Source organism: Acinonyx jubatus, chromosome C2 (assembly GCF_027475565.1).
Source record: "Acinonyx jubatus isolate Ajub_Pintada_27869175 chromosome C2, VMU_Ajub_asm_v1.0, whole genome shotgun sequence".
Taxonomy (NCBI): Eukaryota; Metazoa; Chordata; class Mammalia; order Carnivora; family Felidae; genus Acinonyx; species Acinonyx jubatus.
In genome coordinates, this window is record NC_069384.1 from 15,578,368 (window position 1) to 15,706,265 (window position 127,898).

Genomic DNA, 127,898 nt, shown 5'->3' on the forward strand with positions numbered 1-127,898 from the left:
TCCACCATTATAGCGACAGAATGACACGTGTTGCTTCTGCAAAGTGACATCTTCCAGATACTTAATGGTTTTTCCGATACGCATACCCCTGATGGCCTGAGCAGTTTAATACGTGTTCTTAAAGTGAACACGAAGATTTGAACCTCTTGATATGCATGATTTTGTCGAGTTTCTAGGTCAAATGAATAGTGAACAATTTTCAGAGATCATCTCAGGCCGTTTATGAGAAGCACTAGAGAAAGACTTTTAGTAAAGTTTCCTTTCTGTCACCAAGACCATTGCTGAAAATTCAGCCTACAATAGATTCTAATTCCTTAAAACCTATTTGCCCAGTACATAGTAAATCTTAAGCAAAGATATGGGACATATACTCCACAATGAAATTATAATATTAAATTATAATATAGAATACCCACATCATACGTTACAGCTAAAAATCATTTACAGCATTATTGTCGAAATCCAGCATTTTATAAATCAATTCTTGAGAATATTTTTAAGGAGCTGATTAGGCAACTAATAGACCACACCAAATGCTATGCCTTCTGCTTTGGCTACCAAGGAACCAGATGAAAGTTCAGGCAATAATAATTATAAAAGCTAACATGAAATTAAACAATATCATGTGCAGTCACCATTCAAACTGTTCATGTCGATTAATATTTAATCGTTATAATAATGTAAGTAGATGTTTGCCATTATTATCTCCACTTCCCCAATTTAGAAACTGAGGGGCAGTAATTCGCCAGCGGTTACTCACCTAGTTAAGGGTGGGGGCAGGAACCAGGCCCAGGCCAATGGTTCCTTACTCACTGGGCCACACTGCCTCTGGGCACTGTCTTCTTTCGCTCACTCATTAAACAAATACTTATCTAGCGCCATCTCTTAAGTCAGCTTCCCTGCTCTGATGAACAGCCATCTAATTGGCAAGAGTATGGTAACATGACAAACACAACATACAGGAGTGATAGAGGAGGAGACAGCCCAGTCTTGAGGACGTTGAAGAAGCCCCCCACTGCCACTCCCACCACGAGAAGGGATGTCTAAATGGGTCCTCAATCACTAGTGGGAGTAAGCAGGCAAAAAGAAGTTGTGGGGAGGAGCTTCCCAAGGCAGGGAGAGTAACAGGCAGAGGGCAGAAGAAGCTGGAGAGAGAAAGATTTTTAGATAACTCTTGACTCAGTAGTGAGACCAGGACATTGGTGTTGGGGGGAAAGAGCAGATGAGAGGGGCTGGAGGGACAGGCAGGGGCCAGACGTGCTACCCAGATCTGACAGTGCCCTTGAAAGATACTAAGCAGATATGACCAGATTTTCTCTTCAGAAAAAGATTGCTCTGGCTTCAGCGTCTTAGAAGACTAGAAATTGAGGGCCCCAGACACTAGACAGGAGGCCGATCTGGTTGCTGGGGCAAGAGATTTTAATTGTCTGAACCAGGCTCACAGTGACTGAAGTAGCCAAAAGTTGCAGATTATTATTTTATAATATGAAGCAACATTTCACAAAAAGTGAAGCACAAATACTACATATATGATGAGAAATGCATCACACACACACACACACACACACACACACTGCAGATATTTTTAAAAATAATTATTCAAAAGCACCCAAGAGAAAAAAAGCCACAAACAAAGGAACTATATTTAAGAATGAACAAAAAAGAGGATAAATCAGGAAGAAATCCTCGAGATTTCATTAAATTGTAGTTACTGTAAATAATCATGTCCCAGAGGAAATCTCAAGGGATATGCTTTTCCTGCCAGCGATAAAGCAAAGGAAATCCTAACCAAAACAAACAAGAAACGATTGCACAATTTGCTGTAATTAAAAAAAGGGGGATGATTGATTTGAGGTATGCAACAGGCAAAATCACGTAGGCATAGCCTCCAGAAATTGGAAATACTGGATAAACACGTGCCAGGAGGCTGCACCCAAATCCCAACTCCTCCTTTTACACAAATTTTCTTCCACTTTCCCTTGGCTCATTCCAACAGAAAGCAGGGTTCCTGCGATCAGTCATGAGTTCTAGGTTCATCCCACCCTCTACCACCCATGTCTCTTCATGCCCCTTTTCCCTTAAACTTTGGAATTGTTATTTTAAGTACCAACTAAATCAGGGGCGCCTGGATGGCTCAGGTAGTTAAGCCTCTGACTCTTGATTTTGGCTCAGGTCATGATCTCACGGGTCGTGGGTTCAAGACAGCATTGGGTTCTGTGCTGACAGCTCAGAGCCTGGAGCCTGCTTCAGATTTTGTGTCTCCCTCTCTCTCTCTGCCCCTCCCCTGCTAGTGCTCTCTCTCTCTATCTGTCAAAAATAAATAAACATTAAAAGAATAAGAAATAAATAAATACCAACTAAATCATGTTGATGGGCAGGGTGTCCCATGTTTCTGAATACCTCTGAACAACATCACTTTATGTATGAATAGTCAAGTCCCTGCAAAGAGGATTAGCTCTTAACACTTTACCTATGGTCCATGCTCAGCCTTGTTTGAATGTCTCAGTGTTGATGTGCAAAAAGAAATGGAAGCACCAACATTTACTGAACATCTCCAACTCACGAGGATCTAAGACAGCTGGTCTTCATACATCATCTTATTGTTTCTATCATCAAATCTCACAAAAGAGGTGATATTACTTCCATTTTACAGCTAAGGCCCTATTCCCAAAACTCAGATCTTTAGGTGCAAAGTCGGGTTTAGAACCTTGGTCTGAGTCCAAAGTCTCCACACTTCCTACTACATCATGTTCTAAAGTCCTGTGGTCTAAAGTCCTTGGGGAAAAGAATGATATTTTCTTCTTTCATCCATTATAAGGACATCGTGAGGATTAAAGAGAAATTTAGAAGAAATTGACCTCACAAAAATGCAAGATAGAAACTATTTTATGAAGGTCAGTTCCTTTGGAAAATCCCGAGACCTCTGCTTTTTGTCCATATTGCAATTTAAGTAAAAAGGAGTTTTTAAAACTTTCATTATGAATTTATTAAGGCATTTAAAAAACAATAACTCCTATGCAAGAGTGTTGCTATTCTTGAACAGAGGCAGTGGTGGGGAGAAATGGCAATCGATTCCATAGCCAGACACAAAGCCCACAGTCCTGACTTTGTAACTTATGAACTACATAGTATTGGGCAACTTATTCAACCTCCCAGACCATCAGTATCACCTGCTATCTTATGACCTCACCTCGGAAATCATATATGGCATTACTTCTGTGGGTTGCTTTTTTTTGTTGTTTTTGGGTTTTTGTTTTTGTATTTTTTTTTTGATGATTCAAGCAGTCCCAAGTTCACCCAGATTGAAGGAGAGTGAACAAAAAGCGCAAGTCTCAATGGTAAAAGAGTCTCAGGGAATTTTCAAATACCTACCTGGGTCTGACCTAATACCTAGCATGATAGGAAGTCAGAGACTGGCCAAAATGTCGGTAAGAGACAAGATACCCAACTTGTTTACCCTAGGATTACCCAGGAGATGGTTAATATAGTGCAGCTGGGGAAGAAGAGGTTATCGACACAAAAGTTCTCTATTCATGCCATATCACACTGAGAATCCCCAAGAAGACATTTACAACAATTTTCCATATGCAAGAAGAAACCAAAGTCTGAGCACTTAAGTGAAGACCAAGGCAAAGAAATCTATCACTTAAAGATGACCCATCGTCACATGCTTGCCCTCCTGCTTAAGACTCAGTCTCTTTTGAAACATGTAGTAAGTAATAATATTTTGAACGGAGTAAGTAAGAATATTTGAACTTTCCAAAGTTAAAATAGAAGGAATATATATCTAGTGGGAATTTTAGATTCATAAGTATCTTTATAAATCTTTTTAGTACATAATTCTGCCAAATATACTGTAATGCACTAGGATAATTTACTCCTTCTCAAAAAATTTTTAAATATGAGCTTTAGGAAAACAAATGTCTCACTCAAGATCACAAAATGAACTTACGCAAGCCTCATATTTTAGCATATGGCCCAGGGTTCCTAAGGCAGATGCTACCTAGAGAGCAGTGGAAACTTCCTGAAATAATACATCTTGCTAAAATACACTTGGAACAGTCCTTTACACCTAGAATAGATGGGGAAAGTAAGTGCGTGCCCTCCCCTACAGCTGGTAGCTCCAATCTGCTACCCTCTTTTTCCTAGAGAGATAATGACTGTGAATCATACCAGCTCCTGCTTTGAAAACAGTCCACAGACACTAGGAGCAGATGGACTTTCTGGCAGCAGAACACCTCTTCCCTGTCAACCACAGGTGAGTAGTAGACACATCCTTAAATAAACCACAACTGCTAATTCAAGGACTAGCAGGTTACAAAAGTGATAGGCAACTCATGACAGCACACTATATACATATAAAGAAAGTCTTTGGACTTTGTTTACAGGAGTTCACACATACTTAAAAATAGTAGCTAATCCGTCTGTTAAAGACCATGCCAGTTTTTGTAACTGTATATTATCTAGAAAGCAAACCAGGAACCTTTCTTTCAAGTAGGCAAACATTGCAAATGAGATTATGAGATGTTCAGGTATGGCTAAGGGAAAACAGTGTGCCATAGGGCAACAAAGGGGGGCACTTGGGAACATGAGAAAACACAGATTCAGAGAGACAACAGGCCATCAACTTTGGCCAAGTGTATGGGCAGAACTCCAATCCACATACAAGATTCCTCTTCAACATCAAGATCCCAGTCAGGGATCAAGTAGACAGTTCAAACTATACCCATGGGGTGTGTGCACATAGTGGGTTGGAGTCAACGATGGGAGAGAAGAGAAGGAAATGGAATCATTGCTTATAGAACCCACCACCCCTAGCTTTAAAGACTTCTGGAGGATGTGGGGAAAATGGCCTTCCACAAGCTGCTGGGACTAGAACATGGTTTGGCCACTTTGGAAAAACAGTCTTGCAGTTTCTTAAAAAGTCAAACATACACTTAACATATGCTTACCACATCCACTCTGAGTATTTACCCAAGAGAAATTAATACTTCTATGTGAATGTTCATAGCAGAATTACTCTTAATAACCCTAAACTGGAAATAACCTAAATGCTCTTCAAGTAGCAAATGGATAAACAAAATTTGGTATATTATTATGATGGAATACTACTCAGCAACAAAAGGAATGAACTACTGATATGTTGGAAACACTTGAAGAAAACTCAAAAATGTTATATTAATCTTTTTAATGTTTATTCATTTTTGGAAGCAAGAGAAAGAGACACAGTGTGAGCGGGGGAGGGGCAGAGAGAGAGGGAGACGCAGAATCTGAAGCAGGCTCCAGACTCTGAACTGTCAGCACACAACCCAATGCGGGGTTCGAACTCGATAACTGTGAGATCATGACCTGAGCCCAGGTCGGACGCTTAACTGCCTGAGCTACTCAGGCACCCCTCAAAAATATTATATTAAGTAAAAGAAGTTAGACACAAATAGTTACATATTGTATGATTCAATTTGTATGAAATTTCTAAGGAAGACAATAGAGACAGAAAACGGGCCAGTGATTACCTGAAGCTAGTAGACAGGAAATTACTGTAAATATGCAACCGTGAAGTTTTTGTTAAGATTTTACATATCCAGGTTTTAATCAAAAATTGCTACTCATACCAAGAACCAAAAAGACCTCAAACTAAATTTGAAAGGCCATCAATAAATGAAAACACTAATGCAGAGTCTGAAGGCATCACTTAAAAATTTCAGGAATAACATACATTCTTATAGGTGAATTTTGAAATTAATAAATCACTTTGGATATATACCTCATTAACACCAAGCTTCTACTGTAATTTAGTCAAGGCGGTGTGGTATCCATGGGAGGAAAGACATATTTTATGCTTCCTCATTTACGCAAGAGAAATGAATACATGTGTCCACAAAAATACATACATTCAAATGCTCACAGCAGCTTTATTTGTAACAGCCAAATGCTAGAAACCCCCTAAATGTCCACAAGGAGGTGAATGGATACACAAATTATGGTGAATCCATACAATAGGACGCTATTTATAATCAAAAAGAACAAACTAATATATGCAACAATGTGAGTGACTCTGAAAAACATTATGCTGAGCAAAAGAAGCTGGACCTTAAAAAAATGCATACAGGGCGCCTGGGTGGCTCAGTCGGTTAAGCATCTGACTTCGGCTCAGGTCATGATCTCGCGGTTTGTGAGTTTCAGCCCCGCGTTGGGCTCTGTGCTGATGGCTCAGAGCCTGGAGCCTGCTTCAGATTCTGTGTCTCCCTCTCTCTCAGCCCCTCCCCTGCTCATGCTCTGTCTCTCTCTGTCTTTCAATAATAAATAAATGTTTTTAAAAAAAATTTTTTTAAATGCATACGATGTGGATTAAATAAAGTAGCTAGTTAAAAAAAGTCATTTATAAAAATGAATAATTTTCCTACATACAGATCATAACAAAAGAGAAAATAAAATCTTACAATAGCAGAACAACAACAACAAAAAAGAATTAGGAATCATCTTAATAGTGAATACGTAGAACAAATATGAATAAAATATTCCAGCTCTACTAAGGACACATAAAAGGCAAATTGACTAAATGTTCCTATATAGATCAACTTAAAACTATAAATGTTAATTAAAAAGTTAATTAAAAATGGAACAAGACTTTGTGAGGTATTTAACAAAGCTATATTAAGCTCATCTGAAAGATCAAATATACCAGAATAGCCAGGGAGGATAAAATCCAGAGAAAATAAAATGAGAAAGGACTTTTTTAAATCAAATATTAAAACATAAAACTACAGGAACTTTTTTTTTTGCAGGACTGGTATATTAGCTGTCTATTGTGGTATAACTAATTTTCCTAAAACACTGGCTTAAACAACAGAGGAAGGTCATCTCACAGCTTTTTGGGGTGATGAATCTAGGTTTGGTTTAGCTGGGTTTTCTGACTCCGGCTACAAAGTACCAGCTAGGGTTCCAGTTTTCTCAAGTCTCAACCAGGTAGGACCTGCTTCCAAGGTCAAGCATTTGCTTGTTGGAAGGATTAAACTCCTCACAGACTGTAACCTAGTGATCTCCCTCATTTCCTTGCCACATCCCCTCTACAGAAGGCAGTTCACAACATGGCAGCCCATCAAAGCAAACAACTGAGAGTGAGAAAAAGAGAAAGAGAGGTAGGGAGAGGGAGAGAGAGAGGAAGAATGGGTCCCAGTAAGATGGAAGTCATAGGTTTTGTAATCTAATTGCTGACGTGACATCCCATCACTTTTGCAGCAAATGACTAGGTCTGGCCCACACTCAAGAGGAGGGCATCACACAAAGGCATGAATACCAGGATCAAGGGGGGCCTTGATATAGGATATTAACATATAATACAGATGGCATTCCATATTAATGGTAAATGGTAAAGAGCTCTATTGATTACAATGTCTTTGCCAAATCAAATCATTTCCAAATCATATTTTCAAATAACTAGCCAGCCATCTGGGGAAAACATCTGGGCCACACACCTACTTCTTCCATACAAAAATTAATTCCTGATGGGTTGAAATTGTACATGTAAAAAGAATAATAAATGCTAGAAGTAGACATCAGATTTTTTAACAATTAATATGTTAGAGTAAGAAAAGCATTTTTTGACCTAACACAAAATGCAGAAGATATGAAAAAAAAAATCTGGTATCATTTGCCTATATAAAAACTTTTAAACATCCATATGAAATGAAAAAAAATTTAAAAATAAATATTTGCTACACATGTGACAAGAAGCTATTTCCTTAATATGAAAAATAGTGCTTTTAAATAAGGAAGGAAAATATTAACCCAATAGAAAAGATACCTACCTGAACGTAATTTAAGAAACGTGATGTCAGAGAGAAAATGAGATACCATTTTACCAAAAAGAAAATGGTAAAAATTGTAAAGTGTTACAACCTACAGTTGGCAAAAGTACAGACAGGATGTAAATCCAGGCTATCTTTGGGATAACCTTTTGACAAATTCTTTCAAAGTTAAAAAGTGTGTGTATAACCTTTGACCCAATTCTACTGTTCCTAATCTATCCTGTGGATTTCATGAAAGTACACAAAGTACACACACACACACACACACACACACACACAAAACCATCATTTGGATTGCAATCTAGGCTACCACGTATTGTCTACATTGTGCCTGCACTGGGCACCCTGACAAAATAGCAGGGAGTAGAGGGTGGGGGTGGTAATCACCTGCTCTAATAAACAAACATCCCGGTTTGGGGCTCAATCTGTTGAGAAAAGTGAATCGGTTAGGGTCCTAGTAGGAATGGATGGCACATTCACTTTGGGCAATGTGAGCTCTGCCTACTTACAAAGGTAGAGCACAGAGTAGAGAAGCCAGAGAGGATAGTGCAGTGTCCTAGGACTAGAAAGACAAAAAAAAGAGAGCAGCTCTCAGAAAAGTGAGGTAGGACCTCAAGAGAGAAAGTTTAAGACAGGAAACCAGCCCCCGGGAAGCAGGCAGGAAGAGCCTAGGGAGTAAATACCCCAACCTCTCCTTACTTCCTCCTTCCAATCTCCTGCAGCTGCTCCCATTGACCAAACCCCACAAAAGGAAAAGAGCATATTGATATGATCTGTATGCAGATCAGCCTCCCAGGGAACAGAGCAAGGTGGGGAATGATGGAGGGTGACACTGGAGGGACTCATAGAAGACATCCTTCATAGAAGAGTGTCATTTTCTAACCCATACAAAGGCATCATGGAGTAGGCAGCTGCCTTAGTGCCCATATTTTATAATTACACACCAAAAAGAAAGAATTTAGGAGTAGCTGGGTGGCTCAGCCAGTTAAGCATCCAGCTCTTGGTTTCAGCTCAGGTCATGATTTCCCAGTTTGTGAGTTCGAGCCCCTCATCAGGCTCTGCACTGACAGTGTGGAGCCTGCTTGGGATTCTCTCCCCCTCTCTCTGTTCCTCTCCTGATTTCTCTCCTCTCTATCTAAAATAAATAAATAGGCTTTTAAAAAAAAAGAAAATTTAAATGTTCATCACTAGAGGACCATGGACCAAATTACTGTACATTATACAATAGAATGTTATCGAGCTTTAAAAAAAAAAAAAAATGAGAAAACTGTATAGGGACTGGTCTGCAAAAGAAACCACTGAGACATTTTATTAAGTTAAATAAAGTAGGAATAATTTTCTAGTGAACACATACTTAGATAACATGTAATATAGAAAATGTTACATTATGTAAGAATACACTTTTATATGCCTGAAAATTTCTGGAAGGATACCTGAGACTCTTAAAAGTGGTTATCTCTAAAGGGGAGGGGAGGCCGTGGGAAGATCAGTTAAGAAACTTTAGGAACAGTTAGGAGACTTTATATTTTCATTTTATATTACTCTTATAATAAAATAAAAATAATTTAAAAGGTTACTTTGACAAAAACTATTTTTAATATTCTCTACCAGAGATACAATAATACTATGGAAAATACACATGATGTAGTATTTAGACATGGAAAAACTAATATACAATATGATTATAAAAACATAATACAGGCAGCCAGGTGGCTCAGTTGGTTACATGTCTGGCTTTGGCTCAGGTCATGATCTCACAGTTCATGAGCTCAAGCCCTGCATTGGGCTCTGTGTTGACAGCTCAGAGCCTGGAGCCTGCTTCAAGTTCTATGTCTCCCTCTTTCTCTGCCCCTCCCCCCTCTACTTGCGCGCTCTCTCTCTCTCTCTGTGTGGCTCTCTTTCTAAAATAAACTTTAAAAATATTTTAGAAAGCGTATATTGGGGATAAAGCTGAAAAAAAAAGGAAGCACCAGATGTTATCAGTGGTTGCATATAGGTGGAATTATTGGCATATTTTAACTGTTTCATATTTCTTAAATGTTTTCAAAGAAAATATGGTATTTTTTAAGTTTTATGTTTATTTATTTTTGAGAGAGAGAGAGAGAGAGAGAGAGAGAGTGTGTGTGAGTGGGGGAGGGGCAGAGAGAGAGACACACACACAGAATCCGAGCAGGCTCCAGGCTCTGAGCTGTCATCACAGTCTGATGTGGGGCTTGAACTCACAGACTGCAAGATCATGACCTGAGCTGAAGTCGGACACTCAACCAACTGAGCCACCCAGGTGCCCTGGTATTTTTTTAAATGTTTATTTATTTATTTTGAGAGAAAGGGAGCATGAGCAAGGAAGGGAAAGAGAGAGAGGGAGAGACAGAATCCCAAGCAGGCTCTGCTCTGTCAGCATGGAGCCCAGTATGGGGCTTAATCCCATGAACCCTGACATCATGACCTGAGCCTAAATCAGGAGTCAGACGCTTAACCGACAGAGTCATCCAAGCGTCCCAGAATATGGTACTTTTTTTAATGGAAAAAGGAAATATTCTCAAGTGATGGCTCCAAACTTTTAAAAGAAGTAGAAATCATTTTCAGATGAATTTTTCCAATGATAAAGAAGACATTTAAATATTTTCTGGATGAATTTTGAATGTTTAAAGTTGAAAATAGGGGCGCCTGGGTGGCGCAGTCGGTTAAGCGTCCGACTTCAGCCAGGTCACGATCTCGCGGTCCGTGAGTTCGAGCCCCGCGTCAGGCTCTGGGCTGATGGCTCGGAGCCTGGAGCCTGTTTCCGATTCTGTGTCTCCCTTTCTCTCTGCCCCTCCCCCGTTCATGCTGTCTCTCTCTGTCCCAAAAATAAAATAAAAAAATAAAGTTGAAAATAGTTTATTTGGGAACCCCAAATATAATAAGATATTAAAACATCTTCATTCCCATTACATAAAAACTACAGAAAAGTGGATATTGTTCAGTCATCACTGAATTTTTTTTAATGTACATATACATTATTAGCACTTTACTAAACCAAGTTCTGGTTTCTTAGTTTTGTTCTTCATTGGACAAAGAACCAGGAAAAATTTGAAAGCTGGAAATGTTGACTTTAAACATAAAAATTGTAGTCCTAGCTCAAACAGAAGAGGGAATTCTATTCTAAAAATCTCTCCACATAGCCTTCTTATCAAAAGAGGAGAAACGGGTTTAAATTTTATGATTTCAAGAACTTGGATGGAACCCTAGATTTCCAGAATCTGTAACAGGAGAAAGACAAAGGAGCATTTGTCATTTTTGTTAGTGATGCTGACTCCCACCCACCGTGCTCACCACACAGAAGGAAAGTCATGTTGTAAAAATTCTGTTTCTCATTTGTAACTAAATGAAATATTGGAACATTGCTGTACAATATAACTTTTAAGGGAAGGTTAGCCAATTTTCTTCTTGGAAGAAGAAATGAAATCATCCAAAAAAAGCACTTTGGGAAGTAGGAAGAAAATGGGGAAATAAACCCTTCCCCTTGTGAATAAAGACTCAGTGTTACCGTATCCAATAGTGAATAGAATGAAAATAGAAAATGTTTAATAGGGATCTTAATGTCTGTTAAAAGAAGCAAGAGAAGTCAAACAAAATTTGCTGACTACTCAGATTAGAAGTTCATGTGACTAAAAGACAAAAATTCTACTGGACAAAAAGCAACCATTCAATAATATGCATTATGCTTTCTGCTGAGTATTTACTCTCTGTAAACAAGAATCATTATATAGCAAAGAGGAAATGGCTGCATGAAATATCATTGAATAATTTTTATTTCTAATTAACTCAAGAAATGTGCAGTTAAAAGGAATTGAGATTGGGCATAAACCAAAGTTTTTCCATTTTGAAATGGTAAAACCACATTCCTACCAGGGGCTAAATCAAAATTCATTGCCTACATATCCTCACTTTCTTTACGGTATGGATTTTAAAATATAAGAAATCTTCATGTGGACATTCTTTTTAAAAAAATTTTAATGTTTATGTATTCTGAGAGAGAGAGAGAGAAAGAGAGAGAGAGAGAGAGAGAGAGAGAGAGAGAGAGAGAATGAGTGGGGGAGGGGCAGAGAGCAAAAGAGAGAGAATTCCAAGCAGGCATTCTCTTGGAAAACTCTTTCCCATTTTTCATCTTATACATCCAATTTAAAAGGTAACTTTTAAATGTAAAATATGAATTTGACTATGATTTTCAGTGTTATTGCTTTTTTTAAATTATTTTTAATAGACTTTTTTTTAGAACAGTTTTAAGGCTCATTGCAAAATTGAAAGGAAGGTGCAGAGATTTCCATATAGCCCCTGTCCCAATTCATGCATAACCTCCCCCATTATCAACATCCCCCATCAGAGGGCTACATATGTTATAACCAATGAACGATACTGATACATCATCACTCAAAGTCCATCTTTCACATTAGGGTTCACTCTTGGTGTTGTATATATTATGGGGTTGGACAAATATATAATGACATGTATTCACCATCAGAGCATCATACAGAATAGTTTCACTGTCCTCAAAATCCTCTGTGCTCCATTTTTTGTCTTCCCCAATCCCTGGAATCTGCTGATTCTTTTATTGTCTCCATAGTTTTGGGTTTTCCAGAATGTCATACAGCTGGAATCATATAGTACAGAGCTTTTCAGGTTATCTTCTTTCATTTAGTAATAGGCATTTAAGTTTCTTCCGTATGTTTTCATGGCTTCATAACTTTTTTAAAATGTTGAATAGTGGGAATGCATGCTGGTGCAGCCACTCTGGAAAAGAGTAAGGAGGTTCCTCAAAAAACTAAAAATAGAACTACCCTACGAACCAGAAATTGCACTACTAGGCATTTATCCACGGGATACAGGTGTGCTGTTTCGAAGGGACACATGCACCCCCATGTTTATAACAGCACTATCAACAATAGCCAAAGTCTGGAAAGAGCTCAAAGGTCCATCGATGGATGAATGGATAAAGAAAATGTGGTATATATACAATGGAGTATTACTTGGCAATCAAAAAGAATGAAATCTTGCCATTTGCAACTATGTGGATGGAACTGGAGGGTATTATCCTAAGTGAAATTAGTCAGAGAATGACAAAAGTCATATGACTTCACTCATATGAGGACTTTAAGAGACAAAACAGATGAACATAAAAACAGGGAGGGGGACAAAACAGAAGAGACTCATAAATATGGAGAACAAATTGGGGGTTACCAGAGGGGTTGTGGGAAGGGGGGATGGGCTAAATCGGTAAGGGGCATTAAGGAATCTACTCCTGAAATCATTGTTTCACTATATGCTAACTAATTTGGATGTAAATTTTAAAAAATAAAAAATAAAATTTAAATAAATAAATAAACAAACAACATTTAAAAAAATGTTGAATAGTATTCCATTGTCTGGATAGGCCACAGTTTACTTATCCATTCACTTCCTAAGGGATATCTTTGTTGCTTCCAGATTTTGGCAATTATGAATAAAGCTGCTATAAACATTTTTGCGAAGGTTTTTGTATGGACAATTTTTTTATTCCTTTGGGTAAATACCAAGGAACACAACTGCTGGATTGTATGGTAAGAGTATGTTTACTTTTGTAAGAAGTCACCAAACTGCCTTCCAAGTGACTACACCATTTTGCATTACCACCAGCCAAGAACAAGAGTTCCTCTTCTTCCACAACCTCACCAGCATCTGGTGTTTTCAGTGTTCCAGATTTTGGCCATTCTGATAAGCGTGTAGTAGTATTTGTGGTAGTAATTCACTGTTGTTTGGGACGCTTGTGGCACGCAGACTCCTGGAGCTTTGGGTGGCCAACTATTAGGGATCTGGTGTGCCAGTCAACCTCTAAACCTGAAGACTTGTTGTGGCCATGCGTGCCGAAGTTCGGCCTGCTGGTCGACCTCGAACCTGAAGCATCTTTTCATGTGCCTACTTGCCATCTATATGTCTTCTTTGGTGAGGTGTTCAGTGTTATTTCTTGATGGGAAAAAGTATTTCTCAGAAGCCCATTCTGCAGAATATTTCTGCAGAAGCATAACCTTGAGAGTGGCCAACCTCAAATTACTATCTTTGCATAAATTTTGCAAAGCTGCCATGTGGAAGAACTTGTTTTCTTTTGGAAGAGAACCAGGGATTTGCTGCAGCCAGCAAATGGCTAGAAACAAGAAAACCCGAGTTTCAGACTCTGTTCACTCTTAGAAGTTCAGGGCGATTGCTTCATCTGTAAAGCATCAACAGGTCCCAGATGGTGATAACACCCTGTCGTTCTCATTGGGCAGCATTGTGTACTTATTCTTACAAGTCCAAGCTCAAGTGAAGATTGCTTTACAGCCTGGCTGTATGTTTCCTTTCAAGATCTCTCCTGTCAAGATCACTTATTTAAACATTTTAGCTCAGTTGAGATAATACCCTTTAATAAACCTGTAAGATAATTACTTCTGTCCTAAGCAAACATTCTAAAGAATGGATACCCTGTAGCCAACAAAGTATCCTGCATACAGTCAGTTCTTATAAATATTTGCTGAAATATATTAAAGAGTATAGTCTACACATTCTTTTCGTCAGTTTTTTCCTTCATAATTATTAAAAGACATCAAATAAAAATGTGTGCTACACTTTCTCTTCCTTAAGCCATTTCTCATGAATAAAAAATGTGAATTAGGTAGAAATAACAAATTTTAGGCATATTCACGGAACACGTCTCTAAATCATCTGCAAGTACCACATTATTAATCTTTGTAACAATTGCTCAGATGTAATAACACAACATAACCATTAGAAGTAATATTCTTATCATAAAACTTAAGTACATTAATACCCACAAAAAAGCTCAAAATCTTAGGTTGAAAATAAAAATTTATAGAAATATATTTTTTGCTCTTGTTTTTACATTTGATTGCCGCTGGAATGGAATGAAATGAGTAATGATGACAAGTAAAAAATGAAATGGAATAAAAGAGTAAAGAATTCAAGGCTCCATCACTAAGCTGTACCTTCGGGCAATTGATTTTTACCCTGGCTTTCTTTCTATAAAATGGCCATCAGGGCACCTGGGTGGTTCAGTCGGTTAAGCGTCCAACATGGGCTCAGGTCGTGATTTCATGGTTCATGAGTTTGAGCCCCCCATTGGGCTCTGTGCTGACAGCTCAGAGCCTGGAGCCTGCTTCGGATTCTGTGTGTCCCTCTCTCTCTGCCCCTCCCCTGCTCATGCTCTGTCTCTCTGTCTCTCAAAAATAAATAAACATCAAAAAAAATTTTTTTTAATAAACTCTGTGCCCTATATAAAAAAATAAAATGGCCATCATTTTATGACGGATCTCAGTTGGTTGTGTATGGAGAGTGGAAAAAACACACACAACTCCTGCTTAACGACTCAACTACTGGTGCTGATGACACAAGAAGCCTGGTTCATCTGTTCCAGTTAGCTCGATGGCTCTGGGAAATAGCTTAGGAATGGCACTCAACCACCCACATTCATTTTGCTGTAATGGTGGTGGAGGTGGTTGTGGTTTTTGCAGTTGAATCTGCAGAGAGTGAGCAGTTCACTGAAATTTATCTGACCAAGATCTGCTATAAGGTGAAAGTATGTAGCTTCTCAAGTTGCAAAAGTGAAACGATTTACAGCCACAACATTGTTGGGTCAGGTCTATGCACAGAACAGTGGATCTTTCTGTTGTTTACAGTCTATGCCCAGATGAGTTCACCTTCTTTGGCTGCCAGGATTAATGCTCCTGCGGAGCAGGTCTGAGCTGTTTTTAGGAGCATGGCTCGGGCAAGCTGTTGAGAAACGTGGCCTAGTGTGCATAGGTTTCCCGACATAGGTAATTAGAGCCGATGGTCCAGTTTCCAGAACTATCCAAAATTACAGAGGAGACTCGTGTGGGGTCTGGGCTTGCCCGGCTCTGTCATCATTGTTTCCTGTCTCTCCAGTAAAGGCCTGAGGAGACATTTGCCAAGATGATCACATGGAGAGACCGACTTACCCTGGTAGTCGGCAGATCAGAAACAGAAACTCAGTTGCCTGACTTTTAATCTGTTGTGTATTTCCCAGCCACAGTAGGGGACAATAAATAAACCATTACTATTTTAACCATTTGACTCTGAAAACAACATTTCAGCCCTCCTCCTGGATAGAGGAATGCATCAGAACAGCACCCTTTGCCATATGTTCTGGTTTGTGTGCAGACTGGCCACGGACTTCTTTGGGGGGCTACGAATTTGTCTTATTTTGATTTACACGAAGGTTCGTGAGGAAAAATGTGTCAAAATATGTGAAGTATCCTAGGCCTCCTCTTCCTAATCTTTAACTCACCGTCTTAAATAAAATTGATTTATATTTTTCAAACATGAAGATATAAGAACTCAATGTATTTGTAGGTTCTGGAAACCACAGTTCCTGAAAATGCTTAGTTTTTTTCCCTCAACTTTTTATTTAAATTAGTTGACATAAAGTGTACTATTAGTTTCAGGTGAAGAATGTAGTGATTCATCACTCACATACAACACCCAGGGCTCATCACAACAACTGCCCTCCTTGATCCCCATCATCCACTTAACCCATCCCCCACCCACCACCCCTCCAACAACCCTTAGTTTGTTCTCTATAGTTAAAAGTCTGTTTTATGGTTTGCCTCTCTCTCTTTTTTGCTCCCATGTTCATCTTTTTTGTTTCTTAAATTCCACATATGAGTGAAATCTTATATTTGTCCTTTCTCTGACTGACTTATTTCACTTGGCATAATACATTCAAGCTCCATCCATGTCATTGCAAATGGCAAGATTTCATTCTTTTGGATGGCTGAATAATATCTCATTGCACACATATACCACATCTGCTTTATCCATTCATCAGTTGTTGGGACATTTGGGCTCTTTCCATAATTTGGTTATTGTTGATAGTGCTGCTATAAACATTGGGGTGCATGTATCCCTTTGAATCAGTATTTTTGGGTAAATACTGAGCTGTACAATTGCTGGACCACTGAGTTGTTCTATTTCTAACTTTTTGAGGAACTTCCATACTGTTTTCCAGAGTGCCTGCACCGGTTTGCATTCCCACCAACAGTGAAAAGCATTCCTCTTTCTCCACATCCTTGACCACTTTCTTACACCATACACAAACATAAATTCAAAATGGATGAAAGACCTACATGTGAGACAGGAAATCATCAAACTCCCAGAGGAGAACACAGACAGAAACCTCTTTGACCTCAGCCATAGCAACTTCTTATGAGACATGTCTCCTGAGGCAAGGGAAACAACAGCAAAAATAAACTATTAGGATTCTTCAAGATAAAAACAAAACAAAACAAAACAAAAACCTTCTAGAAAGTGAAGGAAAATTATCAACAAAACAAAATGTCAACTTTCAGAAGGGGAGACAATATTTTCAAATGGCATCTAATAAAAGGTTAGAATCCAAAATATATAAAGAACTTATAAAACTCAACCCCCCCCAAGATAATCCAGTTAAAAAATGGTCAGAAGACATGAATAGACACTTTTCCAAAGAAGGCATCCAGATGGCCAACAGACACATGAAAAGACACTCAACATCACTCATCATCAGGGAAATACAAATCAAAACTACAATTAGATTTCACCTCACACCTGTTAGAAAGGCTAAAATTACTTTTTACTTAATACTTAAAATATTCAAGAACAATAACAAGTGACAAAATCCAACTGAAAAGTAACAGGATACTGCTCTTGTTCTCCCCACAATGTGTGCATTTCTCACTCTTTCATACAATGTATAATTGACTAAAAGAAGAGTCAATTGACTCTCTAGCTTTTTTTATTAATAAAGCATGAAAGAAGTGTTGCCATTAATGATGAATCCAAACCCTTAAAGAGATGGTAATTATGGGCAGAGACATCATAAAAAATGAGAAGAAATGGTAGTCTTCTACCTTCTCAAGTTCACGACACATATGGAGTGGAACCATCTCATGTTAGAACAAGAAGGGACTTAAAAAATATCTACCTCCCAACTTCTCATTTTATAGAGACATGAAGAGGAGGAGTTTGGCCCATATCAGAAAACCCTTTGAGACTGCTGTAGAACCAGAAGGTAGACTTCCTGTCTCTTTCCATTAAACCAGACCTTCATCGCCTCAGTCAAGTTAAGTTCACAGGGTTCTAGAAGAGAATCTGCATCCATTCAACTTTTTTGCTAATAGCACCCAATCTTTGGCTGTTTCACAATGAAGAAAGAATAAAAGGGAGGTCAAACAAGGGATATGTATGGAGGATCAAGGACTACTTCCTTATTGCTTTGAGTATAAAAGTAAAATTCAAGGTGTCCCACAAAGTCAGGAAACAGGATAAACTCATTTTCATCCATGTATCATATATATGTCAAACATAGTCTGTATTTCTTCAACTTTCAGGCCTTTTAAAAAGTATAATAATTATACTGTTTACTGCACTTCCAGAATTTTTGGACAGTCAGTAGTGTTTTATAAGAGTCTTTCCCCACCCCCCAGCCCTCAGGTTAGCAATTAGGTCCATTGCTTTAAATGGCAAATCCACCTCACGTGAAAGCATTTTGAGCCTATTATTTGAAAATGTAGCTAACACATTGTTTTAATTGAAGTTTATCCTGTGTTTCCTGACTTTGTAAATACATTACAGAATGGAGACTGAAAGACAAAAGCAAGAAGTTATTTGTCAAGAAATGCTGTAAATGAATAATGTAAGCTGGCTTAGACAAGTGCCTAAAATTTATTTTAAAACATGCTTGATATATGAATCTACCGTCAAATACTTTTGAACTATTTAAGCCTTAAAAATTACCAACCACATTTTTCAGAATGTGTCGTTTTAATACCTAATGCTGGAGTGGGAATCTCCCTAAGAGCAGGGGAACACATCAGTTTAATTCCCTGGGAGTCCCCAACACGTGTAAACCTGTCTGGCACATAGAAAGAATTCAATACATATTTTTAAATAAATGATGCCATACATAGATAGAGAATTAACTTGATTTGGCTAGCTAAGCAATCAACTCATCTGAACATTTAGCGGTTGAGCAAAATCCCCAGTGCCTCTTGCTCAAGTATGAGTTGCATAATGAGAATATCTCTGACCATGTAAATTATCTGGGAATTATATCAAACATGTCAGCCTAACAAAGACACCTCAGTGAGTTACCTTGGGAATGCATCGTCTTCTGCACGTCTGAGGAGATACAGCACATTTGACAGAGAGCCACAATTCATGATTTCATGATATAATTGACATAATTACAGCACTTAAAATAAATTGTCCTTTCTTTTCAATAGATCTTGCCAACTTCTAATGCACAGTGTATCTTTTTAAAAAGAGTATATAAACAGCGAAGAACAAATACATCAAAATTATATAAAGTATGTTAGCATAATCTTTCTAGAGAAAAATTTCCACATGGTAAGTGTGTCGTTGTCAATATATTTATTTTGTATAGCTCTAATTCTAAGATACTATCTCTTTGATTGGTAAGGTGGAAGGAAAACTCTAAGGAAAGTGATGATTCATAGAGAAACTGAGAAAATGGAAAATGTTGGCCATCAAGATGAGACAGACCAATCAAGCAGGAGGTTTCAATGCTATCCATGACCACCATTCTGCAGTTAGAGATGGAAACTCCACCTGCCTGCCATACGTTCTGGAAAAGCTTAGGTTGATGAAAGGTGTGAGATATATATGGGCAAGGGCACCAGAAAAAAATTACAAACTAAAAGAGCTGTGTTCATTTTGAAACAAAACACTTTGTAGATGGTGGCAGGGCTACTGGGGAGGCATGGGCACAAACCCCAGGCAACTTGAGTGTAAAAATGCCAACCCAACAAGGGTCTGCAAGGCAACTCACTGATTCTTAAGAAAGGGAATTTTGTGCTAAGTCAATCTCTTTGGTGCATTAAGTAGAACCATTTCACTTAGCAATATCTGCTTTTTCAATCATGAGCTACACAATCAGATTACCACTGTCCTCATATGAGTTTCACCACCACTGGCCAACTGTGGGGCGTTGGGCAAGCAGTAACTTTCTCTGGGCCTCAGCTCCACGTCTCCAGTATGGAGAGCATGGTCCCACTTCTCATGTCTGCAGAGACCTTGGCACAGGGTCTGGTGTGCAGGAAAAGGTCAGTAAGAAGTAGCTATTGTTTTTCAAATTTTGTATGCAGGGATATGAAAATTGTTTTTCATTTTTCTTTATACTTTCCCTTAGTATTTTAATACTTACCCAATCAACCAATCATCAGTTAAAAATAGAGAAACTGATGCATTTGTTTCTATGTCTCACTCTTCTGTCATCTTCTACTTCTTGAACCCGTCTTGGAGTTAAGACACCCTGGTCTCTGCCCATGCTGATTCCCACATCTTCTGGCCTGGCTTCAGATCGCAGTGATGTTATAGCTGCAAAAGCACTGTTTCAGAGTCAGCCAGAAGAAGAGCAAAATGAAATTCTATTAACACCAAAGCCACCAAATGAAATCAAAAGGCGAAGGCCAAAAAGTGGAAGCAACTCACAGGAAGGGAGATACAGTCTAAGGTAGGAATCAGTGAACCTCAAGGGACTTAGATCAAAACCAGACTTCATCTCATAAAAGGAACATTGGTAGAGGGCTTCCCAGGTGTGAAAACCAAAGAGATCTTCCCTGTCTCCTTCACATGTCAGCACTCAGGGATAGGAAAGATGGAATTTATGGGTCTGAGGCTTCTGCCGAGAGCCTTGCCTTTCTCACGAAGTTACATGTCTGGCATGTCAGCCCAGAATGATAGATTATGTTATTGTTCCCAATATTGGCTCTCTTCCCTAAGGTGACTGCACATCCCAGTCCATTTCCAGGTTGCTTGTAGTGCCTTTCTACGGGTGGAGTTTACTGCTCTGCCTCACTTATCAGGTTTGGCCATATGACTTGTCTGAGCAAATGAAATGCAGGCAGAGGTGACAGTGGCGCTGTTCCAAGGAAGCACTTAGACGGATCACATTTTTTAGCCAATTCTCTGTTATCCCTCTGCCGCAAAAAACAACATGTCTCAGCTAAGTGCTGCTCTTTTGCGGACCCCTGAAAAGAGGAGACACTTGGAGTAGAATTGCAGCAACTGATTCACAGTTACCACCATATAATGCAAGTGGGAAGTGAAAACTTGTTGGCATGAGCCCTTGAGATTTGGAGATTGTGTGTTACTGCAGCTAAGCTGACCAATACACCTGATACCACAAAGCAGTAACACAACTGCATTGGGATACGCATTCCGTTTCTAAGGGCATCTCATCGCTTAAGGGGTTTGGATTGTAATCTACACATAAGCCAGAGATTAGCTAGGATTGTTTCAAGGTCTATGTTTTCTGTAATCAGAGGTACCCAGGATAAAAGAACAATCGTTGTACCATCTTAGAAGAGCTGGGTTGCTACAAGGTAAACCGTCATTAACCTAGAGAGTCATAATTAAAAATTCCACAATCCTGGGAGTGCCCATTATATAGATCAGCCTTGAAGCAGTCAGGGAAGCATAGGTTTATATCTGCCCCACTGCAACCCATTTCTTGGAATTCATACCAAGTTAATTTGTTCTCCACTCTTGGAGTCTGTGGAACTGACACACACAGTCAGGGCTAAGAGGGAGAAACTGCTTCTTTAAGCTTCCAGTTCTGCCACTGCCTTCATGGCCCCACCTCTTCCTTTTAAGTTGTTTATTTATGGGCCATTCAACAACTCCACTGCTAAGCCAGTGGCCATGGGGTCCACTTACAAATACTTTAAAACTCAAAGTTAGCATGTTTTTCAAATCAATTAAAAGCATTTAAAAATATCTAGGGAAGAAGTCAAGAGCAACCAAAGTCCTGACCACCTGGACAGGCCCATGGGGACTTGCAAGGCCTGACAAATTCAGTCTTTCCAGCACTGGCAGGGAAGAAAGAACCATGATTCAGAAAATGAGTTGGATAGCAGGAAAGCAGACTGAGCAGAGGGCATTTGTTCCTAGAATACTGCTGCCTAATCCAGGAAAGACAGACAGGGCTGGGAAGCAGACCTCAAGCATAGCTGTGGGAGCTACGCCCCAATCCTTGGCAAGCTTGGCTTGGTGGTGGGGCCCAGGCCTCGTGAAGACAGCCAGCAGCAAGCTGACTGGTGCACTCAGGGATGAGGTCTGTTGTCCCTGGAATGAGTTATTCTTCAGAAGATTAGCAGCAAAGGAGATTCACTCTTTGGCTAGACCAACTTGAGGAGATGAGTCACCCTCTAAGACTTTTGAGTCTGAGAAAAAGAATGAGCAGAAAGAATTCATGAAAGGCAAAGCTCAACGGCACCAAAACAATGATTGTCCAAGGATGTCTTACCACAGAGCAGCCATAGCTGGAAAGGATGTTAGAGCCAGTTTCCCCCATCAGGCCAGGGTCCTTCTTTTATAGATGAGGAAACTAAGTCCAGAGAGGTTAAATGACCCACCTGAGGCCACACAATCAGTGAGAACATGGCAGAGGCAGGGCAGGGCTAGGGACTAAATTTTCCTTCTGGTGGTGAGAGCTCTTCCTTCCACACTGGCCTGTTCCAAAAATTATATAATGGCCTTGCAAGAATTCCCAGTGTCCACCCCAAGTCAACAGACAGAAGGTGTGACTACAACAGCAAGGACTTCTGACTCTTGTTGTAGTTGACAAGTGATCAGCCCAGGGCATTGACCTTTCCACTCAAGGTTTCCATACAGAATAGAGGTATAAGATACTGCTGGGTAGATGATATCTGCATGTGTGCGTTGGGAGGGGGTGGGGAATCAAACCAGGTGATGTCCCCAAACCACTGAAACCATCTTTGAGAATTCCACAAGTCAACCATATTGTCAAAGGTAAGGATCCTCCCTAATGAGAAGTGTGTAAAGCATGAGTAAAATGCATCACTCCCCATTTGAGACTGGGGACAGGAAAGGCAGGTGGGCAGAGTGGAAGGGACCCAGAAGAGGTAGGAAGATGAGGAAATGCTCAACAAAAACACTTACTGACAAATAATGAAAACAAAGAACTTGGCCAGGTGGGTGAAGCTAAATTAGGTCTTCACATGAGAAACAGAGGAAAGAACTCATGTAAATGCTTGTAGGTAGACTGGAAGTTGTTTCAAAACACTAGACTGACATAAAGACTTTAGAAATATACAGAAAAGGCAAATTTCTGTAGATTTCCTTCCCCCTTGCCAGTTGTCATGCTTTCATTTCCTCCCACAGCCAACCCTAAATACCCACTCAGCAAAACAACGCATGGCATCGTCGACAGACATCTTCAACTGTCAGGAGAGCAACCTAACTCCATTCTGTAAATATTGTCAGACTCCAGTGGGAGATGCTCTTTCCTTTATCACTCAGTTGCACTTGGGCTTCACAAAATGATGAACTTCTCAGGAGGAAATGCTTCTCCAGTACTTGGTGGATTTCTGTTCTCATTTCTGACAGTACCCGTTTTTGCTACTTAGAGCAGATGATGGCCAGAGTTCCTCCTTGCATAAACCGTACAGTAACCATGACCTCAGAATAGCTTTCCGGGCTGACTGAGCTGTGACACAATTGAAACAGTGGGGGTTCAAGGTTTCAAAGGATCATGGAGACATCTGAACCCTACTGAAAATGGGTTTTCTATCACCTGGTTATCTAATAGGGATTAACACCTGCTTGAAAATCAAGAGAGAGAGAAATTAGATGGCAATGGGATTCCATGCAACTTGGGCTCTTCCTCTGCAAAGTAAGCCAAAGCAGACACAAGAGGGCACTTGAGCCCATATTCATGTTAGACGCAAACTCCTTGTGACTCCCTCCACCCTCCTACTCCCCCCACCTTGGGTCCCCACTCATGACCATGAACCTGATCCTTAAAGGAACTAAACTCTACCTACAAAAGGGAAAATATTGAGTGGATTGATTTTAAGCTGCACACAATCATGCATTATGCATCAGAGCAATAGTGGTGTTAGGAGTGTTATTAGAATGGAAATTTGGTCTTTGCCCAGAGCAGTAATTTTACAGCCACCTCCTGATCACAAAGCATGGGAGGGATCACAGAGAGAGGATGACTCACACAATCCAAAAGCCTTTCTAGTCTGTAGTTTCAAAATTACCCTCCCCCAAGAAGGGTGAGCAAAGTTGGTGTCAGAGAAACCAAATAGGCCAGCTTGAGTTTCATTTCCCTCCACTTTGAGAGGTAATGATGAAATCTCACAAAAGTAACTGCTTTAAAAACCACCTAGGTTCCCCAGGTTATTTTAGATTACCTCATGGGAAAGAGCAGAGAAGACAAATTTAAAACTCTACTCATCTTTTTTCATCAGCTAAGACCTCAGGTAGGTACACGCTGTGGGCTGAATTGTGACCCTACCCATCCCCAAAATTTATACGTTGAGGCCCTTATCCCCAGTACCTCAGAATGTGACTGGGGAGATAAGGCTTTTAAAGAGGTGATTAAGACAAAATGAGATCTTTACCATAGGTCTTAATCCAGTATGACTGGTGTCCTTATAAGAAGAGGAGATTAAGACACAGATACACTCAGAAGGAAACGACATGAGGACACAGAGAGAAGATGACCATCTACAAGCCAAAGAGAGAGGCCTGAAGAGAAACCAAGCCTGCCGGCACCTTGATCTTGACTTCTGGTCCCCAGGACTGTGAGGACATGAATTTCTGTGGTTTAAACCACACAGTCTTTTGTATTTTTGTTATAGCAACCCTTGCAAACTAATTCAGTATATTAATTTTTCCACAGTTTAAGTACATACTCCAGTGAATAAATTACTATATTAAAATTTTACCGCTAAAAAGTCACTTAAAATATAATCTGCCTCTCGTATCTAATGTTTTGTTGATATCCATGTTTCATCAGAGACATGTCTGAATAACCAAAATAATGGCCTGGTCAGCCTCGAAGTTTGGGCTCTCAAGTCCATAATACTTGTTCCAACTACATGGACATCAACATTCACAGTTTGTTACTACCATTTCCATTTGGCAGATGTGAAAAATGAGGCCTCATCAGGCTGAACAATTAGTTTAAGTTGTGCCACTGGAAGAAGAAAGGGCTTGGGTTTGAACCTAGGTAGCCTGAATCAGAAACTGTGCTCTTCACGATCATGAGACATCACCTCTATAAGCAAGGAGCAGAGGGTGTGAGCTTTCGTGGCTGAAAGATTTGATCACTGGCAGAAACAGAGATGATGCCAAAGTTTCGTTTTGAGGGAAAAACAAACGCTGCTAAAGTTGGATCTCAGATCTGTCACTCCAGTGGAGAGCCCTCACCAGGAGCTGGAGAGCCAGGGCATGGCACGTGGCGAGAATAATGGGGCTTCACCATGGAAGGCATGGAAATAGGTAAGACCCCAAAGCAGAAAATCCTAAACAGACAGGAGAGTGTCAAGGACTTTGTTTGAGTAGAACAACAATTGAGAAGAGAATGAGGGAGACGCAGCTGGGAAGAAGCCAGAGGGCAGAACGAACCAGAAAACACAGTGTTCCAAGGATCCAGGGTAAAATAATGTTAAGAATGTGGTGGTAAATCCACTAAATAGTACACTGCTGACTTGTGTTGTTAGCAAATAGAAAATAGTGTTACATTGAACTGTTTTGAGAGAAGGCAAATAGTTTGGCTCAACTTTTCATTATTGACGTATGTGGGTCACGATAGAATAAAAATCAGTAATTAAAAATTTTTACTGTTCTTCATTTATTTAACTGTGGGGGAAAATGTAAAATGCATGAAACTACAAACATATCACTGGCTTTGAAAATTATTACAATGATCTAACTATGAAAAATGCTATAAAATTAACACTTGAATTCAGAAAAATATGTTAAGGACTTAAAAAACCAACAGAGATAACTACATCTTGAGAAAATAATAGATATTAGTAATTCAAATGTCTAGTGATACCTAACCTGGAACAAATTGAACCAATAAAACTATAGTAAAAAAAGAAGTAGAAACCTTATTTCTCAAAAAAAGTTTGAAAAAGAAACGCTATTTCTTGGCTGAATCATCATAAAGGAAAAGGTCTTTTAATGAAGTATTGTCATTGATGGAAAATAGCATGTCACTCACATTTATTATCATGTTTCAAAAATTAAACTAAACCTTACCACTTACCACCTAAAATCTTTGCATTGGAAAGGCCAAGCCAAATCACCACACCATATTCACAGGCAAGAATTCCCTTTGCAATATTCCTAACCGATGATCATTCAATAGTCCACACCACTCTTTCCATTAATTATGGAAAGTTCTTCTTAATATTGAGTTTATAGCTATCTCCCCTTAGGCTCAAGCAAATTCTTCCCTTGGGACAGGATAAAATGATTCTGGATCAAAATAACTAGCCTGTCTCTCGTTGATCTCTTCTGCACATTCCTAATTTTCCCATTGGATCTCCTAGAATGTAGTTTTCAGACCCTCTCTGTTGAACCATTATTATTTATGTGCATTCCATTTTAGCAACACACCCTTAGAATGTGACAATCAAGTTTCAATACAATACTCCAGCTACAGCTTGACTATGATAGCTGTTACTAAACTAACTGTAACTGAGAATCTACTGAGTGCAAGACACTGGGGATATAAAGAGACATAAAACATGGTGTTTAGAACTTAGATTTCATGGTCAATATCTGCAGCATAAGACTGAGTTAAGCTTTCGGCAGAGCCGTGTAGTGTTTTGGTCCCACTGGAAACTCACAGTTAATGTGTTCACGTTTTATTTTTGTTATCACAAAAAGCTGCCGTCAAAAAGGTTTGTGATGTTAGATCTTATCATTATAAAATTGACCTTTTGAAGTTGACAATAGAAACGAACGCATTTCACACCATTTTGTAGCCAGGTGTCCAGCCTGGTGAGATCTTTTCATCTTTTACCCTCAGCTTTATAAACTGTAAATTCGTGGGGCACCTGGGTGGCCCGGTCGGTTGAGCGTCCGACTCCGGCTCAGGTCATGATCTCACAGCTCGTGGGTTCGAGTCCCGGGTCGGGCTCCACGCTGACGGCTCAGAGCCTGGAGCCTGCTTCGGATTCTGTGTCTCCCTCTCTCTCTGTCCCTCCCTTGCTTGTGCTCTTTCTCTCTCTGTCTCTCAAAAACGAATAAATGTAAAATGTAAAAAATTTAACTGTAAATTTGTAAGTGTGATAAACATGGCTTTTATGTTTATGTCCAAGTCACTGATAAAAATTCGCACAGGAAAAGTCCAAGAATAAAGAACTGTGGTGTACCTGGAGACATTTCCTTCCTGGTTGACCTCCCTCGATTTACATCCTTTCATGTGATTGTCCAACTACCTGAAAAGTCATGTTTGTAGTACCAGCCATACCACACGCCTCTCTCGTGTTCACAAGATCATTTAGATTGGCTTTATCCAAGGGAAGACCAGAATAAAGATTGCTGGGGTGGGGGTGGGTAGTTGTGCACTTTTTAGTCACTTCTGTACACAAAAAGAAAAAAGAAGAACTGAACCAATGGCTAAGTGGTTTTAAAAAAGCCAAAGGAGGAACCAATCGCAAAAACAACAGCAGAAACTGTGAAGAAGCCACACAGCTCAGATGAGGGGGCACAGTATCAAATCATGTGCCAATGGTCATGAAAATGAGGAAATCCTTATCCCCTTAGGAAACCCTAAGGGGATATTTCTAGGAAATACGCCTCTTCACCCACCCCCTAGGAATATTGTGGAATAATTGAAGGTGTGTGAAGACGACATGCTGTACATTATAGGACACAGTAGGCAGCAATGATAACAGACGTGGAGGACACCTACCTGAGTCATGGAAGATGACGTCGTGGACTTTGACTTGAGACTCGGTAAGTCTTCTTCCAGGTAATGTTAAGACTGTCCCTTATTGGTTATAAAAGTTAGTTTTAATTTGAAGTTGTTTCTTACTTTATCTTCTTCCATGTGGACTTTGGTCCGATGATGACAACTGCGGGTCCCAGAACCCATAAGATACGTGCTTTGTCTACTATTCTGTGGTGATCATACAATCTAGGAAGTCTATAACTTAAAAAAATGAGAGTTACTTTTGACCTTTTCTTAGTAAATGTACGTCAGTCAGTTCCTATTGATTATCATCTTCTGTTCCAAGTGTTCCTCAACCATCTATCTAATAAAAGATTCTAGAATTTCTTAAATCCACTTTTAAAACCTTTGCACGTTGTTATGCTTCTTTCACTTCTCCAATTCCCTAATGTCTCAGACAACAAATCCAGAAGACCTTTATACTCTGAGAAGTAATTTATCTAATCCTGAAGGCATGGCAACATTTAAGATCTCTTGAGGCTCTCCTACTCTCTTTTTCCAAACCCCAGGCTTGGTGATAGAGTGGAAAGAATAACTTTGGATTCAGAAATCCATTTATCAAACTCCTGGCTCTACTACTTATTCACTGTGTAACTTTGGGCAAATTGCCAACACTCTCAACCCTCATTATATTTCTCTATAAATTGGGGTACCTCAGGGAGGCTGGATGGCTTAGTCGATTAAGCATCCAATTCTTGATTTCAGCTCAGGTCATGATCTCACTGCCATGAGATCAAACCCAGCATCAAGCTCTGCGCTAGGCCTGGAGCCTGTTTAAGATTCTCTCTCTCTGAGGGTTGCTGGAGGGGTGTTGGGTGGGAGCATGGCCTAAATGGGTGATGGGCATTAAGGAGGGCACTTGTTGGGATAAGCACTGAATGATGTAAGTGATGAATCACTAAATTCTACTTGTGAAAATGTTTTTATATTATATGCTAACTTGGATTTAAATAAAAAATAAATAAAATAAAATAAAATAAAATAAAATAAAATAAAAATATTTTCTCTGTCTCCCCCCTTTTCCTCTGTCCCTCCCCTGCTTGTGTGCACTCTCTCTCAAAAAAAGATGATAACAATAATAAAATAAATTGGGAATACCTCTTAATTCACAGGATTACTATTCGAATTAAATGAAAATATGCAAGTAAACCAAATAGATAACAAAATATTAACAAATAAAATCCAACAATATATAAAATAATTATACAATATGACCAAGTGGGATTTATCCTAGAAATGCAAATCTGGGCCAATCAGTGCAATCCATCATATTGAGTGCCTACGGAAGAAAAACTGTATTGTCATATCAACTAATGCAGAAAGACATTTGACAAAATTCAATATCCATTCTAAATTTAAAGCAAAAACAAAACTCTCTGGAAACCAAGAATAGAAGCAAACTTCCTAAACTTGATAAAGAGAATCAGCAAAAAAAAAAAAAAAAAAAAAAAAAAAAAAACCCTTCTGATAATTTCATACTTAATGGCAAAAGATTGAGTGCTTTCCCCCTAAGATAGGAACAAGCCAAGGATATCCACTCTCACCATTCCTATTCAACATTATACCAGAAGTTTTAGCCAATAAAAGAAGGCAAGAAACAGAAATAAAAGGCATACATATTAGAAACAAGTGAATAAAACTGTCCCTATCTGCAGTATAAATACCTACATAGAAAGTCCCAAGGTTTCTACAAAAAAGAAACAAAAACAAAAACAAAAACAAAAAACAAAAACAAAAACAAAAACAAAAAACCTCCTAGTATCATGTTCACATGAAACAAGGTCACCACACAAAAATTGATTGTGTGTCTACCTGCTGGCAATAAACAATTAAAAACCAAATTTACAATCATACTACTGCTTACAATCACACTAAAAATAGAAAACACTTAGGTATATATCTAACAAAACATGCACAGGTCTGTATGCTGAAAACTACAAAATATTGATGAAAATAATCAAAGGCCTAAATAAATAGAAAGACATACCATGTGTATGGACTGGAAGACTTAACACTGAAGTTGTAAATTCTCTGTAATTGATCAGCAGGTCCAATAACATCTCAAAATCCAGTAACATTTTTGTCAATACACACCAACTTATTTTAAAATTTATGTGAGGGGCGCCTGGGTGGCGCAGTCGGTTAAGCGTCCGACTTCAGCCAGGTCACAATCTCGCGGTCCGTGAGTTCGAGCCCCGCTTCGGGCTCTGGGCTGATGGCTCAGAGCCTGGAGCCTGTTTCCGATTCTGTGTCTCCCTCTCTCTCTGCCCCTCGCCCGTTCATGCTCTGTCTCTCTCTGTCCCAAAAAATAAATAAATGTTGAAAAAAAAATTTTTTTTAAAAATAAAATTTATGTGAAATACCAAAAGAACTGAAATCGCCAAAACAATTTTGAAAAAGAAGAATGAAGTTGGAGGAGTCACACTATCTTTTTCAAGGATTTACTATAAAGTTACAGTAAACATGACAATGTGGTATTAGTGAAAGTTTGGACATGATAATGGGCAGATTTGAAGAGAAGGTCCAAAATTAGACTACACAAATATAGCCAATTAGTTTTGACAAAGTTCCAAAGAAAATTAAATGTAGAGAGGTAATCTTTTCAATAGACGGTATTGGAATAATTGGACATTTATATGCAAAAACATGAACGTCAACCTAAACTTCACACCTTCACAAAAAATAACTCAAAATGGATCATAGATTTAAATGTAAAACATACAGTGATAAAACTTTTGTATGAAAACATAGGAGGAAATCTTCAGTATCAAGAGTAGACAAAGTGTTCTTGGACATGGCAAGAAAAGCACATCCATAAAAGGAAAACAATAATAACTGCACTGCATCAAAATTAAAACCTTCTACTCTCTGGAAGATACCATTAAGATAATGAAAAGATACGCTATTGACTGAGAGAAAATATTTGAAAATCATATATTGGACATAGTACTTGGATCCAGAATGTATAAAAATCTCTCAAAATCTAACAGTAGAAAATCAAATAACCCAATTTAAAAATAGGCAAAAGAGTCTTTTGTGGTTTGTTTCCCTTTTTACTCTTTCCCCCTTCCCACATGTTCATCTGTTTTGTTTCTTGAATTCCACATATGAGTTAAATCATATGACATTTGTCTTTCTCTGATTGACTTATTTTGCTTAGCATAATACATTCTGGCTCCATCCATGTCATTGTAAATGGCAAGATTTCATTCTTTTTGATGGCTGAGTAATATTCCATTATATATATACACCACATCTTCTTTATCCATTCATTAGTCGATGGACATTTGGGTTCTCTCCATAGTTTTGCTATTGCTGATAATGTTGCTATAAACATTGGGGTTCATGTACCCCCTCAAATCTGTATTTTTGTATCCTTTGGGTAAATACCAATAGTGCAATTGCTGGATTGTAGGGTAATTCTATTTTCAGCTTTTCGAAGAACCTCCATACTGTTCTCCAGAGTGGTTGCACCCGTTTTCATTCCCACCAACAGTACAAGAGGGTTCCCCTTTCTCTGCATCCTTGCCAAAACCTGTTGTTTCTTATGTTGTTAATCTTAGCCATTCTGACAGGTTTTGATTTGTATTTCCCTGATGATGAGTGATGTTGAGCATCTTTTCAAGTGTCTGTTAGCCAGATGGTTGTCTTCTTTGGAAAAGTATCTGTTCATGTCTTCTGCCCATTTCTTAACTGGGTTGTTTGGGTTTTTTTGGGTGTTGAGTTTCATAAGTTCTTTACAGATTTTGGATACTAACCCTTTATCAGATATGGCATTTGCAGATATCTTCTCCCATTCCATAGGCTGTCTTTTACTTTTGTTGATTGTTTCCTTCACTGTGCAGAAATGATAGAGAACAAACTGAGGGCTGATGGAGCAAGGTGGGTGGGAAATGGGCTAGATATGTATAAGGAGGGCACTTGTAATGAGCACTGTATGTTGTATGTAAGTGCTGAATCACTGAATTCTACTTGTGAAACCAATATTGCACTGTATATTAACTAATTAAAATTTAAATTAAGAAAAAGACAAGAAATAGCAAGTGCTGGCAAGAATGTGAGGAAAAGGGAACGCTAGTATATTGTGGGAATCTAAGTTGGTGCAGCCACTATGGAAAACAGTATGGAGGTTCCTCAAAAAATAAAATTAGAACCACCATAAGACCCAGCAATCTCACACCTTGGTATGTAACCAAAGGAAACAAAATTGGTGTCTCTAGGAGAAATCTGCACTCCCAAGTTCACTGCAGCATTATTCAAAACAGCCAAGATATGGAAACAATCTAAATGCTTTTCAATGGATGAATGGATAAACAAAATATCAATATATAAACAACACTATATTATTGGGCCACACAAAAGAAGGTAATCCTGCCATTTGTGACAACGGGGATGAGCCTGGAGGGCATTATGCTAAGTGAAATAAGCCAGACAGAGAAAGACAAATACTGTATGATCTCACTTATACATGAAACCTTTAAATAAAAAAAAAAGTCAACTTCATAGAAACAGAGAATTTAGGGGCACCTGGGTGGTTCAGTTGGTCAGCGTCCAACTTCAGCTCATGTCATGATCTCATGGTCCATGGGTTCGAGCCCCACATTGGGCTCTGTGCTGACAGCTCGGAGCCTGGAGCCTGCTTCGGATTCTGTGTCTCCCTCTCTCTCTGCCCCTCCCCTGCTCATGCTGTCTCTGTCTCTCAAAAATAAATAAATGCAAAAAAAAATTTTTTTAAGAAAAAAATAAATAGAGAATTTAATGGAGGTTATATAATGGAGGTTGCCAGAGACTGAGGGGAGGGGGAAAATGTGGGAATATATGTCAAAGGGCACAAACTATCAGAAGATAATTTCTGAGGATTTAATGTACAGCATGGTTACTATGGCTAATAATATGGTTTTGTATACTTGAAATCTGCTAAGGCATGCTCTATTATGGCTCAAGACTCCTATATTTATCACTGTCCTTGGTGCCTCCAATTCCTTTTATCTCTGAGTTTTCCCAGTGTTGTTTTTTTTTTTACCAGATATTAGATTCCATAAAGAATGGTTTTCAACTTGAGTCCATTAAAATTATTCAAAAAAGCAAAAAAAAAGAAGGCAAAAGACTCACACACCTTATCAGAGGATAAGAGGATGTCAAGTAAAGACATGAAAAGATGTTCAAAATTATTTGCCATTAGAGAAATACACACTAACACCAGGATGAGAGAATTCTGCACACCTATTAGAATGGCTAAAATAAAAAATACTGACAATACCAAGTTCTGGCTAGGAGTCAGAGCAACTGAAACATTCACATATTGCTGGCAGAATGAAAAATAGAGATACTCTGGAAAACAGTTGGGCAGTCTCTTCTAAAGTGAAATACAGACTTACCATACAACCCAGTAATCCCACTCCTAGGTATTTGGACACTTTGGTTCAGTCAAAAATCCTTACGTGGATGTTTACAGCTGCTGTATTCATACCTATCCCAAACTGAAAAGAACAACAGGTGTTCTGAACGATGAAACAATCCCTGCAACAACCTGGATGAATGTCAAAGGCAGGTCAAAGAAGCCGGTTCCAAAACCAAGATAGCACTGAGAAATGTCAGTGGGTTAGAGAACTATTCTGTATTTTTACTGTTGTAGTGAAACAGTACCTGTATTTAAATTCATAGAACTGTATACCAAAAGACCGAAGTCAACTTTACCTTATACTAATTTAAAATGTCTCGGTGCTAAAATACAAAGACAATACTCAAAGATGTTTCATTCCTGTTTCCTCATCTATAAAACAGGAGCTTTAAAAGTACTTTATGGGACACAATAAAACAACTGACAGTAATAAGGTTCTGCAAGTAGTCAAGCATCCTCAGGCATTAAGTATAAAACAAAGATAAGTGCATGTATTTAATTTTACAAATTTAATTAAAGATGCAGGCCCCCATGAGAACTGGCTTACAATGAACCTCATTTTGTTTAATGTTCACTTATTTATTTTGAGAGAGAGAGAGAGAGAGAGAGAGGGAGGGAGAAAAAGAATCCCAAGCAGGCTCCATGCCGCCAGCACAGATCCCAATGCAGGGATCGATCCCACGAACCATGAGGTCATGACCTGAGCCAAAACCAAGAGTTGGAGGCTTAAGTAACTGAGCTACTTACTACCTAGGTGCCCCTAAAAAGATTTTTAAAAAGGAGAAGACACATATCACAGAGAAGAATATGGCACCGTTCCTAATTTCACTCCTACCCTCCCCCCGAAGCCACATTGGTCCATAAACAAAATCCCAAGAATTCTCACTAACATACCCTCACACACACATTTGAAAAGAAGGATGGTGTGTTGCTTATCTTCAGATGTATAAACAACACAGCTGATTCTCTGTGAAGAAGATAAAGTGCCTAAGATGTTTGTAAATTGAGAACCAATGTGAATTTAAGGTCTACCCGTGGAATATATCCTGACCAGATAGGGAGAATTCAGGTGCCCAATATTAAAGAGAGCCTCAAAAGTGAAAGCAGAGCCTAACCACACACACACACACACACACACACCATACACTTAGGCTACACTATACTTCTGGCAAGCTAGCTTGTGGTAGTGATGGAGTAACACTAAAGCTAGGCTAGACACAAAGTCTAGTCCAGATCCGAGTACTGGTAAGAATGACTATTCAGACTCTGTGTAAGTCACTTTCACTTGTTTCACTATCAAATCAGCAAAAAGTGCAAAAGGTCAAGGTTTCAAGTGGATGGGAATATATCCTAATGCCTCCCTTTGCTCCTCAGAGTCACCTAATATCCAATGGTAACAGTATCTTAAAGAAAGAAAGGAATCTTCACGCTAGAGGAGGAAAGAATCATGGCCAACAATAAGAGTGAATGAGATTTTTTAAAATAGTAACTGGAATGACAAAAGTGAAAAGAAACTGTGGACAAATAGGAGAAGATCAAAGAAAATACAATGTATAATTAATAAAGAAACTAATGTAGAAGAAAAACAAAGCAAACAAGAAACCAAAGGAAAGTTTTCAGAAGAGCTTTGAATAGTCAACAACAACCACTTGACTTTGACAAAATAAGCGCACAACAATTAGAATATAAAGAACACTATAAGAAAAGGGAAAGTATTTCTCGTAAAATAAAAAGAGAGCAAAACAATGCCACTAAAATTAATCAAGTTAAGAACAGTAAGAAACAAATAAGATTGAAAGAACAAAAAACAAAATCCACTTACTTACATTTAGAAAAAGATTATGAACATCCTAGTAATGTAAATAAACATGGGTACTTAAAGAATCATAAACTATCAAAATAGGCCTCCAACAAATGCATAATTGGTATCTAGAAGAAAAATAACAAATGAAATAAGCAAAGTATTACAAAAATATGTTATAAGAAAAATATACCTGACATTAAAAATTAAATCTGCACAGTGAATAAACATGAAAATTAGGTGTGGAACTCTTTACATTAATATATGTCTGTGTTAAGTTAGTGAATTTCAAGAAATAATGAAGAAATAATTTTTCAGGCATCAGAAAAAGTTAATTACCTCCAAGGAGAAAAAAAATCAGACAGATCTCAGACTTCTGCATAGCAACATTCATGCTCAATTATAAATAAGAATTGTGTGCAGTGTGATGTCCAAATGACAGTCACTAGCAACATAAGGCTGTTTGACACCTAAAATGCAGCTAATTCAAAGTGAGTTGTGTTCTAAGCGTCAAATACATGCTGGGTTTTGACAACTTACTATAAAAAGTTTTTTTTAAATCTCATTAATAAGGTTTTATGTTGACTACATGTTAACATGATATTTTGACACAGTGGGTTAAATAAAATATACTATTGAAATTAGTTTTGTCTATTCTACATGATATTTTTTATTTATTTGTTTGTTTACTTATTTATTTTACAGAGAAAGAGCATGAGCGGGAGAGAGGGGCAGAAGGAGAGAGAGAGAAAGAGAATCTCAAGCAGGCTCCGTGCTCAGTGTGGAGTCCCACATGGGGCTCAATCCATGACCCCTGGGATCATGACCTGAGCTGAAATCAAGAGTTGGATACTCAAATGACTGAGCCACCCAGGTGCCTCTGTTATACACAATATTTTTAATGTGGCTACTAGAATTATAATTCTATCAGATAGCATTGATCTACATAGTATTTTAGGAAAGAATATAATAGCTCCAAAAGAATATAATTCTAATTATAATTATAATTATAATATAATATCATATAATATAACATAACATATATCCAAAAAAATATAATAGCTATTCAAGTTATTTTAAAGTAATTTGTAACAGGTATACATTTTTTTTAACGTTTTTATTTATTTTTGAGACAGAGAGAGACAGAGCATGAACAGGGGAGGGTCGGAGAGAGAGGGAGACACAGAATCTGAAACAGGCTCCGGGCTCTGAGCGGTCAGCACAGAGCCCGACGCGGGGCTCGAACTCACCGACCGCAAGATCATGACCTGAGCCAAAGTTGGCCGCTTAACCAACTGAGCCACCCAGGCGCCCCCAGGTATACATTTTTTAATGTAAAAAAAAAAAAAAAAAAGGAAACTTAGCTCTCATAAACTTTTACTGAAGAAACTGCTTGATGAAATCCAGAAAAGAATCAAAATAAAAAACTCAAAACTGGAGAAGTCATGGTAAAGAGGACTAGTGATGAGCACTGTATCCATTTAAATATGCCAAAAACTGTGGAACTAGGATTGCAAAGGAGATTGTATTACACATCTTGATAATATAAAAGTAACAATATAATAGAGGTTAACAAACCTTTCCTAAAAAGATCAAGATAGTAAATAATTTAGGCTGTGGGCCATATGGTCTCTGTCAAAACTATTTAGTTTTACTGCTACAGTTCAAAAGCAGGAATAGACCATACATAAACAATGTATATGTATAACAATGTGGCTTTGTTAATACTAAGACTTTGTTTACCAAAACAGGACCATATTGTTCCCATCAGGGCTACAACTTACACTGCTGTAACTCAAAAGTTAGAATAGACAATACATAAACAAAGGGGCATGGGCAACTGAGCAAGTTACAATAAAACTTTATTTACAAAAACAGGTAGCAGGCCCTATTTGGTTGTAGTTTCCTAACCCTATAACAGAGAGGAGGGAAAAGAAATGTACGATGATAAAAACCCCCGTCTTCCTAGTGGGTATTTTAAAACTACTATCTAAAATTGAAGTATACAGTTTTTAAAAAAACATAAAATCCCTTTTCAAAATTTGCTTAATGTATTTCCTTTTAAAGAGGAGTTTTTACAGAAAATAATATCTTGGGGGTGCCTGGGTGGCTCAGTCAGTTAAACAACTGACTTCGGCTCAGGTCATGGATCTCACGGTTTGTGGGTTCGAGCCGCACGTCAAGCTCTGTGCTGACCGCTCAGTGCTGGAGCCTGTTTCAGATTCTGTGTCCCTCTCTCTCTGCCCCTCCCCTGCTTGTGCTGTGTCTCTGTCCCCCCCCTCACAAAAATAAACATTAAAATTTTGTTTTAAAAAGATAAGATGAAATAATGAAATGAAATGAAATGAAAAAATGAAATGAAATGAAATGAAATGAAATGAAATGAAATGAATATCTTTGGGGATTAAGAAATCAGTCTAGGAATATTACTCAGTCATCAAAAAGAATTAAATCTTGCCATTTGCAACGATGTTGATGGAGCTAGAGAGTATAATCCTAAGTGAAATAAGTCAAAGAAAAACAGATACCATATGTTTTCACTAATACGTGGAATTTAAGAAACAAAACAAACAGGCAAAAGGAAAAAAAAAAGAGTAGCAAAGAAACAGAACTCCTAACTATAGAGAACAAACTGATGGTTACCAGAGGGAGGGGGTGGGCCGATGGGGGGAATGGGTTTGGGGGATAAAGGAGTACCCTGTTGTGACGGGCACTGGGTGTTGTATGAAAGTGTGGAATCACTAGATGGTACGCCTGAAGCAAATGTTACACTGTATGTTAACTACACGGGAATTAAAATAAAAACTTAATATAAAAAAGAGAAAGAAATGAATCTAAAATTCATTTATTTCTGTTTCACTTGTTTCTCTATCAGTTCAATTCGAATAACATTGAAAAGATACTTTTACTTATAAAACTACTCGTCGATTATTTTCTATGCTGCTGGATCAATATACGCCTTCACCGTCGCTTTTTAACCCTTTTATAACCACAGACCCAAAAAACCGCGTATGATCACATTGCTTTAAAGCGGCCGCTGGAAAATATTCTTACCCATCTTCGTCACTTGGAGCTGAAAAACTTCAGAGTACAAAATAAGCGACTGTGTTACCATCACGATCTGTCACATCAGCTTCCATGTCCTCCAGGTTCGACTCATCAGACCACCCCCCCCCCCGGCTTTTTCCCTGAGTTACCCACTATTTTCCTGTATCGTGTCAGCTACCCTTTAAAATAAGCCGCTGTTTTTGTTTTTTCAGCTTACGCTCTTTGGTCAACTCAGGTCAACTATCCTGATACTGTGCGATCCCCTCTCATATCATATGAGCCTAAAAATACATCCTTGCAAAATTAAAGAATGTGTTTTTCTTTCCGAGTCACCTTGACAGGTATCTAGTTCCCAAACTAAAGAATTGTAACTGATTTCAGGCATGAAGGTCACTGGTGCGAGAAAATCCTTGCATGGAGGCCCCTGTGTCTAATCACCGTGTATGCTTCTGATTGTGTTCTTTAGTGAGAAAAGAGAGATCATCCAGTCTTTAGAGATGGAGTGCCACCCATTGGACAGAACTAAAATCAAAAGGGACTTCCCAGAGGCCCCTGGGTGGCTCAGTCAGTTAAGTGTCTGACTTCGACTCAGGTCATGATCTCGCGGTCCATAGGTTCGAGCCCGGCGTCGGGCTCTGTGCTGACAGCTCAGAGCCTGGAGCCTGTTTCCGATTCTGTGTCTCCCTCTCTCTCTGACCCTCCCCCATTCATGCTCTGTCTCTCTCTGTCTCAAAAATAAATAAACGTTTAAAAAAAAAGGGGGGACTTCCCAGTTCTCGGAGAAAAGCGACAACTGGAGCTTTGTACGAAAGTGCCAGTAACTCATAAACAACTGAGATATCTCTTACAGGGAGATCATTTCTAAAACAATAAATCTTTTGCGGATGCTTGTTCAAACATGAACTCAAACCGTCTGAGTCCTTTATCAGATATTGTCTTTCAGTATGATTTCTCTCTTAATATTTGAAAAATCTTACTCCCGTGCCATGCATGACTAGAACACCTTAAACAAGGTTCCCAGTCATTAATTAAATGGTAGCCATTTAAATTTTAATACTTGTAATAACCTGTGTTTGAACATTAAATCTAAATATAATAGATTAGGCCTAAAAAGAAGGAAAGAAAAGCTTTTCACCTAAATAACCCAAATCATTCTTCATAAGTAATCTCATCTCAATAACCATCCATTTTATGGAAATCACTATCGCTGTAATAGAGCCAGTTTCATGAAGAAAAAGAAAAATGAATTCCTTGTACTGGACTGACTATATCTATTTTCATTGTGGCTCTGAGACTGTGTCATCTTGGTGGCAATGTAAATTGTTGGATAATTTTTATGATAAATATATTTTACTCAAAGGCCATTCAAATATGTAAAAATAAATTTCTCTTGAAGAGAAAAATCTATTCTGGACTTCAGATAGGATAATTCTCCTGAACTCCTTAAATAGTAAGGTGCGTCATCAAAACCGAAGCACCAAACACGCAGGGTCCCTACCGAAATAGTCATTTTGTTTTTTCAGCTGCGCGTAACCTCATATATCTCAGCCCCATGCGTGCTTGGTATATTTAGTAACCGCTCAAGTTGCTTCTCTTTCTTTAGCCTATTCTTTAATAACCCTAAGAAACTTCTGCTGCTCTAAAAATTTATTCCCATTTTGCTTATAGTCAGTGAGGAAGTCATCATTTATCCACACATTTCCATTAAAGGAGTTTAGATGAGAGATGAGATAATATTAGCAATGTAGGAATCACCAGTGTCTGCATCCACAAGGGTAAGCATGGTAGTAACCACAAGAAACAAATGAGAATCAGAATGGCTGGGCCAGTGGATCGCGTTGCTCTCCTACAACATGTCTTGATTCCTACATCTTGCTCGGTGATAAGGAGAAGAGTAAGAGCCATGGTGAATTTGTATCAGTATATCCAAAATGTTTAGGTGCTTTCTGCATCCCAAAAACAAAAGGATGTACTACCACTAAGTAATCTTTAATCAAGCCTCAACTTTCATTCCAGAAACACAAGGAGAAGGTTGCTGTATTTGTTCTTTTTTTTCCTCTCACTCTCTCTTACCTATGAATAAGGAAGCAGGTGTTTAAACAGCAATATCTGAGATCTAAATTCAATGCTGGAAGGATTTTAAGACTGAGAAGTTAAATAGAAAAATAACTTAGTGGGTGAGGTTGTCAACTTCCCACATGCCAGGGTTTTAACATCCTGAGCCATCATTAGAAAACAACTATTTACTTTGGACTTACAAATAATGGCTTTTAAAAAAATCTTGGATCCAGAAATTTCAATATGTCTCCTTCATTGGTATTAACGGTCTTTCTAATATTCTAGTTACAAGCAGGGCCTCTGGAGACAGACTACCTGAGTGCAAATCCTAGATCTGCTACTTATGAGCTTGGTCATATTATTTATGAGCTTGGTCAAGTTAACCTTTTGGTGACTTAGTTTCCTTGTCTGTAAAAGTATCTGCCTCAAAAAAGTTGTTATAAAAATTAAATGCGTTAATTTAATGCACCTGGCACACGGTGAGCAGTACCTATGATTTCTGCCATGATTTTCTTTGCATATCTGATATTTCAATTCTAATCAGGACAAAATACTTTGTTTGAATTTGATTATCTTAACATGGCATGAAAGAGGCAGGTTGAATTTTGTTATTCCTTACCCATTCACTTTATGTGTTCATTCATTTATTCATCCATTCACCTGGCATGTGTTGAACACATAATATGGACTCTGTATAGAGCAAGACCCTGAGGACACAAAGATAAATAAAATATAATCTTCAGGGAAGAAGAGAGAGTCACATATGCTGCTAAGCACATTAATGTCCCAGGTCTACAGTAGGAGAATAAAGTGCACAGTGGAGGTCTGAGTGAGGGAAAGACAAATTTCACCCCAAAGAAGGGTTAGGAAAATCTCCACTGAGAAAGGGGTGCTTGACCTAAGTACTGAGAGATAAGCAAGTTTCTCCTGGGGTCTGAGTTAGTGTGAGGGCAGGACATTATATGTAAAAAAGATGTGAAGACAACCTCAGTGGGTAAATCAGAGGCCCTCCAGCAACCTCGTAGGCAAAACTAACACAGATTCTTCCACATACTGGATAAAATAGCATAAGAAAAAGTAGCCAAGCTTGAAAGAAGGGAAAGGAAAACAACCCATAATTTCAAAAAATGAAGGAGACAATCAAATGCTGAGTAGTAAATCTAACTGATGTAGCAGCCTCCCAGGGGTTGTCAGCCCTCCTTAGAGTGAAGGCTGAGTGTTAATATCCAGGCAGGAAAAAGAAAAGGAAGCAGCCTGTGTGAGGTAGAGAGCTGGAACTGAGACCTCCGCACTTTGCTGGGCCCATCTAGGAAAAAGGAACTAGAAATATTCCCCCTACCAACCTAAAGAGGTAGCAAGGAAACTTGCCATCTGCCTGGAACTCAGAGTGGGGAAAACATTGAAAACCCCACACCTAAGGCACATTTGCATATGAGGGTCCAATTTATATTTTCCCCATCAAAGTCCCAAGCTAAGATGTTAGTATTATACTGGTATGAGAGCCATGAAACTAGAAAGCTAGCAAAGCTGGTATGGCCACTACCCAGGGCACTACTCCCACAGTGGGGAAAACCAACTCCTAATGAAGATGATCTCACAGTGAAAAAAATTAAAAATCACACACACACACACACACACACACACACACACACAGACTCTTAGAAACAATCCATCATCACGAGAGAGATTCTGTTCCATTCCAAATAGAAAATTCACATTAGAAAAACCAGATATAATTGGGGCACCTGGGTGGTCAGGTCATGATCTCACAGTTCATGAGTTTGAGTCCCACATCAGGCTCACTGCTGTCAGCACAGAGCCCATTTCAGATCCTCTGTCCCCCTCTCTCTCTGCCCCTTCCCCCCACTGGCACGCTCTCTCTCAAAAATAAATAAAACATTAGGGGCACCTGGGTGGCTCAGTAGGTTAAGCATCCAACTTCAGCTCAGGTAATGATCTCACAGTTCATGAGTTCAAGCCCCACATTGGGCTCTGTGCTGACAGCTCAGAGCCTGCAGCCTGCTTCAGATTCTGTGTCTCCCTCTCTCTCTGTCCCTCCCCCGCTTGCTCATGTGCTCGTTCTCTCTCTCTCTCTCTCTCTCTCTCTCACACACACACACACACACACACACACATAAATAAACATTAAAAAATCTAATTTAAATAAATGAATAAAACATTTAAAAAACTAGATATAATAGATCTGACTGAATAAGACTATAAAATAAGTGACGTTTAAATAATCAAGGAGACAAAATCAGGAATCAAGATAACAATGAAAGAACAGCATGATGATGAGAAAAGATAAGGGTTAATGCAAAGGTTAATGTAGCATTGCCCACTTAGATAATTATTGGGAGCTCAGCATCTCTACAGTGGCAGGAGGGGCTGGGGGGGGGGGGTGGAAAATGAGGAGAGAATGGAAAAGATGCATGAAGAGATAAGACCTGAGAGGTAGACAGGATCAAGTTATGTAGGGTCTTGTAGCATCTTGAAAAGTTTAAGTCCCTCAGCAAAGGGAAGACTTTAAAGAACTTTAATCAATAAAGTGATGAATAGATTTATTTCAAGATGTTCTCTTTGGCAGTATTTGGAAAATGAGTGAAAGGAGACAAGAATGGAAAATGGAGACCACTAAGAATATTTCACAGTAGACCAGATGTCTTTAGTTCCAAGTTGTGTTTACAGGCTAAGGAATATTCAAATGCTCTTATCAGAGTTCCAAATTATGATCATCCCACAAATATCAGCACAACTCAAGAAGCTGCAGGACTGCATGGAACATTTATGCTGTCAGATGGTGCAAATATTGGGGATACAGAGATGAATAAAACACAGGCTGTTTTTCTCCCTCCAAGTGCTCGTAAACTAGCAGGAGAACCAGACACATAAATAACCAATCATTACACGATCTGATGTATATAAGAGAAGAATGAACAGAACTGGGGAGGCTAGGGCATAAGTGTTGACAAAGGCATGACAGGGAAAGGGACATTTGAGTTGAACCCTGAGGGAAGAGTGAGAACATTCAATGTAGGAGGAATTTTGTAACTGCAATGACTCATGAATGTAGTATCAATATGATAAATATTCAGGAAACACTTTCCATAAACTTCAAATCTTGATGATGTTCTGACATATGAATCATCATGTGGTATAAGTGATGAATAAAGCTTGATCCTCAGTGAGCTTAATATAATAATAATTCTTTGGTATATGAGAATAATTTTACAAGCCTGGAACACATTCTCTTACCCCTAAAGTAACTCTGCAAAGTTGGTCTTATTCTACCCATTTTGGGATGAGGAAATTTGTTAATAGAAAAGTAATTAAACACAAGACTGACTCACAGTCTACATTTGTTCCATCTCACAGGGAAATTTCCAATTGTTCTTATCCATCTAGGCCAGGCCAATGTGTTTTTCTCTCACACTTCCTGCTTTGACAAGGTGAGTGTATGGTGGCAGAATATGCCACCCCTAAATATGTCACTTTGGCATAAGGATTTTGAGTTAAGGTAAATCAGAAGAAGCAGATATAAGAAAAGCTCTCTGCTCTCTCCTATTTGCCTATAAGCAGAACATAAACTTACAAAGATGACCCCCCTCTCCACCAGAAAGAACAAGAGTTAATCACTAGCGACAGCTTTGGACCTTATTAGCCTGGAGATGGCACCAGAGGAAATTATGAAACAAACCTTACTAGAGCTACCCTTTATCGACCCTTAGTTTCTCATATATCTGCATTCCCACAATTTGCTGCCATGAAAACTCAAGGTTCTTTTCCTTTGTCTTGTCACTTTTCTGAAAGTGTATTGTTCCTTTGCTAAGATGGTATATAAGCCCAAGTTCTAACCAACCCTTTGAGTTACTCATCTCTGAGTGCTCCTTTATGTAAACATGTGGCACATGTTAATAAACTTTTGATTGTTTTTCTTTTTTTTTAATGTCAGACGTGCTCTAATCAAACAGGTAAAAGAAAGTCTTCTCATTCAAATTAAACAAACTGTTAAGACACTAAATCATTTTTACTGACTTAAATTTTACATATTTTGATCTTGTTCATTAAAAAAATAAGGGCTTAAAGTTTTTAAATGCACTAGTAATATGAGGCTGTACTACTATATGCAAATATTTTAATATACAACCATAACATTTTCTTGAAATGTTCTATACACATACTTGATAGCAATCCAGCCACCACAACCATTCTTTAAGATGTGCATGGCCACCTTGACCTGCTCTCATGGAGCCTTTCCCGGCAAATTGCAGAAGATCTTTTTTTTTTCCCCAAAATGAAACTCCCTTTAATGAAAATGCTGAAGCTCATAGTCAATCTGAGACCAATGTAAAGATCATATGTTCCATATCCCTGGATCATTTCATTTGTCAGTAAAGAAGTTCTTGTGAATGACGAAACAGAGAAACCACTGGTGTTGGAAACTAGAATATGCAGTCTTCAAATATGTAAGTTGAATATGGTTTCTCTTCTGAAAAAGAAAGGCTGGAACAGGTTAGAAAGACTTATTCACTGTCATTTCCTTGTAAATAATACTCTATATTCTCATTTAAAGTTTTAAACACTGGCAGAGTAGCTCCAGCCCCAGTTGGAGGCCAGCCAAGTGGCTTCCCCTCCACTATCTGACCCTGGTCACCTCCACTCACAAGCCCACACAGGCCACATGGGCTGTCCCCTCTTGAGCTACTGTGACCAGCACCTTCATCATGTGTGGTACGAGGTGAGAGCATTTGGGGCTGCAGCTGTGCACACTGTCTCCTCCATGGGGGAGCACCAGAGGAACCTGCCCCAGATGACCTGTGACACCCCCCGCCCCCCGCCACCACCAGGACCAAGAGCCACCCCATAGCTGTTTTTCTCTTATTCATGTGTCTTTTGTCTATCCAATGTATAGGCTCTCAGCCAGAGAACCTAGGACAGTAGCAGGAAAAATATTTCCTCTTCCTTGCAAGTATTCCACATTTGTCACAAATAAGGGCCCAGTACATTCAGATCGTGGCTTGTCCATGGGCAGTAGGTCCCTGAGAGCAAATGGATCTCTAACACAGTGTGGTATTGACTCACGCCACATCCTGGTCCTTCCTTCCCCTCCCTCACTCCACTCAGTGAGTCTAGCCCTCCACACCTTCCTCTCATAGCCCAGATGTCCTTCCACGGCCCTTGTCACAGTCTCAGCCCTAAACTTATCATGTGTTGACAAGTAAGCATCTCAAAATGCTTGCGTTCGTGTTTGATTAAAGTCTGGGGATTCCCCAGAGTTCATGTGAAGGTAAGACACAGAAGGAAAGGGAAATACACAGAAATCAGATTAATATTCAAGCTAACTCTGCTGTATGAACTGTAGCCTAAAGAGGCAATGGAGTTCAGAGAAGGAACAGCTAATTTAAACAGAAAATGTGCCAAGGCCAGAGCTGAGCTGGGATGGAAAAGAGGCAATTTAGAGAGGACAAAGAAGTTTATAAATTTGAGGACTGAATGGGATCCTAGAGATCTTGGAGTCTGTCGTCTTGTCCCCCACAGCTTAGTCTTGGCAAACATCCATAAAAGTCAAGATCCAGCTTGGACCACGTGGACCCCTGTGAGAGACAGTCCTACCAGAGAACATCATCAATGTCAAGAAACGGTGGGAGAACAGGACACAGAGAAACATAATCTGTGAATAATGAGCTTCCTTTGACAAGTAGAGCCAGTATTACAATTTTATTAAGTACATAATTCCTGCCAGTTAAAGAGTCTATTCTCTTGATCACCTGGGAGACACTAGGGGAACAGATTGTTCTTTTAAAAAATGTACTATTTGCTTGAACAGCCAATATTAATTGTTTCTTCCCACTCACAAGTACATTAGACTTAGTGGGACTTAAATTGCTTTCTCTTAGGAGGAAGCAACGTCTTGGTCGTAAATTATACATCTTTGCTTGGACATTAAATCTTTATGCCACTAGCAAACTATTGAGAAGATTACTATTCCACCATAATATGCTATCATTCAAATATATAAAAATAGTTTGAGTTCTGGGGAAGAACAGCCACATACAAGTAAACTCGTATGTGTTGAATTAAGTCAGGTCAGTAAACCAGTCTTAGTTTAGTGCAGGAGCTGGCAGACTAGATCCCTGAGGCCAAATCTGTGTGCCACCTGTTTTTATAAATAGAGTGGCATTGGAGCACAGCCACATCCAATCATTTATATATTATCTATAACTACTTCCTTGCTACATGGCAGACTTGAGAAATTGTGAAAGAGACCGGATGGCTTGCAAAGCATAAAATATTTACTATCTGGCCTTCTACCAAAAGAGTTTGCCAACTCCTGGTTGGTCTCAATTCTGTTACTTGTAAAATGTGATTAAGAATACACCCCAATCCGGGCCACCTGGGTGGCTTACTTGGTTAAGCACCTGACTCTTGATTTTGGCTCAGGTCATGATCTCACAGTCATGAGATGGTGAGATCGAGCCCCGCATCAGACTCTTCACCGAGCATGGAGCCTGCTTGAGATTCTATCTCTCCTTCCCCCTCTGCCCCTCCCCTGCTTGCATGCTCTCGCTCTCTCTCTCTCTCTCTCTCTTTTTCTCTCTCTCTCATAAAAAAAAAAGAATACATCCCAATCCTACCTAATTTCCTCTAGCTAATAAAAATTTACTGAGCACCTATTATGTGGTAGGCATGAAGTAGACACTAGGAGGGGGTGGGGTCAGGCGAAGTACAAAGATGAGTAAGACAAGGTTCCTGCCAAAAACATTCTAAGGGCTGAGAAAGAGGTAACATAAGTAATTTCAAGGTGTGTTAAATACTGAGATAAAATTGTGCTTGACATTATGAAGCCAAAATAGAACTTACCAGAAACTAGAGAAGGCATTCTGGTAAAGTGACAGAGGCATTCTGCAGCCAAGTCACAAAGAACAAGTAGGAGCCAGCCAATGGAAAGGACTAAAAGGAAACCAGAAAGACTGAAGAGCCTGTGCTGGCAGTCAAAAGTCAGAACGTGGTTTGCTCTCTCTTTGCATTTCTGCAGTAACAATCTTTGGGGCGATAATGCACCCAGCAGGCAGGCGGGGAGACAGGGTTGTTACATACGTTACTAAATTCCCTCAGTTTACTTCACAAGGACTTGCTGCTCAAAGACTAATGAAGGAAACAATGAAAGGCTTTAATATTAAACCTGTGTCAAGTGAAGTTTTTGTCCCCTTGAAATTCTACTCTTATTTTTCAAAGCCGCTTAGAACATACTGATAAATAATTCTACTTGTGGGGTGCCTGGCCGGCTCAGTCGGTACAGCGAGAGACTTTTCGATCTTGGGGTCATGGGCTGGAACCCCCAGATTGGATGCGGCCATTACTTAAAAATAAATTTTAAAAAATAAAATTTAAAAAAATAATAAAAACTAAAATAAAATCTTAAAAAAATAATAATTCTACTTGCAAAAAATATAAGCATCGTATTTTTTCTAACATGCAAAAATCTGGACAATAGCCGCTATTGCAACGGGTGATAAAATAAAATTTTTTCTGTCTCATCTTTGGCTGCGCCTCCAAAACCAATTCAATGAGTGAGAACTCCCTAGAAAAAATTCTCTGTAAATGTATCCAGATGGTGTGAATTGAAGCGAACAAAAAAAGGTCCAAGCTCCAGCGATCTCTCTTCCACCAGCTCCCATAGTGCCTTGCATTGCAGCCATTGAGACACTCTTGTGGGCTGGCACTGTAAACTTGCAAAGGCCACGTAAGGTTCAAACGCGTGCATTTGGTACCTGACAGGTACCACATATTAATGTCTTTCCTTTCACCAAGAACACTAGTGTGAATTATTTTTTCTGACTTATTACTGAAAAGTCAAAAACCTAAGGGTCTAGGGCAAAAGACCACAAATCCTGTCAGGGTTTGGGAGGCAGGAAAGATCTCAAGCATGAGACAGTTCACTGGAAGATTTAAATGGATTATACATTATAGAAAGAGGGCCAGAGAACAAATAGGAAGTGTAAAGATTGAGGGCTTGTTTTTCCACATGCAGGATCTATGAATGTGTGTCTAAGAGTTCGTGCATTTGTGTCTCCGTGTTTGGAAGGGGTGGGGTTTCAGAGGGAAGAAAGGCAAGATAACACCCAAAGGAGGAAAGAACAGGTGGGCAGAGTTTATCAGAGATAATGAACTTTCCACCTTCTAATTTTTGCTTAGCCATTTTTATTTAAATCATCTTAAGTCTATAAAGTGTAAATATAGACTAAGCCTGGTGAAGGCATTATTTCCACATATCAGTATACAATGTGGACTGTTTGAAGGGGATTTGTAGTCAACAAGAGGTGAATATTGGTATTTTTCTACTTTGACCATCATTCCCTGAGGGTGAGAAAAGGTATTTTTTTAATGTATTTATATTCCTTGCTCTTTATAACTCTTGTGCCTCCTAATTTTGAGATTGCTTCCACCAGATGCCAATGAATTCTCTCAGTTCCATGAGGTTATCACAGTACACTTTATCTCAAGTCCTAAAGGGAGGCATTAGAACATCTGTGCATGATTCTCTAAGGGGTGGCTCAAAACTTATCTACACCACCTCCCTGCAGCTCCTATCCAGTTTGAGTAGGAAGATTATCTAGGATGTCTTTGTATGTTAGGCCTGCCTCCCCAAGGGAAAGTGGGAGGGGGGCTTCTCTCCCTTTCTCAAGCTGTCTTAGCTCAGTCTGCTATAATGAAAATCTCGAGTGGTTTAAACAACAGACACTGATTTCTCACAGTTCTGGAGGCTGTGAAGTCCAGGATCAAGTTGCCAGCCAATTCAGTTCCTGATGAGAGCCCTCTTCTTGGATTTGTTATCATGGACAAATTCACTCCTGTCTCTTCTTCTAGAAGGCACTTAATCCCATTCCTGATGGCTCTGTCCTCATGATGTTATCACCTCCCAAAGGCCCTACCTCCTAATACCATCACACTGGGGATTGGGGTTTCAACATATGAATTTGGGGGAAGACACATTTAGTACATAGCACATGCCAAATAGTTCTTCAAGAGAACCACTGTAGGGTCTGGGGTGTCTGGCAGGCAGGAGTATCACATCTCCCTACCTCTGTTCCCTCCCCGCCATCCATCATCCATAGACAGCTGGATGCCGAACTCCTGGGCCCCACAGTGACATGGTCCCTGACTGAAGTTTCTTGGGAAAGTCGGCCTGGGGTTTCCTGGATTTGTCAGGAGTGACATAGGCCAGATGCCTGACCCTAACCCAGTGACGTCTGATGAGAAGCTGGCTAGAATTCCCTCCTAAGCAAAAGGAAGAAAGACCTACATCTTCAGACTGTCTGGAATTAGGTGCTGAATGTTCTTTGGGTTCAATGGGCACTATGGAAGGTAGCTATCTTTAGAAGTCTTGAAAAGACACTGTGGAAGGGGTCTGCTTGACAGGGCAAAGCCACACTTGGAGAAGAATCTGTGGAGATGCCCCATCAGCGGAGGTTGCTAAGCAGGGCTCATAAGCAGTCATCTGGGCACATGTCTTACTTCATAATTAGAAGGGTTTTGATACTCAGAGTCAGAGAATGAGGCCGCGCGAGGACCTTTTGGACATTCTCACAAGCACTCCGTGAAAGAAAGCGTCGAACATTCCTTTGGGCATCTTTCCCCAGAGAGCCCAAAACACCAAATTGCAACAGTGGCAGCCAACTAAGACCCCTCCACTCCTTGGACACTCCCCACCCTCCTGCATCCTGCCCTGGAGGCACAAGAAGCAGCAGGTAGCTGGTGGAAGAGAAAGTGCAGGGAAGAGTAGAGAAGCTGACTGGATAGCCCTTCCCCACTGCAGACTCCCAGACCCACATACCTGAGCTATGGTGGATGGGAGAAGGTTTACATTGGATGCATGATTGGAAGTTTGGTAGTACTCTGGGCTTTCTAGTACCTGCAAAGGAGATCTGTGAGACAGATATTATCCAGAGGCAGGAAAGGTGATCTGACAGAGGGCTGGAAAGAAGACTGTTTCCCACTTTGCTCCCTAAGAAGTCCAGCCCATTCAAAAGCTGATTCTACATCTAAAGCATAATTAGTAAGTAATGAAACTGGTTTTTCCTATGTTGTCTGTAATTCAATTCTGAAGGAAAGAACTAACAAAAAGATGATGTTTTAAGAAACATCATTAACATTACATTTAAAATAAGGAAAGAACGGGGCACCTGGGTGACTCAATCGGTTGAGCCTTAGATTCAGGTCATGATCTCACAGTTCATGGGTTCAAGCTCTGGGTCAGGCTCTGTGCTGACAGCTCAGAGCCTGGAGCCTGTTTCAGACTCTGTGTCTCCCTCTCTCTGCCCCTCCCCCGCTCATGCGGTCTCTCTCTCTCTCTCTCTCTCTCTCTCTCTCTCTCTCTCTCTCCGTCTCTCTCTCTCTCTCTCTTTCTCAAAAATAAATAAACATTAAAAAAATTTAAGGGGCACCTGGGTGGCTCAGCCAGTTAAGCATCCAACTTCAGCTCAGGTCATGATCTCACACTCCGTGCCAACAGCTCAGAGCCTGGAACCTTCTTCAGATTCTGTGTCTCCCTCTCTCTATGCCCCTCCCCCACTTGCACTCTGTCTTTCTCTCACAAAAATAAAATAAAAATGTTTAAAAAGTTTTTTCTTTAATTAAAAAAAGAAAAAGATAAAATAAATCAAATGATTTGGTAAATTCACTCAAAAGTAATATAAATAAAAATAGAAAATGGCAGACCTACAGGACCAGCAGTGACTTGTCATCATCATGCTCAGGTTTTCCTTGGTGCTTTTTCTCTACACCAGTCAAGCCTCCCCATAGACTACAGATGTGAGGAGATCTCAGACTTCAGGTTAAGCATGTCTATCACTTATACAACATTGTCTGGTGGACCACTTCATGTCATTATTTTCAAAAAAAAAAAATATATATCTCTTAGAAAGAGAGAACATGAGTTGGGGAGAAGTAGAGAGAGTGGGGATCCCAAGCAGGCTCTGCACTGCCAGTGCGAGCCCGATGGGGGGCTCGAACCCACAAACTGTGAGATAGTCACCTGAACCGAAGTCAAGAGTCAGATGCTTAACTGACTGAGCCACTCAGGTGCCCCCAAATCATTTTTTTCTAAATCCATAAACTAGAAAACAACATTAAGAAATAAAAATATTGCTGTAAATTTTAAATTCATACTGGAAAGAAAATATTCTTAGTGCTGAATTGTCTAACACAGTAGTCACTGGCCATTGTTGCTATTTAAATTTAAGTTAAAATAAAAATAAAGGGGCACCTGAGTGGCTCAGTCGGTTAAGTGTCTGACTTTGGCTCAGGTTATGATCTCGAGATTCGTGAGTTTGAGCCCCGCATCTGGCTCTGTGCTGATGGCTCAGAGCCTGGAGCCTGCTTCAGATTCTGTGTCTCCCTCTCTCTCTGCACCTCCCCTGCTCATACTCTGTCTCTCTCTTAAAAGTAAATAAATATTAAAAAATGAAATAAAAATAAAAATAAATAAATATTCAGTTTCTCCATCACATTAACCATATTTCCTTTTTTTTTTTTTTCATTTTTGGAGAGAGAGAGAGAGAAAGAGAGGATGCAGGTGAGCGAAAGGCAGAGAGAGAGTGGGTAAGAGAGAGAAAGAGAAAAGTGGGGCTCACCCAAAGCAAGGATCATGTTCACCTGAAGCAGGGCTCACCCAAAGTGGGGATCAGGCTCACAAACCGTGAGATCATGACCTGTGCCGAAGTCAGATGCTTAACCAACTGAGCCACCCAGGCACCCACATTAGCCCCATGTGGCTAATGGCTACCATATTGAACTGTGTAAATATGGAACACTGTCCATATTGTTGTGGACAGTTGATGACAGTGTTGTAATATTGGACAACACTATTCTAAAGTTTCAGGGCCAATCATTTTTGACAAAGAAAACAACTCCTGTTTTCTCTGCATGACTAGATTCTTAATATTTTAATCCTCAGCGAATCTGAGTTTTTGTAAAGTATGAAGGTATATGATATCAGAGGCTTGTAAGGACAGAGTATTATTCCTCATTTTAGAGACAGACCAAGTTCCGTTGATAACTTTATTTTTAAACAGCCTTGTTAGGGTCAAAAAACAGGCAAAAATCCAGAATTGCAACACTTTTTCCTAGAAACTTAATGCCTTTCAGATTGCTTGTAAGCCATAAAAATTCAGCACTGGGGAATTTAAAATGTTGAGTTAGTGACCTCATACATTTAGCTTTTTCTCAGGAGTTTTCATGGTTTCCTTGCTAAATACAGAATGCACTTCTTTGTATCACATTCTTTTCCCATATTTGTAACTTTCACTTCCTTTTTACATGATACATATTTTAATATATTAAGGCTACCTTATTTACTGACATGAATAGATATGAGTGAAAGTGTTGAAGAAGAGAGAACTTTCAGGAATACTCTTGGAATTCTGTGATCTTATAGGCTAATAAACCTAAAGAACTGGTATTTGCTTGGAACAAGAATGATTACAAGTTCTGAATGTTTTAGATACCACTAGACAGTTCTTCTTCCCCACCAAAGAGGAAACTTAATAAATCTTTGTCAGAATTTAAAATTTCCTCTCACTGCTTCTTCTGGAAATACTTGGAGGACTGGGTCACCAAAACCCACATTCATGGTCTATTGAAGACATGGTCAAATCTCAGACATTTTAGTTAATGCCCAGCCTGAACATGTTATTTAATCTGCCTGCAGTGAAAAAAATTTATATGTAACCTATAGATTCTCACTGTGGTTTTGTTTTAACTTTCAGTGGATGACAGGGTGACTGAAAACACATCGTTCCTTTACAAGCAACATGGCCACCAATGCAGGACGACCCCTCAACAGCATCCTGGATCAGCGAAGCCCATAGTGAAGGAATCTTCCTAGAGAATTCTATATATGCGCCTGTATCATGCTTATTGTGGCTTCCACTGCATGGTTCTGACAGTCGGACATCTGAAAATAAATTATCATGATAAGGATTGTTATTTTTAATAGATGCAGAATTTATATTCTTAACTCTTAGGAACTCTTCTAAATGGAAAGAGATAATTAATACACTCCCCACCCTTTCCTACAATTAAAGAAAGAGACACTGACTTTAGAAAACTAATTAATATTGTTCAACAGTTTAGGGAATGCTATTAATTTTCAAAAGTTTACTACAATCCTCACAGAATTTTCCCAGGCCCCGCCACAATACTGGTATAAAACAAACCACATAGGATACTAGAATTCAGAGAAGGGAAAGAGAAATGAAAGTTTGCATTAAAATGATGGCAAAGGAGCACCTGCGTGGCTCAGTCAGCTGAGCATCTGACTCTTGATATTGGCTCAGGTCATGATCTCACTGTGAGTTCAAGCCCCAAATCAGGCTCCGTGCACAGAGCCTGCTTGGGATTCTCTCTCTCTTTCTCTCCCTCCCCCACACACATGCGCTCTCTCTCTCTCTCTCTCTCTCTCTCTCAAAATAAATAAACTTTAAAAAAAATTTAAATGATGGCAAAGATTTTGAATTTCCAGGAAGGGAAGTATCCCAAGGAATTCCAGATAGAGTAGGCAGTAAGAAAAGGAAATAACAGGAAAAATGCTGCCATCAGTGCTTCTGAGACTTTAAAGTGCATGGAAATCACAGCTTACTCAAATGAAGCATTTGATAAATAAATCTAGATTAGGACCTGAGATTCTTTTTTTTTTTTTAACGTTTATTTATTTTTGAGACAGAGAGAGACAGAGCATGGACAGGGGAGGGGCAGAGAGAGAGGGAGACACAGAATCTGAAACAGGCTCCAGGCTCTGAGCGGTCAGCACAGAGCCTGACGTAGGGCTCAAACTCACGGACCGTGAGATCATGACCTGAGCCGAAGTCCGACGCTTAACTGACCGAGCCACCCAGGCGCCCCAGGACCTGAGATTCTAAAAGGCTCCCAGGTTTTGAGTAGCAAAGCTATGGTAGACTCAGTTACCATAATCAGCATATAACTCACATTTGCATTGATGTTTTGTTATCTAAGATTGGTGCTGAAATATCTTACCTCATTTGACTATAAATGAATGAAATCGGATTCTGTGAAGTATCTTGTCTTGTACATCAACTCAAATCTTCTACACCTGCCTTTCCCAAGCTGGATATAATTAGATATGCCTGTTGTACAAATGTTCCATGCTCAAAGAAGTTTGGAAAATATTGCATTAAACACAGATAAGTTTCTTTACGGTAAGACTCTCAGAGCCTTTAGCACGATGTCCATTATGAATCTTCAAGAGAGAGAATTGACCACACACAATGCTTTCTTCCTAGTACACCTGTTTATACCTCCTGGAGAAACTTCTCTACACTGTGAATAGTGACATATTGACAAGTTCTGAAGTCTCAATGGTTAAGTTCATAGATACTACTTTGGTCAGTGTAATTGCTGACCTATACTTAAGGGTAAGTCACTGATTGGGGTGCCTGGGTGGCTCAGTCCATTGAGCATCAAACTCTTGATTTCGACTCAGGTCATGATCTCATGGTTTGTGGGTTTGAGCCCCACAGCAGGCTCCTCGCTGACAGTGCAGAACCTGCTTAGGATCTTCTCTGCCTCTCTCTCTGCCCCTACCCTCACTCACTTTCTCTCTCTCTCTCTCTCTCTCTCTCTCTCTCTCTCTCTTTTTCTCTCTCTCTCCCTCTGTCAAAATAGTAAACTTTAAAAAAGAAAAAAGAAAAAGGCTAAGTCACTAATAAAAGAGTTTTCAAAGATGGTCAAGGCACCAGGTTAGAAATAATGATCACCTTTGTCCCAGTCAATCAGATGGAGCTGAGCAGAGAATGCTAGTATAGAAAACACTGGAAAGCACACAATGCTGAGGATGTGCAGAAGGCATGTTATAGAATTAGGATGTTGAAAACCACCAATTCTTTTTTTTAATGTTTATTTTATTTATTTTATTTTATTGTTTTTTTGAGAGAGAGACAGAGTGTGAGTGAGGGAGGGAAAGAGAGAACGAGACAGAATCAGAAGCAGGGTTCCAGCTCTGAGCTGTCAGCACAGAGCCTGATGCGGGGCTCAAACTCATGAACTGTGAGATCATGACCTGAGCCGAAGTTAAATGCTTAACCAACTGAGCCACCCAGATGCCCCCAAAACCACCATTTCATATGGCACAGGAGAGCTGTAACCTGTAAGGAAATGATAGTGGCAAATAGGACAAACCAGTCCTCTGTGAACCAAACAGAAACAGGATGGCTCATCAGATGTAAGAACGGAAGTGCCCCACCCAGGGAAACGGTTTAAAGAAAGTTTTCCAATTGTGCCACACAGAGCCTTGTGATCATTGCCTCTGCAAGCGAAGAGAAAGAGGAAATGTTTTCCAGAATAAATTTGGGAAGACTGGTCTCATCTCTACCCACCAAGACAACTGGGAGAGAAGCTTCTAACTACAAAATACGTGAAACCCAAAGCTTCAAGAAATACTTCTCTGACTTCTCTTTAAACTGGTTGTGTTGAGGGGCACCTGGGTGGCTCAGTCAGTTGAGCACTGGACTTCAACTCAGGTCATGATCTCACAGTTTATGAGTTCAAGCCCCCCCATTGGGCTCTCTGCTGTTAGCAAAGAGCCTGCTTCAGATCCTCTGTCTCCCTCTCTCTCTGCTCTTCCCCAGCTCACGCTGTCTCTTCCTCTCTCTCAAAAATAAATCAGCATTTAAAAAATAAATAAACTAGTTTTGTTGAAATAAATAGTAGATTGAAGTTTTGCTTAGAGCAAAGAAGCTTCAACCAAACTGACTTTCTCTTTTACACATAGAATTGTATGCTTCCAACTTCAGGAGAAAGTAGAAAATATACTGTTATGATAACTGAGTCCCCTGATAACAAAGACTTATCTCCTAGGAAACTGGGATGTAATGGTTCTCAAAATGTAACTATCAGAATCACCTGGAGACCTTGTAAAAACACAGATTCTTGGAACCCACCCTAGAGCTTCTGATTCAGTTGGCCTGGGATGGAGTCTGAGAATTTGCATTTCTATCAAGTTTTCAGGTGATGCTGTCACTGCTGGTCCAAGACCCACACTTTGAAGAAGACTGCTGAAATGGAAGGAGCCTTAGTGATCGCCTGAAGCACCCCTTTTCCCCACAGATGAAGAGTCTGGGGCATGAAAGAACTTACCCCCTAGGGTGGGGCCATGAACAGCCCCCTTGACCACATTCTGGTGTGGAATCTCTGTGCTCTCCTGTCCACTCCTGTATCAGGAAAAGTTGTGAAACACTTGGATAGGGACCTAAACATGTTACCTTGGGTCTTGCCCATCTACCCTTCTACTGTGTCTTTGCCTTTCACTGTCTTTCAGCTATTTTATAACTCTGAAAGTTGTAGAAAAACGATCAAAATGCAAATGATTATATTCCGAGGAAATGCCAGTGAATTGATATCTGTGAAGTATAATTGTTGGGCTGTCAGTATTAACCAAATATACATCAAGTGTGAAACTATACAGCAGTCTCTTTTTTTTAATATAATTTATTGTCAAATTGGTTTCCATACAACACCCAGTGCTCATCTCAACACGTGCCCTCTTCCATGGCCATCACCCACTTTCCCCTCTCCCCTAGCCCCCATCAACCCTCAGTTTATTCTCAGTATTTCAGAGTCTCAGTCTCAGTATTTATGGTTTGCCTCCCTCCCTCTCTGTAACTTTTTTCCCCCTTCCCCTCCCCCATGGTCTTCTGTTAAGTTTCTCAAGATCCACATATGAGTGAAAACATATGGTATCTGTCTTTCTCTGCCTGACTTATTTCACTTACCATAATACCCTCCAGTTCCATCCACGTTGCTGTAAATGGCCAGATTTCATTCTTTCTTATTGCCAAGTAGTATTCCATTGTATATATAAACCACATCTTCTTTATCCATTCATCAGTTGATGGACATTTAGGCTCTTTCCATAATTTGGCTATTGTTGAAAGTGCTGCTGTAAACATTGGGGTACAAGTGCCCCTATGCATCAGCACTCCTGTATCCCTTGGGTAAATTCCTAGCAGTGCTATTGCTGCGTCATAGGGTAGTTCTATTTTTAATTTTTTGAGGAACCTCCACACTGTTTTCCAGAGCGGCTGCACCAGTTTGCATTCCCACCAGCAGAGCAAGAGGGTTCCCGTTTCTCCACATCCTCTTCAGCATCTATAGTCTCTAGATTTGTTCATTTTAAACACTCTGACCAGTGTGAAGTGGTATCTGAGTGTTTTTTTTTTAATGTTTATTTTTGAGAGAGAGAGACTGGGGGGAGGGGCAGGGAGAGAGAGAGAGACATAGAATCCTAAGCAGGCTCCAGGCTCTGAGCTGTCAGCACAGAGCCCGACACAGGCCTCGAACCCACAAACCGCGAGATCATGACCTGAGCTGAAGTAGACAGCTCAACCGACTGAGCCCCCCAGGCACCCCTGTGTGGTTTTGATTTGTATTTCCCTGATGAGGAGTGATGTTGAACATCTTTTCATGTGCCTGTTGGCCATCTGGATGTCTTCTTTAGAGAAGTGTCTATTCATGTTTTCTGCCCATTTCTTCACTGGAATATTTGTTTCTCGGGTGTGGAGTTTGGTGAGGTCTTTATAGATTTTGGATCCTAGCCTTTTGTCCGATATGTCATTTGCAAATATCTTTTCCCATTCCGTTGGTTGCCTTTTGGTTTTGTTGATTGTTTCCTTCGCAGTGCAGAAGATTTTTATTTTCATGAGGTCCCAATAGTTCATTTTTGCTTTTAATTTCCTTGTAAAGGCACATCTTTTAATCAAAATAACTTCTGATTGCTTTGTTTCCTGTGACACTGTATTTGTCAGCGTTCTCCAGAGAAACAAAACCAGTACAAGGAACTAGCTCATGCAATTATGAAGGCAGGAAAGTTCCCAAATCTTCAGGGTGAGTCAGTAAGCTGGAGACTCAGGAAAGCTGACAGTAGATTTACAGTCCAAGGGTGAAAGCCTGAGAATCAGGAGAGCCAGTGGTGGGTTCCTGTCTGAAGACAGGAGCATTGGGGACCATAGGAGGAACTGATAACCCAACTGAATGGCTCTCAGGCAGGAAGATTTCTCTTTACTTGGTGGAGGGTCAGCCTCTTTGTTCTATTCAGGCCTTCGGTAGAATGTAAGGCCCACCCACACTGGGGAGGGCAGTCTGCTTTATTCAGTCTATCAGCTTCAAAGTTCATTTCATCCCAAAACACCCCTCCAGAAGCGCCCAAGCTGCTTTTTGACAAAATATCTGGGCATCCTGGGCATTCGTAAAGTTAACCAACATGGATACACAAACTCTGTATAAGCCCTTAAAACTTCTGACTTCACACTTAGCACAGAAAGCTAGTTACTGTTCATCATATTTGTTCAGTTCTACCACCTGGCCATAAGTGAAGATTTACTTAGGACAAAAGGTAAATTCCTGGGGTGCTTGGGTGGCTCAGTCGGTTGAGCATCCGACTTTGGCTCAGGTCATGATCCCACAGTTTGTGGGTTTGACCCCTGTGTGGGGCTCTGTGCTGATAGCTCAGATCCTGGAGCCTGTTTTGGATTCTGTGTCTCCCTCTCTCTTTGCCCCTCCTCCACCTGGACTCCCTCTCTCTCTCTCTCTCTCTCTCTCTCTCTCAAAAATAAATAAATGTTAAAAAAAAAAGAACAAAAGGTAAATTCTTCCATCATCAGTTTGCTAGGTGTGAGGCACAAGCCAGGGATGAAAAAAATGACCAAAAATAGCTGACTAATATGAAGAGTATTGGTGAAGAGGCAGCTTGATTTAAATGGGTTTTACCTAAGAACTTCCTTCTTTCCCTTTTTACCCCTCTCACCAGGGATGTGATTTTATTTTCTCTCGTGATTGCCCTTTTAGGACTGGAATCCTGCGAGTGTTCCTAGCGCTACCTTATGGAATAGGTTGGGTTTGGTAGGAGACACAGAATGAGGGTAGAAGGTAGCTGTGGGTACAGGCATCCATCGCCATGGGGCAGCAAGAGCTGGAAGGAGTAAACAGAAGGAAAGATAGGAAAGAACGTTGAATGGAGCAGAGGGGGTGAGACTGGATGGGAGAAAGTGAGGTGAGCGGAGCAGGCCGGTCATGGTCAGCTCTACATCCGTGAAGACGATGTCAGATTACACCAAGAAGAGAGAAACCAACCTGGAGTTCAGAGAAGGCTCAAGTGGTGAGAGAGAAAAAAGAGCTGTTATCACTGAATTCCTTGAGAAAAAACTGTTAAGAAGCCTGACGCCTTAAAGGACAGTGGCATCCACGGGTCAAACAAGCTTGAAATAAAGGGCAGATTTGATTAAATCATTAAGCATGAATGCCAGGTTCTTTCTTACCTTCGGGTTTTATGCATGCTCTTCCCTCTGCCTGGAATGCCTTCTCTCTCTCTGCCATCACCTGTTCACTCTTGTTAATTATTAGGTCTCCACCTACCTGCTCTTTCTCCCAGAAGACTCCTCTAACCCCCGGAGACTGGGTTTGGTGCCCTCCCCCGTGTTCTTGCCTCACCCTATTCTGGAACTTATTGCGCCCATTGAGATTGCTTTCCGCCATGCCTGTTTTCCTGAGTGAGCTGGGAGCTCCTTTACGACAACGGCCGTGGCTTGTTTGAAGTTGTATCTCCAGAACATCCTTCAGTGCCCAGCACTGTACAGGAGTTCAACAGATATTTGCTACTAAACTGGGCTAATGAAAGGATGCCTGAGGACACTACCTCTGCTTTCTCAATGGCATTTAAGGCCCTGTGCTGGGCGTTTGGTGGTGGAGCATCAGGAAGAGTGAGGTAGATAAAGCAAAGTGTCTGGACACTCTGCTGAGCCCCGAAGGAGCCTGGTAACAGCTGTGACTCATGGTGTGGTACAAGACAAGTGAAACAATACACTACAGTAGCCCAGGACAGGAGAGTAGGAGTGCCAGATCTAGTAAAGAAAAATACAGGGCACCCGGGTGGCTCAGTTGGTTAAGTGTCCAACTTTGGCTCACGTCATGATCTCACGGTTTGTGGGTTTGAGCCCCGTGTCGGGCTCTGTGCTGACAGCCCAGAGCCTGGAGCCTGCTTCAGATTCTGTGTCTCCCTCTCTCTGTCCCTCCCCCTTCATGCTCTGTGTGTCTCTCTCTCTGAAGTAAATGAACATTAAAAAAATTTTTTTTAAAAACACAGGGTGCCCAGTTAAATTTGAATTTCAGATAAACAACTAATAATACATATAAATCTCATGGGATATTGGAGGCATACTAATGCTGATAGTTATACATTGCTTGTTAAAATAAAGGTTTGACTTGGCCTGTGATTTATTAATCCTAAAAGAGAGGAACATGGCCTATAAGAGATACTATAACTTCTGTCTTATAGGGGGCATAATGCGGATAGAAGAGAAATATGGATGATTCCGGAAAGATTTTCTTTTTATTTCTTTTTTTACAAATATGTTTAATGTTTATTTATTTTTGAGAGGGAGAGAGTGAGCAAGCGGAAGAGGGGCAGAGAGAAAGGGAGACACAGAATCTGAAGCAGGTTCCAGGCCTGCTGTCAGCACAGAGCCCGATGTGGGGCTCGAACTCACAAACCTGAGCCAAAGTCGGACGCTCAGCTGTCTGAGCCACCCAGGCGCCCCCAGAAAGATTTTCTAGGCAAAATGGGAACTGAGTTGAGTTGCAAAGGACGCAAGCCACAACGTGAGGAAATGTAGTTCAAGCAGAAGACCTTTCTGGTGAAAAGTCAGTGGCAGGTCCAGAGACTGGCTGAAATCTGGTTTGGCTAGTGTGAGAAGGTAGGAAATGAATGGTGAGCAGCCCAGCTAGATGGTTGGGCAGGGTCTGGTCACACCACTTGTGTCAGAGCCCCAGCACCCCCAGCACCCCTGCCCCACTCGCCTAGGCCAGACTTCATGAGCAGGCAAGATGGGATCTTTCTGCCTGGGCAAATGTTTCATCTTTACCCAGTTGAGTAGCATTGGACATTAGTCTCTCCCCGTCCATAATGAAGAAGGAACACCAGGGATATTTCGCAAGGGTGATAAATTGCTCAATTGTTTGCATTTTTTTTTCAAATATGGGTGTCAAAATAGCACCTCTAACCAAGTTGAGGAGAAAGTGAATATTAACAATGACTTATCAAAACAAGATGGGAAATACTAACAACTTCTAAGGCATTTATAATTTAGTCTTTTACACTTCTCTCTTACAACATTTATTTAGCATTATATGGTAAACATATAATGAAATTGATAAAATAGTTTACTTACCATCTAGGTAAGAGGTGGAAATGTTTATGTAAACTTTTTTGAGCACCTGCTATGCTCCAGGTGGCAACATATACAATTTTTTAATCTTTTTTTTTTTAATATTTTACTCTTTTTAAGCAATCTCTACACCCAACACGGGGCTTGAAATCAGAACCTCGAGATCAAGAGTCATCGCTCCACTGACCAAGCCAGCCAGGCACCCCAATAATTTCCCTTAGTCTTAATCACAACATTACTAAATGTTATTGTACATATAAACATATGCAATAATAATATAACACTATTGTGTATATAAGCATATACAATAATGCTATAATGATTGTTATGTGCCTCTTACTGAGTGAGGTTCATGTTAATTTGCTCATCTATGATCACTCAACGAGCAATTTGGTGATTTTAGGATTCAAATCTGATTTGACTCCAACGTCTATATTGTTTCTATTATATCACACCTATAGATATAGATCCATGGATAAATAACAATTGTTGAGCCTTATGGCATACACATTGTGGGAACAGAAAGGAAAGAACATCTAATTCTGCTTTAATGGGCATCAGGAATGGCTTCACAAGGGAAGTGATGCTTGAATAGTGATTGACAAAGTTATCTCATCTTCTGATCAGATTAATAATAGGCAATATATGAAGCATACTCACAATAAAAGATTATTACTAGTTTTTTTTAATTATTACTAGTTTTAAAAACAGATATTGTATTAATTCAAAAAAGCTCTCATTAGGTCTTTGTAATCTTTTATTAAATGTTCCACATGGTGACACACACTTACATTGTCATACTTGCTTCCTTTTTTATTAAACACCCACTAATGTAATTAGTCATATTCATTAAATGGTCATTATTTATAATCTTCAGTACTTATATGATTATAGTTTGATACCTCTTTTGTTAGAAGCACTACGCATTCACATAAAAATATATTTTAAATATCTTTATAATTCTATGACCTACATGAATGGTTACATAGTTGGGTTGACTAAATTCCTCCCACATAATTATTTCAATTATATAAAATATTACTTACATAAGTAGAATGGTATTATAGTTGTAAAATATTCAATTCTGCAATTATATAAGATTAAATTAAGTAAGAAGGACTGAAATCTTAGCAGCATACTACTTAGAGAATATCTGAATGGTTCTATTCCTATATTTTATTTTATTTATTTGTTTTTTTAAAGTCTATTTATTTATTTATTTTAAAGGTTACACTCATTACTTTTTTTAAGTTCATTTATTTATTTTGAGAGAGACAGAGAGTGAATGGGAGTAGGGGAGGGGCAGAGAGAACAGGAGAGAGAGAAAGAATCCCAAGCAGGCTCAGCACTGCCAGGACTAAGTCCGAGTCTAGAACTCATGAACTGCGAGATCATGACCTGAGCCGAAATCAAGATTCAGAGGCTTAATGGACTGAGCCCACCTAGTTGCCTCTAAAGTTTATTTTTTTTTTTAACGTTTATTTATTTTTGAGACAGAGAGAGACAGAGCATGAACGGGGGAGAGGCAGAGAGAGAGGGAGACACAGAACCGGAAACAGGCTCCAGGCTCTGGGCCAATCAGCCCAGAGCCCGACGCGGGGCTCAAACTCACGGACCGCGAGATCATGACCTGAGCTGAAGTTGGACGCTTAACCGACTGAGCCACCCAGGCGTCCCTAAAGTTTATTTATTTAAGTAATCTCTATACCCAACATGGGACTTGAACCCATGACCCTGAGATCAAGAGTCACATGCCCCTCCGACTGAGCCAGCTAGGTGCCCCTCTATTTCTATACTTTAAACAATGCACCTATAGTGATAAAATATGAAAGCAAAATGTTTTTCAATGTTTTGCTTTCTTAAAAGACATTAACCAAATTTTAGTTTAAAACCTCAAAGAGTGTTAGTTATGAATATATTCTTGTGGGTTGAATCCTCTCTGAACCCAAACCTGGCTTCCAAATTCTCTTTCAAGGAAGCCCTCTAGAGGGATTTCACTTACTCTGGTTAATACCTATTTTTCCTGGCAACTCATTGTCCATTGCCTTAGAAACTTTTGCAGATTTTTCTCCCATAGAAAAAGCTATTAAAAAATTCCCAGGACTCTATTCTTCGCTTAGGAAGCTTAGCTGTCTTTGACTGACTTTCTGACAATGACCGTCCAGAAGCTGCAGGAAGAAGTGTGTAATTCTGACCTTGACAAGAACACTGGTGAGGAAGGTTATGTGCTTGAATTTCAGATGTGTTCCTCAGGGAGTCATATAAATTTGATGCTTATACTCATTAAAGAAGAAATCTTTTTTTATTAAAGGATAAATTTAAATGAAGAGAAAATTACGACTTTCACACAATATAAAATAACCATGTATAGAAGATTTTATTTACCTCAGGAATTAATGAGGGGCCAACAGATGTTGTGGCCAGTTTAAAAGAGAACCACAAGTTTGTAGTCAGATAAAGAATGTGAAATGAATTTGCAAACAGATGCAAAACTGGCAAAACTGGTCAATATCCACCGGAATACAATTTGCATTTTTGCGGACAGGAAGTGTTTGCATTACAATAAATTTCCCACAAGTTAACTTCTGTATCTAAAAGGTTGTGAAGGGAGGGATGCCTGGGTGGCTCAGTCTGTGAAGCAGCTGACTTTGGTTCAGGTCATGATCTTGCAGTTCTTGAGTTCAAATCCTGCATCGGGCTCTTTGCTGTCAGCATAGAACTGGCTTTGGATCCTCTGTCCCCTTCTCTCTCTCTCTCTCAAAAATAAACAAAAACATTTTTTAAAATATTAAAAAATAAATAACAGGTTATGAAATAGCCTCGGTGAAGGTAGATAAAGATATAGATAACCCAGATGGATGAGGTAGAAGGCAATTAGTAAATTTCAAAGTCTGTCCCATTTTTTCTCATGTATTCTTTATTTAAACGGTGCTTTTGGGGGGCGTCTGGGTGGCTCAGTCGGTTGAGTGTCTGACTTCAACTCGGGTCATGATCTCATGGTTTGTGAGTTCCAGTCCTGCATGGGGTGGGCTCACTGTTGTCAACGCAGAGCCCGCTTCAGATCTTCTGTCCCCCTCTCTCTTTGTCCCTCCCTCTCTCTCACTCTCTTCTTTCAAAAACAAATAGAAAAAAAATTTTTAAATAAATAAAGGGTGCTTTTAATGCATATGACATCGTATTAATGATAAATAGCTCAAGATTTAGAAATTAACTGGTAAATAAATTAGTTGTTGCAGTCAAAGTCTCAAATGCAGGAGTCTGGTACTGAAATTCATTTTGGACAATAACATAAAACGTAAGCATTCTTTTGAGAATCGGGCACTGACTAATTCTACGTTGACACCAAAGCTGAAATGTTATTCTATTTTCTGTCCGTGAAATACAATATAAACATTCTGAATGATTTGGATCAGTTATCTAACTACGAGCAATTTCCATGCCACTCACAGATCTACCTCTATCATAATAACAATAATACCAGCAGTAATAATAAAAACTATGGCAGCCAAGTCTTACCAATCCCTTAACATGTGCCAGACCGTGTTAGGTCTTTCACCAATAAATGTTTAATTTTCATAATACCACACACAGTGGGGTATAATTATACCTATTTATGGAATAGCAGTTCATGCCTTCCTTACTCTAAGCCCTTCTTTTTAAATAAAGAACAGGAAATTTTAAGCAAACAAGTTTCATTGAATGATCTGAATATAGTATTTCAAAAGCAGCACGGTTGGGTGAACTAAATAGCAATCCTTTTTTGGCTCTGGTTTCCTCAATGACTTGGCTTCTTTCCCCTCAGTTTTAAGTTATGAATAGCGTTATATAATTGCTGATGTTTAATCTCTGGGCAATGCTTCGAAACATCTCTTAAGGTCTAAAACCCTCAATTATTCCTCTTTTTATGAGTGGAGAGAATTGGAAAGGACTTGAGTGCCTTGCTTTCAGCAGACAGATTTAGAGTCTGGAATTGTTGACTTCTAGCCATTCAGAGAGAAAACTTCTAAAAGAATAATGCAATAAAATTACAAAACAAACATCTTTTGGGGAACTGAGATACTCTCTGGACTGCCCACGTTGGAAAACTGTGTTCACACTTACCATCTTCTTTGCACTCCTTCCTCCTTTTTTTCTCCATCTCTGTTCTCTTTATTGGCTTTGTATGATTAAAGAGTCATTTAGTACCTCTGACCACACAAAAGAATAAAGAAATAGGCGAAGTTTGACTTTCTCTATGGCATATGCAAAGGAATTCATTTTAATATATGTTGCATTTATTTTACAGATGACTTTTTCTTGTTTTCCTAGAGTTACAGTTCTAAACTCTCTCCAACTTGCTCTGCGTTTTTAATTCCTCACTTTGCATTGTGGCAAAAGGAGAAAAAAAGCAATCACTATGCCAAGGACACCCTCTAAATAAAGATGGTTTATCCCAGGCCTGACTGTGAGCTTTCTCCTCCCCACCGATAGAAAGTGTTAGAAAAAGGAAGTAGCATGAGTCATTACTATTGCCACACATTCAGGAAAACCCCTGCTCGGTCTTCCTCTCTACCCTGTGTATGACAGGAGGTAAATTTTCAGAACATATATTCAGGAGTTTTCTGTAAGAATGCAGCATCAATTTGATTAAAAACAATAAAAAGAAGGACAGACATAAAAAATCTTTGAAGAAGAGAAAAATGAGTCTGATCTAAATTTGTTGAGAGGCTAGTTGTTTGGAAGTGGGAATGCTGTGTCCATTTCCTACACATCCTCTAAAATAACTAGGACCACTCCTAGATCAGGTCACCCAAGCATATCCCACCCCTAAGTGACTGACATATACACAGGATTGTTTCTGTGGGGAAGACACATTCAGCTTTCCAGTTTGATTACCAAGGACATGTTCAACAAAATGAAAAGACAACCTACAGAATGGGAGAAAATATTTGCAGACCATATAGTTAATTTTATACATGGTGTGAGGTAAGGGGTTCAACTTTATTCTTTTGCATCCAGTTGTTCCAACACTATTTGTTGAAAAGATAAAAGATTTGGTGTGTGTGTGTGTGTGTGTGTGTGTGTGTTTAAAGTATAATCTCTATTTTATTTTATTTTTTGCACAAAGCAGTTTTTCTTCAGTCCTTAAAGACTTATCTCCTTACATGGGCTTTGATGGAGGTCATGAGGCAGCACCTGTGGGTCTAAATCAGAGTGGGGTCCTTCTGTGCTTCACGAGGGTAATTCCTAACTACTTTGCTGTGAATGGCACAACTCACACAGCAATGTAGTTTTGTATACAGCTTGAGAAGCATCTAGGCGTCCAAGACACTTGCTTCAGAAATGTCCTTGATGGTGGCAGCCTCCACTATGTTCAGAATAATGAACTTCCTAATGGCCTTTTCCTTGGGCACGCAGTGGGAGGAGTTGGTGGAGGAAACCAGCTGCAATTGGCCGTGGCCCTTTCTGGCATGACCATTATTCCTTCTTTTCCTGGTCATCTTCGAAGCAAGGACTCGAGAGAGTGAAAAGATTATGGTTTATCCATTGAATTATGCCAGTGCCACATTGTCTTTACCACTTTATTACTGTAGCTTTGTAATAAGTTTTGAAACTGGGAAGTCTACATCCTACGAGTTTCTTAATCTTTTAGAAGATTGCTTTGAATATTCTGTTTCCATGAGTTTCCATATAAATATTAACCTGTCAGTTTCTGCAAAAAAAAAAAAAAATAGCAGCTGGGACTTTGAGAGGGATTGAGTTGAACGCATAGATCAATTTGTGGAATATTGCCATCTTAACAATAGTGCCTTCTGATCCATGAATATGGGATGTTTTTCCATTTATGTAGATATTCTTTAATTTTTTCAATGACATTTTGTGTATTTTCTGTATATAAATCTTGTGCTTTAAATAAATTCATTTCTGGGGCGCCTGGGTGGCTTGGTTGGTTAAGCGTCCCACTTCGGCTCAGGTCATGATCTCACGGTCCGTGAGTTCGAGCCCCGCGTCGGGCTCTGTGCTGACAGCTCAGAGCCTGGGGCCTGTTTCGGGTTCTGTGTCTCCCTCTCTCTCTGACCCTCCCCCGTTCATGCTCTGTCTCTCTCTGTCTCAAAAATAAATAAGCGTTAAAAAAAATTTTTAAATAAATTCATTTCTAAATTTTTTTTTGCTCTTGTAAATGGAATTTACAAGATTGATTATAGGTGATTATAGTTGATTATAATTTTGGATTATTCTCACACTTTCCTTTAATTCTTTAAACATGGTTTCCTTTAGTTCATTAGGTGATTTAAAGTCTTCGTTTAAAAAGTCCAAAGTCTGGACATTGTTAGAGAGAATTGTCTGGTTGTTTTCTTTTGCATGGGCTACACATTTTTGTTTCTTTGTGTGTCTCATATTTTTCTGTTGAAAAAATATTTTTCTGTTTTAAACAATATATTGTGGCAACTCTGGAAATCAGATGCTCTCTCCAGGCTTTTTTGTTGCTGTTTTTTTGTTTTTGTTATTATTGTTGCTGTTTATTTATTTATCGATTTAGTGACTTTTCTGCAGTCTTTGTGTAAAGTCTGTGTTCTTTGTCATATGTGGCTGTTGAAGTCTCTGCCTGGTTAGCTTAGTGGTCAGCTAATGATTACCTAGAGATTTCCATAAATGCTTTGAACTAATAACTCTCCCAGCCTTTGTGTGTTGGGATCTTACAGCTCTGTCTTAGCTTGTGCAGAGCGTCAAGGCAAGCTAGAGAGGAAAGATTAGGACCTTCTGGGGCCTTTTCTGTGTATGCACATGGTCTTCTAGATTTCCAAGAATGTGTGTGAGCTTTTCAAAATCTCTTATGGACCTCTCATTTCCCTGTTGTTCTTTTTTAAGTGTTTTGATTAGGCCCACTCAGTAACCTCATCTCAGATAGCTGCAATATTAAACAATTGCCATTGATTTTTTTTCCCCAAAGTCCCTAGAATCAGGGATGTTGGTACAGAGCATGCTCTGAGTCAGGTCAAATAAAGTCAGGTCATGGGAAGGGGGATTTTCAATAAGAGGCTTTACTGGTCAAATGTTGACAATTGGTCAAATGTTGACAGGCTTTGGGGAAGTTCCAAACCCATTCTACCCTCTCCAGTTAGACTGCTGGTTCACACAGCTATCACATTGTGCAACTTTTGGTCCTCAAGGGGAGAGAAGGATGGTTCTTACCAAGAGTCAGCCATTTTTCTTCATAAACACAACTTGGAATTGTGTAATTCTTTAGTTAATTTTCAGAATACAGAAAAATTTGATTTCGACTTTTGCCACAGCTTTTATTGCCTTTATGGAGAAGCAGATTTTTGGAGATCCTTATCTGCCATTCAGGAAGCACTTTTTTTTTATTAAGTTAAAAGATAATTTTTTAAAGGTAAAAACATGATACATAAATCAATACAAATATTAAATAAACACATGGCAAAGGTTTTATTTAATTCATTACTTAATATGGGACACAGTAAGATGTTATATATTCAAGAAAGTATTGAAAGAACACACACACACACACACACACACACATATGCATACACAGACAATTGAGAAAGCTGTATACTAGGACTTCCAACACTATGTTAAATAACAATGGTGAGAGTGAACTGTTGGGACCTCATCAAGATAAAAAGCTTCTGCACTGCAAACAATTGACAAAACTAAAAGGCAACTGATGGAATGGGAAAAGATATTTGCAAATGACATATCAGATAAAGGGCTAGTATCTAAAATCTATAAAGAACTCACCAAACTCCACACCCAAAAAACAAATAATCCAGTGAAGAAATGGGCAGAAGACAGGAACAGACACTTTTTCAAAGAAGACATCCAGATGGCCAATAGACACATGAAAAGATGCTCAACGTCACTCCTCATCAGGGAAATACAAATCAAAACCACACTGAGATACCACCTCATGCCTGTCAGAGTGGCTAAAATGAACAAATCAGGAGACTGTGGATATTGGTGAGGATGTGGAGAAATGGGAATCCTCTTGCACTGTTGGTGGGAATGCAAACTGGTGCAGCCACTCTGGAAAACAGTGTGGAGTTTCCTCAAAAAATTAAAAATAGAACTACCCTATGACCCAGCAATAGCACTGCTAGGAATTTACCCCAGGGATACAGGAGTGCTGATGTATAGGGGCACTTGTACCCCAATGTTTATAGCAGCACTTTCAACAATAGCCAAATTATGGAAAGACCCTAAATGTCCATCAACTGATGAATGGATAAAGAAATTGTGGTTTACACACACAATGGAATACTACTTGGCAATGAGAACGAATGAGATGTGGCCTTTTGTAGCAACGTGGATGGAACTGGAGAGTGTTAATGCTAAGTGAAATAAGTCATACAGAGAAAGACAGATACCATATGTTTTCATTCTTTTTTTTTTAATTTTCTTAAATGTTTTTATTTATTTTTGAGACAGAGAGAGACAGAGCATGAGCAGGGGAGGGGCAGAGAGAGAGGGAGACACAGAATCTGAAGCAGGCTCCAGGCTCTGAGCTGTCAGCACAGAGCCTGACGCGGGGCTCGAACTCACGGACCGTGAGATCATGACCTGAGCTGAAGTCAGACACCCAACCGACCGAGCCACCCAGGCACCCCCATATGTTTTCTTTCTTATGTGGATCCTGAGAAACTTAACAGAAGACCATGGGGGAGGGGAAGGAAAAAAAAGAGAGGGAGGGAGCCAAACCACAAGAGACTCTTAAAAACTGAGAATAAACTGGGGGTTGATAGGGGGTGGGAGGGAGGGGAGGGTGAGTGGTGGGCATTGAGGAGGGCACCTGTTGGGATGAGCACTGGGTGTTGTATGGAAACCAATTTGACAATAAATTTCATATTTAAAAAAAAAGGAAATAAAGTTGTGCCTTTAATTTGCCTTATAAATCTTTTCAGGATCCAGGTATATCCCATCTCCCTGGGTAATTAGTTCACTTTTCACTACATGTGGATGACGTGATTCTTATAGGTTACTTTTCCATATTAAATGTCAAGGGCCTTTGAAGACCATTCCTAGTTTATTTGATAGGAATCAATTCCCTACATACAGCCCCACGAATGTTCTCCACGTGTGTATACATGACAAGGAAGCAACCTAGGGTACTGCATCGATTTAGAGGAAGTCAGAAAACAGGGAAATGTCTGTGAGCCCTGATAGGAAGGAAGGGGGGGGGGGTGGGAATCTAAAATCAATTGATGTTTTCTCTTTAGAATCTCTCATTTCCTATAATGTTATACAAAGTAAAGATTTCGGAAGAAAGAGAAGATTCGAGGACATGGAGGGAGAGGATAAAGTTGGAGTTTTGTGGGGACTTCAAGGGCATTAAAGTGATGATCATACAGAGCTAAGCACGGCTGGCTTCATAGATGTGCCACATGTGCAGTTGCACAGGACCTGCACTCAGAAGGGCCCTGCCCTGGCTTTAAATGCTTTATTGTCAGTGTCAGAGATTCTTAGTTTTTGAGCCAAGGGGTCCAAATTTTCATGTCACGCTTGGTCCACAAATTATGCAATAAACCCTGATGCTACATCAAGCTTTTTTTAAGTTTGAACCAATTACAAATTAAAAGTAAGCATTTATTCAAATTTCCACCTATTTATTACTTTGATGGCCTTATACTAGGATCCAAGAATAACAGCAAACCAAACTGAGATCTCACAGTCCCATGCTTTTCCCACAGATGGAAAGAATAGGAGTCAAGAAACGACTCTGAGCAACAACCATCAGGAGTCATGTGCAATTGATCTTTGCGCAGAGCGTAGGAAGAGACGCGTGTTCCTATTAGCAGTTCTTACACGAGCTTAGATAACTGCTCCTAAAATCGAATGCTAGACCTCTAGTAATGGGTGACATCTGCCCCTAGCTAGTGAAGTGGCTTCAAAATCCCCAATCTAGGAACTGAGTAATTCGTCACCATTGTCAAAACCATCCTTTGTCATCCTTCACCCTTAACAGACGTTACCCGGTGTAAGAAAAAGAAAATGCCTACAAGCTGAGAGTGCATTACTCACTGTAGAAAAGTAATTACCCTTACTTCCATTTCAGGCATTGAAACAGACCAAATGTCCTATTTCCACGTTCTATACACACATATTCATATAAATACAAACATGCATCTCTGCACGAAGTGACAGGGCTTTCTATTTGTAGACATATTTGTATGTAACATACTCTGGATAGAGGGGCACATGGGGGTGGTGCTCAGCCAGTTAAGCGCCCAACTCTTGATTTCAGCTCAGGTCATGATCTCAGGATTCATGAGCGAGAGCCCCGCGTACGGCTCTGCACTGACAGCGTGGAGCCTGCTTGGGATTTCTTTCTGCCTCTCTCTCTCAAAAGAAAATAGGATGTAAAAAATTTCTTTAACATACTCTGAAAAGATATTTAAAATGAAGGAATTTGGATATGATCAATATCTTCCAAGAACTTTCATCTGGTAAGACAGAGGTCACTGCTGCCCAATTGATAAATGGAGAGCCTGACCTGCTGGTATGGCAATGCTCCTAATCAGCTCCCAAAATAAAAGAACGTAGCCCCGTCACTGCTGATTCACCACTACCCTCAAGGGTTTGAGTTTCCTTCTTGTGGCAGAATCTTCTGCATCCGCCCACACACACTTCGCCCCATATACTGGTTCTTTTTCTTCCATACTAAGTTTCAAGCAATAGGATTGTATTGGCCAGAGTTCCCCAGAGAAACAGAACCAATAGGAGATAGAGAGAGGGGGGGATTTATTAAAGGGAATTAGCGCATGTGATTATGGAGGCTGACAAGTCCCAAGATTTGTCATCTGTTAGCTAGAGACCTAGGAAGCCAATGGTGCAGTTCTCATGTGAAGGTGGACAGGCTTGAGACCCAGAAAGAGCCAATGTCTCTTATCTGGTCTAAAGGCAGGAAAGCGCCAACATCCCAACTCAAGGGAGGCAGGCAGGAGGAGATCTCTCTTATAACCTTTTTGTTCTATTCAGTACTTCAACTGATCAGACAAGCTCCACCCACATTGGGGAGGCCTATCTGCTTTACTCATTTTACTTATTAAAAAGTAAATCCCAGGAAGCCTGGGTGGCTCAGTCGGTTAAGCCTCAGACTCTTGATTTTGACTCAGGTCATGATCTCATGATTCATGAGTTTGAGCTTCTTTGCTGACAGTACAGAGCCTACCTGGGATTCTGTCTCACTCCCTCTCTCTGCCCCTCCCTCGCTCATTCTCTCTCTCTCTTTCTTTCTCTCAAAATAAAAACAAACAAACAAAAAAGTAAATCTCATGCAAAAACACCCTCACAGAGACACCCAGAATAATGTTTGACCAAACATCTGGGGACCCTATGGCCCAGAAACATCTCATGGCAGCTTCCAGGATAGCCAGCCCACCAAGTTGGCCTCTCTTCTTCTGTGTCCCTACTCCCTGTAGCCATCTTGAACCCTAACAATGAGCAGCTGGCATCTCAGATTATAATAACGAGGGACATCCCTAGGGGCACCTGAGTGGCTCTATAGGTTAAGCATCCGACTTCGGCTCAGGTCATCATTTCATGGTTTGTGAGTTCGAGCCCCGCATCAGGCTCTGGTCTGCCCCTCCACTGCTTGCACTCTGTCTCCCGCATTGTCTCAAAAATAAATAAACGTTAAAAAAAATTTTAATATAATAATGAGGGACATCCCTTAATAAGAGCAGATAAATTTGAGGCTCTGAAGATTTTATGGAGCAGAACCTCCAAACCAACCCAGGACTCTATGTTCACACCTACTCTATGATGTGAAAAAAAAAATGCTTTTTCACATTATAGAAGAATCTTTCCACTGTTACTAGGGGGTGGTGATTGGGGCTGGGGCACAAGCATGGAATCTGCCCCTTTGCCACTGATTCTAATCCCAATACACCTCCCTTATTCTCCCATTGCACATTACAGAACAGGATCACACATTGGACAACAAATTAGCTAAAATACTTACGACTAGAAAGAAAGAAAGCTATAAGACCTGTGTAGCTCAGCAACTCTACAGTGAGGGTGATAATAAGACTTCTACAGCACAGTGATCTTTCGTGCACCTTTCACAACAATTCATTTCTTTCCAAAAATAACCTTGTGAAGCAGAGAAAGCTGATATTTTCACCTTCATGTTTCTCTCTGAAAAATCTAGGATTGCCCTGCTTGGATGATAATTTGGTTTTAATTGATTCCTCATATGAAGCTAAGCAAAACCATGCAGAATCAAGTGGGCAATCTAATATCTTATTAAATAGAACACTATCACTTTGCAAACGTTTATGGGGAGCTTTAAAACGGCCTTTATAAATGCAAATTAAGCCTTAAAGCAAATATGCTGAGATAATAGTAAAATTCTGTTTTAACATGATGGACATCAAAATGACTGCTAAATTTAATTGCCTTTCAATGGAAACCTCTGGTCACTGTAGAACAGAAGGACCTTGGGCTTGTCATTTGTTCGTTGTCTTGGGTTTTCAATTAAACAAGAAAACGCTATTATTGGCGTCAAATGCATGTTAGCATTAAAGGCCAGGGGAGGGGCGCCTGGCTGGCTTAGTTTAGTGAAGTGTGCAGCTTTTGATCTTGAGGTTGTGGGTTCAAGCCCCACGTTGGATGTAGAGATTACTTAAAAATAAAATCTTAAATTTTTTAAAAACCTTTATTTATTTTTGAAAGCCAGAGAGAGACAGAGTGTGAGCAGAGGAGAGGCAGAGAGCGAGGGAGACACAGAATCCGAAGCAGACTCCAGGCTCCGAGCTGTCAGCACAGGGTCCAACGCAGGGCTGGAACTCAAAAACTGTGAGATCATGACCTGAGCCAAAGTCAGATGTTTAACCAACTGAGCCACCCAGATGCCCCTAAAAATAAAATCTTTAAATAAATAAATACATAAAGGCCAGGAGAAATCCTAAAGCTGAGAGCTCTTTAACTTTTTTTAGCCCAGTGTTACTCTAATTTATTTGATCATGAAACAGTGTTTTCTTCTTTTTTTTTTATTACATACTTAACATTTCAAACACTGATGTTGTAAAAGCATGGTTTCAGAAATCCGATACCACATTCAACTTCCAGAGCACTTTCTTCTAAACAAACAGCAGTTAAGGATGAGGTTGGGAGGGGGCAGGGTCTGCACGCCCAGCTTTCTCTCCACCATCCTCCCAAATTAGGATTGCCAGACTCAGCCAATAAAAATACAGAGCTCCCAGCGCACCTGGGGGGTTCAGTCAGTTGAGCCTCTTACTCTAGATTTCAGCTCAGGTCATGATCCCCCCGGTTCAGGGGATCGAACCCTGTGTCGGGCTCTGTGCTGACAGCGCTCAGCCTGCTTTAGATTTTCTGTCTCTCTCTCTGCTCCTCTCCCCCACCTCTCAAAACCAAATAAACCATTTAAAACAAAATACAGAGGCATCTGGGTGGCTCAGTGGGTTCAGCGACCAACACTTGATCTTGGCTCAGGTCCTGATCTCATGGTTTGTGAGTTCAGTCCCCACGTGGGGCTCTGCACTGACAGTGTGGAGCCTCCTTGAGATTCTCTCTCCCTCTCTCTGTGCCCCTCCCCACCATCAAAATAAATAAATAAGCTTTAAAAAGATAAACAAAATTTTAAAATACAGAGTTCCCAATTAAAATTAAACTTCAGACAAATAGCTTTTTTTTTTTTTACACAATGATTGGGACATACTTATGCCATATATATATATATATATATATATATATGTATATATATACACATCTCGTATTTTGTCTGACAACCCTGCCCCTGACCCATCCTCAGAAAGGGAGGGGCTGATGGTCCTCCTGGCTCATATTTCCAGACATTTAATGGACAAACTAGGAAGGACACAGGGTTAAAATCACAAACTTGGCCATCCTGGCCATCTTGGGGTTTTGTTTGTTTGTTTGTTTTTAATTAGCTACTGAGGTATTTCTACCTTTTTACCTTGTTGGTCATCTGTGCAAAAGACTCTCAGGGATGTCTGGGTGGCTCAGTTGGTTGAGTGTCTGACTTCGGCTCAGGTCATGATCTCACAGTTCATGAGTTCGAGCCCCGCATCAGGCTCTGTGCTGAGAGCTTAGAGCCTGGAACCTGCTTCGGATTCTGTGTCTCCCTCTCTCTCTGTTCCTCCCCTGTTCGCACTCTGTCTCTCTCTCTCTCAAAAATATAAAAAGCTAAAAAAAAAAAAAAAAAAAAAAAAGACTCTCCATGCACCTCTGTAGATGCACCACTCTCCCCACTTTTCCACCCCGGTATGTGCCCCAGGAGCCTGGCTAGAGGGACCACAGTAACAAAGTTCCCTTGCCCTCTGACTTGTGATTGGGTTTTCCCAGTGGAAGCCACCAGCAGAAGAGAGAAGGACAGGAGGAGGGAAAGACAGACGTATCTATCCTCTACGCTACTCCCAGCTAAGCCCTGGGTAAGCTGTGGCCTCACCTCCTCACCAAAGCACAAATTCTTGGGAATGCGATGGGGTGGAGCCTCCTCTCCAGAACAGTCCCTGCCAGGTCCTAGTACTGCTTCTTCCCTCCTTCATCTTCCAAGGAGTAGGAGAGACTTCCCTGAGGCTGCCAGTCCCAACAGCTTCACCAATCCTCCCAGCTTCCCTTAACTCTGTCCCCAACTTGGTAAATATTCCCTTCATTAGGTCTCCTTTCATTGGCCCCTTTTGAATGCACTCTTGTTCCCTACGAGGACATTGATTACAGAGAGGAGGACTGAGATTTGGGGGATATACAAACTCCTCACCTGCATCTTAATCCTCAATCTCAAACTCAAACTAGGTTTGCAGAAAGTCTTGTTTTGGGGGTTTTAGCACCAATAATAAAGAGATTCCTTGCTTCCCATCTCTGGGTCAGCCAGCTAAAGGTCAGTGAATGCCACTCAGTAGGCTTTTATAGTTACTGCTACTTGGACCACTATTATTATAATTAGCACCCTGCATATCTGTATTTATAATATTGCAATGGTTTTGTAACAGTTTGGGGGTGGGGGTCAGTGTATTCAAATGCCATCAACATTCATCTCTCTCTGTGAAAAGAAGAACGTACAACCAGATGGAGATTTGCACGTAGAGCACAGTGACTCCCGAGTCTTGAGTCTTCTCACCTGGGATCTGAGATCTGACCCCTGTGTTCACTATGCTAGTTCCCAGAAGGCAGAAATCCCTAAAATTTGGTCGGGAAACCAGATATTCTCAGAATATATATTGTGACAGAATAGGGCTTGACACAACAACAAGTTAAATGAAAAACAAAAACAGGGGCGCCTGGGTGGTTCAGTCAGTTAAGTGTCTGGCTGTTGCTTTTGGCTCATGTCATGGTCTCACGGTTCATGGGATCAAGCCCCCCATCAGGCTCTGCATGGACAGTGCGGAGCTTGCTTGGGATTCTTTCTCTCTGCCTCCACACACTCTCTCTTTCTCTCAAAATAAATAAACATTTTAAATTAAGTTTAAAAAATAGAAAGAAACAAAGAAGGAAGAAGAAAGAAAGAGAAAGAAAGAAAGAAAAAAAGAAAGAAAGAAAGAAAGAAAGAGAAAGAGAAAGAAAAGAAAAACCATCCCAACTTACGCATGATTTCTTGCTTTTTCCCAGCTATTTTTAAATCAAATCACCATAGAATCTATGGCATTCTGGAGATTGCAGGATTTGTGAGTCATATCCTTATTTACAGGAATGATGGGGAAAGTCAGCATGTTCAGTATTTACTTCATTTTTGAGAAGTGAGCAGGCAATTAAGAAGCAGGGGGGTGGAGGGGGCAGTCTGTCTCACACATAACTTTACCTCATCCTACTATCTCTTTATCTTTCCCTTTCCAAGGCTCGGATCTGAGAGAACAGCTACTGCCCAGACATGTTCAGTGACAGACAAAATAGGTTGAGATCAGCCAGTTGCAAATGCAATTTCTCCCTCATTGGCTGTTGAAAAACTTGGTTCCTCCTCTATTCACACTGGCTCAGTCCTTCTGCTCAGAATTGTCATCCTAAACTCCTTAGTGCAAAAGCAGCCACTAAAAAGTTTTTAAAAGACAAAATCTTCAGGGACCCACTCTGTTTTCTGGCTTGTATGACTCAGGCCATCACCTCACCATCATTATCACATTATCTGCACTCTTAAAAGCCACCCACACACAAGGACTGGATAGGAAGGAACATTTTCAAGGTTTCAGGGAGCAGAATGAAATACATATGATTTTAACAGTATAACTTAAAACTCTTTTGAGTAGAAGACATTTTTCTTTCAGGGAACTTTTGTTGGTAACCCTGAGAAATCATGTATTCCCAGTTATTTAAAACACAGACTGTTAGAATTGGAAGGGTATTCAAAGAATCTAAAGGTTCATGCTATCAGCTTCATGGGCTATTTAATCTTGACCTATGTGCATTTCAAGTTTCTATGTTCATGTGTGGATGATTTCACTCTCTCCTCTGATTATCATTCTTTAAAAATAACAAGATGGCTGAAAAATATTGTCTTAGAAGTTCTAATTGCTTAAGAATATTCTCTTGCCAGTTCTAGGTTTGGCAATTTTGAAACATGAAATAAACCTTTAAAAACAGGTTGCTAGGGGTGCCTGCGTGGCTCAGCCGGTTAAGCGTCCGACTTTGGCTCAGGTCATGATCTCGTGGTCTGAGAGTTCGAGCCCAGCCTCAGGATCTGTGCTGACAGCTCAGAGCCTGAGGCCTGCTTTGGAATCTGTGACTCCCGTTCTCTCTCTGCCCCTCCCCCACTCACACTCTGTCTCTCCCTGTCTCTCAAAAAATAAATAAACATTAAAATTTTTTTTAATTTTTTAAACAAAAAAATTTTTTAAATAAAAACAGGTGGATAGTAGAAATATTCATTAAAAAGAAGGATTATTATAAGCATCACCCATTTAAATATATTAATGGTGACTGTTAAGGTAGATTCAGTCTGACCAAGCGTTTATTATTCTCTAAGGAGAAAAATATTCATTAAGTGACTTATCAAATCAAATGTATATAATAACCCTGTCTAACTAACTTATCATCTATCTAGCCCACTAGCTAAATATATACAATATAAATAGTCCTATATAGCACTCTCAGCAATTTAAAAAAAAAAATTTTTTTAACATTTATTTATTTTTGAGACAGAGAGAAACAGAGCATGAATGGGGGAGGGTCATAGAGAGAGGGAGACACAGAATCTGAAACAGGCTCTGGGCTCTGAGCTGTCAGCACAGAGCCCGACGCAGGGCTCGAACTCACGGACCGTGAGATCATAACCTGAGCCGAAGTCAGACACTTAACCGACTGAGCCACCCAGACGCCCCAACACTCTCAGTAATTTAAAGTGAAGTAACTTTAAAAAGAAAATTCTTAAAACATGTCACTATAGAAGATAATGTGTTCACATGGTATGCCTTATGTTTAAATTCAGTGGCTTCCTATTGCTTTTAGGATTAAGGCCAAAATTCTTAATGTGATCTTCAAGTTTCTGCCTTATTCTACAACTTCATCTTGTATCACACTCTCCCTACATCTTCATGCTCAGCCACACTGGTCTTCCTTCAAGTCTTTGAACATGTCCCAGGGCCTTTGTACATGTTTTCATTCTGTCTAGATGCCTTCCTCCACCCACCTTCTTTGCCTCTTGAGCTCTTACTCATCTACCAGATCTTACCTCAGGAGTTACCACCTTACAGAAACCATCCCAGCCTCATCTCAGTTAGATTCGCTTCATAAACTAGGTTTCTTTTCTGCTTGGCACTTACCTCATTTACATGATGTATTTGTTATCTACTGCTAAATATCACCTGGAAATTTATTAGCTTAAAACAGTAAACATTTATCATCTCTTGGTTCCTGCTAAACAAGAACCGGGAGCAGACTGGTGGTGTGGCTGTGGCTCAGAGTCTCGTGACATTGCATCAAGATGTCAGCCAGGCTGCAGCCTTTTGAAGTCTTGCCTGGTGCTAGAAGGTCTGCTTCCAAGTTCATTTGTAGGGCCTCAGTTCCTTACCATGTGGCCTCTCCAAGGCCTGCTTAAGTCTCTTCAGAACATGGCAGGTGGCTCTCCCCAGAGCAAGTGATCCCAGAGAACAGATGAGAAGGGAGCTACTATGTCTTTTATGACCTCACCTTAGAAGTCACATAGTGCCACTTCTTCTCTATTCTGTTTGTTAAAAATAGGTCTTTTAGTCCAATCCACACTACACGGCAGGGAATTTACGCTCTACCTTTGGAGGGGATTTTTGGATATATTTTAAGATGACCCCAGGGCGCCTGGGTGGCTCAGTCGGTTGACAGTCTAGCTCTTGATTTTGGCTCAAGTTGTGATCCCGGGGTCGTGGGATGGAGCCCTGCATCAGGCTCTGTCCTGAACGTGGAGCCTACTTAGGATTCTCTTTCTCTACCTCTGCCCCTCTCCTTCACTCATTCTTTTTCTCTCTCTCTGTCTCTCTCTTAAAAGAAACAACAACAAAAAAAAAAGACTACCCCAAATGGGTATTTGGGTAAATGTCTACCTCCCTTACTAGACTAAGGGTACCTTAAGAATGGCACCCATTTTTTTATTGTTCACTGTTGTGTCCCTGGCACCTTCCAGGATGCCTAGCAAAGTACAAGCATTCAGGAAATAATTTTAAAAATGAATGAATTTGGGGCGCCTGGATGGCTTGGTCAGTTGAGCGTCCGACTTCGACTCAGGTCATGATCTCACCATTCGTGGGTTCAAGCCCTGCATCGTGCTCTGTGCTGACAGCTCAGAGCCTGGAGCCTGCTTCAGATTCGGTGTCTCCCTCTCTCTCTGCCCCTCCCTGATCGCGCTTGCACTCTCTCTCAAAAATAAATAAACTTAAAAAAATTAATAAGTGAATGAAACTTAGTATTTCAATCCCAGTGCTAGGGAACTTTTACAAATTACTTAGTTACTAATTCGGGAGAATGGGGATAATTATAGCTACCTCTCAGGTCTTATAAGAATTTAACAATACAGTCTATATAAAGCACTGGCATAGTCTGGCACAGAAGGGGCTCAGGAAATGTCACCTCTCATCTTCTTTGCTTCCGTTGCATATGGAACCCATCCCAAGCCACATGGATTCTACTTATCACGTCTCCCCATCCCTTCTAGTCTGTTACTCCATTTCAATTGTGGCCTCTCTCCTTGCACACTCCTTTCTATTACCCTTCTGACAGTTCCTCTGCCTCCGGTCTCTGTCTCCTGTGATCCATCCCACGCACTACAACCATATTGCTTATCTTCAAGTCCTGTCCTCATCATTCACTCCTGATTTCAAAACATTTCTGTCCAGGGGCGCCTGGGTGGTTCAGTCGGTTAAGCATCCAACTTTGGCTCACGTCATGATCTCACGGTTCATGCGCTCGGGGCCCCCCATTGGGTTCTGTGCTGACAGCTCAGAGCCTGGAACTGACTTCAGATTCTGTGTCTCCCTCTCTCTCTGCCCCTCCCCCTGCCCACATCCTGTCTCTCTCTCTCTCTCTCAAAAATAAACATTAGGGGCGCCTGGGTGGCTCAGTCCGTTAACCGTCCGACTTCAGCTCAGTTCATGATCTCGTGGTTGGTGAGTTCAAGCCCCACGTTGGGCTCTGTGCTGACAGTTCAGAGCCCAGAGCCTGCTTCGGATTCTGTGTCTTCCTCTCTCTCTCTGCCCCTCCCCCTGCTCACATCCTGTCTCTCTCTCTTTCTCTCAAAAATAAACATTAGTGGCGCCTGGGTGGCTCAGTAGGTTAAGCGTCCAACTTCAGCTCAGGTGATGATCAAACGGTTTGTGAGTTCGAGCCCCGTGTCGGGCTCTGGGCTGACAGCCCAGAGCCCGCAACCTGCTTCGGATTCTGTGTCTTCCTCTGTCTCTGACCCTCCCCCGTTCATGCTCTGTCTCTCTCTGTCTCAAAAATAAATAAACGTTAAAAAAATCATAAAGAAACATTAAAAAACAAAGTTTTTAAAACATTTCTGTCCAAACTCCCCCTGCAACCAGGGCCCAGTGGAACTTCCCAACCTAATTATTCACTATCCGCCTGCATATACTCGACAGTAAAGACTCTCACCACCCCCATATCTGGGCTTCCCAACCACTGTTCTTCTGCTCATGCCATCCTTTCCTTCTCTGAACTCCGACTGAAAACTTCATCTATCTTATTGCACTGACGTTTATTCGTGTCTTCAGGAACTAGAACAAATATGCTACTTCTGTTACTAAATTGGAAGCATCTCGAAGGCTAGGATGGTGTAATTCATTCTTCATCCTCTGTTGTCGCTCCTCTGCCCTGCACTAGGAAAGTGTACCATAAACTTTTGTTGAATTGGATTTGAGTTCCAGACGGCTTTTATTTCCTTATTTATACTGACTTCGAGATACAGCCAAGTCCAGATCCCAGAATGAGATAGAGCACATGCTCTGCCCTTTCCAGTGATTAGACATTTGACCTCTACCCACAGATGACCACATTCTTGTGTCTACATCAACTAAGTGACCCACAAAGAGCAATTCTCCAATAGAGCAATTGCAGAATACAATATGGGTTGCATTTTCCTTTAATTCTGGCCGAAAAGCAAATATCTTCACCTTAATATTCATCGGACCTCTGTGCTCATTTTTAATGCTCTATATCATTTTCATTATTGCTAATAGCAAGAATATTGTAAATATGTTTGAAGATAGGAAATTCTTAAATGGTTCTGTGTTATATAGATAATATGCAGAGGTGAGTAAGACTGGGGGGAATTTGTTACATGCATGTTACATGCATGCATTTCTAATGCATGGAAAGCTAAGACTGGCAATGCGAGAAATTTTGCTTTTAGATTTCTCTGGCACGACTTCAAAAGTAGATGATGTTTTCATGTTTTCAATGAATAAAAGTCTGCCTCAGACACACACACGTAGGGAAATTCTTGCTGTTGAGTCATGAATAGATACCTTTAGGAAACATGTAGTAAAATTTCAGGCTGAGACAGGCACAGATATTACAAGTATTTACTCAGTGTCTCCTCAATATATTACCAATGGTGTTCCAATATTTTGACCCGGTTAAATTATTTTCATTCTGGTAGAGCAAAGATATTTTGGAACTATATTTCCCTGCTCCCAATTATCTACAAGGGGCCATGACTGCTTGAATTCTGTAAATCTACGTAAACCTCTTCAGATGGGCAGTGACCAAAAACTAATTCCTGTGTTTAGACATTGGCAATGTACTCTTCATTCTCCCAGTCCATTAACCCTGGATTTATATAAATTTAGTGGCCAATTCCTTCTTTATATTAGTATGTATAAGCCTTGGGGTTACTAAGAAGAAGGTTCTACCAGGATAATAGGGACTTTCGTCTTTGGTCAAATGTTAAAGCAGCTTCAGGATGAATAGGTGCATATAACATTAAAATGTTGAGATCTAGCAAAAAGCTTTGTTTTACAAATGAGGAAACGGACGTTCAGGGTGTATAGAGACTTCATGGACTCTGCACCACCTGGCAAGAAACTTGTGACCCTGCAACATGCTTCCCCTTGGCATCTGCCCACCTGCCCAGTGACTAGTCTAGCCTTGGGTGTATCAGACTGGTCACCATTGGCATGTTGGGCCAGGCAATTCCTTGTAGCTGAGGGTGTCATCCTGTGCATGGCAGGATGTCTAGCAGCATCCCTGGCCACTATTCTTTAGACGCCTCTGTTCATCCTAGCACCTGTTCATCCTAGCCATGACAATAACAACAACAAAATGGCTCTAGACCTTGCCATCTGTCCACCCAGGGGTGAGTCACCCCCCGTCCATAAAAACTGGTCTATCCTTGGCCATCCTGGTGTTTTAATCAACCATCCTCTTTTACGTCTTCTGGGAAAATACCTTAAGACACTAATGCATCATATTGAGTATTAGAATTCTGCATGACCTACATGAGAATCTGCAGTCTTTCCAAGAGAAGGGGCTTCACTGCTGATTCTGCGCATACAGATATGACTAGGCACACATTCCGACTCAGGGTAGCCAGTCCCAACTAACGGTAGCATAAGGGAAGTTAAGAAAGGGACAAAATACAGACTGACAGTTTGATTCATGTTTAATGAAAAAGAAGTTACATGAACAGAAATGGACATAAAACAAAGATCCGTTTGGGGAACTATGGTGATAGTTGGAACAAGAGACGAATCATTTTATCCTTGAAATTACTCATATATTCTTATTAGTTATCACTGATCCAAAACCTCTCCTTAAATCCAAAACAAAGTCATAGTCATAGTTTTACTCATGTTTTCACGGGAACTCACCAAAGCAACGTCCAAACAATACTTTTCCATTTCCCGCATGCCCCCAGAACACACACAAGCAAAGGCAGAGATGTTTACCGTCAGGTAACATGGCGTGAAAAAAAAATGCAGCCTTATCAGCTTTTTATTACAACAGCAAGTTAGCACTGGCAGTGTGCTTTTGGCACAAACATGCTTTCTGCTAATATTTTCATGAGCAATCTTTTATGATATGCAACCATTTATTCTCAGTACAATCAATCATTGAGGGGTTAAACCTAACTCTGGTGAACATAAAAATGTGTGCAGAAGTTTCTGACTTCAGGTTTGAGCATAGTTGAAATATTCGAGACATGAAATTTAAAAATACACAGGTATGAAACTACAGTGAGCATCTTACTAGTTTGTTTTCCTGGCTTAATTCTGTTCACAATTGTTAGCGGAGTCAGTTAATACCCTATTTTCATCTTTTTCTACCCTGATGTACACTCTGATCACATCTTCGTAAATAAGAAAAAAAAATGTATCTTTGGAAGTGAGTTATGATCTCAGAAAACATATACTGCCAATAGGCTTGCTTTAACTATCTTATTTAAAATAAAATCTCCCTTCTCACAAACTTGATCTGGCAAGCATTAAATTCATTACAGATGTTTGCCACGTGGGTAATAGAAAGAAACAGTAGGTTTTACACACTATCCCTTTAAAATGAAACTCTTTTGGCCAGCACTCAACAGTCACCAACCTTTTATGCTCACATTGAATAGTTTCAAGTTAGGATGAGCCCTGTCTCTTCTGATACTGTATTCTAAGTTTTTCCAGCTGTTCTACACACTGGGACTGAGCCAACTTCAATGTCCGGTTCTCCTCCATCAGTTCCTCGAACTCCCGGGCCAGCTGAGCGGCGTCCACCTTCTCCTTTTCTGCCTGATCCAGCTTGGCAATGAGCTCCTTTCTGAAGACCCAGGGGGCAGGTGAGGGAAAAAGCACACAATTTAATGCAAACCAACTAAATTAGGCAGTAACAGCATAATAGAAGTAGAATTTTGATTCTGCTTTTCTAAATTCACCGCCTCTAGTTACTTCCAGCGACTTCCTTTTAGCTTTTCCAGCTTTGCAAGTTGTAGCCACTTTATTTTATTTTAGCACCTCTACCAGACACATCCAAAATACTCAACATAGACCCAAAAAGCTCAATAAGTCTTTTGACAGTCAAAACAAGGTGATTTGTTTAAAGAGTACAAAAATGGTAAAAGTTACAATTAATTTAAGGGGGAAAAAACCCAGAAAGTCGGTTTATGAGTTAAAATGTTATCTATTGTCTTACAGATAGAACTGTAGTTTGTCCTTTACCTTGTCCTTGTCCTCCAAAATCAGTTACTATCTAACTTTGTTTTCTACTTGAGAGCTTAACAAATCCTTAGCAGTCTCCTCTAAACTAAAGAATCCAACTTCTGCCTGCAAATATTATTTTCCATGCCTTTCTGGACTGCTGATATACATAGGTATAGATATCTGCAGCCCTATTTAACAAAACATTATATCTACATTTCCTTCTGGCCTGACTCTAGAATTCAGAGAGCAGGCTAAGGTTATTGGAGGGGTAAGGAGTGATAAAGTCTTAAACAAATTCAGTTCTCAGTAATTACCTACCAATAATTCATTGATATAAATACACATAATAAGGAGCTAAAGGTTCCCAGTCTATGTTTAGATTTACTAAACATGACAACCCAACACAGGTCCACCCCCCTTATGTGGGTCAGTTAATCCTAAACTAGATCTAACAGAATTCTTTGCCTATAAGTGTGTGTCACATCTCTTTCTCTGTAGGCAAAAGTGCACAGAAACCTGGAAGACTCCTTTAACCAAGTGATCAACCTTGACATCACCAGTAAGGAGATAAATAGATATCACATGCACCGAGAAGGACACACCCTTTTTCTGGTATTCCTGCCAAAAATGCATACACTAGACAACCTCAAATTGAGAGAAATTCTACAAAATTGCTAGCATGTACTCTTCAAACCGCTAGCCTAAATGGTTCCACATTTAAAGAAACTAAAGATATGACAACTAAGGGCAATGTGCAATTCTGGACCGGAAAAAAAAAAATTGCTGTGAAGGACATCGTTCGGAAATTGGTGCAATGCAAACGTGGATTATGAAATATCCCTGTATCAATGCTAAAATTCTTAATTTGTAATTATTGTACTGTGGTGAAGTGAGAGAATGTCCTTGTTCTCAGAACATACTGGGGCACCTGGGTGGCTCAGTCAGTTGAGCATCTGACTTCAGCTCAGGTCATCATTTCATGGGTCAGGAGTTTGAGGCCCGAAGGGGGCTCGGTGCTATCAGTGCAGAATCTGCTTTAGATCTTCTGTCCCCCTCTCTCTGCCCTTCCCCTGCTCACTCTTCTCTAAAAATAAATAAATAAATATTTTAATTTTTTTTTAAAAAAAGAAAATACTGAAATATTTAGAATAATGGGGCATGATTAGATGGAGGGATAGAGAGATGATAGATAGATAGATAGATAGATAGATAGATAGATAGATAGAGGTAGAGAGACAATAGGTAGACAGATAGATACCTCATCTCACTGAGAGAGGGAGAGAGAGAGAAGCCTAGTAGTGTGCAGTGTTGGGGGAGAGAGACTAAAGCACAACTGGGGAAGTTTTTAATCATCAGTGAATCCAGGGGTGCCTGGTGGCTTAGTTGGTTGAGCATCTGACTTCAGGTTCAAGTTCAGGTCATGACCTCACGGTTTGTGAGTTTGAGCCCCACACTGGCTCACTGCTGTCAGACTGTCAATGCAGAGCCCGATTCGGATCCTCTATCCCCCTCTCTCTGCCCCTCCCCATCTTGTGCTCTCTCAAAGGTAAATAACAAATATTTAATGATAATACAAGAATAATAATAATCAGTGAATCCAAGAAAGTACATATGGGAGGTCTTTGCACCATTTTTGCAACTTTTCTGTAAGTCTAAAACTGTCCAAATAAACAGTTACTCCAGGAAAAGGACAAAACACAAATCAGAATGGAAGTTCTAGTATTTTCTTTCTTCCCCCAATGGACTGCTTCGTGCACCCGCTTTGATGACCACTGAGCAAAACCAGGCATTGGAAAGGAAGGGCCTAGAAGGGACAAAAGGAAGGTAAGCCGGAACACTGATATGTATATACACAAAGGTCCTCTGAGTTCTTGTTGATCTTTGAGTCTCCCATGGTATTTAGAATATAAAGGCTCCCAATAAATACTTGCTGAATGAATAACTGAGGAGTAAGATGCCTCAGAGACAAATCACATGCATTTTAAAGATGAGGAAGAAGAAATGCAAAGGGCTTAACTCCATTGAAAAAATCCCACGACTAACAAGACTAAGCCAGAAATCAAACCTATCCTTATGATTAAATGCTTATGGCCCTTTGCCTCTAAGCATAGTTTAAGCAATATATGTCAATAATTAAATATTGGTAAAGCTCCTTAGGTAACTGTCCTAACGAAATTTATAGTAAAACTTAGAGAAGTAAAGAGGATGCATATCTCTCAAGCCCCCACCCATCAGATTGTCTATTCTCGTTCTTTTTTTCTTTTCCAATTAACTGTCTCACACAAGTAATTCAAATGGAAGTAGAGTTTTGCTCTCAAATCCTGGTCCGGGAACTGGCAGTACAAGGTATAACAATGGCTGCCGTCCTGGTTCCATATCTGACCTCATTTAAAACTCCTGAAGACCTCTGTTATTCATTCTGACTGGTAGAAAAGATAAATTAGAAAATCACAGACTTTACAACTAAAAGGAATGATCATGATTATCTAGTCCATTTTTCTTGCATTGGAGAAAGTCAATGATAATTTCTTCCTTACTGGAATCAGGAGGACTCAACCGATAGGTTTTTAAATTAGTTTGATGTATCTGATAAGCAACGATACATATATTCAATGAATACTATCAAAATGTCTGCTGCCTCCTGTCCAAGACCTATTTACGTAGACGTGTTTATGTTCATCCAATAGCAATTCATAATTAAACCTGGCACATTAAGCTATGGAGACAATCTTGTAAATAGATGATCTAAGGAACAAATCAATATCTATAATTGGCTAGAATGTGGTCTTGCCTTTGATTTTGGGTTGATCACTTCTATCATTCCCTTCAGTGTAATGTGATATGGGGGTAGAAGACCATCATTACAGGAATCCTATTGCTGAAGTCAAGAGTCTGTAATACTGTTTCCAACATAATGTACTTCAACAGTAAAAAGGCCATAACCTTGGGTCCATCATAGACTATCTGCCACTCCCATCATAAGCCATATGCCTGGAAAAGGTTTTATTTGCTACAACAAATAGGGTAAGGGAGAGTCCAAGTGAAGAGAACTTTGAAACTTTGTAGAAACTAACTCCAAAATTAAGTAGATTCTTTATGTTGCAGGAGTTTAGAACATGAATTCATCATTAGGACAAACATTTCTCTAATTTGGGAAAGACCACTACCATGGTTTTTTAGATGTTCAGCATTAACTAAGACTTTCATTTGGAAAAGACAAAATCCTAGACAGTTCAGACATAAAGAGCTAAAGAGTTTTGGGTAATAATATTATAAAATACTGGGGAGAATTTATTTTAAATAGTGATTTCGACCACACTGTTGGCGGTTCTTAAAAGATGTGTGTTCTAGTACAAGCAATGACACACAGGAGAGAAGAAGTAGATGCCTCAAGATGGTAAAAAGTATGTGAAAGTCTACCTTCATTTTATGCAGGTGGGGTAGTAATAAATGGTATTGAAATGGAATTGCAAAGTGCAGTCTAGACTGTGGCACTGAAGCCCTACAAATGAATAATGCATAAGGAATAAATGCATTATATCATTTGGGAGCCAAAGGACAACACTACCTTGCAGGAAGAATTGAGATTTGCTCTAGAATTTCTCTTGGCACAATTGATCTTTTGGGCTAGACAACTCTTTGCTATTGGTGGCTGCCCTATATCCACTGACATTGTAGAAGGGTCAGCAGCATCCTTGGCCTCTATTCACTAAATGCCAGTAGCATTTTCCCCCAACCCGTCATTATAACCAAAAATGTCTCTAGGTATTGTCAATATCTTGGGGGTTGGGGGCTGAGGAGTTGGCCCAGTTAAGAACCACTTATTCCAAAGGAAATGGAGATTTCCACTATCAATCATCCCACCAAGAGTTAATCGTGGAATAGGAATAGATGAAAGGCAAAATGTTTCCTCACTCTGCTCCCCCAAAGATTGGACCCTCTTTCGTTAGCCAGGGAGACCTACTTAAAGGCACTCTCACTGAGGAGTGGTAAATATTCTGTCCCTTTCAACATGGTTCCAGGCAGAGATTAGATGGAGAGATGTTGAGGAATGAGATTCCAGTTAGTAGACTGAACAGCATGTAATTAGGTGGCATAAAAGACCCAAATCATTATGACTGGGGCATTAACAGAAAGTGTAATCTCAAAGCCTGATGAAGTTTGGAACATGGAGATTTCACACAAAGCTAAATCCTAAAATGAAAAACTCCCTCAGCTATACCTCTGGAGAAAAGTCAAGAGCCAAGACAGTTCTTTGGTTCCTCCACTCATCCGTTCAAGTATTTATTGAAATCCTATTGCAAACCAGGCGCTAACCTCGATCCTTGCTAGCCAAGTTGGTCTTAGGAAGCATATCTCCACTATTAGAAATTGAGCGCAAGTCCTATACTTTATACAGAGGCATCATACCCACATCAGGATGTCTTAGTGAGGACGATAGGACTCCCCCGTTACTACCAACATTGCAGACATATGGAGAAATATCTCCATTTACTATTTCTTTATGACAGCAGAAACCTCATTTCTGGGAGCTGTGTAAATGTCTTTTTTTTAATGTTTTTTAATGTTTATTTATTTTTGAGAGAGAGAGAGAGAGAGAGAGAGAGACCGCGTGTAAACTGGGGAAGGGGCAGAGAGAGGGAGACACAGAATCCAAAGCAGGCTTCAGGCTCTGAGCTGTCAGCACAGAGCCTGACATGGGGCTCAAACTCATGAGCTGTAAGATCGTGCCCTGAGTGAAGTCGGATGCTCAACCGACTGAGCCACCCAGGTCCCCCTGTGTAAATGTCTTTTAATAACTTTTTTAACTGCTTGGAATATAGGGGTGACTGGGTGGCTCAGTCAGCTAAGCGTTTGACTCTTGATTCTGGCTTAGGTCATGATTTCACGGTCATGCGATCAAGTCCCACATTGGGATCTGCACTGCTTGCTTAGATTCTCTCTCTCTCTCTCTCTCTCTCTCTCTCTGTTTTTCTCTCTGCCCTTTCCCTGATTGTGCTCGCTCTCCCTGTCTCTATTTCTCTCTCCCCCAAAGTAAATAAACATTTAAAAAAAAAATAAGTGCTAAAAATAGGGGCGCCTGGATGGCTCAGTCGGTTGAGCTTCCAACTTCAGCTCAGATCATGATCTCACCGTCTGTGAGTTCGAGCCCCGCGTCGGACTCTGTGCTCAGAGCGCGGAGCCTGCTTCAGATTCTGTGTCTCCCTCTCTCTCTGCCCCTCCCCAATTCATGCTCTGTCTCTCTCTGTCTCAAAAATAAACATTAAAAAAATTTTTTTAAATAAGTGCTAAAAATAAAATATATATAAATATATATAATACATATAAAACAAATATAAAAGTGAGGTTTTCAATGTTTTCTAGCATGATGCCCTTTTGCAAGGAAAATCTTAGTCTGAAGTGAAGAAAATAAAACAGAGCTAATGGGACCGTCTCTCGTTGGCCTTTGGACAGTCCCCTGCCTGATACTGGCTCCATCCCCAATCTTTGAAAGGGTCCCCAGAATACAACTTAAAAATCTCTGCCATCAGGAATGTCCTAAAGAAATAAATGTTTCTGGTTAAACATAAAAATCTATTGTTATTGGAAAATTCAGGACAAATTAAATGCCACAACTGAAAACAAATCAGAACAGGGCTATTTTTAGACTATGCTATTACAAATTATATATGCTCCCTTTCCCCCAATTCCAATATTATCCCCTCAATGAGATGTTGCTTCTTCAATCATCATTTTATGTCTTTTCAAAATATATGAAAATATAGGTCTGCTATTTTTGTGTTACCCCCATATGAAAATCCTTTTCTAATGTTTTACCTGAACTCATGAACTTATATAACATTTTTTCAATTCCATAATAAAAAGAAATAATCCAACTAAAACATGGGCTAGGATCTGAATGTACATTTCTCCGAGAAGACATAAAAATTGCAAAAAGCACATGAAAAGATGCTCAACATCTCTAGCTGTCTGGGGACTATAAATCAAAACAACAACGAGACCGCATTTTGCACTCACTAGCATGAAGTGTTGGCAAAGATAAGGAGAAATCGGAAACTTTGGACATTTCTGGTGGGACTATGAAGGGGTGCAGCCACTTTAGAAAAAGCCTGGCAATTCCTCCAAAGGTTACACGTTGATTTACCACATGACCCGACAATTCCACTTCAAGGCACATACCCAAGTGAACCGAAAGCATACATCCACCCAAAACTTGTACACAAATGTTCATAATAACCAAAAGGGCAAACAACCCAAATGTCCATCAACTGGTGAACGGATAAAGTATGGACTCTCCGTGCAATGGAATATTATTCAACAAGAGAAAGGAATACATGCTACAATGTGGATGAACCTTGAAAATATCCTGTCAGGTGAAAGAAGCCAGCCACAAAAGACCACAGACCATATTGTTCCTTTTATATGGTGTATCCAGAATTGGCAAATGCATAGAGAGAAAGTAGATGAGTGGTGGCCAGTGGCTGTAGGGGGCGGGGGGAGGGAGGGAAGCGGGAGCTATGAGGTTTCCTGGGTGATGAAAATGTCCTAAAATTGTAATGATGGCTGCACAACTCTGTGAGTGTACTGAAAACCATGGAGTTATTTTTTCTTAATTATGTGACATTTTTCATCCTGACTTTTCTAAGAATCTATCTCTCTTTCTGACATTCTAAGTCAATCTTTTAAACACCACAGCACCTGGCACAATGTTTCATATACACAGAAGACAAATGGTTTCTCCTTTGAACAAGATAAAATACCCTATCTGGAGCAAAGCAACCTTTACTAATTGTAAATCTCAATTTTAGATCTAATTGTAGCTTAATCATGTACCTTACTTAACTTGCTGTCAAAATATGGATGATAAATTTCAGAAGGCATCCAATGTCCACCTCTCACTTCTTTCCATTACGTCCACAAAAAACTGCATGTGTTATATTTTAAGAGTTTATACTATTTGTTGAGAAAATCATGTATACGTTTCATTTTACTATATATGCAATTCTATAAGATTATTCACATTCAAAAGGCCTAGAAAGAGGCAAGAAATAATAGTAGGAGTCCTGGAAAGATGTCAGAATTCTCGGTAAGTTTTTAAGGCTTTCAATAAAATTGTCATTTTTTTTTCAATTGAGAAAAAAAATCCAATAAAAGTAAGAACAAGCTTTTCATACATCACATAAGCCAGAAGTGATTCTTTAAATTAAATTCACTGCGTGCTGAGTTTATAGTCCTAGAAAATGTTGGACTCTCTTTATCTAATAGACATGATTTAAAATAACAATTATAATCAACTCTTCGCTCCCCTCTGTGGTCTCCCAAGCTTGATCCAGGGTGACCCCCTCTGGAGATGAGAGAGAAGTTCAGCTTAACCTGTGCCTGCCTGACTCTACTAAAGAAAAACTTTCATTTAAAATACCTGAGTTAACATCTCTCTCTGTGTCTAGCTTACGCTAGCCAATCACCAGAGACCAACATAATCGCCCACACTGTATGAAATGATGAGAAATTCTTATCCAAATCACCAAAAAACAGAGAGTTGATTACGTGGGTCAGATCCATTTGGCTTAATTTATCTTGCTTAAACACTGTTCTGGAAATTAGTTGTTGTGTAATGAATTTCCACTTCAGTAAAGTGTTAATGGAAACAATGATCACCAATAACACTTGGAGGACCAGGATCATTTATTTATAAATATAAGATATAACCATACTTCCTATTTTAATTTACCTTAGCAATTCCTTAATGCTGATATTGACTCTGTATTTTAAATATGGACCATATAAATTACAAATGACACATTTGTTACACTGTTTGTATACACAGAGGATATTACTATATCCTACAATAAATCACTCAAAATCACCCTCACTCATGTTTGACCCTATGTGCAAGTCCCTGTTCGGTGATGGGGACACAAAGATATTCAAAGGTATTCACATTTGTAGGTAACTATGCACAGTCAGAAAGTCAGGACGTGAAGTTAAAAGGATAACTATTGATAACCCCAGCCTACAAACGTGCAAAAAGAGTCATTCCAGTGTATTTTCTTTCACCCAGGAAGAGAGATGAATCCCATGGAGTGTTTGGGCAGGGATATTAGCTAAGCTCTCCTCGAGGGTAGCATCTGAGGAAGGAGTAAGTGCTCCAGACCCAGAGGCTGCTGTGAACAAGGTCACAGAGGCAGGAAGAAGCGAAGAGGTCAATGTAGCTGAAGACAATGATGAGAAAGAACATTCTGCTGGGGTGTAAAGCCATAGGGGGCTAGAGCTTGCAAACCAGGCCAAGAACTCCGTGTCCTTTTCCAACAACAGGAAATCATAGGCAGGGAAACCAGGTATAACATTACATTGACCAAGATGTGAAGCAGCAAGTCCTGACCCCAAACAGCACAAAAAGGAATGGAGCAAAAGGAATTTGAGAGACTTTATTTAAAAAGAAAGGAAAAAAGATAACAAAAGAATTTGGCCTTTACCATGCATCTAGCCAATTATTTAGGAAGAAAGTGGAGGCTGGGGAGAGAGGGAGATAATATCCTAGTTTCAAGACAAGCCCAAAGTTCAAATAGGCTTAGGGAAAAAATAAGATGAGTTAATGCAGAAACAGCAGGGATATGTTTCAACAAAAGACCAGATGAGTCACTCTTACATCATTATCCTATCATATTTTCAAACAAAACATACAAAAAATATAAACTCACAGAACATATAATTTAGTGGGTAAGTTTTGCATTGCCAAAAAAAAAAACCACACATGGGTTAATTAAAATAAGCCAAGTCCTCCATTACCTTCAATCTGAAGAGTTTACAAATAAATACAGAATTACCTGGCTTTTGTCTGCCTCAACAGCATAGTTCATGTGCACACACACACACACACACACACACACACACACGCACACACAGACACACACAGACACATTTATATGTTATTGATTATACAAATTCTCCTTTAATTTCACTATAGGCCACATTATTAGTAAACTTCTTCAGCTTCTTTAAGAAACTTTTTTTAGGACTCAGACTGTATGCAAATGTGCAATCTGAGCCTTCCAACCACCTTGGTCTGAAAACTCTCAGACCAAAAAGAAAGTCTCAGATATATGAGGAGAAGTTGCGTTTTTCTGATCTTCTCTTAAACATATTTTAACCCCCAGGGCGCCTGGGTGGCTCAGTCGTTAAGCGTCCGACTTCGGCTCAGGTCATGATCTCACAGTTCGTGGGTACAAGCCCCACGTCGGGCTCTATGCTGACTGCTCAGAGCCTGGAGCCTGTTTCAGATTCTGTGTCTCCCTCTCTCTCTGCCCCTCCCCTGTTCACGCTCTGTCTCTGTCTCAAGAATAAATAGACATTAGGGGTGCCTGGGTGGCTCAGTCGGTTAAGTATCCGACTTCAGCTCAGGGCATGATCTCACAGTTTGTGAGTTTGAGCCCCGCATCAGGCTCTGTGCTGACAGCTTAGAGCCTGGAGCCTGCCTTGAATTCTGTGTCTCCCTCTCTCTCTGTTCCTCCCCCACTCATGCTGTCTCTCTCTCTCCTTCAAAAATAAATAAAAACATTAAAAAAATTTTTAAAAAAAGAATAAATAGACATTAAAAAAATTTTTAAACATATTTTAACCCCCTTTGGCCATAAGTCCAGGTATGATTTTACATTTGAAGCACAACACAGCAAGGCAGTAAGGAAAGGTTTGTTATCCGAGGTCTTACAGTAAGTGCAAAGTCTGACCCCATAACCCATACTCCTCCCCACCATGTTGTACTGTCCAACCACGATCTAGGGGGTGGAGGGGGGTCTTCAAAGACTCCCAAGAATTTTATAAATTTCTCAAAACATAACATATTTCACTCACTTTGATTTAAAAACTAAGTAATAAATATATATCATGTATCAGTAAGAGGAAGAGGGGGAAAAGTAGGAAGTTAAAGAATCAAAATACATTCTGATTATGTGTCACTCACTCAACAAAAATGGATTCAGCATTTACATCCCATGTACTGTGTCCAGCTTTAGAAATATGGTGGTGAGTAACACCTGACTTGCCCTGCTTTCAGGGGTTCAAAGCACTTAGTAGTTTACCACTTACTAGGAGACACAACTATTAACCAAAAGATCCCACTAATAAATGTGTAAGTGCAAACTACCCAGTGCTAGGATGGAAAAGTGTCTGGTGCTTTGAAAGTATGAAGGAATGGGGGTCACTGGGGTAGACACGGGCAGAATGGAGTGCAATTAAAAAGGATGATAATTCTGAAAGAAAAAGCTTAGTGTGACTAAAATTAGAATGCTTTAATTAATTTAATTAATAGATACCCAAAGTTCCCTACAGTAGAACTGGAATGGTAATGGAGCTATCAAAATAAAAAAACTTCCTCGGGCTCTTGGACTATAAAATGTTAATACATTTACATTATTCCAAAGATCTGTCACAGTGGCTTCTTTACTTGACGTGGGAATGCTACCATGTAACCATTCATTAAAACTCACTCGAAGCCAAAGTGCTCTGGGGGCTTTGGGCACATCCACAGGGCACATAGTGTGCGTCTGGGTGCTGTTTGGGCATTTTTACCTTCCTGATCTAAAAATGATGATCAAAAAATTGGGTTTGGGTAGGAAGTACTCCTGTTATTCGTCTCAGTACTCTGTAGAGTAAAGCTTTTAATCCTCAGCAGTGCCATTTGCATTCTTTCTATAGTCAAACGTGATAAAAACATGGAAGTTGCCCAGTAACCTCTGAACCATAGAATGTCACTTGCCTGCACCCCTCCCTCTCACCCTCAAGTTCAGCCCATTCCGTGCCCACCTCCCCCAGTCCATGACCAGGAGACATCACTCAGAGGTAAGAGGGTTCAAGGAAACAGTACTTACTTCCTTTCCTCAAGCAGAGCAATTTCCTTTTTGACCTCATTGTATTCTTCTGCTATTTGACAGTGCTGTTTGAACACCTGCATGGATTCCACGGAGTCATGACAAGGCGGCAGAGGCTTCACAAACAACAACAAGAAGAAATCAGTCCATTTCTTTGTATCGGAATACATTATAAATGATTTTGCTCTACTGATGTTCTTTAGAGAGAGATTTTTTGCAGGACAATAGTATTGGCAGTCAACATTGGACAGGGTCTGGCTGATTCTGCTTGACTGAAAATAGGGAGGTGGGCTGATATTCTCCACATTCATCTTCCAGTGTCATTGTTGGGCATTCTCAGGCCTGAGCCAGAACCGGAAGGCTCATGACATATCTATTATTTGCCATGCATTGGAGTAAAATTAGATCTTCTAATAATTCTGTACTTCTCCCCGGAAATCTCAAACTCTGCTTTCAAGAAGGGCAGTGGTGGGGAAATAGTTCAGCTGTCTGCTTTAATTACCCCTTACTTTCTGTTCCTGCAGCCCAGAGGCATAATCTCATCCTGTAGTGTGGAGTAACCCTACAAGAAAGGCTCTCTTTTGAGAGATGCATCCAAACTGAAGAAATGATGCTGGACTGGAAATAAAGCTTACAAGGATTAACAAATCCCACGAAAGACCAAACTCCAAGTAAAACAATGCTTATAACATGTGAGGTCAAAGACAGCATGGATTTATGTCTTTGTTTTTCTCCCATCTACAAGGAAAACAAAGATGAACAGGGCAAGCCTGCAGACCCATCATATGTTGAAAATCCTACTTCTTTCTAGAAATTATTTTTTAAAGAACTGACTTTCCCTGGGTTTATAATTCTAATTTCTAGTTAGCAATACATTATTAAAAATATTACTTCAAGGAACAGTAGATAATAGACTTTTAAAGAGTTTTTTAATCACCCTTTTCAATTATTTATAGAAAATGGTATATAAAATCTGAGAAATACAACTTTACTGTTAAATGGGCTCTTCAGTCTAATCCCTTTCTCACAGCAGTCTATATATGTAAGTATGTGCCTGACTAGGTCATATTTTCACTAATTTTACACTTGGAAATTGGGAAGTAATGCATTTCTTCCTTCTTTCTCCTCTCATTATACTAAAGACAAAGATTTCTTTGTGTGTTCTATTTAGCAACCCCATCCAGGATGTAATAAAAATTCTATAAAGTTCTATAAAATCCTATAAAGTTTGACAGATAAATAAGATGATCCCTATTTATTCTGAGGCCTCTGAGTAGAGATTTTCTAAAGGAAATAAAATTCAAAATAGATTTGCATGAAATTTACCTTCACGTGGATCATCTCCTATGTCCAAATTCATGGAAAATGTAATAATAACTACATTATATAGCATTTTTCCCTACTGCCCCATAAACACATTCGTAGCATAAACTCAGTCTGTTGGAACCATTATCTCTTTATTTATGATAATAAATTGAAAAGTAATGCCCTGTAGTATTACCGTATAATGCACCCCATGAGGCAAAGCTCTTGCCAAAGGAATTCAGAACTCCTGGCTCCTCTGGGCCTATGTCCTAGACATCACCACCCTCTCATCAATTTTCACCTGTTACCCTGGCAAATTACCAAGTATAACAGTAAGGAGAATGAAAACAATTTACTCCGGACACCTTAGCCAAGTCGCTATTAAATCATCTGCGCCCTGTGTCCTTCCTGAAAGGCCCTAAGACTCTACGCATCCCATTTCCTGTCCTTACGAACATCACATAAGCTATATTCAGTCCATGCCAAAACTTGCCACCACTTCGATGTCCCTGAGCCACAAATTCAGCATAGTTAACCTATGTGACAGCCGAAAGATTCTAGGACTCTGTGCAAAGGCTTTATGTCTTAAGAGGAAATAAATGAAAGTAGCCATGTAGAGGGAGAAATATCCCCTGATGTCATCAAAAAGCGAAACTGAAAGTTACATTCACAATTTTCTTAAGAATAGAGGGGTCTCTTTCCCCCTTAGCTTGCTCCCCTGCAATGCTTTTTTATTAAGTGGGAAGTTTCTTCCTCTGCTCTTTTTTTTACTGGCACTTCTTAATTGTGGGAAATTTGAAAATATTATGTAGAGGTAGCAAGATCATGCTGCTAAGAGTGTATGAGGATAGGGAGTATTTCCGGATATATTCAGTACCCTCGCATGCTCTCAGCAGGGTGATCAGCCTACTTACACATAACGCTATTTTCAAGGTTTCTCACAATTAAAAAAGGACAAGCCAAAAATACTTAGTGTTCAGCATCTCAGGGTGTAAAAGGATGCCAGGTGCTACTCCAGCCTCTAGCTCCTGCGAGCTCTGTCTTCATCCAACCTGGTATATAACTGGGCTCCACTTCAAGCCCTCACAATCTGCATGAACGCATTAAGGAGCAATATAGTTTTGTTTTTTTAAAGCAAGGAGGGAAGTTATATTGCATAACCCACTACAACATCGTAAAATCATTCCATTAGTCGCCAGGGGCTGGGGGGAGGGGGAAATGAGGCATTGTTTAATGGGTATAGTTTCAGTTTTGCAAGAGGAAAAAGTTCTGGAGATCAGTTGCACAACAATGCGAATATACTTAATGTTATTGAACTGTACACTTCCAAATTATCAAGATGGAAAAATTTATGTTGTGTGTTTTTACCAAAATTTTTTAAAACCTTAATGCAAAAAAAAAATTGTCATTAGATCTTTCCACTGTTCCTCCCTCATCTTCTAAGAACTCCTATGAAGACTCACTATCTGAAGTTCACTTCATTTGCACCCAAACACTCTTTCTTTCCCAAATTTCTCTCCAGGGAACTTAAAATTTCTCACCCCTTTACATACAGAACCATTCACCACAAACCCTAAACATCACTAAACAAATCAACGCCTCCCCCAACCCCCAAAAAAACCAGGCAGCAGGACCTATTGTCTTTAAAAGGCATTTGACAATTATCCCAGGCAAAGAAACTAAGCAAAGAATTTTTGAAATACGTATGGTTCTCATTCCAGCAGGAATTCTGGTGAATGAAGAATTTTAAGATATTTAGGTTTACCCCCCCCAAAAAAGTAAAACTATAGGTGATGAGATGTTGTTCTGTACAACACAGAACACTGTCATTGCCTTATGATATAACGTCTCTCCCTCTCTCTCTCTCTCTCTCTCTCTCTCTCTCTCTCTCTGTGTGTGTGTGTGTGTGTGTGTGTGTGTGTAGCATAAGGTCTTCACTGAGAGTGACTCTCTCTTACCTTCTTATAACCCCTCAAAATAAGAGATAATCTATGACCAACAGTATCCATTGAAGAAAATGAAAGTGTTTGAGGAAACATTTCTAAAATTCAAGCACAATAATCTGGTTTCCAGTGTAAAAATGGAGCTATCCTAAGGCTTTTATCATGTGACATTTAAAACATTGACATTCATGAATTAATCAGCCATACCTGGGTTTAAGATAGGGTTTAACACATGTTCACATTGAAAACCAAACAATATTGTAAAAGAATACTGGTGGTAACCAGGTGAGAAAAATCTATTTGCTTCTTGGAATAAAAATTAACACATATTTTCATTGCTTAATTTTGACTCTTCTCCTCCAAGAGGTTTTTGTAGTCCTCGCTCCGTGCTGGGAACAGGCGAGCAATAAATAAACGCTTCGTGTTGACAGTGAATTTCTTTTCACATCCAGAGAAAAAATTTTCCTTATTTTCTCCATAGTTATGCTACATTGTGGATACATTTGTCCTACCCTCTTGCCTGAAGAATGAAATATCACATTCCAAAGACAAGGAATCCAAAGATACTTGATTTGAAAGTGAAAAGGTCAAGGTATTCTTCCTGGACCAGAGAACGAATTCTGTGGGATCACAGAAACAACTCTTCAGACTCACTCAATGCTGTGGTACTAGTTTTCTCACAATGCAGCCAATTCTAAGAAGGTTAAATTAAGATAGTCTCCCAACAGTGACTCAAGCCAACTTTGAAACACATTTTTCCAAGACCCAGATGGGGGTTTGGATGAGGTCAGAGCCCAGGAGCGGGACTTCCTTCACACCTCCTTTCCTCCAGCTCAGCCCCATCTGCTGCCTGAGGATGAAGCTTGTAAGGGCTTTAAATTACACGGCAGTGTGACTGAGCCACTACTCTCCCTGGTCTCCACCCCAATCATCAGGACAGATTTAACAAGATGAAGTAAGAGAGAAACCACAGGCTCCTGTTCCAAGAATGCCGGCTTGAGCCACACCATCCCATCTCTGCTCTCTGCCCGGGTTTAGATCTCCTCCTGAAATGGACTCCATCTTCTGGAAAGCACCCCGTGGGACAGGACCCAGCCAAGCATCTCTCCACAAGGGGGCAAAGCCAACTTAAGTGCTTCCGTTTTCTACTTGGCTTCTTCAAATACTACTGGCCCCATCCACTTCAAGAGATGTAAGAATTTAATTTTCCTCTCCCAGCTTCCCACACAGAGGATATATTTAGGAAGCTAAATATTCTACAGTTGCTGAGCAGATTTTTTATTTATTCCTTGAATCTCAGTGTTATCTTTATTGGGGGAGGGGCAGGGGGAGGTATCTGGTTCAAATTTATGTTGCATTTTAATGTCCCAAAATTAACATATAATTTGTTAAAAACCAAATGGAAAAACATAGGACTAATTGCAATATTGGAAAACTCTGTTATATTAGAATTTAAAATATTTTTAAAATTTTTTTCTTAATTTATTTTTGAGGGACAGAGCGAGTGTGTGCAAGGAGGAAAGGAGCAGAGACAGAGGGAGACACAGAATCCCAAGCAGACTCCAGGCTCTGAGCCGTCAGCACAGAGCCTGACACGGGCTAGAACTCACAGACTGAGCCAAAGTTGGACACTTAACCGACTGAGCCACCCAAGCACCCCTAAAATATTTTAAGGATTGACATTTCTATAATATCTACATTATAGTCAGAGTCAATGCTAGTAATTTTACTGCATATCTTATATAACATTGAAATGAAGGCTATTTAAGTCATGTTTATTAATGTAAGCAATATTCAAGAGAGAGGTAACTCAAGAGTGTCTCAGACTTTTCCAACAAGGCATCTTGTTAGACGACTACTGGGCTTCACAAAAAAAGAAGAAAAAAGTACACCTACCATTGTAAAGCTCCAAGGTATGTGTGTATATTTTCTGTGTGGTCACAGAAGCCAACAGACAACCATACCATACTTTCCAACATGTGTATGAGAAAATGCAGACATTTTCAGTGTTTTCCATGGGATTATTTCTTAATTGCATTTCCAGATGGATGTACAAGACCGGTGTAGCAGAATCCTGGAATGCTGAGACTTCTCCGTTTTCTCTCACTGTCTTTCCCAAGATATCAAGCAATACACTGATGCAAGACCCAAAGGAAATTTCTGAAGAGACTACTCGGATAACAAGATATTACGGCACACAACTAAAGCTAGGAAATTGTTTATTTGTGGAGGTGACATCAGTTTCTGGACTCATCAGACTCTGTCTGAGAAAAAGCAAGTTCAGTGTGTACCACAGAGACACCTGTCACTCTCTTCTCAGATTAGATGGGAGGACTTTAGGAGGATTGAAGCTATTGCTCAATTTGACTTAAAAAAAAGTCATATTGTTTTCCAAGTACCTTAGCTTAATGGAAAAGAGAGAGCATCAGAACCTCTATACCTAACTCAAAAATCCAAAGAGATGCTTCTCTTATCATGTTATACATATAAAGATAAATTGCTAATTCTTAAATACATCATTCAAAACACAATTTCACCAGAGAAGAAGATTAACATTAAGTGAGCAATCATTTTGCCAAGCACTGTGTTATATCTACTCATTCTCACATTTAATTCCCACAATAATAATGTAAGATCAATACCGCTGTCTCCACCTTGCAGTTCAGAAAAGTGAGGTTTAGAGAGAGTAAATAATATCAATCACGAAACTGGTAGGTGTAAAGCTGAGATCCAAATTCAGGCCAACCCGATGCCAATACCCATGCTCCAGCCATTGTGAGTCCCATTAGGAAGTTGTTACAACGTACTGGTTAACATGTTCCCTGCCCGATTATAAAAGCATATTTTCATTCCAGTGCACTTAAGACCATATTGCAGCTTAGCTTTGGATCATCTATAGGTCAAACGACGATCTCCGAAGCATAAGAACGTGGTTAAATTTTAAGACAAATATGGTGCTGACTCACACCATCCTTCAGGATAAAGAAGGAGGTCAGGCATTATCTCCTTTCCAAATAGAAGGAAACTGAGGCCTAAAGAAAAGTAGTGATTTTTCATTCATTCTTAGAAGTGGACTTTCTTTGGACTGGCTGTGCTACATCAGCTGTGCCCAAATACTGCCTCTACTAGGCATAGAGAATTTAGAAACCAAGTTCCAGGAAAGGAATCCGCATAAAATAGAATCAACCTACCCATTGCCCCCGGGCTGAGGCTGAAGGCCCACAAATGAACATTATAAAGAGATGTTCATTTTAACACCTACCTTACCCCCAAGTCTCTTGCCCAACATTTTGCATTAATAGAGACATCAAGAGAAATGTTTGTCACTGCTATTCTTGCACAGGGCTTTTTTTGGCTTCTGTGAAAATAGAAGCCACACGAATTACATGCTCAAACATGTCCACATTCTTGGCAAAGCAACAGAAAAATCTAGGGGGTCAAACTGGTGATAGAGTATCTACCAAATAGATACTTTATAGCTCCATTTTATAAACAACACAAGAATGTGTAATGGATATCAGAAAGTCAGAACAGGTTTTGCAAGGTTCTATAACCACACTATGGCAACCTTGCAAACCAGAACAAAAAACCTCTACCTATCAAAGTAATTTAAACAGTCCGTAGGTTTCACAAAAGGTGCAAGGGAAAGAAGGCTACCTAGACTCAGAATCCGAGATCTAGTCAGAAATAGAAAATTCATTTAGACCAAAATTTGACCTCAGGTTTCTCATCTCTAAAGTGGAGACATAATAGCTCACACAATCCTGGCAAAGCTCAGATGAGATTATTTTCGGGGAAGCATCACTGGCCTAGCGATGCTCGACATGCATGGCGGGATTTAAATCTGAGGCTCTGCAGAGAGCAGGGCCGGCAATAATCACCTGGCATCATTTAGTTTTCATTTGGCAAGTTTTGAAGGCTCCTGGAGAGATAATCAAGAGTCAGTTTATCCTCAAGCAAATAGTGACAACCACAAGGCACTTCATATGCCTTTGTAACCTAACTTTTATTCTACCGTAGAGGACTATGATAGTCAGTAAAATTCCAAGAGCCATTACCATGTGATGAAAGCACATGACACTGACTGTGAAGTCGGCCTGCTCTGCAGAATGGATTGTGCCTTTTGTACATAAAGCATTTTCATTGCTTTCAACACAGAGACTTCCTGCTGCAGAATGGCTTAAATTTATATGCCTAGGCTAAGCATGGAGAGAAGAATCTGCTTTAAGAGTGATTTCCTGTGTGATCTTTCCCCTCTCCAGTCTCACTGTCTTGTATTTTCGTCATTCATGCACTGGAGACAGAATAAAGGTAGCAGGCAACAGCCCCAGACAGAGGTGACCCTAACCAAATGGCTTGAAAACTGGCAAATGTTTATAACAAACTCAGTCATACCCTTTACCCAATAAACAAGCACTTACTTAAATGATTCTAGGTATAAAGCTAAGAATATTCCCTCCATTCATGAAGGCTTAAATAATACCATATTTTAAGGGTTGGGATGGGGGGCGGGGGGAGTGGTGGGGAATCAAAACCCAGGAGCCAGAAAGCAGCCTCTCACCTGCTTAACTTCATCAATGAACATGAAATAGTCTCATTGGACTAAGATAATTAAATAGACTTAATTTCTAATATATGTCAAATGGAATTAAAACCATAAAATCCAAATGGATGTTGCAAGGCTTTAACAGAAAAACTGTCTGGAGAATTGCCAAGGGTGCTATGAATCCTGTGAAGAATGATCCGTGAGCCAGGGAAGATCATTAATGTTCCCAAAGGGGGAAAAAAATTTTTGTCAATGCAAAAAAGGAGAATTAATGATCCGTAGTTTGATGGAGGAACCAGAACCTGAATATGCTTTTACCGTTTTATTTCCAAAACAGGTTTATTCATTTTTATCTAACTCCCATGATAATAAAATAGCTTTGAGGTGACAGTAAAATGAAGTAGAAAAAAAAAACAACTAGGACTTGGGGGGGAAAAATCTAGTTATTATCTTACAATCCCAACCATCGCACCAGCAGCACAAACACAGCCCTCCTGTGAGGACAGAATGGAAGCAAGGGGTGTGTGTGGTGGAAAATGTCAGACAGAAACAGAGAGCTGGGTTGTTCGCCCTGGTGAAAAGAAGTGATGTTGGGGGATATGGTTAGATATCAGGAACCAGGAGAGCTGGGTTAAAGACCCTGCATGGGAGGGGGGGGGGGTGTGCAGAAGGAGGAGACAAGATGGCTGATACCTGCGAGGAAATTTTAGAGACAGTAGAGACAATCTTCAGGAATCTCTGTATACCTGATACTGTTCTGTGGAGTGGGCTCTCTGCCGGAGCACCGTGACAATGCCCAGGACTGTGGCAGAGGTAAGAATGAGGACTCCTCACACCTAGTCACACCTGAGTCGTGCTGGCTTGTTTTTTCAGAGAGCACTCCGGTACTGGAGGACCAGCTCTTCCTTTCTGACGTGGCTACTTCCGGGTTTTTAACTCAGGGCCCTGGGACTGAGATAAGAACCGGAGCCAACTGAAAAGACTTTCGGTTGGGTTTGCATGAGGGGTCTTCCCACCTCTGTCGAGGGCTGTGCAGGACCAGGGCTCCCAAACGCAAATGACTTCAGGATATCAGTCACACCCGCGAATGGGAAAAGCTGCTGGGTGTTAAGAGAAGGGGGAACATCACACCTGGGGGGAAATGGGGGTGGCAGACCCCTCCTAAAGGCATTCAAAATCAACGTAGAGAAAAACAAGTAAGAGATGAAGCAAATGTCTACGTGCAGGATTCAAGACCCCTATTAGGTTTGTCTAGATGTAACTGCAAAGTGAGGCACTCAAGAGAACATTTGACCCAAGGCCAGTATCCAAATATTTCAGGCAGACAGCCATCTTTGCCTGGCATCACCATATGTCATCTAAAGAAAATTGAAGTGTTACAAATTAATTCCCTTCAAATAATTCTGGTGTATTAAAATGGGATCCCTTTGATAGATCATCCATAAACTATGCACACGAAATATTTTTCCCATGGATCAAACCAGACAGTTTTCAGTAACTTAAAACAATTATATTTTATTAAAAGTTGTCAGGGGCACCTGGGTGGCTCAGTCCGTTAATCGTCTGACTTCGGCTCAGGTCATGATCTCACAGTTCCTGAGTTAGAGCCCTGCATCAGACTCTGTGCTGACAGCTCAGAACCTGGAGCCTGCTTCAGGTTCTGTGTCTCCCTCTCTCTCTGTCCCTCCCCTGCTTGCACTCTGTCTCTCTCTGTGTCACAAGAATGAATAAATGTTAAAGAAAAAATTTTTAAAAAAGGTTGTCAGAAGAGTGGAGAAGGGTTGGGGTGGAGGAGACAAAGGAAGATTATTCTGAAGTCTTCCCCACTCCCCTGCCCCATAACAAGTAACATCTGCACAGTTTACCACTAAATCACCAATTCGAAATGGGTCATCACTGCAATGGCACAGGGACATCCTCAGCAAAGGAGAGTAGGTACAAGCCCTGTTCCCAGGCTCCAGAACTCCTTAAGCTCTTCAGAAGCTTGCTTTCACTGATATTTCACTTAGACTTTGGAGCTCTAGAAATGCAAGGCTTCATGACTTGAAAGCTCCCCACTCTGTCTCTAAGTCAGTCTTTTCTCAATTACGCCATTTGTCCATTCACTATAATTTGTGAAAGTAAGGAGGAAAAAAGAAAGACTCTGGAAATATCCTTACCTGTAGCTGCTGGTCTAATTCTGGAAAGACCAGAGGAATGGAGTCTTCAGGAGGTGTATCATCTAAAACATGAAAATAAAATGATTCTTCACTATAGAGCTCTTTCTCTCACGGGCGATGTTCCGCTCTTACCGTCTTTAGACTCGTGTGATGTATATTTTCATCACTTCCGGTGGGGACAGATAGAGGACAGAAGACAATTTTGCTCACCTTTGGTACAAACAGAAGCACGGAGAGCATAGTTGGCCTGACCAACATTTTGCAAACAAATACCAGAATCCTCAAATGTTCAGTCTGATAGCTCTACAATTAAGAAGTATTGTTTGTCCTTCAGTATTCTCATGTTGGCCAAAGCCAGATTACATGGTATGCCGGAAAGTGCTTTAACAAGGTGCTAATGAGGCTACCTCATTAGACAACCTCAGTGGGACAGAAGAATGTGTTAGTGAAAAATAGAAGTTCTTCTGTGAGGTGGCAAGCTTTGATGTCTTTACCACAAGCCACCACCACCAGGCAGTTAAGCAGAGCCTCGTTCTGGGTTACAGTTGATAACAGGCGGCAACCCCGTCAGTCAGAGCGTTTCTTCTCAACACACCAGGTGGTGGTCCCCATCTGAGGCCCAGATCACTGCCTGGATGTGGGAGAGCGTGAGCGAAGAGAGCCATGGCCGCTCTGTCCTCAGCTGCCTTAAACTGACTGTCTGACAATAGGCAGATGTTGCCGGATCAAAAGATGGTCTCAGAAGCATCAGAGGAAACCTGAGAGGAGTTTGGCCTAAAATAATCAAATCAGCCCCAAATCTCCTCAAGGACACACTGCTGACCCTGCCGTGCCACCTGAGGACAGTCCCTTGTCAGCAGGACCTCATGTCTCCAGGCAAACTCTGGCTCTGTGGGGCCATTCATTTCCCATCCCCTCCATGTTGACAACACCTATCCCAGGGCAGCTGACTATGAGAATAAAATGAAACATAGACTAAGAATAGTTTAAAAATCTGGGCACCTGGGTGGCTCAGTCAGTTAAGTGTCCGACTTCAGCTCAGATCATGATTTCACAGTTTATGAGTTGGAGCCCCACATCGGGCTCTGTGCTGACAGCTCAGAGCCTGGAGCCTGCTTCGGATTCTGTGTCTCTCTCTCTCTCTCTCTCTCTCTGCCCCTCCCCCTCTCATGCTCTGCCTCTCTCTCTCTCTCTCTCAAAAATAAACATTAAAAAGAATAGTTTAAAAGCCAAATCTGTTTTAAATTATAACAAAGAAAGGAAATATCATGGCTTTTATAATCTCACTACCATAACCAAATTTGTTTATAAAAATGTGACGTTCTATTTGTTATTTTGGTTTTCTTTTTTCAATGTTTCTTTTGGGGGGAGGAAGGGCAGAGAGAGAGGGAGAGAGACAATCCCAAGAAGGCTCCGAGCTATCAGCACAGAGCCCGACGGGGGGCTTGAACTCATGAACTGTGAGATCATGACCTGAGGTGATATCAAGAGTCAGACGCTTAACGGACTGAGCCACCCAGGTGTCCCAAAATGTGATGTTCTGTTTGAACAAGAGCAAGTGATATGGGCCATACCCAATGCAGAAACAAGTCTTCTCTCCCTACTCTCTGATAACATAGCCCAGAGCAAAATGAAGCTCCTGGCTTCCAGGCATTACAGTTCTTTGAAGGCATCAAAGAGAATTACCAGAAAGATAATTCAAACAAGGACAGTATTTGCCTCTGCCAAACACCTCAAGGGTCACAGCAGTTAACAGCCTCTGGTATATTTTAGTCAAGCGTAGTATAATAATACTCCCATTTAACACTATTCAGCTTCCCAGAGGAAGTAGAAACGGAGAAATGCTCCCAAGACCCTTGCTGCAGCCTAGAGGATTGAATCAAGAGGACACCCAATCCTCAGGCCCTTTTGAGTACTCTCTTCCTACTCAGAATGACTTCTGACAAATACTGTGGCTTTTTAAATACACCCCTTCATCTGAAAAGCATTGGACAAAAGACAGAAATATTCACTTGTTGCTATGGATCCTTTACAGGTAGCCTTCATTATAAAACCTATAGTTTCTAAAATTGATTTTGGTCTAAGGTTCACTTAAATTTACTTCAGTAAAATATCAGTAACCCAGACCCAGACATCTTGATTATGTCAGTGCATTGAGTTCAAGGCCAGGGCAATTTGGCATAGGTCAATGGGAACATATTATACTTTGGCATCTAATAATCATAGATGAACAGGCACTCGTTAGAAGGAGAAACCACTTCTATAAAGTACCAGAATAGACAGTGCCTTCTAGAATTCCAAAAGACAGCCAGGAATGGAGCTCAAGGCTTCTTGGGATTTAATCCACCTTCCTCCATGTGAAGTCACACTCCTTCCTGCTCAATCATAAAAAAGAAGAAAGCTATTCAATTGCTTTACTATGGTCAAGTAAATAGCAAATAGTGGTCTGACCCAGAATTAATAAAGTGTATTATAGAAATCTATGTCATTATCTATAGTTAAACCATGGCGCTTCTATGTAACCATGCTGATAATTTTGCAGATAACGTTTCCGACTGGATTTCTTGAGTTTGAAAACAAAGTCTAATTAATTGGCATAGAAACATGTAATGGACGTTGTAACGATGAGCAGAATAAAAGTAAGACTTTTGTTAAACAACGGGTTCAAGTTGGATTAATTCAAGCAGGAAATGGCAACGGAAATAAGAAAACCAAAGACAGATGTAAGGAGACAACCAAGTCTGAAAGTCGGTCCTGTATTCCACTGCCTGATGCCATCTGGTTTAGCTAGCACCCTTGCAGCCAGAAATTTCAGGGCTTGTGAAGCTGCTTGCATAGCTGCCCTGAGTTGATGCGTGGTGTGTTTACTTTCAAACAGTGGCTGCCTTCTTTGACTGGTTTTAAAAATAGGCAAATATTCTAAAAGCAGAATGATGAATCACAGGATTGGGCCAAAAGGAAAGAAGGAAAATGACTCAGGCAGACTAGTAGCACAGCTGTTCCACAAACATTTGGCCAAATCGTTGTAAAACATTTTGACAGTGATATTGGATCGGAGTTCCTGAGAGCAGTTAAGTTTGTTTTGACGATTCCAGAAGAACAAAGTAGACGGTGCAATAGGTATGCAAGAGACCCTCTCTCTGGCAAGTTTGGCTTGTGTTTTTGTTTTGTTTTTTTTAAAAAGGAAAGCAGTTTATTAGCCATGCTTATAATGGGACAAAATCAAAATGCAAGTATACTTTTATTAAAATATATTTGTTTACCAAATAGTGATTGAATGCTTGTTATGGGCGGGGCAGCAACTAAGGCTGTATGCTAAATTGGCAAATCATTTTATCATAATCTTTAACGTGTTATTTAAAAAAATAACTCATTTTCAAAATGCCACAGTGGGCTTAATGGACGAAGTAAAATGTATCCTAAGGAATTTTGAAAGAATAAAATATAAGGGAAGGAATCTAAAGGGATTTTTTTTTGATAAGCAGATGTTCACTGCCTGTTTTGCAAACACAATGAGACTAAGTCAATGGAACTTAAGATAGAACTTTCTTACTGGTATTCCAACCATTATGACATGCCATAGTACATTTTATTATGGGCTCGCCTCAGCATCTATCGAACAGCTGTTGAGTTGCCTTTGAGGTTATTCTGTTTCAGATTTCCTTAAGTTGTCCGCTCTGTGTTTCTCCATGAATAAGATACATGGGACCAAGTGGGACTGTAAGTCCAAATTCTCACTGTTATTTAGCAATGAGAGGCCATGGGGTCAGAGTTTTTGGAGAATGGGGCTAAGCTGTCATGTGCTCCAGGACTCGGGGTAGAGCAAAGGATAAGGGCCCCAACAAAAGAAAGGAGTCTCCTAAGATTAAGGGGTGACTCACAGCCTGGGGCTCTTCTCTATACTACTCTGCTTTTCTTCACTTTCTGGTCCATGGGCTCCCAGACTTTTGTACTTCATGCAACAGTGAAATGTTCCTCAAAACATTTGGAATCGCGCCTTAGAGTGTCCACCTTTTTATTCGGCGAGTGAAGATGAGTCAAAATAACTACCTATCATTAGCTTCTCTTTATGACAGAGAGAACATGTTAGTCCCCAAATCTGAAGACAAAAATGATCGTAGAAGAGTGTCCATTATATTGGATAAATTTAGCTTTAGAGACAAAAGCAAACACACACCAAAACACTTCATGCCATGTCCTTATTTCTTTTGTTTTACATCAGAGAAGTGAAAACTTCGTCAAACCAGACCAGGTTTACAAAGCAGCATTTGAGAACCACTGTTCCAGGCAAAATCTTGACTGGACTTTGGAATCAGTTACCTCCCCCCCCTCCCCCCCACTGTGCTCTCCATCCTGGGCATAATTGGAGGCAGATCCTTGGTAGGAAGAGTCTAGATTTCCACACAGAGGAGACCTCGGGACAGAGATAAGCCACCCTCAGAGGACACTTCCAAGCCCCACTCTGCTCCCCAACCAGAAACCCAAGAGTCAGCCTTGTCCAGAATCCATTCCATCTGACTGCATTCTCTGCAGTCAGAGCCGGCTCCATGGGCATGTGTCTGTGCAGACACACAGAGCCCTTCCCTCTGGTGGACCCTGCTCCTGGTTTAATGTTCTATCCATAATACTTGAAATTCTTAATCATTTTTGAACAAGTAGCCCTGCACTTTTTGCACTATGTCTCTGCAAATTGTGTAGCTATCCTGCCCGTGAGTGTCCTGGAGATTATCCTTCAGGAACAAATGCACACTTAAGAGGCAAATGAGTTTGGGCAATGGGTACATGTGCCAAGGCTCATGCAAAAATTTTCCTGGAACCATTTGCCTGGGAAGGCTCCTAACCACCAAAGGCAAAGAGGGTCAATACAAGCCTCTGTAGGGCTCAAGTCAGCCACCTTTTGATATGAACAACCCACAAAATCTCTTTGAGACGTAGTTTCTTCTCTGTAAAATGGGCATGATATTCCCTGCCTCAAAAACTTGTTATTAGTAAAGGAATGCACATGTCAATTCATTTAGCCTGAAGCCTGACACCTAGGAAATAATCAGTAATGATAATAAATGCTTAATAAAACTGGGTTCACTTTCTCCGTTCCTTTCACCATAAACCCAACCAAAGGGGTAATGGGGGACAAGGCACCTGTATGTGAATATGTGCATATGTGTATGATGGTGGGCATTGAAGGTATTGTTCCTCATCTGAATAATACAGACAGTAGGCAGAGTGAGAATCATTGCTTCTGATTACTTAGTTATCCCCATGCCAGTTAAGAGAGATTTCCCTAGTGCAGCCACAACCTCATGTCTCATGGGTTTTCCTTCTTCATTTAACTCAGAATTTAAGAAATGTTTCTCTTTTACTTCCCCATCAAAGCAAACACTTTCTATATGAAATATCAGTAAAAAAAAATTAGGCATGAAAGTTCTTTAAGTACTTTCATTTTAAATCTAAATCGAGATTCGTATTTTATTTTTAGAAATAAGTGATATAAGGCTGCCAACTTGCATTACTAATGTATCAAAAAACTTTTTTTAAAAAAGCCTGTATACCTTGGTTCTTGTTAGAGAACCACATTATTTTGAGACATCTCAAAAGCTTTTTGAAATTTTGCTTCCTGCTTGTTAAACATTAGAGATGTGAGGGGCGCCTGGGTGGCTCAGTCAGTTGGGCATCCGACTTTGGCTCAGGTCATGATCTCGTGGCCCATGAGTTCGAGCCCCGTGTTGGGCTCTGTGCTGACAGCTCAGAGCCTGGAGCCTGTTTCAGATTCTGTGTCTCCCTCTCTCTTTGAAACTTCCCCTATTCGTGCTCTGTCTCTCTCTGTCTCAAAAATGAATACACATTAAAAAAAAACATTAGATATGTGAAAATTTAATACACATTAGATTTTTCAGGACCCATAAAATTAAAAGTACAGATATGGATATGGATGCAGGCAGTGATTTGGTATGATATCTAGCAGATTGCCAATGCTTTATAATTAATAGTAATCGTCATATCGTCTCAACCAGTACCTGTAATAATGAGGCAAACAAGATCACACATCAAATAGCCTGAATGATATTTCCCCACACAGAGAGATCTGATTCAGCTTAAAGACAGGTTTTATGTTTCTTAGAAACATTCATCTAGCCACTATTATTGTAGCTCTTATCAATTTATTCTTTTATAAGAATATTTTTACTTATTTAGCTTATAAGAAACATTTGCTTCAAAAAGAATATGTTGGAAGTATATTCAGCACACCACCAAATAAAACTTAACTCAACTTTTCTTCTTTCCCACTCTATAAAAGCAAATCAGAACTAACCTTTCTCCATCATTTCCTATGACTACTGAGGAAGTTCTTTGCTTTCAGAAACAATCATGCTTGTCTCTCATTACATGGACCCTGCCTCCAAATGGGTAATAAAGGAAAAACAGCCCCAAGGGCCTATCTTTGAATCCCTTCCTACTGTTTATTAACTGCTTGATTTGAGGCAAGTTACTTAGCCTCCCTTTGCCAATCAATGGTCCACATCTGTAAAATGGGTCGAATAGCATCTCCCCACAGAGTTGTTGCCAGTCTAAATTGATAAGATGATACAAGTAGAAGCATCTACCTACTCAATAAACACTGACTTCCCTTCTGGCTTTTGTGGCCTCAAGGGACAGATACCAACCAGTAAATCCAACTGTATCTCAAAGAACCTTCATCGGATATCAGAATAACAAACTCAAAATGATTACAGATACTGTATTGTTGACTTTATAGTATTTGATGATTAAGTTTCTACTGTGGTTCTCAGCTCTGTGCTTTGTAAAAGATGTAAATACAGGAGACCCCCACTGCCACCAACCTATGAGGGATTTTCAACTGCTCGTTGTCGCGGCGTGTGGAGGCAGCTTTGGAGGTCGGGTCAAAGTCGGGAACGGTGACTTGAAAGAGCTCAAAAAGTCTCTCCCAGCCACTATTTCCCCAAAGGCCATCCTCACCTCATTGGCTGGCAAAACTCCAGGGGGATTCCATGCCCTTATTTCTTTTGTTTCACATCAAGACAAGTGAAAACTTCATCAAAGCCAGACCAGGTCTGCAAAGCGGCATTTGAGAAACACTGTTCCAGGCAACATCTTGACTGGACTTTGGAATCAATTACCTCCCCCTCCCACTGTGCTGTCCATGCTGGGCATAACTGGAGGCAAATCCTTGACTTCCTACCGACTCCCCTGTGGAGATGACAAAACAACGACAACAACAAGAACAACAGCAACACCGTGAGAGAGATTGTTTTTAAAAAGTTAACATCAATATTCATTTAATGCTTAGTGTGAATGAGGTTTTCCCAAGTCTTTCCATTGAACAAGGACTGAGAGCAGGGAGCAAAGAGAATACGGGAAACATTAGGGCCCGGAGGAGGGAGAGGGAAATACTACCCAAAGGTATCACATATAGAAAAAGTTGAAGGAAAGCAACAATGACAACAGACACTTCCCTGCCTCACAATTTTGCTGAGAACCAATTGTGCACATGCACACGAGACAGTCACACGGTTAAATTAGATGCATTGGAGCTATTTCAGCAGCTCCATACAAACACCCTGATATGCGAGAATAGTGTTACTTAAAAGAGACACCAACAGGATGGGCCTTGTGCTTTTTCAACTAAATGTCATCTGATTAATTTATATCCAGATAGGAAAAATTCTGATACCTTGAAAGAATTATTTAGTTTTTATTTTTTTTTAATTTTTTTTTTTTGAGAGAGGGAGAGAGACAAAGAGACAGACTGTGAGCAGGGGAAGGAGAGAGAGAGAGGGAGACACAGAATCTGAAGCAGGTTCCACGCTCTGTTGTTGTCAGCACAGAGCCTGACATGCGGCTCAAACTCACAGACCGCTGGAACCCATGACCTCAGCCAAAGTCGGATGCTTTAACCAACTGAGCCACCCAGGTGCCTCGCTTGAAAGAATTTTTTAAAAACAAAATGTTGAAAGCTACCATCTTGGGCTGATACTAGTCTCCTTGACGCTTTCTAAATAAAAAATAACGACAACAACAAAAAGAACCCCAAAGTCAAGGTCTAAATCCATGCTTGAGTGTACCAGATTTCATAGCTTGACTGAAATAAAGAAAACTCTCAAGTAATGAGCATGAAATCCTCATGTCAGTCCAACCCTAAATTCTCTCCAATTGGAGAAGGGCCAGTGACTCTCTAATAACCCAAGAGATGGGATTCATGTTTCTCTTCTGCATATTTTCTATTGGGAAAACTAACTCCATGAATGTCCCAATTTAGAAAGTTAACTCTTTGGAATTCCCAGTTGGGAAGTAATGTCAATCAGATCATTAGTTTATTAAAGACACTCACTGATGCCTCCAAGATTATGGTTAGCTAAGTGTTAATCAACAAAGGGTTCTGATGATAAGCTAGAAGAGGTGATTGCATTTTAAAGGGCTTTTGTTCCCCTAAAAACTTGCTTCCTTTATTTAAGTTCCTGGAGGTCCAGGGTCTATTTGGATTGTTGTGCCTCATTCTGCTATCAATAAACAATGATAAACTCCCCATCTACCAGGGCCAGTCTGTCACCAAGTCCTTTTTTTTTTTTTAAAGCAATTGTAGAATTTCTTGGAATTAAGCTTTACCAGTATCCTGTCCTTTAGCAATTTCTTGCTACATAGCATAAGACTGGTTTAAGCAAGATCATGCACACTTTGTTAGAGATAGAAAAATTTACATTTATAACCTTTTCTTCCTTTCCAATCAAGTACTGGATGCAACTTATCCAAAAGGAGATGGATTAATAAATTGCTTCTAGCCCACCAAGGGCAATGGAGTATTGTTTAAAGGATATCAGTGTCAAAGAGACCTTGGTTTGAGTCCCGGCTCCACCATTTTCTTTTTTTTTTTTTAATTTTCTAATTTTATTTAAATCCAGGTTAATTAACATACAGTGTAATAATGATTTCAGGAGTAGAATTTAGTGATTCATCACTTACATATAACACCCAGTGCTCATCCCAACAAGTGCCTTCTTTAATGCCCATCACCCATGTAGCCCATTCCCCACCCAACACCCTTCCAGCAGCCCTCAGGTTGTTCTCTGTATCTAAGAGTCTTTTATGGTTTGCCTCCCTCTCTCACCAAGTCCTTTCAACTCTTCCTTCATAGTGTTCTCTGAATTCAGTCATCTCATTCTGGTATCTGATCCAGGTACCCAGTCTCTGTACCATTATAAAAAGCTTCATCCATTTTTTCATCTCTACATATTCCAGACTATGCCACCAATGGAACATTTACCATTTTTACCCTATCACTCCCTTGCTCAAGAACTTTTGACACTTGATTGTTTCTGATCAAATGCAAACTGTGTTGTTGAACTTTCAGGATTATATTGTTAACTTTAATCTATGGCTATGTAAACAGATATTCAATGTAAGGCTCAAAGCAGGGTTCATTTAAATGGTATGCTACTCTCCCTCCATTCAGACTTCTGCTCCAGTTGACAAGAATTTTACTATTCCTTGAATATATCATGCTCTTCCTGACTCTTAGGTTTTGCTCAGCTTTTCTGTTTGGCAGGAAAAAGAAGAATTGCTAAAAGTTGTGTTGCCCCCATTTTTTTATACCTGATACCCAGAAATGCTACACTGCTTTTCAATACCCTACCCATCTTCAAGACCTGGCAGACTATCACATCTCCCAAGAAGCTGTTCTCATCTGCTCTTGGTGACACGGATTTTTCCCCAAATCTCTTTGCCTTATGAAACCCATAGGAAGGATCATGCAACACTCCTCTTTTGCACATCTCATCCACCTTTGGAAGGTTGCTGGAAGCACAGAAACTAAGTTCAGCTCATTGATAAAAGGAGAGGCAGGGATACCCACAATCCACCAATTGGATAACTAGTCCCTAAATAATCTCAGGTCATTTATGCTATAAACCCTACCTTGACATTTAGTAGATGTGGGAGATATAGGTGGGACATAAAATTGCTTAAGTGGTTTATATTTTCCTTAATACTCCAGAATCAATTATCATAGATACAAGGACCAGTTGAGTACATAATTTGTATCAAGCACTATGCTAAATGTTTTACCTATATAGTGTTATTTAATTCTTACAATAAATGTGTGAATTATCACTATATACCCCTTGTGGGAAACTGAAGTTCAGCAAAATTGAGTGACTTCACCAAGATCAAAGAAATAGTGATGGAGACGGGTCTAGAAACCACATCTTCCTGACTCCAAAGCCTATGTCCTTAACCTGTACACCAAGGCATCTCAGAAAAATGCAAAATATACAAAAACATGCAAGAAGTTTAATATAACTTAATATAACTGTATTAGGCACCCAGGAATGAATAAATTAATATTAACAGGCAAAGATATCTCTTTTCTCATGGACTCTGCATACCCCTCAGCAATAAATCCATGAATATGGAGATGCTTCCCAAAATTCCACCTTAGCTCCCCCATTTACAATGGAAGTCTAGGATGTTTTCCTTTATTTCCCCCTAAATGTGTGGTCTAGAATGCACTGGAATTCAAAAGGCATGCACAGTGTGTGTGACGGCAAGTGTTACTCACTGTGACACTCCACATGCTCCTTCTTCAAGAATTCAGAGGGAGTGTCTCCAAATATCTGCAAAGCATCTTTCTGTACACTCACAAGTTCATGTGCATGCAAAAATACAGATTCCTGGGCCTCCATCTGTACCTACTGCATAAATGCGAATATACAGGACTAGGGCCTGGGAACATGTATTTTTGATGAGGGCTCTCAGATGATTATTCTGAGAAAAGCTGAGAAACACAGAAACCCATTCCTGCCCTGGATTCTCTAGTTGGATGCCTTTTTAGAGATACGAGGACACATAGATCATAAGGGGAAAAAAATTTTAATTTTAGCAATTTCTTTATAAATCTTCCTAAGCATCTTTTTGTGGCACTACTGGAAATAAATGACAACCCCTTTTTGAAGCTACCATCTCAAAAAAAAAAAAACCATGAATTTCAAAAGTGGGCATTCCTGGGACATTTGAAAGACTGGAACAGATCAATCTAAATTGACTGATACAAAACATGCAAGAGCTCCCAGTCAGGGGCCAATAAAGGATGGTGGCAAATTAATTACAAGCTGTATGTCTTGTACTTCAAGGAAGAGTCTATTCACGTGGCCCAAATATCAAGATCCACCTCTCCATGGCTCTTTTCTGTACATAAATTAAATTCTGTTAAAATAAAGATGAGGAAATGGTACATTTATTTGTCTCGTCCAAAATTATGATACAATAATATTGCTTGGACTAAACAAGTTTATACGCTAAAACTTTCTTTGTAAGGCTGTTGACTATAATAAGACTTGTTCTGGGACACAGTCACAGGGAAGAAAATTATACTTCTTTCTCCCTGGATTTGGGGGCTTACACGTACCTGTCTTGAGAGCTAGCCACTCAAGCATGAACTATTCCTCAAAATCTTGCACTTATGAAATGCATAAAAGCAGGAGGGACTTTTCTTTTCCTTTTCAGAGAAGTGATACAAAATAGAGTTCAGATTCATAAATCTAGAGACCTGAGTTTAAATCAGAACTCTGTTACCTACTAACAGTGTGGTCTCTGGACCTCAAGTTCTCTTTCTGTAAATTGGCAATTCTAATGCCTACATTGCATGGTTATTTTTTTTTAAGATTTATTTATTTATTTGAGGAATAAATAAATAAATAAATCTCTATACCAAAAGTGGGGCTCGAACTCATAACCCCCAGATCCAGAGTCTTGTGCTCTACTGATTCAGCCAGCCAGCCACCCCTATGTTGCATGGTTATTTTATATTTTTTTAATGTTTTTATTTATTTTTGAAGGAGAGAGAGAGAGACAGAGCATCAGCAGGGGAGGAGCAGAGAGAGGGAGACACAGAATTCAAAGCAGGCCCCAGGCTCTAAGCTGTCAGCACAGAGCCCGATGCAGGGCTCAAACTCACAAACTGTGAGATCACGACCTGAGCCGAAGTCGGACACTCAACCGACTGAGCCACCCAAGCGCCCCTGTTGCATGGTTATTTTAAAGATTCGAAATAATACATGTGAATGCCTAATACAAAAGAGGAATGCAATTAATGTTAACTATCATTTCTTTGTTGGGATAGAGTGGTTTGCCTAGTGGGAGAATTTCCCTTTACCCCTGCGCTTGAAGGCAACCCCTGAGTGGAGATATAGGACAACAGCAGACCATGGGAAGAGGGTCGAAAGAACACATGATGAAGAGTCAAGGCTTCACTTCTCCTTACTCTGGAACATATCCTCCACGGGGAGCTGCACAGTCCAGGAAAATGGAGCCACATGTCCTACCACCATAATTACCTGATATAGTAACTGGCTGTGTAATGTCAGACTTCAGAGAGCCCAGATCCTTACTTTGCATTCTTTTAGGGATAAACTTGGTCGTTTCCAATTATTACGTTTTAAAATACTACTCCTACAGTGGCACTGTAGGAAGAAGAATAGATGATTGACTGATTGATTGATTGATTGATTGATTGATTAACAGAATCAGCCCTCAAAAGACCCAAGGTATAAATGCTAATGTTGTTTGAGCACATGATTACGTGATTTTAACAGATGACAGACTGAGAGAGAAGGCTTACGCCAGTGAAAGAGATCCAAGCATTCCCTTCCTCACGTCTGTGACCTCACACCACCTGAGGTCTCCATGATAGGTGGTGTAATTCAGTATGTGTGTTAAGAGGCCACTGAGGGGAGCCATGACAAAGGGCTCTAAGTATGGCAGCCTCACCACAGACCTTACTGTTTCGAGAGGGTCTGTCTCACCTGTCCCATTCATCCCTCTGGCTGAAATCTGTGGATTCAGCCGGAAGTGGGGGAGCACCAGTGGGAAACCAGCATTTGGAACTTGGGCTCCAGGAAATGCTGCTGGAACCAGGACAGTGATATTTTTATATTACCTAACCAACTGCCAGCACTTCTATAAATGTTTCCTCACACAGTTTCAACAATGACATACGTTGGAATCGTTAGAAGTGGTTATAGCTCCATGTATTTGATAATAAAAGAAAGTGGGGAAAGTAAAAAGGAAGAAGGAATGTGCTAAAACAACCAGAGGATTGGAAATGGGGGAAGCATCACCAGAGGCATTTCTGGAGGCCACACTCGAACAAGACATGATGAAAAATCACACGCCCCATCATTAGGTCATGCCAGGCATGCATGTTTAAACACCCTTTGTGGAACAGGAAAAGATGATGGTTAAGAGGTGACCCTTTCCCTGGGGGCAGAGCGTACCTGAGGCATTATCGAGGCTGAAGGCGATCCGTACTGGCTTATCTGCAGGTACCCTGGCTGTGCTGATCATGTGGGCACCTGAGCCTTGGCCTTCCCCTGGGTCTTCCAGCTGTAAGGACAAAAGAGAGCCATTGTCATTTACCCAAGTCATTCTTCAAATATTCAGAGGACCTTGGAAAGTTAGTAAGCATTACTGTCTTATTTTGAAGATACTCCTAGTCCCTAGCTTTCCTCCCCTGCATGGAAAGTATTCACCTGTCCCATGTAAAATTCTTTTTCTGGCTTATAGAAGAATTGTTTTGGAAATACACACCTAGAATAAAATATACAAGATAGAGCAAAATCTCCACCCACCTCACTTTTTTAGTATCCCTTCACACTGACCGGTCCAACCCTAGCCCTTCAAGGTCTGATATAATGTTTTATTTTGATTGAGGGGGATGAAGAAGTCCTAAGAGGGCATCAGACAGCCTCATATTAGATTAGCTTTTCACACTCAAATGCCTAAATTGGACCTGAATTATTGAGTGGTAAAGAATGAGTATCACAGAACCATTTCAAGAACACCAAGACTATTTTTAAATATCTTACAGTTATATTATGAATATTATGGGCTTTGAATATCTAATTAACTACATGTAAATATATGAAACACTTCTCAGATTGTACATCTTAACAACGTATGATACAAGCAAAAGGCAGAACTTAAAAACATTCTATTGATGTACGTGTTAAATTATCATTTAATTAATAAAGATAGAATGAATGGGAAAACATCCTACAGATGAGTTAGGATGGGTGAAAATACATGAATATTTCCTTGTTACAATAATAGAACTTAGCACAAATACATTTTAACCAAGATATTTGATAATTTTTGTTCAATGGGACTAAGGAAAAGATATTGTAATACATATATCTTCATTATTTGAATACATATGTGCAACTTTTCTATTTTTAATCATGCTTCCCTAAACTCTCTGCTTTCCTTGTCATGTAAGCAGTACATGAGTACCGAGTGATATTTTAAGGAAAAAACTGAGTGATATTTTAAGGAAAACGTCTCTAAAAATGGCAAAATATAAATCATCTCTTCTGCCATCCTGAGCGAGCTTCTGGGAAATGTTTACCAGGACATTTTCTCATAGCAAGGTTTCTGACTCTTTCCCATAACTTTTCTATATCTAAAAATAGTGTCTAGGACAGTGAATTTTGTTTTTACGCTTATTTATAGAGCAGACACGAATGCATATGTATATTTATATACGCACACACGTATATTTAGACATACATACATATGGAATCATCCTACCCCGTACATGGAAAGAGAACAAGCTTATATTAAACACCTAGTACAGCTTTGGAGAAAAACCCACAGCTGTTTATCACCCAGTTAGAATGATATTCGGCCCATTCATTTAAAACTACAAATAGCAGTGAACCAGAAAGCACTCCGAGTCGTGTCGTTTTAAGTTAGAAAAGAGTAATCACGTGAAACATTCAACGTAAGAAAAGGGTAATATGAAATTGCTGTTACTTGACTCAGGATTTGGTTTATCTTAGCTCTGACATACATTTCTGTGTAGTCTCCTCTGCTTAGAATCAACCATCTTGTTAGCCACCTGTTCCTAGGGAATAGAACAGACTGTCTCAAATTTGACAAAACAAACAATAAAAAGCCCCTTAAAGTTGCAGCTAAAAGAAAAAGCCTTATTGTTATGCACTATACCATCACCAACCCATTTTATCCTAACATCTAGGGATGAAAAGCACTCCTCTTTTGGCTACATTTCCCAACGCTTTCCTGCACCAAGAAACCGAGCACAAAAGGTGAACATTTGCCTCCAGGTTTCTCGAGCCGGGCAATGAAATTGATAAACACAGCTCATTAGAGCCCCTCCCCTCCACACAACCAAGAACATCTGTCTGCCTCAGGATGGATGACAACAGCCAAGTGGGGTAGATTTTGAGTTCCCCACGGTGTCGGCCAGGAGAGCCCCTAAAGCAACTTGCCTTTTCATCACACCGCCTGGGGAGATGGACCACTGATTCCTCCTCTCGGCTGTAACAGAGCTTTGGTTCAGTGGCCGGTGCCCCGAGCATTTAGTTCGGTTTTCACACCTGTTGCCTTACCTCACTTAGTTGAGTGTCTGCACTTGTGTAATCCAGGGCCAGCCGCTGCCTTGGCCAGTCGTTGCCTTTGTGGAGTGAAGACCTAGTAAGAGGGCAGGCTGCACCTGCTGCATAGCAACCACTGACAATCTGAGGAGCAGTGACAGCTGTCAGGGCAGCTAACTGCTACCTGCTCTCCCCCAGACCCCCGCGTCCCACGGGCCTCCTGTTCCGCTTCCCTCCACAACCCCTCTCTCCTTTCCTTGCCTCTCCAACAGCCAGGATGTTGTCATGCTTCTAGAAAAAGCAAGTGCAAAAGAAAACCCTCCTCCTGTCAGAGGCATTGATAAACAGCAAGTTGTGGAGAGTCCAAATGTTTTAATTCATTAGTCCTGGCAAACCTAAAATACAAACAGACTTGCTTCACAAGACAGGAATGTCTTCAGCGTGACCCAATCGGTGTCTGTGTCTATTCCAGCAAACTGGCAAAGATAGCATGACTCCAGTCAGCAAAAATGTCGGCAGCTCCAATCAGCTCAGCAAGACCCAGCCAACTTGGACAGACCGCAAGCTAACTCTCAGATGATAGCAGCAACGATCCCGGTTAAGAACGTGAGGTTTGAGATGGAGCCACTGATGGGCTTGATGACTTGATCCCACCTACAAGTGCACTTGACCGCCAAACCAGTCAATGGGGAGAAGGAATGGAGCATTAGAACTGTTCAACCTTTTTAATGGCTATAAACCTGAAGGTTAGTAGTACTTTGAGAGAGTTGGGTGGTGATGTTGAGGTTAAACAATTAAAGAAAAAAAAGTATTAAGAGGAGGCAAAGACAAGCCATAGATGGGAAGAACAGCCTTTGCAAAATAAGTACCAGAAAAAGAACAAGTATCCAAAATATAAGAAGACCTCTTTAAACAATAGGAAAATAAACCCAATGTAAAAAATGGGCAAAAGATCTGAGCAGACACCTCACCAAAGATGGCAAATAAGCAAATGAGAAGCTGCTGAACCCCATATATTATTAGAGAATTACAAATTAAAACAACTATGAGTTACCACTGCACACATATTAGAATGGTCAAAACCAAAACACTGAAAACACCCAGTACTGACAAGGATGCAAAATGGCTCAGCCACTTTGGAAGACAATTTGGCAGTTTCTTACAAAACTAAATGAACTCTTACCATATGATCCAGTAATCACACTCCTTGGTATTTACCTAAGTCGCTGAAAACTTCCATCCACACAAAAACTTAACACCCGCGTGTCTACGGCAGCTTTATTCATAATTGCCAGAACTTGGAGGAAACAACACGTCCTTTGGAAAGTACAAACTGTAGTACATCCAGACAGTAGAATGTTATTCAGTGATAAAAAGAAATGAGCACTTAAAACAAAAAGACATGGGAAAAAAAACCTTACGTGTACATTACATTTTTCAATGTTTATTTATTTATTTATTTTTTAAATGTTTATTTATTTTTGAGACAGAGACAGAGCATGAATGGGGGAGGGGCAGAGAGAGGGGGAAACACAGAATCCGAAACAGACTTCAGGCTCTGAGCCGTCAGCACAGAGCCCGATGCGGGGCTCGAACTCACGGACCGTGAGATCATGACCTGAGCCGAAGTCGGATGCTTAACCGACTGAGCCACCCAGGCGCCCCTATTTATTTATTTTTGAGAGAAAGAGAAAGCATGAGCAGGAAAGGGCAGAGAGAGAGGAAGACAGAGAATCCCAAGCAGGCTCTGTGCTGTTAGCACAGAGCCCGACCCGGGGCTGGAACTCACGAACTGTGAGATTGTGACCTGAGCTGAAATCAAGAGACAGATGTTCAAACTACTGAGCCACTCAGGTGCCTCTTAAGCATAAATTATTAAGTGAAAGAAGCCAATTTGAAAAGGCTACAGACTGCCTGATTCCAACAATGAGACATTCTGGAAAAGGCAAAATTAGGAAGACAGTAAAAAAGGTCTGTAGATGCCAGAGATTCAGGAGAGAGGCAGAGAGGGTCAAACAGGTGGGATGTTTAAGGCAGCGAAACTGTTCTGAATGATACTATCATGGCGAATACAGGTCAGTATACATTTGTCAGAATCCATAAAATGTACAACACCCAGAGTGAACCCTAACCTAAACTATGGACTTTAGTTAATAATATATATATTGGCTCATTGATTGTGACAAATGTACCACACTAAGGCAAGATGCTGATACTCAGGGAAATAAACAGGGAAGAAGCATTGGGAGGGCATATGGGAATTCTGCTTTGAAATTTTTCTCTCCTGTAAACCTGAAGCTGCTCAAAGAAGGTTAAATAACTAAGACTTAGCAGTTTCCCTTGATCTCATGAATAAAAGGCTAATTTGTTAGGATATTCACAGCAATAAATGGCACAGATTAAGATGATTAGAGCATTCACCTGTAAAGCTATTCGCATTTCACAACTGCAAACCTTTTCAGGAATTATTACTGTTTTGCTGTTATTTTATGGTTAATATCACTTTCCATAATGCATTCTAATTTATCAAGAGATCTTATCCACTACCTTATCTTTATCTTCCCTGTAATCCTGTAACACAATCATGGTCAATATTGTCATCCCTATAGGTGAGCAAACTGAGACTCAGACAATCTAAGTAACAGGCTTAAGGGGTAAATGATATGTATGGAATAAAGAACCCAGATCATATCTGGGTTTTCTAACTGGAGGTTCATGCTATTTCCACTACACCAGATGCAGTCCGTATGAAATATCCAAACTGAATTAGTTCATTAACAATGTCTGACTGGAGAAGACAGAAGTGAAACTTTCTTCAATGGTCTGGCATCCAGATGCATCTGACACCAGCCATATTTATCACCACACCCCAAGGAAATCCAAGTTGTTCATTCTATCTGTGATGATAGGGAAGGGGGTACCACACCATCACTGGATCCCAAATCAACCGCTAAGTGCCCCTAGAGAAAACCTGGTGGTGACATCAACATTTCCAAGGGAATCAGCAACAGGAATCATCTGGGTTCCAGTGAAATTGATCCTTCAGAATGGGAAGACCCCAAATGAGGTGGCACCTGCCTCCTCTGCCTCGGCCATCAAAACTCTGGAACCACCCAGAGACAGAAAGGGACAGTTACACATTAAATACAATGAAACCATCATCTTTTTTTTTAGTCCTGGAACTATCATCTTTGATGATATTTTCAGAAGCACCTGACGGATGCAGCATAGGCCTTTGGGCAGAGAATCCTCCAGCATCAGTTAAAGCAATCCTGGGGACTTCCCAGTGTGTGGGCTTCAGTGTCGATGGCTCCGTCCTTATAACATCAAAGATGGTATCAGCAGTGGTCTGGTGGACGCGCAGTTGGCAAAGAGCTGTAAAGAAAAGGATTTTATTAAAGGATAATTTCACAGCAACAAGAAAGCAACAAAAAGAATAAATCCAAATAATCTAAATGTGCTCTGTCCAAGTTTCATCATATAAATTCAAGGTTTTAAACAGCAATTAATATTCACTAGCTCTTCTGTTCCCATAGGAGCGACAGTGTATTTCTTGGCTCTTTATGTAAACACTTCCAAGAGAGAACAAATCTGAAACCCAAGTGAAATCCCTTCCCACAACTGTAACCCAAAATAACTACGTGGTATTTTAAGAGTTCAACAGAATTGTACTAATTCAATCAAAAAAGGATTGTGAGTACACATCAAAATATTAGCAGATTAACAGTATGTCTCTGGGTAGAAGCAATATGTATAATCTTTATTTTCTTCTTCTCAGCAATAAATGTATTTTGTTGTTATGTGAAAATTTATTTCTTTAAGTGTATTTCTTTTGAGACAGTGCACACGCAACAGCAGAGGAAGGGGCAGAGAAAGCCAAGCAGGCTCCGCGCTGTCAGCATAAGCCTGACGGGGGGCTTAATTTCACTAACTGAACCCTGAGATCGTGACCTGAACGATAATCAAGAGTCCCATGATTAACTGACTGAGCCACCCAGGTGCCCCATGAGAAGTTATTTTTAACAGCATTCAAGGAGCTTTTCAAATAATGAAACCTAGACTTATTTCTGAATTATGGTGTATAGTATGCACAGAGGCTCATGGTGTAGATCTTGTCACAATTACTGTGGTCTGAATTTCTTGATAAAATTCAATAAGCATTTGAGGAAGATTGATTGATTGATTGATTGATTGATAGTAATCGTTACACCCAATGTGGGGCTCAAACTCATGACCCCAAAATTGAATTCCATGGTCTTCCAATTGAGCCAGCCAGGCATCCCTCATTTGAGGAAGATTTAATATGTTCTAGGCTACCATTTCCCAAATTTTCCTCATTACTGGGTTCATGCCTTTTAAAAATATCTACTCCCAGGCTCTGTCATGGCAGTGACTCAGTAGGGCTGAGATGGGCCCAGGGTTTTGTAGATTTAAATAAGAAATACTAATGCCTATGCGCAGTGTTTAGAGAATTGTTGTAAGGGAAGACTGATTATTTCACTGTCATGAAATAGTTGACTCTTGAACAATGTGGGGGTTAAGGGCACCAACACCCTCACTGACAGTCAACCATACACATGTAACTTGATTTCCAAAAATTCTTAACTACTAATAGCCTATTCTTGAGTGAAGCCTTACTGTTAACATAAACAGTTGAGTAACACACACTTCATATGCTGTATGTATTATATACTCTATCCTTTCAATAAAGTAAGCTAGTGAAAATAAAACCTCAAAATCATTAGGAAGAAGAAATACATTTACAGTACCGTATTGAAAAAAATCTGCACATAAGTGGATTTGCACAGTTCAAACTTGTGTTGTTCAAGGTCAACTGTATTGTGGGTGGGAGGAGAATTCAGGCTTAAGAGAGCAGAATGATCAACTTTATATCACTAAGCTCAAGAGAGGGATGAGTAGATTAGAATCACAAAACCATTCAATGGGTCCTTCCTGGGCCTTTTGGTTCCCCCACTGGGAAAGACAGAATAGTGTACAGAATTTAAGAGCCAGGCTTCCTGGGTCCGTAGCCTGGCTCTGTCCCATTCTGATATGGGACTCCAGTAAAGTGACTTAACTAATCCGTGCCTCAGTTTCCCCAAATATGGTACGTACGTCATAGAATATTTTGATTACTTAAAGACTTAATATTAAGTACTTACAACAATGCCAGGAAGATAATAAGCACGGTGTAAGCAGAAATTATTATTTCAAGGGGGCAAAAACATAGGGGAAACCATACCCAAAGGGTATCTAGAGTTAGAAGACCTAGATTTGAATTGTGATTCCATGCAAGTTTACACTAGACACTTCACATCCCCAGCCTCAGTTTTGTCATCAGAGTAGGGGTTGACAAACTTTTTCTGTAAAGAGCCAGAGACTAAATATTTTCGGCATGGCAGGACATTCATGTCTGTAACAATGACTCACCTCTGCCATCTCTGTTGTCGAAAGTGACAATAGACAATATGCAAACTGGTGGATGGACTCCAATAAAACTTTATTTACAAAACTGTAAATAAATAAGCACAGCTGTATCCCAGTAAAACTGTATTTATAGGTGCTGACATTAGTGTATCATACAATTTGGTGACAATGTGTGTCACCAAATAATATTTTCCTTTTGATATTTCTTAAGGTTCTTTGAGATACAATTGACCTCTAACACCATATTAGTTTCAGGTGTGCATCAAAATGATTTGCTATTTGTACATATTGTGAAGTGATCACTATAATAAATCTGGTTAACATCTTCACCATACATAGTTACCGATTCTTTCTCTTGTGATGAAAACTTTTAAAATCTACTCTCTTAGCAACTTTCAAATATACAATACAGTATTATTAACTATAGTCACTGTACTGTAAATTACATTCGAGGACTTATTTATTTTAAAACTGGAAGTTTGTCCCCTTTTGATATTTGTCAACTATTTAAAAATATAAAATCCATTCTTAGCTTATAAGCTTATAAGCTACACCAAAACAGATAAGGGGCCAGTTTTTCCTGATGTTTATAGTTTTAAGACCCTTCCTGTACGGAATTAACCAACGTCAAGCATGGGATAACTCAGAGTTTCCCAAACTGGAAAAGTGTGTGTGTGTGTGTGTGTGTGTGTGTGTGTGTGTGTGTGTATCCTTTATAACTTCACTTATATAGAATTGTAATGGTTTTGTACTATATGTTTATAGTTGACTAGATTTGACATATGTGTCCCATTTCTGTAATAACTTAGACATCAGTCTCTGGGAGAAGAATGAACTTTTCTTTAATATTCTTGACTATGGGAAATTATATTTATCTTCTATTTCAATATTTCCATCTTTCCCAAGAATAATCTAGAACTAATAAAACCAAGTTTTAAAACTTGTTACTACAGTACAGTTAGATGTATTTCAACATTTTAATAGTAGTCTAAGGAAAACATGAACTTCTTGTCAGCTATAAACATCCCAGTATCTACCCCAAAGGACAAGAATACTCCCTTCTCTAACACATAGAATAGTGCTGTCATACCAAACAACAGCCCCCACAATTGCCTGACATCATTAAACATCCAGATAGCACTCAAATCCCCAATTTCCTCACAAGTGTCTTAAACTATTTTTTCAGTCCATTTTTTAATATATATTTTTTTTAATTTTTTGAGAGAGAGAGAAAGCATGAGCAGTAGAGAGAGGCAGAGGGAGAGAGAGAGAGAACCCCGATGCAGGGCCTGACCCCACAATCCTGGGATCATAACCTTAGCCAATTTTAAGAGTCAGAGGCTCAACCAACTAAACCACCCAGGTGCCCCTCATTTTTTTTTATTTTTAATCAAGACCTAAACAATGTCCAAATATATGAGTGGTTGCTATTTTTTTTACATTTTTTAAATCTATAGATACCACCTCCGATTCATTTTTTGGTAATTTATTTATTTTAGAAAACCATTGAGCTCCCACAATTGTTAAACATG

General features: G+C 40.0%; 1 protein-coding gene, 1 long non-coding RNA gene and 1 pseudogene across 4 annotated transcripts; all 3 read right to left on the reverse strand.

The window, feature by feature from the left end:
• Positions 1-51,815: 51,815 nt before the first annotated feature.
• On the reverse strand, positions 51,816-57,089 carry LOC128315048 (uncharacterized). The gene is made up of 3 exons (XR_008297413.1): positions 56,711-57,089; positions 56,076-56,149; positions 51,816-52,878 (listed from the first exon to the last, which is right to left on the reverse strand). It is a non-coding gene; the product is annotated as an uncharacterized LOC128315048 (long non-coding RNA).
• Positions 57,090-66,296: 9,207 nt separating this feature from the next.
• On the reverse strand, positions 66,297-66,879 carry LOC106979057 (40S ribosomal protein S26-like; annotated as a pseudogene).
• A 16,298-nt stretch (positions 66,880-83,177) lies between these two features.
• On the reverse strand, positions 83,178-121,323 carry MAP3K7CL (MAP3K7 C-terminal like). Of its 3 annotated transcripts, XM_015076824.3 has the most exons (6): positions 120,955-121,323; positions 120,396-120,449; positions 118,822-118,930; positions 105,539-105,600; positions 95,586-95,701; positions 83,178-84,337 (listed from the first exon to the last, which is right to left on the reverse strand). In XM_015076824.3, the coding sequence occupies exons 2-6, from the start codon at positions 120,429-120,431 to the stop codon at positions 84,157-84,159; spliced, it is 504 nt and encodes a 167-aa protein (XP_014932310.1). In that variant the 5' UTR covers positions 120,432-120,449; positions 120,955-121,323; the 3' UTR covers positions 83,178-84,156. The 3 variants fall into 3 exon arrangements, with proteins under 3 accessions (XP_014932310.1, XP_014932311.1, XP_053076622.1); XM_015076825.3 differs by lacking the exon at positions 120,396-120,449 and having other exon boundaries at positions 120,955-121,315; XM_053220647.1 differs by lacking the exon at positions 120,396-120,449 and having other exon boundaries at positions 120,835-120,961.
• Between the last annotated feature and the right edge of the window lie 6,575 nt (positions 121,324-127,898).

Excerpts from the sequence above, each read along its gene's own strand:
- MAP3K7CL (XM_053220647.1), bottom strand. The coding sequence starts at position 120,924 with ATGCTCGGGGCACCGGCCACTGAACCAAAGCTCTGTTACAGCCGAGAG. Across the intron at positions 118,931-120,834 it reads CCAGGCGGTGTGATGAAAAG|CTGGAAGACCCAGGGGAAGG; the intron begins GCAAGTTGCTTT and ends TTGTCCTTACAG. Across the intron at positions 105,601-118,821 it reads CAGCCTCGATAATGCCTCAG|ATGATACACCTCCTGAAGAC; the intron begins GTACGCTCTGCC and ends TTCATGTTTTAG.